Source organism: Pangasianodon hypophthalmus, chromosome 14 (assembly GCF_027358585.1).
Source record: "Pangasianodon hypophthalmus isolate fPanHyp1 chromosome 14, fPanHyp1.pri, whole genome shotgun sequence".
Taxonomy (NCBI): Eukaryota; Metazoa; Chordata; class Actinopteri; order Siluriformes; family Pangasiidae; genus Pangasianodon; species Pangasianodon hypophthalmus.
The window spans coordinates 11,059,074-11,160,516 of NC_069723.1; the positions used below are offsets into that span (position 1 = coordinate 11,059,074).

Here is a 101,443-nt window from a genome sequence, read left to right on the forward strand (position 1 = left end):
TCAGTAGAGTGAAATGCATGCAGTGTAGTGGTAATGAGTATGAATCTGTGCAAAGACATCGGATTTGCACTGTGTAGATGAGAAACAGATGCAGTGGATGAGCTTGTTTGCCGCAGTTGCACTGTCTGACCCAATGCAAATCGTTACCTAGATATGAAATACATGTTTTGTGTTTATTTCAATAGCTTACTATAGGCTATAAGTAGCAGCCTTTAATGCAGCCAGGTCACATCATTCCAGCCTGCATCCGCCTGATATACCGGGTCAATTAGGTAAGCAGGCACTCTCTGTAAAGCACTCAGGTTTAAAATTTCGGGCAGTATTATGACTGAGTTCAGTGTCTGGCGAGTTGCTGGAGGATGATGTGCACACTGCCCGACCCCTCCCAGATGGAGGGGGGGAATGGGGTGGGAGGCTCTCTGCACCATGATCCACTGGTACAGCCTGCATTAGTCTCAGAGAAAGACACAAACCCAATCACTGAAGCATCGGACAGGACCCACCTTATAGAAAAGATACAAACATAACCAGAGATTAAGAAGGAAAAAAAAAAAGAAAAGAAAGAAACGTCCTGGAAATATAGGCTAAGTGCACGTGATGGAAAGAGCTGGGATGACTTTGGCGAGGAGGAAAACGGACACCACCGACGCGAGCACTTCTCTTGCATTCTGACCTCGCTTCACTTTGCTCTGGGGTGTAGGCGGACCTGAAGGAACACATACACAGATCTGTGTTCAGCACATGGGATTGCTGTGCAGGGATAACTGCAGAATGCGAGTTTGAGCATTACTGGACTGTTATTTTCCTCTCCCTGTCTGCGGCCATGCTCCAGGCATCCTCATGCGATCTCTTCCCTACCTGAGGGACACGAAAGGAAATAGCTAGTCCTCTAGCCTATATTTAGCGGATATGTCGTGTTTGTCGCAATGACCTTAATTGGATGATGGGTTTATTCATTCAAGGTAGTTCTTAAGGTATACTGGAGCTAAGGGAGGTTTTGGAGGACCTTGCTGCACCTGGATATAACATTGCAGCCCTGCTGTTTTGTTTATTTGTTCAGGCGAATGAACGAGGGAATGAATTGCTGAAGTTTGTGATGCACGCGGATGATGGATGATGAAAAGCGTTGCTCAGAGCTCGCGCGTCTTGTCCGTCTTTGAACTCAGAAGATGCATGCAGGATCTCGTGCACAGCTTTAGTTCTCTTTGTTTTGTGCGCATAACCGTCAGCACTCTCTCCGGGACAGGTGTGATGTAAACAAACCAGTGACGCGGCTGTAAACTTGTGTTATTCGACCAACTCGCGTACACGTTCATTTCTCAAATGCTGGGCGAACTTGTGGCTAGTGCGGGACGCGCGTGAGTCAGTCTGAGTGTCAGTGTGCGTGTCCTGGTTCGGTCATGGGAGCGAAGCAGGCGAAGAGCCCGGATGAGGCGGGCGCCAGCCCTCAAAGCGCGCGCTGCAGGAGGACACCGACGCGCGAGCGAGGTAATGACGTGCGCGCCTCGCTCGTGCTGCGCGCTGGGGAGAGACTCTCGCGCGCCGGACCTCCGCCTCCATACCAGCGCCGAGTGGGCATGATCCAGGACATGATGCTCATGGCCAAGCAGGGCAAACACGACGAGGCCACAGAGATGCTCAAAACCCTGCGACAGGTACGGGAGTCGAGAAGCAGTGGCCTTAACAGCACAATTAACTCTTATCACATTCCATAATCAGAATGGTGCTTTAAATACACTAGAGTACACAAGGTTCTTAGACATTACACATTACAGAAACATAACAAATACAAGAGGCAGCACAGGTAGACAACACATTTGCTATGAAAAGAAGTGGATAGGCTATTAAACTATATACTATATTACTATTGCCCTGTAATTTAAATAATAAGAATTTTGCACAGATAAATATTGCACACAAGACTTATTGCATCTAGAGCACTAAACGCAATGCTGTCAGTGACTCAGTCATCATGTGTGTGAGGCAGTTAAGTGTTCATAAGGCTGACTGCATGTGGAATTAGAGCAAAATCAGCAGAGGTGAACACTACAGCTGACAGAATTTCAGATGCTGTTCTGAGACCGGATCCAGTTACAGGCCAAAGTTGGAGATTTTTATATATATATATATATATATATATATATATATATATATATATATATATACAGTACTGTGCAAAAGTCTTAGGCACATGTAAAGAAATGCTGTAGAGCAAAGATGCCTTCAAAAATAGTGAAATTAAATGTTTCTACATTAAAAAAATACTATAAAGAGCAGTAATAAATGAAACAAAGTCAGTATTTGATGTGACGATCCTTCGCTTTAAAAAAAAATAGTAGTCTCAGGTAGAATTAGTGCAGTTTTATAAGGAAATGAGCTGTAAGTTTTACTGAGCATCTTGCAGAAGCAGCCACAGCTCTTGTGGAGACTTTGACTATCGCACTTGCTTCTTATTTTTGCAGCAAAACCCAGCAGCCTTCATTATGTTTTTTTATCTGAAAAGTGTCTCTTATGTAATATTCTGCTTTCTTTACTGACATACAAACATTTTTCTGTAATATTAAATTTTGTGCTGGAAAACCAATGTTTGAAATTCTAAAATGTTTTTGTACTGAATCAATAATGTAGAAGTCATAAAATAAAAATCTATTACAAAGTTTGTACTAAAAAAAATAGGGTGCCTAAGACTTTTGCACAGTACTATATATATGTATATATATATATATATATATATATATATATATATATATATATATATATATATATATATTAGTAATATATATATATATATATATATATATATATATATATATATATATATATTAGTAGAGAATAATTATTTCGCATGGGTTTCCTCTGGGTCTTCAGTTTTCCTCGCACTGACCAAAACATGCAGTTAGGCAGTTTGGCTATACCAAATCATCCCTAGGTGTGAATGTGTGTTTGCTTGGTGTCCTGTAATGTACTGGCAGGGTTTCTCCTGCTTTCACCCAGTGTTCCTGGGATAGGCTGAGGATCCACCACAACCCTGACCAGCATAAAGCAGCTACTGAAGATGAATGAATGATGAACGAATAATAAGCGCACATCTATAAAAACTGTAGCAATAAATCCTTTGTCTCTTTAAATTATTCGTCTTCTTCTTTTTTGTCCTAAAAGTATGAAAATGTTTGCACTCAGCTGTAGTTCATCTATACTGAGTGCTTTATCATTATGCAAAAAAGATGAAGGAGATATTTTGAAGACATTTTCAGAAGGTACCTAGCACAATTATCCACAAGGTCTCAATATTCGAAGGGCATTTTCACGTATGCAATATAGCCTGTAGACCATTTCAGTCAATCAGTGCTGTGTTTAGACCTTTAGTTCGGCTGAGACCAGTTACAAATGAAAACTAGTGCAGTTCGATTACAGTGAGAACCTGATTTCATCCTGATTCCACCCAGTTGCAGAAATTGACAGAATAAAATACATTTGCAAGTATAACTTAACCCTCTTCACAACAAACAAGGACAGCACTAAATTAATAGCAGTTAAGCGATTCCTTCTACTGTGTAACTAACGTGCAAAGATTATGTTTTAGCATGTATTACACAGGTGTTGCTCAGTCTATATACTGTATATAGGAACAGTAATTGTTTTCAAACCCAAGCAGAGAGCATACAACCAAGGCAGGCATCTGCGACATCACTGCGACACAGTACCATATATTTGCTATTTATTTATATTTGAATTGATCATGTTTCACATTACCATTAACCAACAAGCATTCTGCAGAGGGAAGTGGTATAATACACTGAAATTTGAGCCATAGCTTTTCCTTAGCATGTCTTTAATACGGAAAGTCAGAATAAGTAGATATCCGTATAAGACAATGTGGGAGTAGAGAGCATAGCAAGCCCAAGCCCTCTATCATAGACAGGTCAATTACAGTGGTGGTAAGCATTAAGACTCCTCTGTAGAAGTCCCAAAGGCTCCATGGGGCTTCTGCTACAAATCCACCTACATACCAGATGTGTAGTTTCTCCGTCCCTTCACTATGCACTAGTGGACGCATACTTCACCCCCCTCACAGCTGCTGAGGCAGATGCCCAGCGGCTGGACTGTCCTGGACTGCTGATGCAATTAGAATGGCTGTGCGATTTATTACTGTGCTGTGTAGACAGTTTTACTCTCTAGATCTTGCTGTCTATGATGGAGGGATCATGAAGAGAGTGTAGGAGTAACAGGATTTCCTGTATGGAGATCAAGGATGGAAAGAAGACCCTACTGTGGCTCATACCCATCAGTGAGAGCGTAGACGATGAAATGAGCTCAGCAGAAGTGGAATTCTGAGAGAAACATTTAACATTTTGCTGCTGCTGATCTTCACTATGTCTATGCTTTCTGTCTACCACTGAACGAATACTCCAGAGTTTTTCAACTTCTCCCTTAGCCCCTTTTTTTATAACGTATACATATACAGACAATATTTGTGAAACATTTCAAACACGTTTACTTGAAGTCTAAGAGCAGTTGCTGTCAATAAATGATAAGCAAAAACACATTTTTAAAAAATGCTTTCATGCATTCTTTAGTGGAAGGTTTTTGTAAATCTGTATCTTGCAATTTCAGAAATGGGAGTATTTTTTTTTCAGAGGGAACACTTTGTGGTTATAGTTAAAGTAGCTCTAAAGGAGCAGGTAGCACCGCTGCGTCACAGCTCCAAGGTCTCTCGGGTTACTGTCTGTGTACAGTTTTGCATGTTCTCCCCATGTTCGTGTGGGTTTCTTCATGGTTCTCAGGTTTCCTCCCACCAAACAAAAGCATGCTAGTAGGTGCAATGGCTACACTAAATGGCCCCAAGGTGCAAAGAAGTGTATGAGTTTGTGTGCATGGATCCCTGCAATGGACTGGAGTCGCATTCGAGGTGTATTCCAGCCTCATACCGAGTGTACTTAGGATAGGCTTTGGATCTATCCCTGAGACAGACACCACTGACCATGATGAAGTGGTTACTGACGATGAACGATAGGGTGAATGAATGTATTGCTCAAATGTTAGAAAGGACAAAACTATCAGCTATGACAAGACGCTCATGGCTGTCTCATCCTAAAACCTTTATTGTCAGATTTTAATGAATTAATGATGTTGAATTTGTGTTATATATTTTATATATTGTGTTATACTGTACAGTATATGTTGTAAATATTTGCATATTTTAAACATTTATTGACAAAAGTCAACAACTGCCCATGGACTTCCATTGATCACAGCTCACCCTTCATTGTGGTAATCTCACATGTGTTACGCATATGACGGAGTGGGCATAGATAAAACTGAAAATGCTGGAGTGTTCCTTTAAGCATGATGGATGATAAAGGATCCTAACAATCCTATAGAAAAGGGTGAGCTGTGATCATTGTGCCTTCTGTGAAGAACAGGGATCAAGGCCAGGGGCCAGATGCTTTCTGAATCCTCCAACAGCATGAACTCATGATTCTCAGTGGGGGATTTCAGTCTATGTGTCACTTCAGTTGCGCAGTTCAGATAATGGAATTAAACAGAATGGTATTTCAGTCTATTAGTCCATGTAAATTGAAAGAGCAGTTAATGAGAAAGAGAAAGATGGTGAGATGCCTTTGGTTGCTAGGTTCACCCTTTTCCTTTACATCTGTGATAATGGATGGACTTTTGTTTGAAAGGAAGATGATTAATAATGTAGCTCCATTGAGGAGTATTATGCATTGCTGGTTTGTATTGCTGAGCGAGGAAGATTATAGGGGACAAAATCATTAATGAGGAGAAAACCCTTACTGTTTTCTTGTCTGGTTCTTTTAGAATACATCTTCTGTGTCCTTGTGTGTGTTTTGTGAATATATAATTCATGTCACTTGATTTTTAAAAAATGCATGTTTTCCATTTTCCTTTTCATTCTCATGCCCTTGTCTTTCATGTTCTTGATATAGTAAATCTGCTTTGCATGAACACCAGCCCAAGATACTGAGTGATGTGTTGAGCTGGTTCTACTACCTGTGTTGTTGCTGTGTAGATAACAAGGCTCTGGGGTAATATAGATTAAATTCACATTTAGGGTTGTTTGTTATGAATTTGTTTGAGTTTTTTCACATAGTAACAGGGAGCTGTCGTGCTGTAATATCCATGAAATATATCACGATTATCCAGTGAGAGAGAAATACTTATAATCTTTCGCAGAGTGATTCAGACATGGTCAGTGTTTGAGGCACACAACAAAACCGTTGGCTGTATTTAACAAAAACATTAGCTGGTGTCAATTAGACTTTCAGTTTCCAGCAGCTAGTGCAGCAGTGTCTCATTTTCACATTCAAATGGACTTTTACACTGCATAATTCACTATTCATCTTCTCAAGCGATGGGTTTGAACAGTCACTTTCTTTTTTACAGCAAAAGACAGATCAAGTAAAAATATATTGTTCATGGTCTAATTTATTGAATAATTCTCATTATGGGATTATGATGAATATAATTAAACCTATTCCTTTTTATAAATAGATGCTTGAAATAAGAAAAAGTATCTATCAGAAGAACAAGACCATTTCAAGCATCAAATTAGTTAAATATCCAGACATAGGCTAGATATATTCATAGATATAATCTTATACACCAGCTTTCTGTAAATCAAAATGTACATTGCAATAAAACTAAAATGTAAAATATATCATACTGTGAAAGGTTTATATAAAGTAAAAGGTTGCTGTTAATCTTGGCTTTGTCCTCTGCTGCGGAAGTCATTAAAAGCTCAATTTTCTCTCTTTTTTGCTGTAGGATCTGGGAATGGAGTCAACCTCCCTGGATGACGTCCTTTATCGCTACGCCAGTTTTCGGAACCTGGTGGATCCCATTACACACGACCTCATTATCAGTTTGGCCAGATACGTTCATTGCCCGAAGACGGTAGAGTGATTAGTTCCTTTAGTGATGCACTGAAATGAAAATTCTTGGCTGAAAAAGTACATTCAGCACACAATGGGCTAAAACCAGATACCAAAAACCAAAAGAAAAAAAAATAATGCTGAATTGTTTTTACGATTATTTTCCTTTTTGGAGGACTGCATAAATTATGTTCATTTATTTTAATATTTATGCTTTTAAATGAAACAGTAATTATAGAAAGATCACTGATAAACATTTATTTTAATAGATTTTTAATAGCATGAAGTCCTCATCCAGCACTGCAAAAAAAAAAAAAAAAAAAAAAAAAACAATTGGAGGTTTGGTTATCAACCCGTGGTGTCCAGTGTTTAGACTACGCATGCATTAAGTAGTGCCTGAAAACGTGGTGGATTGTATGCATGAATATTGTGCAAATAAGGAGGAGAATAACACAGACATGGGGAATGTTTTAACATTAGCTTCATATTCATTTTAGAAAGATTTGCTCTGTGGTGCAAGTATTTCCAGAAGCATGAGTGCCGCCATATATGCTTCATGAGGACACAGTTTCGAATCCCAACAGTGTCGCAAGCATTCATGGCTCTAGGTGGGAGGGATAGCATTTATTCTCCTTCCCCCATCAGTCATAGCAACATTAGCCAGTCGTGGGTGTCTGTGAGCTTGTGTATGTGCAAGACGGCAGACAGTGCTTTCCTCTGAGTGTGTTACGCTGCACTCTGACACAGCATGAGCAGCAATTCAAAAAGATGCAGTTGGCTGGCTTCACAAAGCATGTTAGCCTTTATCCTCCCAGGAGGGGACCTGTCATATGATAGGGAAGACCTGGCTACAGCAATTGGCAAGTGACCAAATGAGGGAGAAAATGGGGGAAAATAAAAAAGAAAGAAATTCTATGGAGAAACATGCTTTTTAATGGATCTATATCATTTACAGTAATGAGCTTCCTAGTAAGTTTAGGGTTGCCAGATTGGGTGCACTGTTTCTACTATTTGTTTCTAGTATTGACAAATGATTGACAAATGCAGTATTGATAACTACTAGCCATTATCTTCAGCTCAAGACATGTACAACTAGATCACGAATGAGGGATCTGGCTGCATTTGTTAACACTGAACAGGTTGCTGGCTCTGCTTGAACACCACAGTAATGAACAATGCCGGAGACGTAAAGCATACACGAGTGCATCTTTTTAAATCCATCTCTAATTCTCATTATAAAATGATTTGTAAAATGTTGTTAATTATTACTTTTAAAAATGGAAACAAAGATATTTAACAGCATCTTTACTCTTTCTTCTTAGCTGAAATGTAATCATATCTAGGGACATCTACACAATCAGTTTATCCTTTTCTTGTCCTGTCTGTATTCTGAAGGATGAAGATGTTTGTTTTTAGTGTTTGTGCGTGCGTGTGTGTGTGTGTGTGTGTGTGTGTGTGATTTTTAGCCGGGGAGAAACAGGAAATGAATGGTACTTATGACAAAGAGCCTTGATATTGATATATTCAGGGTAATAGAAGGCATGCTGTGTTTCCTATCAAACCACAAATACAGTATGATCTTATCTATGTGCATGAACACACACACACAAGAAATATCCCTTTTTGTCTGTAGGGTGTAGGTTTTAATGGCATGTCTTTCACAGCAAGCTACATGAGATAAAGGAAATGACATTTAGGTGAAGTATATATTGACTATTTTCCAATCGGCCCAGACTTCAGAAGCATTAGTGAATGTTGCTAACAGCAGTAAAGAGGAAAGCAATTTCAGTCACAAACATATTGACAGATAGAGGGGGGATTATGAGCCGGGCAGCGTGATTGACAGCGCTAGTGTTCTGCTCATGGATAAGTCATATTGTGAAGATGAGTGAGTTTATACTAGGAGACTTTCGCTAATGCTGCTGCACTTAATGGAGCAAATTAAACCCAACAGCATGGAAAAAACAACCAGCTAGCTCTGGGGCAAAGCCTCGCTAACAACTGATTTCTAATAAAACAGCAGTTCTCAGCTCAAACAGGAACAAGAACAATATTATTGCAATAGGACTGCTAAAGAATAAGACTGCTGAAGATCCAGTGAAAGAAGACGGAAAATTTATTGTACAGTATGGAAGCACATAGGCATTGAGCCAAATGTAGTTTCTGTATTATAAAAAGGATAGTTTCTGAAAGAATAGTTTAAAATCTGATTGGCGTTCAAAGCTGTTGTAAAATCCTCAATATGTACACGCCTGTGACTGAAACACAATAATTGAATTCTGTATTAATGCACCAGCATTTAAAGCAATAAAACCATTACACCTAAGCCATTGTTCTATCCATAGCATAATCTTTGCCCATTTTGTTGCTTAGCAACCAAAGCTTACTGATAACAGACTACCTTGTGTGGAATGAGGATTGTCTATTGCAAATATTATAAATAAATTTAATTATTTATTTAGCACTGGATTTCATCATATTGTTTTTGTCACTGTTTTCTAAAATAAATAAATAAATAAATAAGTGTATGTTACAATGACTACAGAGTCATGCATAAGAACACCCTTACCCATGATAAAATCACTGTAACACATACCCTGAAGTGGATTATTGCTTCATTCTAACACATTAGCTTACTCTGAGGTTAAAGTGCATAATGTCAGGTTTAAATTGATGCATATGCATGTACAACTGATCATGTTGTACACTTACTGTTATATTAATTGTAAAGGATATGACAATTTCATTTAAGATTGTTAATTCAGTCAACTACTTTTTCTCCTCAAAATGTTTCTGAGCTGGCATTTTATGTGTGTGTTTAGCATTTCCCACCAGTTTCAACCCAGTGTCACCCCAAGCACAATGCTGACCCTAAGTACTATTACAGGAAAAAAATCATACACACTAATAAACATTTAATATTGAAAAAACGGACAAAAAAATAAGTTTCATATAGCACCTTATAGGGTTTTTGGTTTCCCTTCTAGGGCAACTCTTAAAGTTTATTTAATTGAAATGTGGTGTTGCTTTCAGATGACAGAACCCTCTACCATTCAAATATCCCTTACGGAAGCTTTTCTCTAGAGTCTATTCTGTACTGGTGAAAAAGAAATATAGACAACTGCAAAGAAACTCATAAAACACCTCATCATGCAGCACCACTGTCTGAAAATACTCATGAATCTTAACATCTAAACAATTAGAAATTAGATTTTCCCTCACTATAGTTCACATGAAGCTATTCTGTCTATTACATGACTGACGCCTCTTCCTCTTTCTCTGCTCCCCAGGAGGGCGATTCTCTGGGAGCGATGGAGAAGGTGTGCCGGCAGCTGACCTACCACCTGAGCCCACACTCACAGTGGAGACGCCAGGGCCTGCTGAAGAGGAAACCTCAGGCGTGGTAAGTATACAGAGCACATGGGTTGAGGAACCAGGAGGTATGGGGTTGACCTGTGGACATGGGAAGAGTATCTGATACATCATTTAGCTTAACAGGCTTTTCTGTTTCTACTCTGCTCCTGTGCCATCTCTCTCTCTCTCTCTCTCTCTCTCTCTGTCTCTTTGTATGATTTATTCTGTTTCTCTCCATTAGGTTACCAGTCAACATAACCTCCTCTAACATAGGCATTTGTTGATGGTCAAGGCCTGCTGCTCTGTTTTTATTGAATTTCCATTTTAATTCAAGTGCAGATGATTGAAAGGACTGGCTTATCTCCAAATCCACTCCTAAGAGCCAAATGCAGTCCTTATTTATTAGATAAATTATGAAAATAAAGCACTCTCTGCTTCCGTGTAACAGGCAGCTGAAGTCATCACTGTGCCAGCTGTTTCTTTAAGCATGGATTTGTCAGCACTGTGAGAGTAAACAAATTAAAAACCACAGCAGTAAATGAAATCTCAAACTGGCCTTCAGGCCTTGAACCACACTGAGATCCCCAGTGGAGCTTAGGAGACAGTATGTGATATTCTGTTACCAGAGCTGCCATGCACGTGAGCCACGGCGCTGAATTATCACATTTACAATATACAAGTTTACTACAAGCAGATATAGCCAAGATACAGATATTCCTTACTCAAGTAATAGTGCAAAAATATTTTGTAGAAAAGTAGAAAGTACAGCTTTAAATTCTTCACCTAAGTACAAAGCTACAAACTTTTACACGTTACAAGTGAATTATATACCTCAAATCCCTCACTAATATTGGCTATTGACAGTAATTAGTGTGCCTTTAACTGAGAAACCAATGAGCATGAGCAAACATTAACTAATGACAACTAATAACTCTGACAATAGAATCTAGCTTGCATATTAATAGCTAGCTTTACACAGAAATATAAATATATATAAATTGGCTTTATACAGAAATACTAAATGCGGCTAATAATTGATAAACAATTATAGCCATAGATATTAGGTTGCATGTGGTATTTTAGATTTAAGGGAGAATAATTTAATGGCACAAGGTTTTTGTTTTGATTTTTGTTTGTTTTTTTCCCCATCATTTTTTGATGTAAGATACTGCTTGCATATCTGCATAAAAACAGACCAGGAACTTTACAAAATAAAAAAGAAAAACAGCTTATGTTTTTTTTTTATTATTATTATAGAGTACCTAAATGTGTTTTTACAACAGAAAGAGATCCTAGAGTCAAAAATTTAAATGTGTGTGTGTGTGTGTGTGTGTGTGTATATATATATATACATATATATATATAAAAGAAAATACTCATGTCTACTTATATTAAGTCCACATTAAATTTTTTTCAATTCAATATTTATTATGTACCAGATTAAGTGAGCGAGTTTTAAGTGAGTATATAATATGCTCAGAATATGTGTTTAAACTGTATTTAGAGCAGAAATATCAAACACACCTTTATTCAACTTATTCAAGCACTTTGGCCAGCACTTGTTTAAATGCTGAGGATAGCTATCCTCTCTCCTTCATCTATCAAAGCCTTTAGGTCCTGATAAGTTTCATGAGCATCACTAGATCGAATGAATGTAGTAATCCACCGCATCTCTCACGGGAACCCTCTCAGATGGGTAGTTATTATGTAATATGTGAAGAACAAGGTACACTAGTACAACTGATTTGCTAATCACACAGAATGTACTTTGAATGTACTTTGCATTATGCACTTTACATTTAAGTAGAATAATAAGTTGCTAGTGTAGTAGTAGTAGCTTCAAAGTATTCTTTATATTAAACTAAAAAAAACAAGTTGGAAATATACTTTTTATTCCTGTTTAAATTCAAATTCATTGAATTTAAATTTTGTCACATGCATAACCATACACAGTATGACTTGCAGTGAAATGTTTTTAAAACTGTTCCAACATAGAAAAGAAAATATATACATAAAAAGAATATATATATATATATATGTGTGTAAGAAAAACATACACATAAAAAATATATATGAAGGGATTTTTTAAAAAAGTGTATAAGAATAGGTATGTAGATATATGGATGGTGGCAGCAGCAGTCCAGCAGTACCGATGTAAAGTGCAGTTATTTGCAGTTTTGTGCAATATGTGCCGTTAGTGCAATGTAATATACATAATGTGCAATGTGTTTAGTCCAAAGCAAGGTTAGAAGTAGTACATGGATAGTATATAAAATGGTAAAAGTTTGTTTCAGTATAAGATGCTACTTAATGCACTTATAGTACACTTTAAATATGTCCTAAAGTGTACTATATTTTTTGTAAGGGTCCTGAAAAAACATCAGGAGTATTTACTCACTTTTTGTGGGGTTGAAAAGACACAAGTGTCAGGTTGATGGTTAAAGATATAAAAAAGGATGAATGCAGGTGTGCAGCATTCTTCATGCTACGTACCTTGAACGTTCACTCAGGTCTGCACTGCTCTCAGGCTCCTGCTTTTCCCCAGCTGCTCACGTGGGAAATTCTGCTTGCTGTTTATAGCCTGTGTTTGTTGGAGACTCTGGGGAGTCACTGGAGCTCTGACTTCTGTGCCGATTTCATTTGAGCACTGACCTGCTGCTCCGTCTCTCTGGACTGAGGAATGAAGAGATAAAAGGCTTAAAGTGTTCCAGCTACCTGGCCCTCTTAGGCTCATTAATGTCTGCTGTCATTAGCATTCTGCTGGAATCCCAGAGCATGTGTTCATGCTGAAACTATTAGGAACATGCTACTTTCTTCCTTTGTCAAATGAGTTTATGTTTAATCTTTGTTATGTGGGTTGATGTTTGCACACTGGTTGAGATTTCTCTCATTTCTGGTCATCAGCTATCTCTTTCTTTGCTTACAGTCACAGGAGTGACTGTGTGATGAGGTCTTAGACCTAGACAGATACCCTGGAACATACGATTTAAGGCGGAGAATGTTAGATTGGGATGAGGATTGGGGACTGGTGTAAGCTTTTCTCAGGATTTCTAACCTTGCCCCGTGCAGCAGTATTGGTCATTGTTATAGATAAAGCCGAATTATCACACAGAAACGTCTTCTAAGTTGTACTTGTTTTCTACAGGATTGTGCCTTTTACACCAGTGAAAAGAATAACAAACATCATATCAGTGACGTAAAACTGATTGTAGTGTAAATTGCAACAAGGTCAGGGTCTTAAAATACCATTATGCAAAAACCCTGCTAGAGAGTAGTTACAGGAGTACAATGAGTTAGTGCAGCAGTTCGTACACCAGGCATTCAGCTGTAGCTTGGGAAGTTCATTCCACCACCTGGGTGCCTGTACAGAGAAGAATCTTTTTGTATGTCTTCTTCATATCTTGAGGGATGGTGGGTTAAGTAGAGTCAAGCTATATCCTCAAAATGAATGTGGTACAAAGTGTGGTTTGAGAGGCGTCTTTGGGTTGATGCATCTAGTCAAATTTTATGCTTCTGCCACTAGGTGATGGATTTATATGGAATTATCATTGCAACCGGCAGATAAAATGATTAGATTTTGGAATCAATCCAAGATTTCAACAAGGTCAGATGCCAAAGACTGGGCTTATTGTTATTGGTGGCAGAGACAACCTCTGTCAATGCCATTGGCATCGAGTTGTACTTGTGGTGTGGGCAGCTACAGGAAGCCAATGGAGGGAATGCAGCAATGGGTTGATGTGGGAGAACTTGGGAAGATTAGAAACATGTATGTAGCTCCATTCATTCCAGTCATGTAGCTACATTCTGGATCAGTTGCAAGAGTCTTTTGGCATTCAGGGGAAGATCCATTACTTTAAGTCCAATCTCAACATGACAAGGGCCTGAATAAGAACCTATGTGGTTCTTGTGGAGAAAATGGCCAGAAAATTGAAAGAAAATTGGCCATTTGCCAATTCCCATCCACTGTCAGCTGTCTGTCACCTATCACATAATAGCTTCTATCCAAGGAGGATGAAGACTATCATGTACTTCCTCTGAGACACGTGAAGCCAGCCACCACATCTTTTCAAACTGCTGCTAACCTCCTCGGAGGAAAGCGCTAACTGCCCTCTTCTGCATACATGAGCTCACAGATGTCAACAATTGGCTAGTGTCACTCTGACTGACCAGAGAAAGTAAAACACCATCCCCCCTCCCCAGAGAGCACCTCCAGTTTTGCTTTCTTGGACTGGCAGTGGTAGGATTCAAACTCACGATCAAAGTGTAATCACCAACAAAAAAATAAGAGTCTTCGAGGGCTGAGTAAAGTTAGTAGTATTAGAAGAGAAAGAGAGTTGTCCAGAACTACAGCAAGGTTGCATGTGTTGTTAGATGGCGTGATTTGAGAGATCTCCAGGGATGTCAGTAACCTTGGTGAGTCTTTGTCGAGATCAGTTTGGGTTTCTGACGAATAAATAAATGAGGTTAGTGTTATCAATGCATTTGGCAGGATATCTTACATATCTGGCAAAACTTCTTTCACTCTTACAAACTCCTGATCCTTGATTATATTAAAAGTTCTGATTAGCTACTAAACTTGCTCCAACAGTTATGACTCACTCACTCTCTGTCCCTTCTGCCAATGTTTTTATTAGAAGGCGACATTAGCATGAGCTAATGATCCACTCCAAGGCAGGGTTTCTCTCGACTACCTCATGGAAACATGACTCTTGCCTCCTACCAGGGTTAAGGACATGATGCAGAGATAAACCCCATTTTCACTTCCGAATGGCTCATGAGGGATAATGAGAGACATTAAGCCTTATTATGAGAGCTGTGAAGGCTACACTGCACATGAGTAATGATTCATAAGATCTGTGTACTGATCCTTTGCTTGATTTTATCTGTTAGCACTAGTAGAAGAATAAATAATGATCATTCATCATAGTTATTGTCCATGTCCACTTATTTCTGTAATTATATATGCAGTTACTGTATATTGAGTGAACTGAAATAGTTTTCAGGGCAGAAGAAAACTAATAAAATGAATGTGAAATGTATATTTTGCAGTTCAGACGTGATTTATCCATTGTATTGTAACAGAGTAAGGACTGGCACAATCGAAGGAAAATTGCAGCAGCTGATGTGTGCAGGCGGTGCAGAGTGTTTTGGATGGACTGAATTGTGTGAGACATGGCAGCTGTCTGGTCTGTCTGCACTGCTGTCTGTAGTTCATAATAACTCCTGATAACCAGCATTTTGCTGTCAACAGATGATGAGGAATTATTTAGTGTCTGCACACTAAACTTACACACATTTGCACACATTTGGTTAATTCTGGGTGAAATTTTTCAGTTTACTCCTGCTTGAGGATAGTCATTTTTCATGAACTACATCTCATTTGTCATAACCTGCTCCTGTGTATACGTCATGTACACCTATGTGTGTGTGCTACTGCTTTAATCTAGGTCTATAGAGGTCCAAGGAGGTGCATCTGGCTCTTTTCCGTTGAGAAATGATCACGTCATTTCTCAGGCACGTCTTTTTTCTTCTCCTCTCATCCAACATTCCCTCATTCTCCCCACCTCCATACATATCTTCTTTTTTCCTTCTTTCGTCAAACCCGATGCTCCTTCTTCTAATATTATGTTCCTATCCACACCCATCTTTCCCATACACTTGGCTCCATACATTTTTAAATGCCATGATATACCTGGATCTAATTGCTTTTTGTCATAATATCTGTATCTGTCTTCTACTTCTCCTCCTCTGCTCCTCATTTTAGTCATTGTGCTCTATGTAGGAGCAGCACTGGGGTCAGAGTATGATATGCAAATGAACTTGCTGCATTAGTATTCATTCCTGGCCTCCTGTGTGTTGCTTTCATGCTCTTTTCTCTCCCACGCTGATTCTGGCAGCACTGTCCATCCATTTCAAACCAAAACATAATCAGACATTCTGTTTGACGTTTATGCCCTTTTGCTGCTAGTGTATTTAGCATAATCATTGCTTCAGTGCATTAGCAGACCAATCTACATATTACAGTCAGAAATGCCTCAACACACACACACACACACACACACACACACAATAGAGGAGCAACAGACTTTTTTTGTCAATATTTCATAATTAATGTAGGTGCTAAACAGGATTTAAAAAACTATTTTGCATTGCAATTGTTCTTATACCGCAGTGGTATTAAATTCTTGAATCCGATTGGTCAGAAGATGTTGATTAATTTTCTATAACAGTAGCCCTGACAATAGTGGTGCCATTAAGGCAAATGAAAGGTTTATATTATTCTAATTCCTTATTGTTTCTATAGTAACAGCTCATTCACAGGAATTTGTATGGTGAACAATTTATAATCCAAGGCTTGGTGCATTTTTTTTTTGTCTTATCAACTACAAGAGAGAGAAAAAAGGTGCTGGTGAGGAAACGATTGTTTATAGCTGCTATGACGTAAGTGATAATGGGAACAAACCTGTTTCACTGATGTTCCACAACTAACATATAATAGGATACTATGACGAAGTAGGGTGTGGCATTTTTTAATTAAAAAAATTTAATCGCTGGCAAATTGCTGTGATATAAGAGGAATAGAACACTTCAGGATGTGCTGTTTAAGTAAAATAATCAATGTTATGGTAGTAAAAGTAACTCTGCTTTGACCCGGGCCATCTCACACCACTGCTTATTTTGTTTTGTTTCTTACATAAGCTACCATTTTTTTCTAAAGATGTGTACACGATCCTGTAATTAAGATTATTATAGTACTAATTACAATCCTGTAATTAAGCTTATTACAGAGTGAGGCTAGCATGGTGGGAGGCCTTGTGAGGCATAGTGAGGGCACCAGGTATTATTGGTGTCCAGGGTCCGGTGCTTGATCCTGACCTCAGTTTACTGTACTTCATATGTTGTTCTCATGTCTGTGTGGGCATCCTCCAGGTGCTCTAGTATGTTCCCATCTCCCACACACATGCCGATGTGAATGTATGTGTGATACCCAGTGATGGAGTGGCATCTAGGGTGTATTCCTCCCTTGCACATAGTGTTCCCAGGATAGGCCCTGTATTAGCAGTGATCCTGACCAGAATAAAGGATTTGTAGTCTATTAAGAGTCACTAAATTGTTCTGCCAGCTAGATCTATAAAATACAATCTCAGTGTGTCTCCTGCACCCACCTACCTACCTGCTGCCACTACCAATATCTCTTTTTTCATTGGCACACAGATAATCAGGGCTGTTTACTCAAGACCCATCCTCACACCGTTATTGTTTAGCAGATTGTGGAAGACGAGTGTTGTCTCGACCTGGGCTTTCATGCTGTGCACGTAATGGGAAACACTGCTATCACCACCTGTGCATTTTCCTCACACAGGAAAGAGGAAGCATTCACTGTGTAGACCTCTAGGCCTGCTGTCTCAGGGATAATCACACTTAAGAGAAATAAAATACACTGCAAGTGAAGTCCAGTGCTGGATAGATAATAGCAGAATAAGCGGCTGATTAAGCGAGTCCTCTTTGTCTTTCTGTGTGGTGCGGATGTTCTTACAGACCTTGAGTATCAGGTCGCTGACACGCACACACCAGGTATTGTCTTGCATTTTGTTCTAAGAATTGTTTAGTCATACCTGATTTTGTGGTTTACTAAGCCTACAGTAAAACCCTGGTTTTATGCCACTGGCCTTTCTTTATATGTTTTCATATAAATTATAAAGTAAATATATGAGAATATATTAATTCAATTCAATTCAATTTTATTTGTATAGCGCTTTTAACAATGGACGTTGTCACAAAGCAGCTTTACAGAAATAAGTGGATTCAAAAAATACATTGTAAATATGTGAATTTATCCCTAATGAGCAAGCCAAAGAAAAACTCCCTGAAACAATATAAGGAAGAAACCTTGAGAGGAACCAGACTCAAAAGGGAACCCATCCTCATCTGGGTGGAACAGATAGTGCAACAGATAGAAGAAATCCCTTCTATTATCGTGTACTATATGGACAAATAGTGCAAATGTGCAACCAGTAAATTCATCACAGTTTTCGCAAGAAGTTCGGTTGGTTAAAATCTATCCACTGAGTCCTGAGTACGAAGCTGGTCATGGCAACTGACCCCCAGAACCAAAATTTGTTATACAAATTATAATTTACATATATATAATTTACATACGTGTAATAATTTACAATATATAGATTATTACTGCTTTTCATATTGAGAAGGATGTATGTATTATAGTGTCATTTCACATATGTCACATATATTGTTTTTATATGGATAAATATTCTGAGTGTATATTATAAAGTATAAAACATGTATTATAGGCTATATTTTTATTTTATATCTACATTTGAAGACAGTTGATGAGATGCACATGGCACAGTATCAGTTTGAGTGTAGCATTGCTGGTACTGAAATCCACTTTAGCTCTTAATACTAGTATGTAATAAGTGCTATACCTCACTGCACATACAATATTTTAAAAAAGCATTAAAGAGTTGACATTTTTTTGGGGTTAGCCTTTGGTCTGTTTAAGCTAACAATAGTAAGCTATGTGGATGCATGCAGTATATAAAGTTCTGTAGTCTTTAACTTCTTGTGCTTCTGTAGTCTTTAAAACTTTTTGAAATGCAAAGTACCGCTACATAGAATTGGCTGTCAGTAGAAAAAAATTATTTGCTTAGTTATGAAGAAACTTAGGGTTGTAGGCCAACTAATTTTCTTCCATCATCTATACCAATTATCCTACACAGGGTTGTGGGGGAGCCTGGAGCCTATCCCAGGAGACTTGGGGCACACCCACGATGGGGTGCCAACCCAGTGCAGGGCACAATCCCACACACATTACAGACAATTTGGAAATGCCAGTCAGCCTACAATGCATGTCTTTGGACTGGGGGAGGAAACCACTGTACTCAGAGAAAATCCCTGAAGTAGGGGGAGAACATGCAAACTCTGTATGCACAGAGCAGACATGGGATTCAAACCCCCAACCTTGGAGGTGCGAGGCAAACATGCTGACCACTAAGCCACCATATTCCCCTCTACCATCATTACTACAGTGATAATTTTCTAAACTAATGCATTTCTAACTAAAGGTGTACAGCATATAGAGAAGTATGAGTTTGATATATTCTGTATCAGGTAGCACAAATGTAGATATATTACAATGTATTTAACAATACATTTAAATTATATTAGGCAAAGTGTACATACTGCAAATAGATTATTTGTCAACATGTTGCACAGTATTTTCAAAGTACATCACAATCTATTTCTGTTCTCTAAGGGTGATGTGATGAGATAAAGACTACACTAGCAGGGTTCATGATTGACATTTAGTGATATAAAAGTACTTGTCAGTACTTGTCAGTACTTTTATATGCCTCTGCTGTAGAGACAGAGGAAAATGGGGTGGTTTTTTAGAGGGGTTTATAGACAAGAAACAAAGGTCAGCTTGACGTCAGCGAGACAAATTCGCTTCCAGTTTTGGATGTTTTGCTGGTTCAGTGACAGAGCTAGAGGATTTGTAGAGATGAATTTTCAGAGGGATGGAAAACTTTTATTACATCAACCTTGTTGAGCAATGAGACTAATTATGGCTCTTCTCCAGCCTCTAATGTTGAGCAGTATACTGTATATGTGAAGTACTCCTTCACTGTAGAGTTTTCTTTGCTGAAAATTAACTAATGAGCTGGTCGTGATTAATCCAGGCTAAACAGTGGCAGTTTTCACTGTACATCTTTGACAAATTTCAAATTACACTGTGAAAATAGGGTCTTTAAACTACTAACATATCGAGTCCCTGATAGTGGTTACAATATATTTGTAGTTCTTTAGAGATAAAGTGTAAGCATTTATTAAGGCACATTAACTTGACAAATCCATTCAACATTTTAGTTCACTCAAAAGCCTAAACGTCTTTTCTACAACAGCGTAGATTCTGAATCCAGCAGCATATTTTAGAGTTTGGGTCATAATTGAAATCAGCTCTTCTCCGCCCTGCATGACTACGCCGTCTGTTTATTGTGTTCACTGGTGCCAAAAGGATTATTAAATCTAATTCTGGTTTTCCTTTTTATGGCAATTATTGGTGCAAGTGTTTTCTCTCCTCTTTCTCTCTTACTATGTCTGAGCTTGTTTACTGGAATGTCAGTGCTCTCAGTTTTGCTTATTTTTAGCTCTCAACGTGTGCAGTGAGTGTCGTGCTTCATTTGCTGGCTCCGTTTTAACACTTTGTCTGCAGATAAACATCTGCACCACTTGCTGTTGGTACCCAGAGGCTTAATAGAGCTCTTTAGTGATACAGACATTAAAATTGCATAATACACTCAAACCATGTATCCACACAGCTCTGTTGTTTTATTAGAAGAAAGACAAAGCAGACATTAATATAGTTACATTTTGGTCTAATTTGGTTACATTTATCTTCTTTATCCACTTTAATTTGAACAATGCATTTTTATAACTGCTTTATCCTGGTCAGGGTCATATTTCTGGATCTTATCCCTGAAACAATAGGCACAAAGCAGATGGACTAGCATCTCCCTGGACAAGATCCCAGTTCATCTCGGGATAACACTTTCTATCCACAGTCAAGTAGTAATCTTCTGACAGAGGCAACCAAAATATCTTAGTAGATTCCATGATGCCATCAATTCTTCACAATATCCCCTGCACCATACTCACATAAGTGTTTATGATTCCTTATATTCAGTCCCCTTTTTCATGCTGATGGTGTTCAAGGCCATCAAACTGAAATGATTCCAATTATAGTTCCAATGATGCTTGGTGAGGAAGGACTTCTTTCATACAACCTTTCCAAACAGCTTATTATTATGGAGGTGGCATCTTATTAGATGATTTTAAAACCTGACAACCTCAAGAAAAAGCTAAATCTGAGAAATTTTCTTTGCCTTTGATTTTCATTTTAAACTTTTTATTATGGTCTTGTTTGCATTTAAATGTATTTTAACTGCCTATGTATTGTATATTAATAAGCAGGCTTGTGCAGGGTAACAACCTTGAAAAGGCAATACAATCATTTCTGGTCATTCTCTGGAAGAGTGCCAATAATTCTGGAGTCTGGCCTTATTTTTCCAGGTAGAAAGTGTTCAAATCTAAAGTCAGCACAGCACTGTTGTCCTTGTCCTTGAAATCAGCTAGTGGAAGGTTTGGTACTTAGCTGACAGGATGATTCAGGTATGCCAAAAAAAAGAGCTCCAAGTCTGGACATGACTACATAACATCAGTGCCTTATAGTAATATTATATTTACTATATCTGCTTCATGAAGGTTAAAATGACATCCAGGTCTCTCCTTTCTTTAAATTTATATCTCTAGTGTTTGACTCTTTCTCTTTCCTCTTCTCAGCCTGAAAGCCATTCTTTCTAATCCACCGGCCAGTGGAACGTTAGACCTCTCCGGCATTCCTCTGGGGGTAAAGGATATGGAGCGACTTTGCTCGCACCTGCAGCGGCATGCATCTCGTGTTTCCAGCCTTGAGCTGGGATTCACAGAGCTCACAGATGAAGCCTTTCTTCTGCTCCTGCCCACGCTGGCCTCACTGCCTCGGCTTGAGACACTGGCACTCAACGGCAACAGGCTGACACGAGCTGTGCTCAAGGAGCTGACGGACACGCTGAAGGAACCCGATCGCTTCCCTAGCATCACATGGATAGACCTTGGAAACAACGTGGACATCTTCTCGCTGCCACAGTCGTTCCTCGTGAGCCTGCGTAAGCGCTGCCCCAAGCAGGGCAACCTGCCTACCATCCTGGAGTTCGGAGAGAGCCAGGCGAGTGAGCCAGACACCCGGCCAGACGAAGATGACACGGATAACACCGACGATACAAACAAGACGCTGAGCCTGGGTGAGCTCAGGTCTGAGGTGGACTGTGAGATGGACGGGGAGATGGAGATTGAAGAGATGATGGAGGAGCTGCTCGACTTCGATAGGGAGGTCAGAGGTCTGGATGATGAGGAGAGTGTGTGGACCATGGAGGAGCAGAGGGCTGGAAAAAGGCCATATGAAAGACAAAGCAGTGTGAGAAAAGCAACTAAGGCTGAAGGTGAGGAGGACACACACAGCCGGAGCTCACAGCTGTCGTGTTCTAGTCAGTCACAGGACTCTTCAGCAGCCTTCGGGGATGTGAGAAAGGACAATGGTGTGGATCAGGTCCCTTGTTCTTCAGGCAACCTGACCTGAGCAGACTTCCTCAGTTTAGAAATTGTAGCCTTTAAACCTGTCTTGTCCAAAGAGTCAGGAGAGACCCTGCATTAGACTGTTTACAGGTCAGAGTGACGAGTCTCAAGGTAGTAAAAGATTGGAGGGGATGACTCACATAAAAGTAAGGGACTATGTGATAAATAAATGATATTTTGTGTATATCATGCATAAAATTACAACCTATACCACTTATGAGGTATAACAATCATATTATATAGAGTAAGGTAAGATACCCTTTGCAGTTTATATGCTTCTCTTTCAGGTAATACCCCTTGGTTATATGGTCCTAACAACAGACTTTTACCTATGTGCCTGTCTGACCCTGTTAAAGAAGCGTGATGGTCTGACTGAGACTGGGCGCGCATGCTTATCCAGTGCACACGGCGACTGAGATCTGGAGACAAACTCACCAGCCTGACATTATTAGTCTAGCTTGGACATTTCCTTCTCCGTCTATGCATCTGTTTCTACATCCCAAGCAAGAAAACCTGCTCATCAGCCTTTGAAATGCATGTCCCCAGTGTCAGAACAGCCTGTGCTCCAGAAGAAAAGCAAGAGGAAACCAAATATGTTCAAGGATGCCCTGAGTTCAGCTTTAGAAAATTGTTGCGCTTTATGATGGACTGGCACCAAAGACCGAAGGACAGAATAACATTAAAATAAACATAAATTTCCCGATTATTACAATATATTGAAAGGTATCAAAGCTTCGCTCTTCCTTTTATACAGACATTCTAACCTGCTATATAATTGCAATTTATTTGGTATATTTTTAATATAATCACCCAGACATTGTATTATGCTGTAGAGTATTTGTTTGAAATATCAATTTACCAGTTATGACACATTTATAGCCTCCATTTATTCACCAAGTATTTCTTCACCAGCGCATACTCATGCACCAGTAGGTCCAATCTTCAATATATTCAGTATCTCGAATACAGTTTATGACATGGATCATATTATCCCTCACCATAATACTTACAAAATCTGTGAATGAGCCATTTTCAGGTCTGTTATTCTGTTCTTTTACAGAGTTTCTGTAATAAATATCTTATTTTGTAAGGACCATATTCATGTTATAGACTGGTTGATGTAACCTATTCTGTTTATCATAGCGAGGCAGATAGAAATTCATCAAGATACCCACATAACACCTCTTCAGAATTTAATTCTTCAGAAGCCTCAAGCCAGGAGAAATATTAGAAATATGATCTTAATATTCAGACCTATCACAGTGACCTAAGGGCCTGTTGTCTAACAGGCTTATTAACATATTAAAGAATTAAAAGAAAAAAATCACCCTGAACAATTTGCATATTAATCTCTCTTTAACTTGTTTTCTTCAGTAGTGTTCAAGATTTATTTTGTAATGAAATTCTGAATTGACGTTTTTTTTTTAGTTTAAACTTTGTCAATTTCCACTTAGTTAACAGTTTCCTAAATTACTCACAATGCCATTTGACTGCTTGCTGAATAATGGTGACAGATCAAGTAAGTTCTTGCTTCATTTCTACCTTAAAAGACTGATGCAGCAGTGCTTTAGCCCTTTAGTCTGTCCAGCTCTCTCTCTCTCTCTATCTATCTATCTATATATATATGTAATTGGCAAGTGAGAAAAGAAGGTCTTGCTCTTTTGTTTTTAGGAGCTAACAGCAAAATCTGATCAATATCCCTTATGTTTGAGATTGTTGAAAAAAAAAATTTCCTATTAAACATCATTGTAACCATTTCATTGTCCCCATGTGACTTCAGCACGGTAAACAACTTCTAACTTCTCAGAAGAATAACAAAAATAACAAATTAGCACTAGAATCACTAAGCGTATCACAAATATTTCAGTATAAACATATGCAGAGTGCGTTTAGGGGCATGGTGGCTTAGTGGTTAGTACATTTGCCTCATATCTCCGGGGTTGGGGGCTTAATTCTCACCTCCTCACCACCTGTGTGCAGAGCTTGCATGTCCTCCGTGGGCCTCAGGGGTTTCCTCCGAGTGCCCTGGTTTCCTCCCCAAGTCCAAAGACATGTGTTCAAGGCTGATTGGCATTTACAAATTGTCAGCTGTGTGTGCAGTTGTGCCCTGAGATGGGAGATAGGATGTGTAGGATAAGCAGTATGGAAAAATGGAGGGTGGACTTCTCCTTTAACACTAAATACACAAATAGTGTCTACAGTTCCACAGTATCAAACACCACTGCAACTTTAACACTAATGGTGAAAAGATATTAGACTAGTATCTGATCTTTTTAAACACACCCAGTTAAACAGCCTATTGAATTATTAGCCTCAAATCAAAGTAGGCAAATCTCATCTACAAAGAGAAAACTCTCTCCTCATGGTGTTAATTATCTGATGAGCAGCAGGATGTGCAAAAATAAGAATAAAAGAATTGTCTCAAACATTTAATGACGTCTAAATCTTGAATGTGAGGCTTGTAATTGATACTTATCCCTCAGTTCTTTTTTAGGAAATTTACTCTGATGAGGCTGTGATGATTTTTAAATCAATCAATTATACTATTATCAATCATATTATTTCATGGAAAATTTAAATGTACATCTCACTATAGGCGATGGCGACATTCAGTGGTCATTCAAGCCACTGCAAATATTACAATGCTATTTTTAAGAGTGTGTGTGTGTGTATATATAGTATATATAGTCCACAATTTCTTATATATATATATATATATATAATTTGATTCATATAGACAGGCTGACAGAAGATCACTAATCTTTTCCACAGTGTACAGCGGATGTAAAAAATAAAAACCTCATCGTTACTCACACTTTTCAAATAAACTACACCCAAGTAAATGATAAACATTGAGTACTGAACCGGAAGTGTGGACTTTGGTTTGCGTTTTAGCGCAAGACTTTTCCGTGTCTGTTACATGACGTAACCTTATTGTAATTGTCTCAAAATTTCTCCTTATCAAAATGGTTATTTCTGGAAGGTGGTGGTTTTTTGTTTGGTTTTTTTTTTTTCCTTCTGGAAGGTGTCGAGAGTGATATGGAGGGGCCGTGACGTCACATCCGGGAAATAAGGGCAAAGATTGTTTCACCAGTCCGCCATTTCAAATATTTGAACTTCCCCAGTGACAACTTCTAGTGCAAGTCGGGGTGCCATAATTTATCCGCTGATCTGGGGGAAGCAGCCGCGGGTTGGTTGTGCACATGTGCGCTGGAGCTGTGGCCCTTTTTTCCCACTGGTTGTGAGTGAAGGTGGATGCTGTGGCTGCTCGGGGCGAGTTGAACGGCGGAAAGGCGCTGAAGTTTTTGTATGAGCTGAGCTGAGCGCGGCTGGCGGATCCGGACACACAGCAGGCCCGGGTGAAGCCTCGGCTTTTGGGTGGCAGCCATGGCCGGACACTTCGACGCGGAGGACCGGGGAAGCTGGTACTGGGGCAGACTTAGCCGACAAGAGGCCGTGTCCCTGCTGCAGGGACAGAGACATGGCGTCTTTTTAGTGCGGGACTCTATCACCAGCCCCGGAGACTATGTGCTATCCGTGTCAGAAAACTCTAAAGTCTCTCATTATATCATCAACAGCATCAGCAACAGCCGGCAGTCCGCTCCGGGTAAGACTGCGCTAATGCTAACTAGCCTGCCCACTGACTAGCACTAACGTATTCTTTAAAAACAACGCACTTACTCCTTTAAGTGTGTCATTTTTTATCCACAGCAGTTTTATCTCCCCGAAATAGCTTCTAAACTCCAGAAAACGACAATCTTCTATAGATACCTGACGTTAATAGTTTAATTTTGTCCATTAGCTAGCTAGCCAACGTTAGTTAGCCGCATGCTAACGTTCTCTGCAGCTAGCGACTAACGTTACTTGATAACGTAATGCACATCTTTTAGGCACATGTAGCCGTGCATCTGAGTCGAAAGACTCATGAAAGACTGTTTCCCTTCCTCTGGAATAATACGGACAAATCAAATTGAACTGCATTTGTTAGAAACCATAAAGCCACAAGGAGTTGCCGTTAGCTTTGCTAGTTAGCTTGCAAAATAGCTAAGCAGTCAAATTCCATGACCATATAATGCAGTAGATTAGAAAGTCACAAATATAGACGTGAGTGAGAATTGAAGTGTAATTTTCGTGTTTTGTACACCACAGTGCATATTATTCAGCATTGCATTATTCTAAACGTATACATTTGTGTTGCAAATAAATATTGAAGCCTTTGACATTGACAGGTTAGAACAAAATCCCTGATCATTTTCACTTCTTATCATAAATATGTTAAAGGATTTATTAAAGATCCTTCTTAAGTCCCAGTGAAGATTCAGATATGATCAGAATGGTTACAAAATGGAAACACAGGCTGTAGGTCCACAATTTCTTACGTAATTTAAATACAAATACTACACACAGTTGCTTTGGACCAGAAAATTCTGGCAGTCAAAGCTGGCTTTGACTCAAGACAATGTAGGCATTTATATAAACTTGCTGTTTATTCACCAGGCATTGTATAATCTCTTGTCTCCCCCCTCAGGCCTGGCTACTTCTCGCTTTCGTATTGGAGACCAGGAATTTGATGCACTACCTGCCCTGCTGGAGTTTTATAAGATACACTACCTGGACACCACCACTCTGATCGAGCCCATCAACAAAGCCAAGTACTCGGGGATTGGTATCGCCAGCACGGGGCCAGGAGGAGTTCCCCAGAGGCTTGAGGAGGAATATGTCCGTGCTCTGTTCGACTTCCCTGGCAATGACGACGAGGACCTGCCCTTTCGAAAAGGTGATATCCTGCGGGTTTTGGAGAAGCCTGAAGAGCAGTGGTGGAACGCACGGAATTCAGAAGGCCGTGTGGGTATGATTCCTGTGCCGTATGTGGAGAAATTCCGGCCAGCTTCTCCCACGTCAGGGACCCTGTGCGGTGGAGGAACAGGCAATGTGGGGAATTCAGATGGCCACAATTCCCAATCCCCTCCTCTGCTCGGTGAGCCAGGCCCGTACGCCCAGCCCACGTCTTTACCCAACCTGCAAAATGGGCCCGTGTTGGCCAGAGCGGTTCAGAAAAGAGTTCCCAATGCCTATGATAAGACAGCTCTTGCTTTAGAGGTAAGTTATCATTGAGAAGATCTAACTTTGCTTTTTGTTCTTATCATATTCTTACGTTAACGTTTTGTCCCCTGCTTCAGGTTGGCGACTTGGTAATGGTGACAAAGATCAACGTGAACGGGCAATGGGAGGGCGAGTGCAAGGGAAAGAGAGGCCATTTTCCCTTCACGCACGTGCGCTTACTGGATCAGCACAACCCCGATGACGACCCGAGCTGAGAATGGAGACTGGTTTTCCTATACAGCCCTTAAATGCACACACCCTCTCCTCTCACACCTCATAACTGATGTGCCCAGCAGTAGCCTCTTCTACTAGATCCTTTTCCTGTATGTCCGTTCGTTCTGTGCCATCATGTCATTCATGCCAATATATACAGCCATTTCCTGATTAGATCTTATGCAACGATTGAAGTTAATCGTTCAGTAGACACTAAACACCATGGACATTTCTATAGTTTACCATAGATCGAATGTTGGTGTGATTATTGCGCATTTAAAAAAAAGAAGGGGGGGGGGACAAGTCTGCTTGGACTCGAAATTTAAGCAGTGCGGTGTTGCTTATAAGGGACTGTTCCTCTGCATTTGAGTAGCATACACTACTCGTACTGATTTGCTAAAATCCGGCTGCATTGAAGGGGATTCGTTTGGAGCCTTCCATCACACTACAAATAATCTACCATGTGATTATGTACAAGATGTCTGAGAGAAAATGCTGATCATACACGTATTGTTTACTATTACATGCTTAATTTGTATTCCTTTAAGCATTTTTGTGCACACAGAAGTATTTTTGTGTTGAGTCTTGTTAGTTAAACCATCCCTTTCCTTTGTTAACACTACAGGAGATCACTACAGGAGAGGGTTTCTGGACCGTGGACACTTTATTTAGCAGTTACAAATCAGTTTTGGTTGGGGAAAAACGAGCACAAGGTCACTTGATTGAACTTGTGTATCTGTTTTTAAAAAAAAAAAAAAAAAAAAAGTAGTACTTTTTTTTTTTTTTTTTTTTTTTTTTTTTTGCGCTACCCCACTAAATTATCACATGAAGATGCCACCAGTTTTACCACTTTGATATACACAGCGAGATTGTATGTGTCACTGTGTGTAAAATGTAAATGCCTAAAACATGTCTCTAGAAGTGTATAGGACACTACAGTAGTCTTCATCTATGATTGTTTTATGTATCTGTAAGCCAGCTGAGTATCAGTTTAACCGTACAGCAATATTTGCAATCACACATCACTGCTTCATAGTGGCAATGTTATCACTCATTATATATAACAATAATAGTTCCTTTAACCAGCTGTTTGCCTTTATTGCAAAAGCACCGAATAACTGAAGCAAATCGTCTTTAATATAGCCTGATAAACAATGGATAAAATAGGGTACAAGGATCGTAACAAGCCCTCTTGTATTTAAACAATGTATTCCACTTACTGTCACTGCTTACCACTTTTTGAAAGAAAAAAAATGGAACTAATGAAATTCACTTAATGAACAAATGTATAGCACTGATTGAAAGACCATCAGAAAACACCAGGGGCATGATTATTGTTAGCAGTCCTTTGAATGATCAGAATTAACATCATGTTTAATCATCTGAATAGGGACAATCACCTGAGAAATTTCTCCCTCCATTATATCTGAAATGTAAAGGTTGGGTATGAAGAAATAATAAACAAGTCAAATTTATATGTCACATTAATGAAGGATTTTTTTTTTTCTTGCTTTAGTGCTAAATGCAATTAAGACAAGTATTCAACTATGGAGCATCAACTCATTTGAAGTAGGGCCCTATTTGTACAGGTCTAAGCCAAAATTAAATTCCAAACATTTAATAAGCCATAAAACATCAGGTGTTAGTATCCAACAGAAATTTAAACTGAGCCCAATATTCCAGGCTGTTTGGTATTTTTCTAGTACACATTATAAGAGATGACCTTCCTTCCTTCTTTCTGTCAGTTTATTTCTGTCATAAACTGTATAAAATGAAGATCAGTAGAGGCTTATGATGAGTCTCATGTCTGAGATCGTTTAATCATTGTTTGTTTCATTCCTAGTAATTATGACTAATGCACCTAAAGAAAGAACCACCATGTGCTATGTCCAAGTCGGCTGAGAAGTGACAGTGCCCCATACGTTTTTGTACTTAAAGTATTATTTTTATTGTCTTTAGTAAAATTTACATATTTACGTGTGACATTAATCTATGTTCATTTAAGTCCTTCATAAAACATCTAAATGTGTTTTTTTTTCTTGGATCAGCCTGTTCCTGTACATGAAATGAAGATAACCCCCAATAGTAAACTATTTAAACCCCGTTCTTTTGACTGTGTCAGTAATTTTGAGCAGCGTACATGATTAATATACATGCATTCATTTCTGTCACATACATATTTGCTTAAAGATATTACATATTCATTCATTAATCTTTAGTAACCACTTGATCCTTGTAAGGGTAGTGGTGAATCCAAAGCTTATCCTGGGAAGGAGGGAATACACACTGGATAGGATGCCAATCCAACGCAGGGCACTGTGCACACAAAATCACATGCTCATTCATGCCTGGGGTAATTTAGTGTAGTCAGTCCACCTTCCGGCAGGTTTTGGGGCATTAGGAGGAAACCGACAGGGAGAACATGCACAGACGGTCCACAGAGACAGTAACCCCAGCTCAAGATTGAATCAGGGACCCTGGAGCCGTGAAGCGGCACTGCGCCGCACCACCATGCCAGCCATATCACGTATAGTCCTGTCAGATCAGTGGCTATTCAAAAAAATCTTCATAATGGATTCCCACTTAGAGCAAGTCTATCCTCTCAGCTTTCGAGAAGCAAGACAACACTAAAAATACGCTATATGGCCAAAAGTTTGTGGACACCTGATCATCGCACCCATGTGTGGATCTTCCTCAAGCTGTTATCACAAAGCTGGAAGCACACAATTGTATTTAGTGCCTTTGTATGCTGTAACATTATAATTTCCCTTGACAGGAACCAAACCTGTTCCAGCATGACAATGTTCCTAGGCAAATTGTGGCCATGAAGGGATGCGCATGGTCAGCAGTAATACTCAAATAGGCTGTGGCATTCAAGCGATGATTGGTATTAACAGGCCCAAAGTGTGCCAAGAAAACATTCCCCACACCATTACACCACCTTCACCAGCCTGGACTGTTGACAAAAGGCATGTGTCAACATGGATTCATGCTGTTGGTGCCAAATTCTGACCCCACCATCTGCAATCATAGAAATATTCAAGATCAGATCAGCAGTTATAGAAATACTCAAACCAGCCTGTCTGGCACCAACAATCATGCCACAGTCAAAATCATTGAGATCACTCTTTCCCCCATTCTGATGGTTGATGTGAACATTACTCGGAGCTGCAGGCCTGTATCTACATGATTTTATGCACTGCACTGCTGTCACGCGATCAGCTGATTAGATAACATCATGAATAAGTAGGTGTACAGGTGTTCCTAATAAAGTGGTTCATGTGTGTATATTCATAGTCTTTACAAAGTACATATTGCATAGTCAAAATCTTTTATTTGCCATTTGCACAGTTGATACATAGAAAACTGCACACTGAAACTGTTGAATGAGTAGGTGTACAGGTGTTCCTAATAAAGTGCTCAGTGAGTGTACTTGGAACTTAAGGACTACTCTGGGACCTTTGAGGGTACATTTGCTTCATTTTATCTTGGAGAACAACACCTGTTCTGAGTGCACTGACCTGGCTTTGTAACATGTTTAGAAATGAGAAGATTCTCCACAAGGAGGCACAGTTAATCAGGCTTTGTATGGATTGTTGTGGAGACAGGTCTTTGTGTTGATGATTTCCTGTGTCTACACACCAGCTGAAGGAAATATAGGTCCCAAATTGCATCTTTTCAAACCAGGGATTCTCACAGATCATAATTAAGTGATATAACAATACTGAATTCATTACAAAGAGCTAAAAGGTACTGATTAATATAGCCAGAATCATTTAGTTCAACTTATTCATTTTTATTGGCAAGTACCAATTTTTCCTGGGTAAAAACAGCAGTTTTTTTTATATATATACAAATCAAATAACTAGAGATGTAATACAAAAGCTTAGACAATGCAACCACACAGACTCCAATGCAGTGCCATCAATTTTTCTCATTATCTTAAAGAAGTAACACTGTTTTTTAAAAAAAAATGTATATATCAAAACTAAAGAGAATTATATTGTGATGTGGAGTAAATTATTAATATAGTAAAATACCAATATTAATTATTAATAACACTGCAGGTGTCAATTTAAATCATTAATGTTGGAAAGAAGTTGGAGTATACTTAAAGCCCCAGAAATGACTAGAAATGGCCTAGGAGCATCTCTACACCTTCATCCTTATAAAGAATGCAGGATCTATGAACATGTGTTATATGAATAATTCTGAAAAATATCTGAGAAAGTCACCTTCCTTAAAGAAAGATTTGGACAGATTTAGAACTTTCATTCACTCACTCACTCACTTTCAGTAAATTTACTACTTTACTACTTTCAGTAGCTTTATCCTGTCAGTGTCTCGATATATCCGGAGCCTATCCTGGGAGCACTGGGAGTGAGATGGGACTACACCCTGGATCGCACTCCAGTCCAGAGCAGGGCACCATGCACATACACAGCCACACACTCGTTCACACCTAGGGGCAAATAATCCTAGCCAATCCAACTACCAGCATGTTTATGTAAACAATTTTTTCATCTCTTCTCTGCGGAAAGAAGTGTGTCTTTGTTCTTGTCCACAAACCTTGCAGTGGTTCTCAAAGTGGACCCCCAGGGTCCATGAAGCAGGTTTTTTTTTTTTTTTTCATTTTCCATCCCCTGTGGTCGCAGAGAGCCTGGAGCCTCTCCCAGGGGACTCAGGGCACAAGGTGGGGGACATCCTGGACAGGTTGCCAACCCATCACAGGGCACAAGCGAACACACACTCACACACCATGGACAATTTGGAAGAGCCAATCAGCCTACAACACATGTCTTTGGACTGGGGGAGGAGACCGGAGTACCCAGAGGAAACCCCCGAAACACAGGCGGAGGCAGGATTCGAACCCTCAACCCCGGAGGTACGACGCAGCAGCACTAACATTATGCACCTACCCCATTATATAAGTTAACATATTTATTATTGAGTTCTTGTACTTATTAGGCTGTTTATCTGGTTAATCAGATGGGATTAATCCAGTGCTCATTGCCTCAAAAACATGCAGTCCTATAAATAATTAGTTCAATTTTGTATTCTGTCAGTGAAAAGTTCAGGAATAAAAAGCTCTACAACTCCAATAAATAGATAAAATATTATTGTACACATTTAAATAATGTATATGAAATAAATGGGTACTGAGGGAGTCTAATTTATTGTCCAGTGAAGGATCCCTGCAGTGCAGATCAGGGGAAAAGTATTCCTGGAGTATGTCTTTAAGTCTCAAGATCACCAGAATAGCTTTGATGATAACTCTAATATGTATATGTTTTGGGGGGGAAAAAAGTATTGAAATTTCAGTCCACAATGTGTTAGTAAACAAGAGAATTTCACAACAATAATTACAAAATGTATTTTTTTTTTAAACAAATCAATAAATATTTATTTTTAATGATAAACACAAATACATAAACACGCTTACCATTAATAATAATAATAATAATAATAATAATAATTATTATTATTATTATTATTATTATTATTATTATTATTATTATATCATGGATTCTTTTTAAAAATAAAACCTTTCCAGAAAGCTTGAAGGATAAAGTAAGGACTATGGTTGGTCCCTGCTGTTGTCCAAAGTTCCCGGATGAAAGCCTCCGCCATTTTTCCTCCAGTTTGACCGGCGGACGCGCTTCAGCACCATTCAGGCTGCAGCTGCTGGCTTGTGCAAGGGCCTGCCGCTTTAACACGCTCCTCTTCTCCAAATCCGTCGCTGAAGTACACTCGCTGCACATTATTCACTATGGCTAACCGGGAGGATTTAGTATATCAAGCTAAGCTTGCTGAACAAGCAGAGAGATATGACGGTAAGCTGAATTTTAAAGAAGCGGTGTTCTCTGAACGCTAGCCCGTTACCTTACCCTAACGCTAGCTGTCGGGCGTAGTGTTTCCTATAGCTAGCTCGAGTTAGCCTGGCTGCTAATTTTAGCGACCTAGCTTATGCAGCATTTGTAAGCAACTAGTTAAACTAGTTGATGGGTGGGTATAAAGATGTGTAGTTAACCCGCTTTCTGGGTCGTTTAACGAGAATTCATTTCGCGGGAGCAAACTACTTGGCTCATCAGAATTCGATGAGGGATGGAATGAAGATGGAGACGTTAGTGGAACAGACAAAATGGCGGATAGTTATTGGGCGAGGCGAGCTGTTGCTAGCCAAGGCAGGGGGGAGTTACAGACCTCTACACCCCACCTGACACCGACAGATTTAATTATAGGTTGCAGGAATCGTGATTAGACAAATCCGCCGGTTTACTCTCTGAACAAATCTCGGTTGTCAACACAGCAAAGGCGTTAGGAACGTTATTTCCAACTTGCTAAGTGACGTTAGAGCCTGAAGTAGCCACAACAGCAGGCTGAGCTCATGTAGTGAGTGTGTGTGTGTGTGTGTGTGTGTGTGTGTGTGTGTTATATAGAGCAACACTGCTGCATGGCGACCAGGCTTTCTCCTCAGGTTAGTGCAAAAACATGGCAATAAGCAGGTGAATTCGGCGAACTCGTCCAAGTAATATGAAACATAGTTGCCTGCCATTTTATTCTTATCAGCTATTAGTAATGAACATTTTTTGAAAAAAAAAAAAAACTCAGTCTCGTTTAATTGGGTATCTGAAGCAGTGGATCCAGACTACTGTAGTGGTCAGTGTATTCACAGGCACAAAATGCCCATTTAACTTAAGTTTAAAGTGCCCCTGAAATCAAAACTGGTCTTTAAGAGCTATTTGGTACCTGGACACCAATAGGACGGTATATCTGCCAAAAAATAGTATTGGATATATTCACATTTTACTTTTATAGATTGTGACTTACAGGAGAATGATTGCAATTTTTTGATGACTCATCCTGCACTAGTCTTGTGTTCATCCAATGAAACGCTCTCTAGAATGTACATGTCCCTCCGCCTGGGTGGGTCTTGTGTTACAGTAGCAGCTTTACAGTTAGCAGCAAGAACGGTGTGTGTTCCTGCACCTTATTCCTTTTTTCTATCTCTTGGTTGAGGAAAAAATGATTGGAGTGCAAGAGGGTGTAATCTGCAAATTCAGTTACATGAGAGGAACATTCTGGAGGCATGTTTTATCAACTTGGGCAGTTTATTGCCAGAATGTCTTCTACCTCAGACGGATCGACAACACAGTTCTGTCTTGATACACAGTCAGTGCGTCTCCATCAGTAAAAATAAGTAATATGTTATCTACCATTCGGACATGTCAGACAGCTCCTGTTGTTGACTCTCTGGCTCCATCACCATCAGCGCTGCTGACAGTCAAATTTGGCACGGCGTCTAGTTGTCCTTGTTAAAGTGTATTGGTGGAGAAATGCTCCACAGTTTAAAAAATATATATTAAACTCTTCACTGTTTTCAACATTTGGCTAGGTCGCTAAAGTATCGTCATGTTATGTTTAAATTCGGTGTGGGTGTGACATGTCGAACGCTGTTGTGTAAATCAATCAATCAGCTCCATAAATCATCACTCTTGACTGACTATCACTCAGTTTAATACAAGTTTAAGCATACCATCTATCCATTTTATTTATTTATTTGTTTGTTACAGAGTGTGATTTAAATAAACCCTGTTTTGTTACACAGTCTTAATGTGTATCTATCTCTCAGTAGGTACTCCATGTATTGGAAATATAAAATCCTCTAATCATGACATGACAAGTGTGTTTCAGTAATGAATGAATGGATAAGAGAGATTTATTGTTGCAGTGAAATAAACACCATTATGGTTTAATTTTATAGAAATGGTTGAGTCCATGAAGAAGGTGGCTGGGATGGATGTCGAGCTCACAGTCGAAGAGAGAAACCTGCTGTCGGTGGCCTACAAGAATGTCATTGGAGCCAGAAGAGCATCCTGGAGGATAATTAGCAGCATTGAGCAGAAAGAAGAAAACAAGGGTGGAGAGGACAAATTGAAGATGATCCGGGAGTACAGGCAAACAGTAAGGAGTTACGATCCAGTTAATCCAATCGCAGAGCAATTGTCAGTTTTGTTCTGTGTCTCAGTCACTATGTTTTTCATATTCAGGTTGAGACAGAGCTGAAATCAATTTGCAATGACATCCTCGATGTGCTGGACAAGCACCTAATTCCAGCTGCTAATTCAGGAGAGTCCAAGGTGTTCTACTACAAAATGTATGTAATTTATTTATTTATTTATTTTTTTTAAAGGTGCAAGTGAAAAAAATTGTTGATGTTATTTGGCTATATGGAAAAGGATATGAAAATAAAAAATTGGATTTCTTAAATAGTGATTACCTCATGGATGGATTAATAAGGTGGGGTTAATGATATGTATAGGTTGATATATTGGGTGTAATCATGGTAACCAGAAACAAAACTGAAATCCTACTTCATTTTGGTAAACAAATGTCGTCTCTTTGGACTCTGAGTCTCAAACTGTTCATCTAAAGTTTTGCTACTTGCCGTTTTTTAAATATTCATTATTTTCCTAGGCATAAGATGTATTAAGCATTCAACGTATATTGTTTTTAAACAATTTGCAAAAGTACCTCAGCTGAAAGTGGTGAATGGCTGTGCGTATGAATGACATAACCACTCATTTTGTTTGTGTCTCTGATTTCACAGGAAGGGGGACTACCACAGGTATCTCGCTGAGTTTGCCACAGGAAACGACAGGAAGGAGGCTGCAGAAAACAGTTTGGTTGCTTACAAAGCTGCTAGTGATATTGCAATGACAGACCTTCAGCCTACACACCCCATTCGTTTGGGTCTCGCTTTGAACTTCTCCGTATTCTACTATGAAATCCTTAATTCTCCTGACCGTGCGTGCAGGTTTGTGTTCATTTTGGGATGTCTTACTGCTCTGATATATAACTGCAGAAACAGCCTACAGTTTGCCCAGCTCTCACTATATATGTGTATTTTTGAGCTTTTAATATGGCTTGTCAAACGGTCAGACAAATGAACCGTGAGCATGCTCCTTAAAGGCTAATTAAAGAGGAAGCCCATTTTGGCTCCTGCTATCTTAAGTTCACATGTTGGAATTTGAGGAATTGGCATTGACTCTGGCGCTCGGGCTGAAATGTCAACTCTATGTCTAATGTCTTGCTTTCTTGTTTAATTGGGAATGCACTACACCAGAGTAATGTGATTTATTACTGGTTTCAGGTTGGCGAAGGCAGCATTTGATGATGCTATCGCTGAGCTTGACACATTGAGTGAAGAAAGCTACAAGGACTCCACACTCATCATGCAGTTGTTACGTGATAATCTGACACTATGGACTTCAGATATGCAGGGTGATGGTAAGGCACTCAGCATGCATCACACATCTGATTTCCAAATGGGGGATAGCCATAAGAAATTAGTGAAGATTAGTGGACCAGGAGTCTAATATAATATACACTGTATGGCCAAAAGTGTGTGGACACCTGACCATCACGCCTGTGTGTGCTTGCTGAACAAAACACAAAAGTATTAGTGAGGTTGGGTACTGATGTCAGGCAAAAAGTGGTGGTGCACAGTTGCTGTTCCAGTTCATCCCAAAGGTGTTCAGTGGGGTTGAGGTCAGGGCTCTGTGCAGGAAACTCAAGTTCTACCACTCCAACCTCGGCAAACCACGTGTTCATGAAGCTCGCTTTGTGCACAGCAGCACTGTCATGCTGGAACATGTCATGCTTCCAACTTTGTGGCAAATGTTTGGGGAAGAACCACATATGGGTGTGATTGTCAGGTGTCCACAAACATTTGGCTATATAGTGTAACGTAAGTGCCAATGAAATAAAAATTTGAAAGATTTTCATGCATATCTGCTGGCATTATGGGGACCTCTTTTTCTCCATATATAGCTACAACGTTACTGTTACATACTGTCTTGTTTGTTAGAGCATTCTCTCACTTGCCACTTGGAAATTAACATTAAAAATGTTTAAAAGTTTCTTTAGAATGCTTACACTTTGCCCCCATGAGCATCAATTTGGCCAGTTATAACTGCATTAGCTACTAGCTAGCCACAAACACATAATGTAGATACAAAATCATATCATTTTAACTGACTAACACGAGAGTCTAATTAGGTATGTTTGTTCTGTTTCCATTGATAAATTATTTTATTCAAATTTGCTTGGATACCAGGAGTATGTACAGCTCTTGAATTCTGAATGCGTGCTGCATTTCTCTTTGCGAACAGTGAGTAAAGTAATACTGATGACTCACTGTACATTATGTTCAGAGATGGTGCACTGCATGGTACTTGGGTAAATAACTATAGGAAGCCATTGTGCTTGTTAATTAAGGCTTTGTAACTAGTTATACATTAACTAGTTCCCACTGTGCTTCCAGCAGAAAATCTCTACAATCTAAACAATATTTTTCGCTTCCTTTTCAATAAATCAGTAACTTGGAAGAATGAAAAGCATTTGTAATGCATTTCTGCTATGAATAGAAGAAATTAGGATCAATATCAAAGACAAAAACTTTGCAGCCTATATTACATTTCCATATCATCTTACTGTCCAAAATGTTTTTTGTCATCCATTTAACCATTTGCTTTCCCCCCCATTCTTACTGTTTAGATTCCTAAAGGGTATTAAGTTAATTGTCCACAAACTGTATTTGTAAGTGAGCTCATTTCTTGCTCTACTATGTTGCTAACCATATTGACACTCACTCACCTTAACCTTTGTGCTAAGGTTTGCTAAGTCCAGAAAACTACTCGTGTGTTTCAAGCATGTCTTGATATTAACAGTTTTATGGAGATTAAAATATGAGAAAAGTCTGCAGATGTGGACACTTCATTGTGGAAGTAGAAAACAGGACTTGTGGATATAAATTACTGTTAGTATAATTGTAAATGCTCACCTGAGGGTATCTGGTAATGTGACTGTTGGCAGCGATGGTTCATATTCTCTAACTCGGGCGTTCTCAAAGTTTTTTTAGCCAGGGACCTTTTAACTGTTTGATGAACCCCACATTGAGAACCGTGGCTCTATCCATATAAAATTAATCTCATAAAATTAAAATTATTAATGGATTGTATAAGCTCCGAGATGCAATCTAACAAGCATAATGGTTTAAGTTTGTGCAAATTCAAAAAATAAAAAAGTATTATTACTAACTTTTTGTAGTCCAGGACCCCTTTAACTGTATTTAAAAATCCACAGAATCCGTCAGCACAAATTATTTTATAAATATAATCCTATAATTGAGATATTAGGCTCATTATTTAAATTTGTACAAAGATATTTTCCACTTTGCCCTGACAGAGCACATTTACGTTATTTGCAGGTCTACTTGTTTGGAGTTATTGTGGTTTGGATTTAACTTATTCAGCTCAAGGGACCAGTCAGTCTGATAATAAAGACAATCATTTTGTTAACTAACTGTAACCCCATGCCTACGTTTCATGAACAACTCCACTGAGAACTATATAAAATTAATCCCATAAAATGAAAATTATTAATGGATTGTGTGAGCTCCAAGATGTAATGTAACAAGCATGCTGGTTTGTGCAAATACACAAAATTTGAGTTATTTAAAAAAAAAAAAAAAAAAAAAAGCCACACATTCTGAAAGATCTTCAAATAGCAGCATTCATATACAAACAGTTTTGGTTAGATTAACCAGAAGATTTACACGAATACAATAAATGGTTTTCTAAACTGCTTTTTTCCAAAGAACATGTAATAATATTTATATGAAAAAATATAATTTTTCAAAGGGGCTGTGTAGCTTAAATTTTCAAATCTAATGAGTAATGGTTTAAAAATATTCAGTCTGGGCATATGGTTGTGAAATTTTCCCAAAAGAATTGTTAGGGTAATGAAGTAATAGTCATAATGAAATGTTATTGCTGTTACAGTTAAAGTTAAAAGTATCTTCTCAGTTGAGGACTCTCAGCACACTTGTAGCAGTTTTGTGATTCTTCCTGCTTACAGAACGAACCATGTTGGATTAAATAGCTGGATCACCCTCATTCACAAGTACACTTCAACAAATTTATTTATCTTAGCATGTAAAAATATCCTGAATATCAGTAAAATCAGCTAACATTTCTCTATCAGATTCTAAACAAATATAAAATTATTAAGCCTATTTCTTGATATTTTTGCTCATTTCAAGCTTGAAATGATCTTATTCTATTGGCACATAATTTTGCTTTTCTGGAAAGTTTTATTTCTAGAAAGGAGCAAATTTATCTGCCAGTAGAATAAGATGACTAGTAATAGGCTTAACTGATCTTAGTTTTGTTATAATCGCATAATGCGAAATATTAGATAATCGCCCCTTTATTCAAGGTATCTTCTCTTGCTAAGATTTTTTGCAGTATATGAGTTTACAGTACTTAAATTTACAGTATGTTTCCTAAAAAATCAAGAATGTGGAAAATTCACATGACCAGATGTCCTCTTCTGAGTACCTTGCAAGTATCCTTGCATACCTGATGAACGTCAGTGCATAGAAACAGTATTAGTAGTATTAAGAAGTACAAGCAAGTGTTTGTGCAATGAGCCCATATGAGAGGGATAAAGTGTCTGACTTGTGCAAATTGTCACAGATAGCCCAGATATACATGTCAACATCAGTATTATTACTATCACACATGGCTTTGTGTGTTATCAGGTTTGGGTATTACACTGATTAGCACCAGACTGTTATCACTGAATGCATGTTGCTGTGACTCACATGACACAGATCTTGCATGTGAACTCCTAAAGCACACTGCCATTGTGCCTCTGATGTTTCACATACCTTGGCAGCCGAAGATTGCAGGAAGTTGATTAGGCGAATAAGAGGATGTCTGTGTCGCGTATTAGATCAAATTCAGAAAAAGTAAGATAAGGGCGTCTTGTACTTTCCAGACTTGTGTAAACTAAGGTCATTCCTAGTTTTTACTGGGATAAAATTAAGGATTTTATTAGTAATCATTGGCATTATAATACCTCCCTTGGTAAAACCGATACAGCTCAAATAGGGTTCTGCATTTAAGAGCTGAAATTTACAGCAGTGTTTTTATCATCAGTGTATCTCCGTACATGATGTGCCTCCATGTCCACTTGGGTGTCAGTGTCCCACAAATGTGGCGTAATGTGATATTTAGTTCAGGAATTATGCCCACAGCTGCCATGCTGTGTTTCCTCTGGAGTGTGCAGTGAGAGTACCGTTAACGAACCGTAAAAGAAAATGTGTTCACAACCAACCTTTGATTTGAGAGAGAGAATTTAACATTCAGCTTCATGCAATTGAATCTAAATATAATTATCATTAATTGTGCACCTCTGGTTATGGTTCTCAGTGAGAAAATGGATATTGAGGACATTTTTGGCACTTGGTTACACAAGTCCACGGGAATGTGTGAGAATCGATCACTTCAGTACTGTTTTTTCCCCTTAACCACACTCTGCTTTGTTAATGATTTATTTCACCTCGTTGCATGCGTTCTCCACTGGAAGTGCTTTGGTCTTGGTTGAACACGCTCTGATTATTGGTGCATAGTGTGCTTTTGGTGCTATCAGGACATAATCTTAAAATACACAATTCAAAAAGTTGCATGACGAATTCTGATATGTTGATGTATTGTTTCAATGTGCAGGTGAGGAACAGAATAAAGAGGCGCTGCAAGATGTGGAGGATGAGAACCAGTGAAACATCACAGCCAATATGAGACTCCAGCCCACTCGCCCCCTTCCCAAAGCCCACTCATAAAGGTGGCCACCAAGCCCAACCTCAAGAATGACACGCAACAGCTTGATGCCTCCGTTTTCTGTTGTTGTTTTTTTTTGTTTTGTTTTTTGGGTCCTCAATTTGTTTTATTTTTAATATTCATTTTTTTATTATCCCTTTAATTGAAACAAGAAACCACTTCTGAAACAGACATCAACTGTAATTTCTGATGGGCAGAGCTTAGAGATTTTTGGATTTTTTTTTTGTTGTTGTTGTTTTTTGTTTTTTTGTGTGTGTCCTGGTACAATGTTCTTTTTTTTTTTTTTTTTTTTTTTTTTAAGTTTATTTGCTTTGTTCCTCAACATTTTATCAGTTGCTGGATATATTTGAGTTTTTCTTAATGTAATTGCAAAATTAACTTTTATTACTATTACTGATATGTCTACTATTAGGCAATTAGTTGTTGGAGCTGTAATATTTGTGTTAGTGCAATTATCAAATGCAGTTAAAATAATTAAACCTTGGAAAGGGCAAGTCAAAAATAAAGTGCTCTTTTTGTCAATTTAGATTTTCAGAGCAAGTTTGCAAGTTTCTTTATCCATGTGGAGCAAAATGCTTAACATCACAAAGTAGGATTACGTAGTGATATTTAGCAGTGGTGCGGACTGTAATTTGTGCTAAAATACTGTATTATGCACATAGGCTGATGACGGATGGATAGTTGCAGCTCTAAAAATTGAAGGAGCCTTGTTGCTTTTAGAACTTAAAATGCAGGTCTCCATTGGCTGTTTGAAAATATTAAAAAGCACTAATAAAGTTGATTTTAAGCTCTCATAAGTATATGAAATAGTCTATGTCCCTTCTTCCCCTAAATTTATATATTGCCTCCAATTTCTTCTGTACTTTTTGTTCATATTTAATTTGATGCTAATTTGTACTACTACTGGAAATTTGACTGGAGCCACAGACAAAGAATCTGTATTATTGTTCTTATATAGAAACAGCATGGAATTAACATTGGAGTTAAAATAAAACTGCCTCAAATAAAACCTTTTGTGATTTAATTTTGCATGTTTTATAATAATATGCATTTTCCATGCTGATTAAATGAGAAAGTCTTCATTAAAACGTAAAATTAACACACACAACTGCTTCTACGTTTTGTCTAGAATGGGGCACAGTCATAAAAAGACAGGCAGGCCGATAACTGCAACTTTCAGAGTTTAGTGGGTTTCTGGTGGAACCTTTTGAATTAAAAATATTTAATATTTAACTATTAACCATTTCATGGAGCTATAAAAGCTTCTTGGCAGGATGGTGATCGAATTTATGCAACTTAGTTAATTATACTCAAATGGTAATCAGTTTCCCAGTTCCAGTGTTCTTTGTTTTGCATTTTGCCATGTAAAATTTTAAATCCAGTGCATGAAAATAAAAATAATTATAAAAGAACTGAGAATTAAGCTTTGATATCTCGGTGCGGAAGAAGAATCAAAATCAACTCCTACACCTGACAAGCAACTTCTTGTCACGTTCACAAGCCCTTAGGTCCAAAACATTACCATCAATTTTCACTTGTCAGTGCCAGTACTGTAAAGGGATTCTGATATTGTTATTGGTGTGAATTAGCTGGCATTACTATATCATTTCTCTTTCAAGAGATTTTTCAAGTTTCATACAAGTATTGCATAAGTAATGCATATTTATAGTTTACATTTGATAGACTTGCATGTTTAAACATAATTATAGACATACACTAGCTGCCAAGTAGATTAATTTACTTTTAAATGTACTAGTTAAAGTACATCACAATTATGAAACCTGAGTTTACTCAAACTTATATTAGTTACATTAGCTCTAATTCACTGGAGTCACTTACAACCAAAAATAATAGACATTCCACCATGTTAAATATTACTTAAGAAGTAAATACTGACTTGTAAGTGTATTATTGTGAGAATAATACAATTAGATTATGTGTTAGCAAAAGGATTGTCTTTAACAGTGAAAGACACTGTTGCATGAGTTATAGACACTGTTGCATGAGTTAGTGGGGCCATGAACACCAGATAAGCATCTTTTATGCGCGCGCACACCAACGTTCAGTCCATCAACAAACCCACAAAATGAGGTGTGTTTCTAAATATAATTACACTGTAGGCTGTGGAAGAATCTAGAAACCTGCAGTTGTACATTTCCTAACATTTCTTAGGAAATGCATAGAGCTCATAGTAGTGGAAAATCTTTTGATTTTTATTTTAATAAACAATTTTAGAAGCTTTTTCTGAGTAAGTTCGTTAGTTCTCCTAACGGCACTCCAGATGTGTGTGTGTGTGTGAGAGAGAGAGTAAATATCTAGAAATCACATACAGTATAAAATCACATACAGTATAAAGTATTAAAAAAAAAAGTATAATATAAAATGTACTAAAATATAATAATATAATACAAAACTATGCTAAAATATAATAATATAATATAAAACTATAAAAATATATATAATCTAAAACTATACTAAAATATAATAATATAATATAAAAGTATAAAGTACAGTATAAAAGGTACATTTTACATCAAAATTTGAAAGCATAAAATCAAATTATCAATAACAATTACATTTATAATTAACACTTTAATCATTACACTGTTCTCCAGTATTTGTTTGTTTGTTTATTTGTTTTTTAAATGATTGTACTAAATGAATTTCTTGTCAATGAAATACCTAGTGTGGAAAGCAGACTTTTATTATTTAAATCTTTCATGCTTGGCAGGCGAAAAAAAAAACCCGGAAGTAGCCGTTGCTTCCTGCACACCCGAGTAAGCCCCGCCCCTTTTGAGGTTAACAGGAAGCTAGCAACATTAATCGTCAACTCCGGAGCTAGGTGTAGGTCTCCCGTCCTGGTATGGGACAGATGTTATTTTAAGGGTTAAGCGAAATTACAGCGACATGTTGAACCCGAAAGGACAAAAAGTGTGTTCAGCAGTGAGGAAAGCTGGCTGTTTTCTCGCTGTCTTGCTTGTCATTGTTTTCGTTTTCTCTGTCAGCTCGGTTGCTCTTCCTGTCAGCGAGGCTCCTCAGAGCAGCAGCACAACAGAGGAACCGGAGACCTACAACACTTACTATAATTATGTGGAGCTCACGCGCCGTCTGCAGTCTCTGGCCCGGAGATATCCACACATCGCGCGTTTAAGCAGCATCGGACGCTCGCTTGAGGGCAGGGAGTTATGGGTGATGAGGATCACCAAGGAGCCTTTAACCGACATGCCGGGCAAACCCAAATTCAAATACGTGGGCAACATGCACGGGGACGAGACGATCTCACGCCAGGTGTTGGTTTATCTGATCGAGTATCTGCTGAGGAGCTACGGAGACAATCAGCGGGTCACGGAGCTCATCAACAGCACGGATATTTTTATCATGCCGAGCTTGAACCCAGACGGCTTTGAGAAGTCGGTGGAGGGAGACTGTGGTGGCCAAGCAGGCGGCAGAAACAACGCCAAAGACCTCGACCTTAACAGGAACTTTCCCGACCAGTTCACTCAGATACACGTGGATGAAGCTGATATCCCTGAAAACACAGCCATGATGAAGTGGATCGTTGACAACAAGTAAGCAGCCTCACCCAGCTGTTGTCTTCAGCATGCCTCCTGAGCAAATAAAGTGTTTATGGGTTTCTGTTTTTATATGTATAGGGTGTAGGAAAATCACAAAACTAACATGTTTTACAGAAACTGTTTGTCTGTTTAACTAATTTTATATAGCAGTTTTTGCACATTTGACAAGAATTCAGTTCCTAATGTTCCTACCACTTATCTGAAGTAAGCACAGCATAAATTACCAATCATTACTGTTCACTTGCAAATGTTTTCCAACTTCCTGTATAGGTGTACTACACAGGGTATAAAATGATGACATGTACACTGCACAGTGTCCGCAGTGAGCCATACTACATTTAGCCAATGTGTGTACTGAATATACCAAACTTGTTTGAGTTTTCCAAAGTCTGAGTCTAGTGCACTTTGTTTGAGTAAAACCCAGATTCTCAAACAGGTTCCCAAACTGTAAAGTCTGAGACAAGTCCAGATTCCCAAACTGTAAAGTCTGAGACAAGTCCGGATTCCCAAACTGTAAAGTCTGAGACAAGTCCAGATTCTCAGACTGTAAAGTCTGAGACAAGTCCAGATTCTCAGACTGTAAAGTCTGAGACAAGTCCAGATTCTCAGACTGTAAAGTCTGAGACAAGTCCAGATTCCCAAATTGCAGAGTCTGAGTCAAGTCCAGATTCCCAGACCAAAGCTCCATATTATCCCATCTTGCAACATTAACTAACCTATGTCAGTGACCTAACTTGTGTTAGGGTGTAAAACCAGATTTCTATTTTTTTTTATAGAAAACATTTTAATAATTTTATACATTAACTGACATTTTAGTTACTTAAGTCAATTTTAGTTACTTAAGTCTGGGTCTAAGTGTGAGTCATTGGCTTTGTAGTCTGTGTCAAGTTGCAAGTCAGACGTCCCCGTCAAGTTGTCAAAACCTCAAGGTGCAAGTCAGATGTTTCTTGGGTATACTGACCCCCCACTGACAGGCCGTTTTAAAAGTCTGTTACCTTTGTTTCAGGTTTGTCTTGTCTGGAAATTTGCACGGTGGTACCGTAGTGGCCAGTTACCCGTTTGATGACTCAGCCGGGCACGCCCCCACTGGCATCTACAGCAGCTCACCCGACGACGCTCTCTTCCGCTACCTAGCACTAGTTTATGCCAAAAATCACCCGATCATGAAGACAGGGAAGCCCAACTGTGATGGAGAACTTGACGAGACATTCAAGGATGGCATCACTAATGGTGCCCTTTGGTACGATGTTCCAGGTAACTGCTGTCATTTACCTCACCAGTCAGCTTGTTTAAAATAATCTAATTGGGTCTAACAACATATCTTGAAGTTTTTATTTTTCCTCAAAAGTAAAGCCCTCAGGTATGGTCAGCCCATCTCCTTACTCTCACTCCCAAACGAGTGATTTTTATGTGTGATGGGAAACAGCAGAAAATAACAAAAACTCTGGTTTTGACCAAAATTGATTTCTGCCAGTAATGTCATCTGTGTTTTAAGAAAACCTAAATACATTTTACCAAAACAACATGTAAATATTTTATTTAGGCTTCTCTCTAACCTTGCCTTGGTGTTTATTATGTAGTGTAAGGAGCCAGTTGAACAAATGCAGCAGAAATGCAGTCAGTCTCACTAAAGATGTCTAAAACCTTGCTAGTTAAAATTGTTTTTCTCACAATTTGATCAAATCTTTTGCATAGTTACATTCCACAAAGAAACAGACATAAATGTAATCAGTAGAGTTTGTAATCAGCTACCTGTATGACACTCCTGCGCCATTACATCATCAAAACAGAGAAGAGCACTTACACGTTCTGTAAAGACGACAGCAGGTTTAAAATGTTTAAATGACCTGATAAAAATGTATCATCTACAAGCATAAGAAGAAAATAACAAGAAAATATTAGATTACAAATGTAGAGGTAGGTGTGGCAGTTTTCACTGGAACCGAAATGAAATCTTTTAATGCGATTTTCTTCATTTTGACTTTTGGAGGTGACCACATTTTTAAAAAAAAAACTTTATTTCTGAGTGAGATACATGCAAAACTACATAAATGCCCAACATTCACCATATGAAAGGTTTTTCAGAAGCACTAAACTTAAGCTAATTGATAGTCTGGTTTTAATTTTTGTGATGAATTTCTGGTGAATTGTTCTGTTAATCCTGCTACATTCCTTTCTTTTGATTGTAAAATGTTTTCTTTGTCTTCTTCTTGTAAATGTTTGGCACAATCTTTTCCACATTCTTCTTCCGTACTTCCTTCCAAGGCTAGCAGAATAACTTTGAAAGAACTAGGGCAGATAAAGACATTGCCAAGAGCTACTGTATATGGCACAGCAGGCAAATCTGTTCATTATAGAAGCATTGAGCAGTCTGGCCCTTAAGTCCTTTAAATTAGCAGCTCTACCATAAAATAATGCACTGTATATCTGTTTAGGAGAAATAATTCCAGTCCTTTCTTCTCAGTCATAGGCAAAAGCACACTATTGACCATGCTTTTTTTTTTGTTTTTTTTTAAAAACCATCTTTGCTCTTAGCACTTCATAAGACAATGTCTGTTTATGCATAATGTATTATTAGCTGTACCAGGAACCAGAACCTGTGAGAGGACCTAACGTGTAGCTGGTAATCCAAAACCCAGTATTTCTGGCATAGTTGTAGCATCCTGCTGTGCTCTGATACCTTTCTTTATAAGCCATTGTAACATCAGTGTAAAACCAGCATACTCAAGCCATCATATCACTCTCAGCACAGCAACCTGAGCTGCATTGTGTCCTGAAATCTGAGCCAATGGCCACCTTTTGCACCTGAATAGAGATTTCTTTGAATACAAAATTTCTTTGGCACCAGGATGTTGTTCGTTTGGAGCTGATGGGGCGTAGAAATGATTCCAGGTGTGCAGTCTAAAACCTGGAACAACATGTACAGATCTGTTTGGCATGGCACTTGGTCAAACTAAGATGCAGACCACTTACTGAACTTCACGTGACACAGCACGGTTATGATGCTGTATGCTATGAGGCATATTAATAGCCAGATTTTCAATAAAGGAAGGAATTTCAATAAAGGAAGCTCATAAGACTGCGCCATGTTAACAATACATCAGCTTTATGGCTTAGTCAAAATCATTTGTGCATATTGTGCATGCAGACCAGGCTATGTTTTTCCAGTCTTCAGCTGTCCAGTTTTGGTGAGCCTGTGTCCGCTGCAGCCTCAGCTTTCTGTTCTTGGCTGACAGAAGTGGAACCCAATGTGGTTTTCTGCTGTTGTAGTGCATCCACCTCAAGGTTTGACATGTCGTGCATTCTGAGATGCTTTTCTGCTCACCACAACTGTACAGAGTGGTTATCTGAGTTAATGTAGCCTTTCTGTCAGCGCAAACCAGTCTGGCCATTCACTGTTGAAATCTCTCATCAACAAGGCGTTTCCATTCGCATTAATGCCGCTCACTGGATGTTTTTCCTTTGTGTAAATTCTACAGACTGTTGTGCGTGAAAATTCCAGGAGATCAGCAGTTATAGAAATACTCAAACCAGCTCGTCTGGTACCAACAATCATGCCACACTCAGAATCACTGAGATCACACTTTTTCCCCATTCTGATGGTTGGTGTGATCATTACTAAGAGCTGCAGGCCTGTATCTACATGATTTTATGCGTTGCACTGCTGCAACACAATAGGCTGATTCGATAATTGCATGAATGAGTAGGTGTACAGGTGTTCCTAATAAAGTGATTTGTGTGTATATATTCATAGTCTTTTCAAAGTACATATTGAATAGTCAGAGTCTTTTATTTGCCCTTTGCACAGTTGATACATAGAAAACTGCACATTGAAGTTCTTGTGGTAGCTCCACTAACAAATACTGGACATATATTAACGTATCTACTAAACAAAATAAACATGTGCTTTAATAGACAGATCATTGTTATCATTTGCAATTCTGTACTTGTTGATATTCAGATTGTTTTTTCTGCTGTTCAGTCCTTACTTTCACATTTGCTGGCTGAACAGGCTTATTTGGGAGGCATCCACTTCAAGAACTGGTTGTAAAGAATGTTGTATGCAAAGACCATATAGCACATATAGTACAATGACCTGGGAGTAGAGAATCAGCCTCAGTTCCTTAGTGGTGAGAATGACTTTAATTACACTGCTAAGTGTTCCGCACACATTTCCTGTGAGTCTTCACAAGCCATAGACATACCAAACATGGAAATGACATAATGTGCTCCTGCAGTCTAAGCTGAACTTAGACTGATTTGATTGCACGAGTGTAAGACGTTGTTCATGAAATCCACATTTTCAAGCTGTAACACAAAGCATTATTTGCATCCTTGTCAACAAGGATCCTATGTGATGATGTAAAGCAAACATCAGGTGACTTGAGATGTGTGTTCTGAGCTTTGCATATTGACATATAAATGTTTGATCTGCTTGAGAGAACATTGAGAAACAGAGCTGTGTATAACACACCAATTAAACTCATTCACATTTTATTTTCATGTGTGCAAGCCCATCCAGCTGACACTGACCTTTCTTAGCATTGTGCATTGTTCTAAAAACTGTGACTATTAAAGCATGAGTTTTCCATCTGGAAAATGTAATGTCATTTTAGCTTATAATTAACTGGTTTAAGCTCTAAGACTACCGAAAGGAGTTAATAATAGTCAGGTCAGTTAATGTTGCTGCTTGTATCACTGACCTTAAACTGAATGTGCAGGAGATCATAAAGCAGAACTATCCCTAACCCTTTGTGGCTTATTCACAACAACGTTAACACATTAACACTGTGCCTTTATATCATATACTATCAAACTCTCTCAAAAAATGTCTAAAACAGGATAGTTAAAGTAGCAGACAAGGGTGTGGTCTAGACCTCGGTTTTTATGTCCCTTTGTGACTGATTAATCCAGAGATATTGCTGGGTGTGTGTTTTATTAGGTAATAGAAGAACAGTGCGTTCAACCGTCTTATCCCATGTTCTAAACGTCCGCTTGAGATATGCAAAGTAGGTCTGAGAGCGGATTCAGTTTACAGGGTCAGCTGAGAGGAACGTGGAAAGACCAGGAAGTGGTAGAGTCATATGTGTAAGCGTGTTTTTTATGGGCTCATTGTTTGCTTGCAGGGTTGATATAATCCACTGGTCAAGTGCACTGGACTGAAACACTGATTTCGAGTGTAGAAGACACTGAATATAATATATCAGTGTACTGTATTGAGGACATTCAATTCATCCACACGTCTATAAATTTGTAGCTCTTGTACATATAACCTTAGGTACATTATGCTTACTTCGCTCCATCCGTCCCTCCATTTTTCCATACCGCTTATCCTACACAGGGTCACGGGTGAGCCTGGAGCCTATCCCAGGGTACTCGGGGCATCCTATTCTAGGGAACTCCATCCAATCGCACACACACTCACACATTACAGACAAGTTGGGAATGCCAGTCAGCCTACAGTGCATGTCTTTGGACTGGGGGAGCACTGGGAGAACATGCAAACTCCGCGCACACCGGGCAGAGGCGGGATTCAAACGCCTAACCCCATAGGCATGAGGCAAACATGCTAACCACTAAGTATATAGTACCTTTTGTATATCAGTTTGTATATCGAACCCACTGTGAAAGCTCAGAGTTTACCACATTGTTATTTGGCATGTGATGACTTGTAAACCCACGTGTCAGATGGATTAAAGCTGCATAACGGACATCACCTTTTGTTCTGTACCAGTTCTACATTATTTTTTTTAGCTCATGAGCTTTTTGTTCGTCTTTCTCAGCTCCCGGTGTCCTTGCACATTTTTAGGCCAGGATGAGTGATGTTTAATTTGTGGTCAGTTATTCTGTTAGGCATCACTTTTTCAACCAAAATAAAGGCAGAGACTATTTTTTTCTGCATGTTTTCTGTTCTTGTAGGCCATCTTTAAGTAACACTTTACATTAAGGTTTCTTTAACTGACATCAGTTAACATGTTGATTGACATGAACCAACCATGAACTTCAGCATTAATAAACAACAAGTTAACAAGTATTAACGAAGTAACTAACACTTTTGTTCATTGATTTTTTTTTTTTTTAAATAATAAACAAAATATGTGAAGTAAGCAGTGTCCATACCATTAAGGAATTTACATAAAGGCCACAATGGTCAATGTTGGTTAACTGACAGTTTTTCCGGTTGTTAAAAAAATCAGAACTGAGGCTGAAAAGCAAGTTGCATTATTTACATCTGAAGACCAGTCAGTGCATGTGTATTTCATTAACATTTAGTCAGAATTCAATGAAAGCTTGCTTGCTTCATAACTGTAACATTAAGGAATAATGTTGCTCAACTGCTCAGTTGTATAAAAATGACATGAAAAAATGTAAGTCACTCTGGATAAGGGTGTCTGCCAAATGCAGTAAAATGTAATGATGCGGGCTGACATGAACAGGCCTGAAGTTGATTATCTACCGATAAGTGTTTTATTCCTCTTATACCACGGCATTTTGTTAGTGCTAACCATTTTATTTATTTAAAATGGTTATTATTTATTTAAAACAGTCTCTCTGTTTTAAAAATCAGAAAACTGCAGCTTTATCTGAAAAATCTGAAATCTTGCAACTTTTTTACTCTGAGTGTTACAAAGCACTGACGCTGGAAACTCCTTCCAAAAACTTTAAATAAACATCTCCTTACAGAAAGCTTCACCATATCGACTATTAGACAGGGTTTTAAATCTCTTTGGAGTGTCTGTCATACAAGTCCCTGTGAAAGTTGTTACTACAGAAATGCTAACGTATCAGAGCAAGCATGTCAATGTATATATATATATATATATATATATATATATATATATATATATATATATATATATATATATATATATATATATATATATATATATACACACACATGATTTGTTTTTCAGCCAGCACGACTGTCAGAGCTGCTGTAACAGAAAATAAATCAACACCTTCCGACCAATCAGAATAAAGAATCCAACCGTGGTTAAGAGTTTATTAATGCTGAAGTTCATGGTTTGTTAATGAAAACTAATTCAGTAAATAATGTTAGTTAAGGGAACCTTTTCTAATAAACATCACAACCACAAATATGCTTTAGAGATTTCTGAGACAATGGCTGTTATTGTGATAATGTCAAACCTATTCTGCACATTCTGGAGTCTAGACATAGATCTGCATCTTTGGTTGTCTTATATATTTCAGTTGTCGGACTGAAACTGTAGATTCTTGTAACTTATACTTGCAGGGCTAGTGAGAGGGAAGAGTGAAGAATTTCCCAACTCTTTGTTTGTAAGGAGTTGGGTTTCTTGTGTGTGTTTAACGAGGTTTCAACTCCCATTGCCAAGGTAGCTCCTCACCCGAGGCATCTCATTTGAGAGAGGATTACTCACTGAACACTTGGTGGCTGAGTGCCATTGCATAATCTCACTGTTTACTGAATGTGAGACGTGATCAATGCCTGCTCTTGTAGTACTTTGTGCCATGACGTCAGTCTTGAAATCATTTGAAAGTGGGTTAGGTGGGCATGCATTTGAGCATCTTTTTTTCCACAGACAACTCTCATTACTGCGTGTGGTGACATCAGTCTTATACATTTATCTATTGTATTTCTTCACAGGAGGAATGCAGGACTACAATTATTTAAAAGGGAACTGCTTGGAAATCACCATGGAGCTGAGTTGCTGCAAGTATCCTCTCGCTTCAGTGTTAGCAACAGAGTGGGAGAACAACCGAGAGTCTCTGCTGGCTTACATGGAGCAGGTGCAGTCATTCAAGCGTTGAGTTATAGCCTGCATTTCAGTAACAAGCATGCATCTGCATACGTGTGTAATATTGACTTATCTTGATCTTATTTCAGGTTCACATTGGTGTGCGAGGTTTTGTCCGAGAAGCCAGAACTGGCGCTCCTCTTTCTGATGCAGTTATCTTGGTGGCAGGCATTAACCACAACATAACCACTGGTCACTTTGGTGACTATTACAGACTGCTGCTGCCGGGAACCTACAATATCACAGCTGTAGCCTCTGGGTAAGCCTCTGACCAATCATGATGAAGCATAAGACTGTCACAAGACTAGATATGCTTTCATTCACGTTCCATTTTTGCTGTTCACTGATCATGGTGTGTAGTATTTACTCAATAAAGCAGCAATGTTGGGGGATTTAAATGCAGTCTTTCAAAAGTTATTTCATGATTTCTTCAAGGTTAACTTGTTTATTCTGCTTAATGTTCATGGGCGATTATGGCTTTATGTATTAAGGCTGGCAAAGTTGTACTCAAATATTTAAAACTCTAACATTCTACAAGTCAAACTACTTTGATAAGTCAAAAAGTAAAAAAGTTAGAAATTTGCATCTTGTTTAAGATCACAGGTTCTGCTTCTACCCAAATGGTTCTTACTAGGAAAATGGCTTTATTTTAACATATTTGTTTTAATTCTATATCTATTTTCAAAGTAAATACAAAAGTGTATTGAGTATAGAATAAATGCCATGATGGTATGTTACCATACAGAATGAATATAGGACAGTGAAAAGAAAGATATTTAAGATTTGCCCTTATTGTGTTTTTCATGAGCTTGAGTATATTAAAAACTTGATCATGAAGGCAGATGTTCAATATATTTAGCTAGATTTCTTAAGATCCATGCCAAATACATTAATTTGGGTAAATACATAAAACCAGATCATATGAAAAGTTTCTTATGAATTATGGAATGCAAATGCATAGTGTAGATCTAGTGCTAATGTTTATTCTGTCTGTGTCAATATAAGTAATTCAAATATGAATGCAATTTTTAAAGGAATATGACAGCCCTAACACGTATCTGTGTAAATACTTCCCTTAAAATGTATGTGTTTCCATATTTGTCATACACTGTATACACACTGTTTGGAAAAATGTTTCAGTGTTTGCTTTCCTTGTGTGATTTAGGTATGTGCCAATGACTGTGACTGGTGTGCAAGTACCTGAAGGCAAAGCTAGAGAACTCAACTTCACACTAGCACCCCCAAGTAATGAGAGTGTGAGCCACACAACCACTTTGTCTACTACACCTTCTACCCCCCCTATAACCAATAGCAGCAACAGTCATACCAGCTCCAGCATGCCTAGTGACAATACAGTGGTTACAGATGTGTCTTCAACCAGCTCTGCGCCAGCGCCACAGCCGCAGCAACCTCAGGAGTTCCGCCATCACCACAACAGCGACATGGAGCTCTTCCTGCAGAGATTCAGCACTAAGTATCCCTCAATCACACGTCTCTACTCCATCGGCAAGTCCGTTCAGGGCCGTTTGCTTTGGGTCATGGAGATCTCTGATAACCCGGGCAACCACGAGCAAGGTGCTGTTTCTTTACTTCTCACTAAATAATGTTAAATATGAATGCTTTCTCATAACCTGTGTGTCAGCCAAGTGTAAGGTCTACATTGTATACTGAAATGATTCAATGCTTCCTTTAGGTGAACCAGAGTTTAAATATATTGCTAACATGCACGGCAATGAGGTGGTGGGACGCGAGCTGCTTCTAAACCTGATCGAGTACCTGTGCCGTAACTATGGCAGCGACCCTGAGGTCACGCAGCTTGTCAACAACACCCGCATCCACATCATGCCCTCCATGAACCCAGATGGCTATGAAATTGCACAAGAGGGTAAGTTTAAAACTCACCTTTTAACCTGAAAAAAAAAGGTAACCTTATATGATTTTAATGGGACTGTAATCTGATGCTTAGCATTCTCTGTTTTCTTCTTATGCATTACAAAACCTTACTTATATGACTTGCTCCCTACATAAATTTGAGCATAATTCAATATAATAAAAAATGTGTGATCTTTCACAGGAGATGTCATTGGCTACCAGGGGCGTAATAACAGCAACAACTACGACCTAAACCGCAATTTTCCTGACCAGTTCCAAACCATTACTGATCCCAGACAGCCAGAGACCATAGCAGTGATGAACTGGGCTAAAAGCTACCCATTTGTGCTGTCGGCTAACCTGCACGGAGGTAGATATCAATTTATCAAGTTCCCGGATAGGTGAACTACGATATGGCAATAAGTACACATGTACATTCCTGTGTTTGTTTCTTTTTAGGCTCTCTGGTGGTAAATTACCCTTATGACGATAATCCAGAGGGCTTCAGCAGATATAGCGGGTCTCCAGACGATGCCACTTTTAAAATGGTCGCCCTTGCTTACTCACGGGTGAGTGGGATCTATTCTTGTAGATCTTGTTCCCCATTTCCAAGTAGACTCATTAATCTATTAACTCATTATCTGGATGAACTTGGCACAAAAGTCTTTTCTTGTGTTTTAGGAAAATCCACTCATGTATAAAGGGCACCCTTGTAAAGATGTGAAAGAATACCCAGACGAATACTTTAAGGATGGTATTACTAATGGAGCTGCTTGGTACAATGTGCCTGGTAAGTGGCAGAATACAGAGACGTAATAAAGAAAGGTTTAAGGAAGTAAGTAGCTTCAGAACTATCCTGAACCAGAACCACACAGTTCCTGAACGAGTTTCAAGTTAAGGGATTGTATACATTATAATCCATTATATACATTCATGGGCTATTTTTAATAGGAACACTTGTACCTGTTTGGAAAATGACTTCACTGTAGTTTTATAAGTGCATTTTCATTGCAGGAGTCTTTTCAGGAATCTGGGAATTTTTTTCAGGATTTTTTTTTTTTCCCCCACCAGGATTTCAGATTTCCACCTAAGGCACCAGGGCTGATTTTAAGGTTTTCAAAGTTTTGACATGTTATTAGTACTGAGATGCTTTTCTTCTCACCACGGTTGTAAAGAGTTACTGTAGCCTTCCTGTCAGCTTTAACCAGTCTGGTCATTCTCCTCTGTCCTCTCTCCTTTCTGCTCGTAGAACCACCTCTTGCTTTTGTTTTTCACACCATTCTATTTAAACTCTAGAAACCATTGTGTGTGAAAATCCCAGAAGATCAGCAGTTTCTGAAATGCTCAAACCAGCCTGTCTGGCACCAACAGCCATGCCACAGCCAAAGTCACTGAAATCACATTTTTTCCTCATTCTGATGTATGGAACATTAACTGAAGCTCTTGACCTGTATCTGCATGATTTTATGCAGATACAGGTCAAGCACATATATGTGCACTGTTGCCACACGATTGGCTGATTGGCTAATTACATGAATGAGCAGGGGTACATGTGTTCCTATTAAAGTGGCCAGTGGATGTACAATAACAAGTGATAAAAATGTCACCATCCTGCAAATTTACAGCAGGGTGAAACTGAAGTTTTATTCTTTATTGCCTTTGTTTTGTTGCACAGAAGCACTTTGCTGAAAGCACCATGTCTCTAGGAGCCTCTATAAATAAGACTCCTGTATAAATAAGTTTGTTTTACCACTTGTGAAAAAAAGTGTTACAGAAAGTTTTGTGTTGTTGAAATAAAATGAACTTTAGTAATTGCATTTTAGCTAAACACACCTTTTAGTTGTTAATTACTCTTACTGTACAGTATGTATTTGAATGAACAGCAATGCTCATTACGGAAATAATTTCAGGTGTGCAGGAAAGTACCTACTGTACTAAAATGATTTCTCAAATGACTGCCCAGGAGCTAAAAATAGCCTTGATTCCTTCCATGAAATTCTGGAAAGTTCCTAGAATTGTGAAAAAGTTTTCTGGATTCGTGAAAAAACTCTTGCAGTGAAAATGCACCAATGCATTTTTTCTTCCAAAGAAAATTGCTAAAACAATAAACTTTAATTATTTTATTAAAGTGCAGCCTGTTTTCCATCATCAGAATATTGTCATGGACATCATGGACAAATTTCATCAATGTAAACATACAAGGCACATATTTAGAATGAAACACATGCGTAGATGCATGTAGCCTAAAATGGAAGCCAGGTTTCTTCAGCGGTAATAATGAGTTAATGCTTCCTTTGGATGTACTTAGCCTGTGTGAGTGAAGTTGTGTTTTGTGTGTCTCTGGTAGGTGGTATGCAGGACTGGAACTATCTTAACACTAACTGCTTTGAGGTGACTATAGAGCTGGGCTGTGTGAAGTATCCTCCAGCGCAGGAGCTGCCACAGTATTGGGAGCACAACCGGAGATCTCTGCTGCAGTTTATTCACCAGGTTCATCCCTCTTTATCTGTCTGTTTCTCTCATTGTTTCCACACCTCTGTCATTCTTTCTCTCTCGTACTCTTTTCTACTTGTATTCAGCACACATACATCGTCTTTCTTGTATTTATATTCGTGATCTGTAGGTCCACAGAGGAGTGAAGGGGATGGTGACTGACAGTAAGGATGGGACTGGTATCCCCAATGCCACCATCACTGTAGGAGGCATTGACCACCCCATCACCACCAACAGAGCTGGAGATTACTGGCGTCTGCTTGTACCTGGAACATACCACCTAACTGCCTCTGCTCAAGGGTAAGCTGCCTGACTGCACTTGGTAGATTTTTTTAAATAGATTTATACCGCAGTGCATTTGAATCTGATTGGTCAGAAGGTGTTGATTAATTTTCTATAACAGCAGCTCTGGCAATAGTGCCAACTGTAAGGCAAATCAAAGGTATACGTTAATGCACTCACTCTAATAGGACTTGTATAGCGGATGCTCCATAATAATCTCAACCTCATAGTAAAGAGGCTTTTTTAATTTATTTTTTATTTAGCAAAGAAAAATGTTGATATGCTGAGGTGTAAGAAGGTTATTTATCATTTATGGAAGGAGGCTCGAGTGTCAGTGCTTAGTAACAGTCAGTGTGTAGTCAGTAAGGACTTTGTGCTGCTTTCCAGGTTTTTCTGGAACATGACAAGCTGCATTTTTTTTTTTTTTAAATCTTAATAAATTAATGAGGAAGGAAAAAGAGAGACTGTTTGTAGCTGTTATACTATAACTAATAACAGGAACTAACTTCTCTCGTGGATGTTACACTACATAAAATGTAACTATAAATGGTTAAAAGTATGATGTGCAATTAATTATCATTAATAAAATAAAAATTGTTGGCAAATTGCTGTGGTATAAGAGGAATAAAACACATTGGGAAATGCTGTTATTGGAAAATAATCAACTTCAGGGTTGTAACAGTGACTCCGCTCTGCATCGTGCCACGTGATGACACCTTTCGTTGATTATTTTCCTATAACAGCATACTCCGCTGTGTTTTATTATTTATATGTGATATGTTAGCCTTCCTTATCTTTTAAATTGAGAATAAACATTTTATAGAAACATTTCAACATATAAACATAACGGATACAGCTGTTTTTCTGTTGTCCTGTATAAAAACTGCTCAGGCACTCTTTCTCTTTGGTCATGAGTATGGAGATATTATTTCCTGCTTCCTCTGTACTTAAAACTCCTGTTGTATTTATTATTCAGCTCTCATGTTTAGACCTGGTGATAAATACTCTGCCAATCATATTGTACATAGAAAAGTAGACTTTTGTGTGTACGAAGATTACTCAGATGGTACCTTTAAGTTTATTTGTAAATGCTTTCTTGTTACATTGTACTGCCTATTAATTTGTGTTCAGTGTACCTCCACAATGCTTCTCACTTCTTGAATAAACTTAAATGGACCATAATATTTCCCCTTTTCAATCCATTTTCCTGCGATGAAAATGGATAACATGAAATAATTTGATTGTGAATTTAAACCTCTCTTATTCTATTCACAATCTGTCCAGCTACAAGTCTGTTGTCACGTACGCCACTGTGCCTGATGGTGATGCAGAGATTGTGGATTTTAAGCTAACTCGCATACGGAGTGACACGAGCAGCCCTGCTGTCCACCCGGACTCCAGTGAGGAGGAGTTCCAGAGCTTCATCAAGCAGCTCTCAGTGGGACCTGGACTGGACCAGCTCATCCAGAACACGGCCACCACCAGCAGCTTCCGCTATCGTGGCTACAAGGAGATGTCCGAGTTCCTGCGAAGCCTCAACCTCAACTTCCCTAAGATCACTTCTCTACGCAGGTACTTGTCTCTTACATTGAATCATAACAGCTGACTATCAAAAAACTATAAAAAGTATCAAAACACTATAGCCTCTAGCTTTTAACTATATACTCAATAATCATAAGGGACATCCTTTTTCCGGCCAGTCTTAGTTTACAAAAGTCAGAGGATCCAACTTGTGGAGACAAGCCAGTACTGAAGTCTATCCTGTTTGTCAAAAAAAAAAAAAAAAAAACACATCCTCTGCCAACTCACTCCTTTAGGAGGATGAATATTATGTCTGTAATGCAGCTGGTGAATAATATTTGAGCTTCTCTGTCTCAGCTAAGATCACAGTGTACTTAAAAATAAGAACACATGACCTGAGGGAAGATTCTGAATATGTAGAAAGAAATGCAAACAGCATATTTACAGCTGTTGCAAATTATGCTAAGATGACATATTTTGCAAGTCAGTTGCAAAATTGCTTGCTGTTAAAGACGTGATTGAGCAATTGGAGCAGCTGTTGCCAGTGGTGAGTGTGTGTTCCTGTTTATATGCTCAGATTTGACGGGTTTGTAATCTCTGGAACATGTCAATGTGTGCCAAGTGTAGAAGGAGGCCAAATGACTCCGCAGTCTGGTTTCATGCTGCAACCAAAATGATCTGCCATGATTAGACAAAAGCATTCAGGGAGATATTGGACTAAAGGAGACAATAGTGGAACCTAAAACTAAATAAGACTGCAAGGCTAAGGCATAATTGCACATCCCTGTAATCTTCCAGTCTGATTACAGGCCACGCTTTCCAACAGTGTTTTAGTTTCTTTTTTACAAGCGCAGATTCAGAGCAGTGACCTTGTTTTATTCTGTCTAGCCTTGGTCAGAGTGTGGAGTTCAGAACCATCTGGGCCCTGGAGATCTCCAACACCCCTGAGGTGCCAGAGCCATCCAAGCCCAAGATCCGATTTGTGGCTGGCATCCATGGCAATGCTCCAGTGGGCACGGAGCTGCTGCTGGAGTTTGCTGCTTATCTGTGTATCAACTATGGCAAGAATGCCGCTATTACCAGGGTGAGACTGTCTCATCTGGGCTTTTCAGTGCTTAAAAAGTATAACTTGTTTGTCTCAATCCTTTTGGTCAACATTAGTAGAGAAACTCCACTAAGGCAGTTGACTTCACACAATACAATTATACAATTCTTTTCTCCTACATTTATAACATTTTTATTGTACAGTATAACATTGTGGTCTAATCACATTGACCACTTTTTAAATATGTAACTTTTTCTTTCTTGCCCCTTAGTTAATCAACGAGACAAGAATCGTTATCCTTCCTTCCATTAACCCAGATGGTCGTGAGCTCGCTAAAGAAAGAGAGTGCGCCTCCACTGTGGGTATGAACAATGCAAATGGCAAAGACCTCGACACTGATTTCTTTGGTAAGCGTTTGTGAAAATTTCACACATTTTTATTTCAAGCAAACAACCAGCAAGACCAGCCTTTACAGCTAACACACCAAAACCTACTCCTATCTGGGTGGCACTGTGGCGCAAGCCTAAGTTCTTTTTACTGTCTGTGTGGACATGCATGTGGGTTTCCTCTGGGTTCTCCAGTTTCCTCCCACCTCCCAAATACGTGTCGGTTGGATTGGCTATGCTAAATTGCCCCTAGGTGTGAATAAGTATGTGAATGTGTTTGTGTATGGTACCCTGTGATGGACTGGTGTCTTATCTAGCCTGTATTCTTGCTGCATGGCCAGTGTTCCTGGGATAGACTCAGGATCCATTGTGGCCCAAACCAGGATGCAGCAGTGTGAAGACTTCTAGCTGGCTGCACACTGCAGAGTTCACAATTCTCAGCTATGGTTCTTTAAAGAACATCTGTGTTTACATTTTAGAATTTATTAAGATCCCTAGATTAAGCACATGTCGTGAATAGTATGCAGATTGTAATGTGGATTTGGTGTTTTATAGGTAATGCATCCCAGCGCTCCACAGAAGCACAGCCTGAGACTCGTGCTGTGATGGAGCTGATACAGGAGAAGGGCTTCACTCTGTCAGTGGCTCTGGACGGAGGCTCTGTACTGGTGACCTACCCCTATGACAAACCAGTTCAACCAGGTCTCCTTTCTCTTTTCTAGGATCTGGGAATACAGTTGCTTTCAGTGGTGGCAGCTGATGGACAATTTTGGCAAGGTTTTAATTTTTGCTGTTTATTTCCAGTTGAAAATGAGAGTACCCTGAGGTATTTGGCTACTGCGTATGCCAACAACCATCCCACAATGCATTTAGGAGACGCTGGATGCCCAAGCAATGGCCAGGGTATGTGAACTGCTTTATACTGCTTCTTATACTGTAAATAAATGTAGATTAAATTGGTATTGTGTTTATAATACTTTTCACAGTCATGAAATCTCTTTTTGTAGTATCAAGTTCATTTTAATTATGGAACACAAAGTGATGAGCAGCTTTCATATAGTTGAGAACTTACTCTAAAAATGTTCTGTATTTAAATATATAAGCAAACTCTCTTTCAATGACTCATTTTATTTCAGTGGGAAACATCCCTGATGGAGTGTTGCGGGCAGCGGAGAAACACAGTCACATGGGCAGCATGAAGGTAAATTATACTGCAGCCATTTCAGAAATTATAGACCTTCTGTAATTTACTTCCAGAATTAATACACTTAATCAGTCCTATTTAAATTGGTAAACAGGGTACAAGATAACAATATATAATACAGTGGATGTCATAAGAGGATTAAAACCCATATATAAATAAAACAGAAAATTCCCCACTGCCATAGAATAAGGTATTGACACAGAATAATGTTAAAAACAAATGCCAGTTTTGGGCTCCTCTTCTTCTCTAGTTCTGTGGTTGTCAAAGTGTGGTCTGCAGACCTCTAGGTGGGTGTGATGAATAGCCAGGAGGTCTGCAATTTCATTTTAATTTAACATCATCATCAACAGAGCAACATTTTTTTAACAATGTAAGGAGGTTGGCTGCTAAAATCTTGAGACTTCATGCAAGTCAGACTGGGAGGGTGGGACACGGTCTATGATACATTTCCTGCTACAGCCAGGAAACCACTTATCAGTGTTTCCTGATTGGATGTGATGTTCCTGAATGTTGTAACCACAACCAAAACAAGCTCAGTGTGATACACACCACACCTCTGACTCATGCAACTTTGCCCAGTCACTCAGTTTGTTGATAGTCAACACCGAGGCAAGGCTGAAGGTAATGTTCATGGGTCAGTCATATCCAAGAAGAGTTGCAAAAAACGTGTCCTTACTGAAAAAGTCCTTGCTCATAAAGAATTTGTAAAATGTCACTTGGCAGACTCCCCAGTGAAGTGGTGGAAATTCATCTGACCATTCCTGAAATATAGAGTGTATTTCTGTTCAGCTTGTTTCCTTTTAACTTCCTTGTGATGCCTAACTGTTAACTGATTGCGTTACAGGACTTCAGTGTGGAATTTGGTCATTGTCCTGAGATTACAGTATACACCAGCTGTTGCCTGTTCCCCCCAGCTGATCAGCTGCCCACCCTTTGGGCTGAGAACAGGAAGTCGTTGCTCAGCATGCTGGTAGAGGTCAGTTAGTTTTTTCCTTCTGTCCATAATCCACTGCTGTCTCTAAATATCATACATGGCTCCTACTTACATTCTTACATACTGCCTGCCCTCTATATGAAGAAATGGCCGGATTGTAAAATATGTCGTTCTTTGTTAAGACTGTAAGCCTTTTTGGCTTAAACTGTCTCTTCAATTTCATTCTTTTCTTGTAGGTGCACAAAGGAGTTCGCGGAATCGCAAAGGACAAGAGTGGCAAGCCCGTCGTGGGAGCGATGATCGTGCTGAACGGTGGTGTGCGAGTATTCACCAGTGAGGGAGGATACTTCCACGCCTTGCTGGCTCCAGGATCACACAGCATTGAAGCAGTAGCAGAGGGATATCAACAGCAGCGGCAGAAGGTTTGAGAATTCTCATGAATACTAGGAATGCACTGATCCAAATATAGAGTATCAGTATCACTCTGATATTCGCCTGAAACTCTGAATGAGGATTAGGATAGACCTAGTTTCTTTTCCTTTCCACTGAGAATGTATGGGATGTTGATTGACAAAACACAGACCTTGCATGTGAAACGGAACATGTGATTCATCATGACTGTTCTGCGTCAACTCAGCAAAGATGTTGTTGTGTTGTAATGTCAGTGTCAGATTAGTATTGAGCAAGGATGAGCAAAATGCCTGTCTGTTTTCACATTAAAACAAATGCCTTTGTTGTGTGTGTGTGTGTGTGTGTGTGTGTGTGTGTGTGTGTGTGTGTGTGTGTGTGTGTGTTTAGCAGTAGGTCTAGCTTAGCAGTAGGTCTACAGGCTGAAATGTAGCTCATGTGCTGTTTAGATTATGGGCATACACTGCAAAACAAAGCATGGATATTGTTTTTGTCGTGTTTATGGACATGTGCGGCACACAGCAGAAGTAGAAATAGAAAAATGCGTCCCGTATGTGTGTCAGATGCTCATGCTGCATTTTGTGTATCATGTTGGATACCTGGGCATAAATTATGCTTCCACTTCTAATGGAGATAGTGAATTACTGCGCGATTACATCTGGACCTGCAGCTTGTGGGCTGTAGTTTATCCATGCATCGTACACACAAAATTCTGAGCACACACAAAAAATTTTGTATCTAAATGTATATGATTTTTATAATTAGTCAATCACTGTTATCCTTTTGCCTCCTCCAGGTGATTGTCTCATCATATGAGGCAGCAAGTTCCATCGTTATTGAGTTTGATATGGACAACCGCATCTTCGGTTTACCGCGAGAGTTAGTGGTGGCATCTGCAGGTAAGAAGCAATCTGGATAGCAGGGAACGCTAAGTTGAATGGCTCTAAATGATGAGGGAAAATTGATAAGGGCATATTAAAACATACTGGAAGACAGGAAGACATTTGTTCGTGGGGTTTAACATTCAAACAGGTCTTTCGCTGTTTGAATGTTGCATCAAGCTGCATCTGGAACTGCAGCTGTCATCTCATATGCTGGAATGATGTGTGTTTTCTTCTTCAGCTGCAGCTATGACGGCTCTGGCCATCACCGCCTGCATCATCTGGTGCGTGTGCTCAGCCAAGTCCAACAGACAGAAGGACGGCTTTCACCGTCTGCGCCAGCACCGGGACGACTATGAAGACGAGATCCGGCTCACGTCCATGGGCTCCAAGAAGTCCCTGCTGAGCCACGAGTTCCAGGACGAGAGTGAAAGCGATGAAGATACTCTGTACGCCAACAAACTCTGATATTTAACTCTCCTACAATGTTCACATCCTACTTTGCCACCCTACTGGAGTGTCTGAGAGAGACAGAAGACCAAAGTTTAACTGGTCTCTGTCCAAACCTGCAGGGGGTGCTCAACTCACAGGCCCGTCTGCACAGACTGCCATGAAATCCATCCCAGGATGCACTTTACTGGCCTAGTGAGATGGTTGACTGTTTCACATGTTAATGTATGCAACCTTACAATCCGCTCTCAACCAATATGCTATTTATTTGAGGCTAAATTATGCTTGTTTATAGTGTGGAAATATTCTGCACAACTCTTACATTCAGTACATCACTAACTCAGTTGCCCACATGAACAAAAACTCAGCAGGATTACTAAACACAGTGCCTTGTTTGATTAGCCTGAGCCATTGCTGCCTGTTGGCTATCGCTGGGGTGTGAAGATCAGTGTAATGTGTGTAAGATAAGTTCTCTTCTTGGAAGCACTCAGTATGTGGGCTGTAATCAGGAGTCTAATTATTATTACTTTTTTGATTCACATTGTCCCACACAGTATGTGACAAAGTATGTACATGAATCATCTTAGAGTAGAAGTGCTGCTTATGATTTCTAATACTGAGATCAATTATGGGTGAATGTGAGCCTCAATCAAAACCCCAGTGCTGAGATTCTTTAGAAAAAAATACTTTTTTTTTTTTTTTTTAAACATTTCATTGGCTATACTTTTATAGTGCTTTTCTACTGGACAGTGCAGTATTCTGTATGATGCTACATTTTGTCATGGTTTTCATTTCAAAGTTAGCTGTACTGTAACTGCATACTTACCCTTCTTTTCAGAGAAGTAAGTGAATCCAGCAGACATGTGGGTGAAGTTTAAAGTCATCCAGACCAGTGTTTGGTCAAACAAAATTGTCACTCGAGTCAGAAAACCTGCTAAGATTCAGGTGGCAGTAATAGTTTACTGTTGTTTATTTTATTCATACACCCGTGGTAACGATGTCTTGTAGCATGGTATTTAGTGCACTATTTGTACGGAATAAAATATGACAGGGCTCACTTCCTGAAGTATTTATTCCTCTTATACCAGCCACCAGTTTGCCAAAAATTTCTTACTTTATTAGTGAATGACGTGTTGTGCATTTTAACTGTTTATTGTTCCATTTAATATTGTGGAACATCCACTACACAAGTTATAAAAACTGTTCCTGTTATCATTTCTTTATAGCAGCTATAAACAGTTGTTCTTTCACCAGCCTCTCTTTTTTCCTCTCTCTTGAAGTTAGGACAAAACAAAACACAGCTTGTTGTGTTACAGCAAAACTGGAAAGTGCAAACTTCTTTATCCTGAAGATTTTCCTGTGGTGGAGTCTCCTTCCATAAATGTTAAATCTTTCAGAAAGCTTCACTACATTTTTATCCATATTTACATATTTTTATCAGTGGCTTAATGGTTAGCACAGTTGCCTCAGACCTCTGGAGTTGGTGGTTCGAATCTCGCCTCCGTCCTGTGTGTATGGAGTTTGCATGCTCTCCCTGTACTTTGGGGGGTTTCCTCCGGTTTCCTCCCCTAATCCAAAGACGTGTGTTGTAGGCTGATTGGCATTTCCAGATTGTCCGTAGTGTGTGAATGGTTGTGTGCAGGGTGTCCTCCACTTTGTGACCCGAGTCTACTGGGATAGGCTCCAGGTTACCTGCAACCCTCTGTAGGATAAGCGGTACAGAGATGGATGGATTATGTAGATTGTCTGCCATACAAGTCTTTCTGTTTCCGCTAAGATTAAAGTATTGTGTCCGTTGGCTCCCTTAATTCACGCAGTCTAACAAATTGCTGTCTTCTGCCCAATACGAGCCCAATGAGGTAACCAAATCCACTTTTTTCTCATGACAAAGAGAATCAGTTTGTAAATTCTGAAGAGTGTAACACTCTAAGCCCGATCCCACAACCTCCAGAGAAGTTCTCCTACTTTACCGTGTACTGTTATGTGAATTACTAACCACACTGTCCAGTGGAAAAACACTATTAAATAGCCAAGTTTCCTGAGTCCCTTGTCAGTTTGTTGAATGTAGTTTCATGCTGTAGTGTAATATTCAATCACAGTGGTGTGAATATTTGGCTTGCCGAGTAATTTTTTTCCCCAAGTAGAATGTAGAATGTGTTGGATATGTGTACAGAGATACACTCATTAATAAACGAAACGTCATCTGAAGGGTTTATCAAGCCACAGCCAAGTAGTGTGTTGATAACCTTTTAGTTCTCAGATAATCCAGATGTTTTGAGAATAAACGAGGATATAAACATTTTCACATTTCCAACAGTGACTTAAATTAGCTTGCTCTCAAAAGCTGTTTGTTCTGATTTGTCCTAATTTCAGATATTTTTCACAGTAAATCACTTGTTCAGTCTGCGTTTTTACCGGTGCTTGTGTGTAAATTGAATATTTGAAATCACTCAGATTACACATTGTTTAAATTTACACCATGACTGAGTAACATGGTTTTCATCAAACCAAATGGTCACTTAGAAGTTTTTATCCACCTGAAAGTGGCTTTGCACTGTCACTTACTGCCAGTTAACATTCAGTGATTATAAAATGCCATTACAATTCCATGTTTCTACTGACTGCAGATCTGAATAAATACAAAGCACATGCAAAACAATGGATATTAGCCATGTATCTCAGTGTTCAAGTGTTTAAGTAATCAGGGTAACCTTCTTCCTTGAACTGCCTCCATTCTTGTAATTTATATAGTATAGTGATTATTAGGAAATATCAAAGGGTGAACCTAAGAAAGATGTAGATTGCTTTTAGTTAAAATTGACAAAAAAATTTATTTTGTCATTTGGTGTTTCCACTGCTTTTGTCAATCTTCTGCACTGTTCATGAATTATTGAATTGAATGTGTATTGAACATATCAAACCAGCTGAGCTGATTGTGTGCTGATGAATACAGACACATGCTTCATCATGCATATTTTCTCATCAAACTCATTTGAGGCTCATTTCCTGTTGCTTTAGCACACTAAACTTTAAAAACATCCTGTGTGTCACATTTTTATTTGCTATTCATTAACAATAAAGTCTAAATTGATGGCTTGATTCTGATGCTTGAGTGTAAATGACTTGGTGTATTTGAACAAACATGTATAGCTTTTGGATGTATTGGTCGTTCAGTTGTATATTTTTTCCTTTTGATACAAAAGTGATTGTAGATAATTGATGTCACTTGTGTGTAAATGATGTGCGATTTAAATGAGCAATGACACATGATGGTGCAGAGTTAAACCTGTCTTTATATCTGGTGTTTGAATGACAGGCAGATTAAACAAAATGGACTAAGCCTGGAATAAATGTGTGGCTGAAAATACATTATATATGTATATATGTGTGTGTGTTTGTATATACATAAATGTGGACTAGCTTTGAACTATGGAGGATGGAGCTTGCCTAATTAAATAATATTTAAATTATTAAGTACAATAAGTTCAGTATACCCTTCAATAAAGGCATCAATAAATAAGTACATAAATGCTGGCAGCATGGTTGTCAGTAGGTGGATTGGCTATGCTAAATTTCCTGTAGGTGTGAATGAGTGTGAATGTGTGTGTGCTTGTTGCCCTCTCATAGACAGGCATCAAATCCAGGGTGTGTTCCCGCCTCGCACCCAGTGTTCCTGGGAAAGGCTCCGGATAGACTGATCCGGAGTAAATCAGGATAAATGATTACTGAAGATAAAAGAATAAATGCTCTAATTAATTCATTTAAGAATTAATTTAATCATGGATTTATTGATAGATGGATTTATTTCTATGGATAATTATATATTAATATATATATATGATACGTATATTTTTTAAATTTTGCACTCTCCATCCTCCATTCCAGAGAGTCCTAAATGTAGAATAAAAGCTAAAACGTGTTTAATTAAAAAATATCTGACAAATAACAGTTTTAAAATCAGAGCTAAAAACGATGAGTGTAGTGTGTATTGTCTGTAGCAGGGAGGGGCGCTGTGACGGTTTTATAGCCTGAATTAACACTGAAGATATCCATACTACCGCACTTACTAGTATGCCAAAATAGACCGTATATATCAGTGAGAACTATTCTGCCACACTGTGTAGTATGGTAGTGTAGTGTGGTCTGGGACCCAGCGTCAGGCTTTTCCACGCCTCTGCCAGCGCGACGCGGATGACGTTGGATAACAAAGATGGCGACGGCAAACAGCAACTACTGGGAAGGTGAGGTGGCAAAGTGGCGTAATTAAAGACTCGGTAGTAATATTTATAAATACATTTAGGAGACTTCGTAGTCTTTGAATTGTTGCTTATGGAGGCTTAGGAAAAAATTGTTTGGCTAACGGGTACCAAGACCTCCATCCAATTCATAGCGTTAGCATTAGCTGGCTCACTAGCTCTAGCTTTTAAGCTAGTTTAGCAAGATGAGTGACGTCAGCCGTATAGATGAGATTTTCTGTTTAGCACCTCTAGTGTGATTAACTAGTGTACTTCACTGAGATGTCATATTATTTGGTCTTTTTTTTTGTGCCTCAGGTCTTGACTCAGTCTCTTGAAAGTAGCTAGGTAGCTAATGAGTTGACTAGCAAGCTAGTTCGTTAGCAAAGTGACCGTAATATATATTTGTCAACAAGTCAATAAAAAGCTGTTTGAGTTTACAGTAGGAATGCTGCTTACATTAGCTGCCATAAAAAATAAAAATAAAAAAATCTCAAATGGTTTTTGGTGATGTGATGCTAAACGAGCACATGACCACAGCTGACAGTAGCTAGTGAAAGTAAATGACTAATAAAAGGATATTTCATGAACTGTCATTGAATATCACTGAACACTGGCCAGCAGCACTGTTTTTGAAAAGGAGATTCAGTGTAATGCTACCTGGTCCTGGTTTCTGCTTAAGGTTGGCTACAACAAACACACACACACGTACAGTAAACCATTTGATATACATGAGCCCTTTTCACACTTCCGGGTTTTTTTTCCCTGCCGGAAGTAGCCTTAGCAGGGGAACTTTACTTCCACAACAACAACAACAACAATGGCCAAGTCTAAGAGTAAGAGCTTTTACAGCATCCCTTTGGGTTACAGTCTAAACACACAGCCTTACCTCAGCTTTTATAGCTTTCCTGTGAGTGAAGAGCAGAGGAGACAATGAGGTAGAGCAGGGATCAGCAGGAATGAAGGGATTATTATTATTATTATTATTATTATTATTATTTTTGTAAAACACAGAGGAAGTATATTTATGTGCAGTCCACATTTGATATAATGCTGCTGATTATATCAAAGCTAGCTCACAGTTAAAGACTGGTGCCATTTCCACCTGCTTTCAGTGGAATCAAAGAAACAGCTTGGGATATTTGCAAAAGTAGAGTTTAGAGTCAAATAAACTGCAGCCGCAGTGAACTTTACCACAGTGCGGTTGAATGCTCGAAGCTGATTGGTCAGGAGGTGTGCATTGTATTTGTATGACAGCACGGCCCGGACAGTAGTTCCAGCTGAAACATGAATGATAGGTTTATATTAATGCTCTCGTTATAATACATTATTGTTTACATTATAATACGTTATTGTTATTACCTCGTACACAGCCACTTGCATGGCAGATGCTCCACATAATCTAAGACTCATAATAAATGAATTAAAAATAAGGAGTTGTGTAACAAAGTAAAACGTGTAATCGTTGATGTAGTGACTTTTTAAGAGGCATTTATTTAACATTTATGGAAGGTGCCTCAGGTGACAGCACAGGAAACGCCGCAGGACAGAGGAGTTTACGCTTTCTGGTTTCTCTGTAGAATGACAGGTTGCATTCTGAGAGAGAGAGAGAGAGAGAGAGAGAGAGAGAGACTGATGAAGGAATGACTGTTCATTGCAGCTATAACATAAGAGAGAACAGGAACTAATTTGCCTCGTGAATATTTCACAACATTAAATCTAACTATAAACTGTTAAAAAGCACGGCGTGTCATTGATTAATAAATTACAGTTTAATTCTGCTTTCGACTAAAGCTCATTACTTGGAATTTCCAGCCTCTGACTGGGGAAAACCAAAGAAAACCTTAACCCCCTCAACTTTCTCAGAAAGTCGAGAAGGTCTCCTCAGCCTCGAGATCAGCAAGTACCATCAAATCAACATGGCTGCTCACAGCATGAACAGTAAACAAACTAACACTTTTTTATTTGTAGTGAGTTATACTGTATATACTAGCGTTTGCTTTAGATAAATCAACATGCAGACATATTAGCTTGTTAAATCTATAACACTGCGGCTATACAGTTACTTAAAGAGTCTTTCCATCATGAGTGGAGGTAGTAATAATGCCGGTGTTTCTGTGGTAAACAATCAGCTGTAAGGCTTACCGGAAAACGTTTTATTCTGCTTGGTGTGAAAAGGGCCCATTAAAATTTTGTATATATTTTGTTTACACAGATTTTCTCCCTTTTAGTGTTACATATTTGTATTTATTTGTTATAAATAAATAGAAATGTATATTTTTAAAATACAAAATTATAAATAATAAATAATAATGTACACATAAATAAATAAAGTATCATCATATTGTTTTTTAATTCAACATTACTGTTGAATCGAACAACAATCAGACAGTTACATGCAGGCCCACAGACCTCTTCAGAAGGAAATTAAAAATAAAACAATAGGCTAGAAAACTCAGCTTCAGCAGGTTTGTGGACTTTTTAAAATCCCGCCATGTGGTGACAGTGACTTATGTCAGAAATTGCCACTGTTTTGGCACTTTGTCATTAATTATGACTTGGGTAAAACCCATATTAACCAGTTAGCTATGAACTAATTTGCCTATAATCAGCATGGTGTAGTTAAATATTAAATTTCCTCTAGTCTTTCACTCTTTCACTGCATTGCACTGGTTTTCATACCTTATTTTATTCTTTTTACAGAAAGTACTCTTGTTGTAGCTACATTTGTTTACTTTAGTTTTGAAGATTGACGCAGTTGCGTTGCACCGTTTAAGTCTGCGTTACCGATGGGTGTTTCTGTCAGGGTTGCCTGATCTTGTCTCTCGAGTTCAGATAGTCTAGTCTTAATGCAGTAAATCTGGGAACAGAAAACATTGTGGTGGTATATTATTTAGTTTAAATTTGGCAACAGTTGAGGACACTTGTAATCATTTGGCATGTTTTCATTTAAACAGCCGTCAGATTAATCGGTTGATTACATCTGGTAGCTCTGATGTCTGCATGACATGAACAGCAAGTGTGTACGTGCTTTAAACCAGTCCTATTTGGTTTGACATATGGATGTCCTGATATGTCCACAGCAATATGGTGTGTAAATCATAAATTCAGATTGAATTAGAAAAGATTAAAGTGTCATTTTTACCAGAGACATGGTGTCACCTCACTTCTCTCCTGCCTTCCCACCCCAAACTACAGCTTTCTTTAGACTTAAAGTTAACCTGCTGCAGTTTAAGCTGATCCTACCATACTGTTTCCTTTTCACTATGAGCATATGAAAGGACAGGCACTTTTATGAAGTCGCCAGGAACCATATGATCAATGAAAATTGGCTCATGAGTGAATAACGCTTGTTCTTAAAGTCGAAATTGAACAATCTCTCAGTTCCAGGGTGCCACAATACATCCCTTCCTAGCTTTAGGTACTGCTTTAAAATCATCATATCTATCCTTATATCACAGTATTTAAAAGTAACGTCATACAATACGACTGTAGTATTCTACACTCACTGAGCACTTTATTATACAAATACTGGGTAGGGCCTCCCTTTGCTCTCAAAACAGTTTCAATTCTTCATGGCATGGATTCCACAAGATGTTGGAAACATTCCTTTGAGATTCTGGTCAATGTTGACATGATTGCATCACGCAATTCCTGCAGATTTTTCAGGTGCACTTTCATGCTGTGAATCTCCCGTTCTATCACATCCCAGCTGGGTTCAGATTGGATTCAGATCTGGTGAATGGGAAGGCAACTGAAGAACAGTGAACTCATTCTCATGTTCATGAAACCAGTTTGAGGCAACTTTTGCTTTGTGACATGGTGCATTATAATGCTGGAAGTAGCCAATAGACAATGGGTAAATTGTGGCCATGAAAGGATGCACGTGGTCAGCAACAATACTCAAATAGGTTGTGGCATTCAAGTGATGATTGGTATTAACAGGCCCAAGCTGTGCCAAGAAAACATTCCTCACACCATTAAACCACCTCCACCAGCCTGGACTGTTGACAAAAGGCAGGCTGGGTCCATGGATTCATGCTGTTGGTGCCAGATTCTGACCCCACCATCTGTGTGCCTCAGCAGAAATCAAGATTCATCAGACCAGGCTACGTTTTCCCAGTCTTCAGCTGTCCAGTTTTGGTGAGCCTGTGCCCACTGTAGGCTCAGCTTTCTGTTCTCGGCTGACAGAAGTAGAACCCGATGTGGTCTGCTGCTGTTGTAGCCCGTCCGCCTCAAGGTTCGAAGTGTTGTGCATTCTGAGATGCTTTTCTGCTCACCACAACTGTACAGAGTGGTTATCTGAGTTACTGTAGCCTTTCTGTCAGCACAAACCAGTCTGGCCATTCACTGTTGAAATCTCTCGTCAACAAGGCATTTCTGTCCTCAGAACTGCTGCTCACTGGATGTTTTTTCTTTATTGCACCTTTCTGAGTAAACTCTATCGACTGTTGTGTGTGAAAATCCCAGGAGATCAGCAGTTATAGAAATACTCAAACCAACCCGTCTGATACCAACAGTCATGCCACGGTCAAAATCACTGAGATCACTTTTTTTCCCCATTCTGATGGTTGGTGTGAACATTACTCGAAGCTGCTGGCCTGTATCTACATGATTTTATGCGTTGCACTGCTGCAACACGATTGGCTGATTAAATAAGTTCATGAATGAGTAGGTGTACAGGTGTTCCTAATAAAGTGCTTTGTGTGTTTATATTCATAGTCTTTTCAAAGTACATATTGAATAGTCAGGTGTACAGGTGGTCCTAATAAAGTGCTCAGTGAGTGTAGCTATTGCCATGAATGCAAAAAAATAGCTGTGAGAGTTTTAGACCAGTTGACCGTTGCACAACATAATATATTCATACAGTGTCATGCAGAGCTAGTTGGGAATGGAAACTTATATGTGAGGAGACTTTGTGTTATAATTAATGTATGCAAAATAAAATCAACCTGTGGCAGTTGTTCAAAAATAGCCTGTGAAAAGCAGAGACGTGGCAGCACTGATGTATTGTTTTGTGTTTGTTTTGATTGTTATATGCGCAGATTTGCGGAAACAAGCCAGGCAGTTGGAGAATGAGCTCGACCTGAAGCTGGTGTCCTTCAGTAAACTGTGCACCAGCTACAGCAGCTCTCGCGATGGCCGGAGAGGAGACAGGTAACGTTACGCAAGGATGTGAAACATATTACGTTCATACAAAGCATCTCGTATTATACATTATTACCACCTGTACATATTTCTGCCTTGTCTTTGTTTTTGCAGTTCAGACACAACACCGCTTCTTAACAACTCCACCCAAGACAGAATGTTTGAGACCATGTCAGTCGAGATTGAGCAGCTTCTTGCAAAGGTTAGTGAGTTAAGTTGTTAATCTGGTAGACAAGTAGGTTTTGTTTGGCCAAAAATAAACTTAGATTAATTGTAAAAAAAAAATTTAATTGTGAGGAACAGTTTTTCCACTTACTCCAAATGTAGTCGATCAGCCAACATTTTTGTTTCTGAAGTTGTTTCTTTATGGCCTTTACACACCAAAGGTTTTATTCATTATCCCCCACATCCATAAAAACACCTTTGTTAAAGTAAGTGTATAATAGTTTTATGCCAGAGATTACTGAAAAGTCCTGAAAACAGGTTTGCAGTTGTTTTGAAGTTGGAAAATCAAACAAAGAGAGTACACTGCTACTGACCCACCTGTTTTTGGAGTGATGAAATCCATCGGCTTGTTCAAGTGCACAAACTCTATAACGACTGGTTGACATTTCTGTTTGTCTACGCCAAATTGCTCTAGCACCACACATTAGAAAATAATGTACAAGGAAACTTTAGAACCCATCTATAAGTGAAGATTGTGTGTTTATAGCCTGTTTTTGTAATTGATCAGTCAGATTTTAAGTGCAAAAAATCCCCACAGAACTGACTTGACTCACTTAAATTATACTGTGTTTTAGTATAACTTTTCTGGACTTCTTGTGCAAGCTGTCATAGAGTAGCACAATTTTGTTTTGAATTTATCTTTGAAACCACAAAATGTTCTCTTAATTACACAGTATGTGTGTCTGTGTACAATGCTAAAATGGTATCTAGAAGTTTCCCTTCCAGCAAAGTTTGAATAGCAAACATGCCTTGGCTAATTGGCCATGCTGTCACTGTAACTACAAACATCCGGAGTAACTGCAGTGTGCCATCATTAACACATGGAGAAGTTGTAAAGACTTTCATGTCCTACAGCTTCACAAGCACTTTTTTTTTTGCACAGCTGATAATGGACTTCAGTACAGAATGTCTTGTTTCTCAAGAAACTTTCTGTACTGTTCTGCAGTTTTATAGCTTCTCCAGGAGTGTTGGTGTTAGGCATGTAGTATAAAAATTTATGTAAATTATAAATAAAGCTCGGTTTTTCCAGTTTAAGCAATATAAGCAACTGCAGATCATGTGATTTTGAGGGGTCAGTCAGTTCTTAATGCTTCAACAAGGCATTAAGTTCAAGTGTTAGTTGATTGTCCTGTTGTTCCTTCTAGCTTACAGGAATAAACGATAAGATGGCAGAGTACACTAGCACACCGGGTGTGACCTCTCTTAATGCTGCACTAATGCACACACTGCAGAGGCACAGAGACATCCTGCAGGTGAGACACGTCCCACACCTATTCCTTACTCATCTTACCCACTCACTGTGATCGCTTCTGAAATTTTCTGCCTGAAGCAGGAAATTTTTCACTGTTCAAACTTTCAGATTTTCATAATATTTACCCATGTTTGAAGGTTTTAGAGTCTCCATTTATTTAAGCGTTTCCTGAACTTAAGAAAATGGGTCTGAATAAATAAATTCAGTTGTGGCATATTTTGCAGGGTTCAAAATTAACTATCAATTTTCTAATTAATTATTTAGAAAGAAAAGAAAGCAAGTATGCTGAAAAGTAGTTAAGTTTCCGTCAGACATCTGACTCAAACAGCATTCTTTTGGGCATATAGTGTACTACCCTGTATAGAGTGAATAAAACCTAGTTGGGATTTTGGCCTGCTGTAGGGTCGGAGGCTTAAAACAAAAAACTAAACCTAATCAGTGTGTAGAAAAACAGGACAGATTTTAACTTGGGAAATGGGGCACATAGAATTAGACTCAGCCCCAAGACAATCTTACTGCGGGACAAATACAATCTGACACATCATAATTTTATTATAAACTTTAAATGCAGCATTACTGTAATTTTCTTCTTTTTTTTTTTTTTTTTGCTTGAGACAGTGATACAATTTTCATTCTCCATGGATGCATATTTTAGCACTTTTACTAATATTCATTCTGTCTGTGGCAATATAAAACTATAGGCTTATTTATATTCATTCAGATACTAAATAAATAAAGTAAATAAGTAATAATAATAATAAATAGTGATAATAAATAAGTAATTCTGATAATAAGTCATTAAATTTTAAAGGAATTCCACTGCTCAAGTATATGTACAATTAGGTTCCTGCTTGTAGTTCCTTAAATTCAAACAGGTTATACCTCTCGCTGTGTTGTATCTCTATAATGTTTCCCTCTGTCTGTTCGCAGGACTACACACACGAGTTTCACAAAACCAAATCCAATTTCTTAGCTGTCAGAGAACGAGAGGATCTTCTTGGATCTGTCAGGAAAGACATTGAGTGAGTGGTCTTGCTTTTTTCATGCCCTCAGATGTGGTTGGAATGTGACTGTATGCATCCACAGTTGAAGTGTCACATCAACATCAGAACAGTCTCAGTGCTTCATGGTATTGATTCCACGAGGTTTTGATGAGGTTTTGAGATTCTTTTTAGATTTGGGATTGAGATTTGAGAGTCTGGTCCATGTTGTCAAGATTACATCACATAATTGCTGCAGATTTGTCAGCTGCACATTCATGCTGTGAATATCACGTCCCAAATGAGCTCTGTTGGGTTCAGATCTGGTGACTGGGGAGGCCATGGAAACATACTGAACTCAGTGTCATGTTCTTGGAACCAGTTCGAGATGACTTGTGCTTTGTCACATAGTGCACAAAACACATGCTGGAATTAGCCATTATAAAATCAGTAAATTGTGGCCATTAAGGATGCACTTGGTCAGCAACAATATTCAAATCATCTGTGACATTCAGACAATGCTTGATTGGTATAAAGAGGCACAATGTGCGCTAAGAAAACATTCCTCACACCATTACACCCCCACCACCAGCGTGAGCTGTCGACACAAGGCAGATTGCATCCATGGATTTGTGCTATTGATGCAAAATTCTGACTCTACCATCTGGACATCGCAGCACAAATCGAGATTCATCAGATCAGGCGGCATTTTTCCAATCTTTAACTGTCCAGTTTTGGTCAACCTCTGCCCCGTGTAGTCTCATTCCTGTTCTTGGCTGACACAGGTGGAACCAGATGTGCTCTTCTGCTGTACATATCTTCATATATAATCCTGATAATCTAAACAGGGTCAGATATTACAGATTTTTTTGCTAAACACTGTAAAAGGTGAGCATGTTTTTTTTTCAAAGTCTTTCTCTGGATTCTTGGGCCCCTCAGCTATGTAAACCATGCGTGGAGTTTAGTTTCGAGGCTATCCATGACAGTGCGACAAACTGTGTGCATTATCTTAATTGACCACTAGGTGTCAGCACGTTCTTTTCAGGAAAACACATGGTCATAACTTCCAGTCTCCAGTCATTTTCCCTGTGTGGGTGACTGCAGAATCCCTCTTTCAGCATGAGGGCACCAGTGATTACTGTGGTTTTGCCTGTCGCTGTGTTCATTGTGTTGCCCCCACCCCACCCCCATCTTTCCTGATCTGCATTGCACCACAGAGTACAGTGGAAATGCCAGTATGCAGAAATGATAGTCGCTCTGTGTGTGTGTGTGTGTGTGTGTGTGTGTGTGTGTGTGTGTTATACAGCCCAGGCTTTTTTCTAGCATTGTTGGAATGATTAAATCAACTGTCAGTGCTGTGTGTTGATCGGGTAGGTATGTGAATGCATTTTCCCACTGACTTGAGGGATATCCACTCTTCCACATCTGTGTAGCTACAGCAAACTCATCTTAATGCGTACCGATGGGCGAAGGATGCTTTATGTTTGTTGGTTTTGTCATTCAGTTAGCTTTACCTCCCACATCTTGTCCATTACCTGCCTCTTACTTAACCTACTGAAATGTAGGTTGATTTTAATTTATGTAGGCAGTAATGCAAGGATTGTAGCCTCCGGGTTTGCAGACCATGGGAAGATGTATCTTTGCTTGCCACTGCCCTGATTAACTCCTTGGAAAGGGTTGGTCTTCCCAGCACTGCACTCATTCATTATTCACACTAAATGCTTTCTGTGGCAGCACTGGCTAGATTCTCCATGTAGACAGCAGGAAGAAGAAAGCCTCAGTGTTAAATTAGCTTGGATTCGCTAGCCCAAGCTCGAGGGGGCATCTCTGATTAATAGGCTTGAAATGCAGTGCCCTCTGTAAGTTAAATTTTTTATTTGAAGCAGGTCTACCATTTTTATATTAATGATGGAAGTCATCTGTATACCATCCAAAACATTTCAGAATTATACTTGTAGGCCATCGAAACCTGGAGGTAATTTCTTGTGGTTTATATTTTGTACAGTGCAGAATCTGATTGATCAGAAGGTGTTGATTAATTGTCTATAACAGCAGCTCTTACAATAGTTCTGGCTGTATTTCAAATTAAAAGTTTATATTAAAATGCTGCTTCTAAAACATTATTATTTCTGTAGTAACAGTTCATTCCCAAGGATTTGTATTGCAGACACTCCACATAATCTAAGCCTAATAATAATCAGATTAAAACATGTTACTTAATAAAGAAAAACATATATACATTGATATGTTGAAGTTTTCTGTTGGGAGATGTTTATTTAACAGTTATGGAAAGAGTCTTGGGTTTCAGCACTTTGTAACAGTCAGTAAGTTTTAGTGGTTTTAGTGTTTGTATTATTAAGTTCAAGAGAGTGTGGTGAGATAATGACCTATAGGTATAGACATATCATAAGAGATAACAGAAAATCTAACTTGTCTCATGGACACTCCAGAACATTAATTGTAACTGTAAATTAGAGCACAGTGTGTTGTTCATTGAGGAATGTAATAGGAATAAACACTTCAGGGCACAGTTGCTATAATCCACTTTGTGGTGGGAACAGCAGCACAGGCATCACACCCCCACGTTGTGGATTATTTTCCTATAACAGCATACCTCGTGGTGTTTATTCCATACTTATTTTGTTAACAGAGATCACCATCAAGCATATATCGAGTATTAATAAAACTGTTCCTCTTGCATGATTAATGCAAAGCAGGCATTTGATTTAATGCACTGATTCAGTGGATGGATGATTTTCCTTAAACCTTGAAGAAAAAGGGAGTGAATGTATAATACAAGGCATTTTCATGTATAATGGATTTGTGAGCATTTGTAGGATTTCCAATGGCTTGTTTGAATAATGGACTCATTTCATATATATATATAAAAAATGAATAATGTGCTAATGTGTTTCTTTCTTTACCAGGACGTACAAGAGTGGCTCAGGGGGTGAACAACAGACGGACAGAACTTTTCCTTAAGGAGCATGAGCACCTTAGAAAGTAAGTTCTTATTCTTATTCCTAACCTTTTATAGCTTTACCATAATGCATTGAAAGGTTTCACAGGCTGTCATATATCAGACTTTTGTGGTTATAGCTGGCTGTATAAACACACTGAATTATCTTTCTGAATTATCTATTACTTAATCAAGCTAATTTCAAAGTGAGTCTACCAAGAATGGTGCAAAGCTTTAATGATGTACATAAGATCAAGTATTCGCTCTTGTAGGTGAAAGGACTTAGGAAGTAGTATATTGGGAAACTGGATTCAGGTCCCTAACAGGATTTTCATATAAAATCCATCAATATGTGACATAATAAAGTTTGGGGAAATGTAGCAGCATTCCCAGCACCCTGTAAATGGATTAAATGTAGTGAACTTAAATGAAAGACTATTCTAATGTTCTTGGTCAAGGTGGGACTTTACATCTCCCTCTGTAATTATCTGTAATCTGATTCGCTGGCCTTGACTCATAAGGCATTAGTCATTTGCCCTTTACAGCAATTTGTGGTGGAATGTACAACCTTTATAGCACTGCACTGTGCTACCACTTTTTCTCCATTCACCTGATTTATCGGGCTGACCAATAAGACGATGTAATCTGATATCATCGTTGCCAATATCAGATTATTATTATAGTTCCAATATGTAATTGGTGCTGATCCTTGACAGACACTATCTGCTCTCTTTGGCCGAAGAAAAAAAAAAAAGAAAAACAGAAACCTACACAGGCATAATTATTTAAATAACTTGTGGCTGACAATAAGCTGTCATTACCCAAAATAATAACATGAGAAAAATAAAAGCAGAATATAAAAAAAATAAATAAATGCGCTGAATTATTAATTGAGTGATTGGCATAGGACACAAATAAATTAGCAGGCACTAGGCGAGATGTAGGCTGTATTACGAAAGCATTTAGCAAATGTAAAACTAAATTGTTATAAACTCGAGTTAAAATGGTTTTAATGTCAACTTATTGATGACAAAAAATATGATGAAGTGAAAATTCTTTAGCCATGTACTTTTTCCCCTAACAAAAGCTTATTATATAATTATTTTAGACATATATAGCCCAGCCCTACTGACTTTTACTTTCTTTATTTTTTTTTTTAATTTTAGCATTTAGACTTTTTTCAGTGACTCAGCTTGGGTGTGCTTGAGCTATTATCTAAGCTGTAGATATATGGCTATAGTTTACTGAGATTATTTTATTATAAACAGCTATTAAAAGAACAGTGTGTGTGTGGGTGCACTTTGAATATTTCCAGCCCAGAGTCAGCATATTGCTGCACTATTTTAAACAGTGATGTACGTTTCATTTAAACACTGGGGGGCACACGCTGCTTATTACACCTGAACTATTGGATGATTCAGATTTTAAACTGCATTCCATCTAGGGTGTATTCTTTCCTTCCCCTCTGGACCCACAGCAGTAATGGTTAAAGTGGAGATGAACTGAAGATGAATTAATTAACATATAGTGTAAAACGTTAAATAACTAGTGACATATTTTATGGCGTGAATGCATGTGATTTTACAACCAGTGACTTTATAGAATGTTTTTATGTACGTTGCCTTCATGCCTGTGACGTTTATCATTAATGGGTTTCGGCTGACTCTTATGGTTCTGTTACAAATGTTGTCAAGGATATCAAGGATTGGGCCATCCCTACTTCAAATGTATAAGTCAAGCTTGTTTCAACATTATACATTGTGTGATGATGAAGTCAGTTGCTAATGTTTTCGCCACTTCCTGATCCCACTCTGTCTGTTGGAAAGGAAATCAGTCATTAGTAACAGAGCTTATAATTGTATTTGAACATGATGTCATCAGTAACACCTTTTAGACTTAACTGCTAAGATCTATCCACTCACTGACAGCTTTGGCCACTTTGAGAGAGGACAGAAAGAAAGATGATGTGAGCAGGGCTGTTGAAGAACACATTACTGACGATTACTCAGTTAAATAGGGGAAGACTCCAAGGGAGGGGGAGAAACTGATAAACTCATTAGAGGAGCTTAGACTGTCTGAAAGTGCTTTGCCACCTTGTTCAAGGCCTTCAGATTCATCTATAGGGAATGTGTAATTCCCATCTTCCTCCTGTCCTCAAATGACTCCCTCATCATCTCTGGTGGAACACCCGGAAATAATCGCTCTCTGAATCAGTTGTTGGAAACAGATGCATGGTAAAAGTTTGGGGATGCCTTAGAGTAATACTACATCTATTTCCAGCAGATCTAATGCTCCTGGTCTTTTGCTGACTTGTGGTTTTGAGCAGCAATGTACAGAATACTGTAAAACCATTACAGTAATCACTTGACTGTACTGTCTTCCTTTGGAGCTGAGTCTACACCATATTTCCCTCTTATGTGTTTAAATGTTTAGATCTTTTCACATGTCCAGTATTGGGCTTTGTAGCAGTTTGTAAACCATTTTGTTTACACTGCTGCTAGTCATATATATTATTCATCTATTTAAAGAAGAATATATCAGTCAACTTTGCATTACACAGGCCTATGGATTCAACATTTGCTTTGTCAAGGACTTTGATCAGACTTGGCCGCCAAAAGAGGATGAGGCTAGTATAGTCAAGAGGTAGGAGCCAAGAGTACTCCTTACAAATAAATGGAAAAACTTTAGCTATCTGGTGAAACAATTTGTTTTATAGATCTACAACTTCTGTTCTCTTTAGTCATGCATTATTACTGGAGAGGTGTGCCCAACTCCTGTCATGGAGGGCTGGAGTTTTACACAATTTGGCAACTTCCCCACATTGTGCACAGAACAGTGTGGCTTGTACACACTTTGGCATACGAGCTCTCCATACCCAGAGCTAGTTTTATCCTTTCTGAGTAGGGCTGTAAATCCCCAGCTTCCACATAAGATTGCGATTCTTAAGGCAATGATTGGATATTTGATGATACCACTGAACCTGGTATGACATGATGTGATACGATTCAGTTTAGTAGCTTCTGATCAGAATGTGACAGTGTTGTTCAGAATCTGGGGTAGGCCTAACATTAATTCACAAATGATGATGTAGAATAGGGCAAATCACCTTGCTAGCCTATCTACACATCAGTTTAAAAATATGAATTATTTTATATAATAGATAATAATTGATTTATGATTTCTGCCTTGATTCATTTTAGCCATTTCTTTTGAATTTGATACAAACCCTGTGAATGTTATAACCCTTGTTTTTGTGTATATCTATCTCAGAAACTAGGTGACTTAGTAGGCACAGGTGGTAAAATACTACTTAAAATAATGCTAACATTTGTACTTTGATAGATGATCTTTGATAGAACTTTGATAGACGATCACTATTAACCTTCCACTGAAGGTTTTTTTGTAGGTAATGATGAGAGTTCAGCTAGAAACAGGATGTATATTTGACTGTGTTTGACCAATCTTTGACCATCTACGCTATATGAGCTCCACTCATATGTTGCAGCTCAGCTTGCATGGTATCTGGGCAAGATGGGTAACAAAATTCAGCACAGGCACTTGCAGAAAATAGTGACAACCTGGAGGATTATGGGTAATTCTGTCTGATGGAAAAGCCATACGCAGTTATACAAATCACAATGCTGTACTGGACTCAGGCCCTCCAGGTCTGGAGTTCTATATTTCTGTTCTACAGTGTGTCCACTGCAGACGAACATAAGTGTGTTCTCGTGCGGGATCTTAATATATAACAGCCACAGAGTCCATTAGACATTTTCTCAGGCTGCATTAATGGCTTGCTGTACTTGCTGCAAAATGGAAACGAGCTCAGTGCTCTGCTGAGACAGATTATTTTGTGGCAAATACATCATAATGCTTTCCTTATAATAAATACATTATACTAAAATACAAAAGTTGAACATACCACAGACTTCCTCTTGATTCTTCCAGTAAAGGTTCTGATAAATAACGGTGAAAGTGTGTGAGCACCACATGCATGTTTGCAGGAGCTGGCTGCTTACTGCACACTTGTATGTGTTGATAGATAATCACTATGATTGCGCTTCCTAATCCACCACTGCCAGAACACAAATTCGCTCTCACTGAAATATCAGCATGGTACTATTATTTACAAGTTATCTTTAGACCGCTTGAACATAGACTGATGTGCTGTTTTGCCATTGTAAGTATTCTGTGATTTTTATGAATATATTTTTGTTTAGCATTTGAATATTTGCTGACAGGCACCTCCCCAAGGGTTCAGTTTCTCTTTGCTTAGCACTAATTCCAGAGTGCTGACTGCATTTCTTTGGCTCACGTTCATGGCTCAGACCTCAGACAGAAAGGAAACAGTAAGGGTCGGTTTTTATTCACCACTAAAGACCTGCAGAGAGTCCAGTTTGTGCTCGTCCATGTGTTGGCCCATCTCTGGTCCTCTCTGAGTTAAGGAGGAGTTTTTAAAGGTCATGTTCAGAATTGGAGAAATTGATAGCAATCGGTAGCAATACAGAGGTAAAAATTGAAGAGTGTTGTATGGTAGCTTACTTTTTTTTGTATGGATATGCTCGTATTTCCTTTAAGGATCATTTAAAGAATATTTTTCTCCTCCTAGGACTGGATGATATGAAAATATAATATCGATATCATAATACAATAATTCTTTCATAATATTGTCCAACCTCATTGTTATTCACAGTAGCTGATTAGACTTTTGCACAGTATGTGTTATTTCCCTTTCTATTCTTTGTTATAATGTTTACCATGTATCATGACCATATCTTTCATAGTTAACAGCCTACCACTATTTGTCCAAGTTATCTAAATTTTAACCAATTCCTGGTTCTGTTTTTATTCTATCATGTGCTATGGTCCAATCTGAGAGAATGAAGGAATGTTTCCTCCATATCAAGCCCCAAACTTTTTTCCCCAGTAATGGCAGGCATCACTGCAGATTCTAGAGGGCATGATGATGTTTTTCCTACCGGGTGTGCAGGTCCATTTATGCTCTTTTTCACAACTGGCAGTGGAATGTTATAACATCAGAACTTCACTGTGGTTTTCCGACAGTTCTGGAATCTCGAATCTTTCGTCTTATATTAATATATGTGTGGCGTGATGAGAAAACCCTTCATGTGGTGAAGTTTTCATATTCTCATACAGACTTTGCTGAGCTGGTATATGTTTCTGTTTTGCATGTATCTCAACCTCAAGTAAAGTTCTAGCATTTTAAAATCTGGTCACCTCCAGAAGTGAAAACAAAGTTTCCACTCTGACTGTGACACAGGACATTGCCAGTGTTTTGACAGCAGGGATCTGATTACAAATGGAATTGATTAGGCTTATATTAGTTTTGCTGTGGCACATAACTGACATTCAGTGTGTAAGGAAATCACACCTTGCAAGGCTTTAGACATCTTTAGGCACAATTTTTATTTATTTATTTTTTTTTTTCTAACCACTGTGTTTATTAATCTGGCTTCTTAACCCACATGATCATTGCATGAAGATAGCTGAGGCAAAGTTTAAAAAAAAAAAAAAAAACATTCTCATGTTATTTGGTGAACTATATTTATGGGATCTTAAAACTGAGGTGTCAGAGTATGTTATAGGCAGAAAAACCTAATCTTTGCCAGAGTTCTATCACTGCAACAACCAAAGTGTTTTCCCAGACCACTACACATATACTAATGAGCTCATTCTTACATGTCAGAGAACCTGATATTCTCACTAACTGGCATGACGTTAAAGCCTTTCGTTATTGTCTGTGTTCAGAACCAGTGTAGGCCTGTGACCTCTGAGCTCAAGAGGAAAAGATTTGTTTTCTTATCTTTGTGCATAGAGATGCATGCCATTTAAAAAAAAAAACAATTTATTTGTTATTTCCTACTCAGATCAGAGTGATTGTAATGCCTCATGTGTGCGGAAAAGACATCATTGAGCCAGTGTTGGCGATCTCTGCCAAGCATGCCTATTATTCCATTATCTAGCTCAGTTTCCTTTCACCAACTCCCTGTGGTGGTGTAAAACCGCAGTGACCAGCAGAGGAAATGGTAGAATGTCCTGCTAGCAACATGTACAGGAAACCTTTCCAGTTCAGTGGTACAACACTAAATTAATTTTAGGAGTAGTTACTTTAATATTTCACAGATGTGTCACACTAAGTCATATTATATCTGAGCATATGAGTGACAGATTAGAATACACAGAGAGACACTTGGTGAGGACTTACAGTGGAGTCATGCTGTAATAAAGCAGCAGATGGAGCTCAGCAGCCTGGATCCACATGCACTCTCCCATTTTTTCTGTCAACTCCTGTTGAACTGTGATATAAATCTCTCCCTGCCTGTCACAGACAGTGGCTTTTCTGATTAGCTGCCAAGATTCTTCTTTCTGCCAAGCTCAAGGATGGATGCTCAAATACAGAGTGATCAAGAAGTTAGCAAAGACATGATAAAGTCTTTGTGATTGTTAAAGTTACCTAATTTGTCTCAGTTGGTTTGATATTGATATTTGGTTTATGAGCTGATGGTATAGACCACTGACCCTTATAATATTTGCCTCAGGTTAGAGACTACTTGTCTAATGGAGCACATCACAGTTTGTTAGTGGTTTCTATCATTCTGCTGTTCCTGTAATGTGTATGTCTGGCTGAGTGGGTGTAATAAGACAGATGGGCTATGCTTAGGTCACATTAGCTGTAGCTCCTTTTTTATTACTAGCTGCTGTAGATCCTTACAATGTGTGAGCACAGCAGCTGTGGGGCTTCACAAGATGAAGGGGTAGTTCTGTGTCCCTGCCAGACCTGTGGTGCCTTCATGTAAGTTTTTTATGGAAAAAAAGAATCTGGAGACTGGACTTGAGTTTTCAGGCATTAATTTATTAGGCGTATAGTCAGATCGATAGTCCAGTTGAGTCGTCCAAGCCTGTCTGTTAGTACAGCTGGATAGGGTTTTGAAAATATGGAAGAGAAAATTGAAAGAAGAAAGCATGATATGAGAGCTGCTGAAACCAGGGCGTTCTTGATTATAAACAGACTATGCAGAAGTTCTTCTGTACCTCTCTATACAGTGAGAAACAGATAGAGTAAATAATCTTTCAAGACAGAATTCTGCTTCATAATGATGAAGCTTGGTGAAAGACAGTATTCAATTTGAGGAAGGGAATGATGAGCTCTCTTCATGCATCATTGAAGTAAGCACTGTATAAATGTGTTAAGTACACTTCTTGGATGGTGTTATGGGATTTATAAGACAAACTGAATCGTCCTGCTTGAATGGCTAAAGCTGAGACAGGAGGAAAGCAGAAGGATGAGTGGCTCTGAGAGTTGAATTTGTGCTTTGTGATAATGACTGACTTAATGACTGTGGCAGCTCAGACTGGCAGTTTGAGGGCTGCTTTTTACTGCCTGAGAAAATCTTTGCACACGCACACATCCACTCATGTAGCACCAGTTTATGACATTCTGTCTGTTCTGCACTGATAGAAGAGGCCAGTAAATCTTTCAGCCTGGTCTCATCTCTGCCTGTAAAAAAAAAAAAAAAAAAAAAATGAATCAGAGTGAAGCATTCTCCCTGCTTTAACAGCTGTGCATTGGTCTGTACAGCTGTGAGGAGGCAGTATGGACTGGGACAGCCTCTTATTTACTGGAAACTATTAATCTTCTCAATCCAAAGTGATATCAGTAGTGCTTTAATTATATATATATATTAGTTAGATATTCCTGTGGTTTTCATAAAATTGTAAGCAAATATGTTTTTCACTGTTCTATTAAAAAGATACTGGACTGACAATTATCAATTCTAAATGGGTAGTAAAATGCTGAGTGCATTGTTTGTGCAGAACCCAAACCTCAGGAGGATGATGTCATGTCCCATGGACCATGGGTGTTTTGAGAGGGTGTGGTTTAGTTACTGGGTTCTGTGGGGAAGCATAGAAAGCACACATGTATACCTTCGTATGCACTTCATATACCCTTCATATGCTGCTGATTTTGTAAATCTCATCTCTATATATTTCGCAGCAGCAGTGGGAAAGATCTGAACAGGGGTTAGCCTGGGTTATGTAGTGGCTCAGTCATTTATTTCCACAGTTCAAGTTATTAACAACACATTGCTGCAGGAAGGCAGCTTATTACCAGTGTAATTAGCAGCACAACATTACATGCCTCTGCACCCTATCATCATGTCACTATCTGACAGAAGTGTAATTTTGTGGTTATAAACAGGAAACTCCAGTTGTTGAATTAATACTTAAAGTTATTCGTTTAAGTGCTGCTAGACACAAATGAATACTAGAGCTAATTGATTCAACCAGTGGCTTCCACAACTATGCACTCCTGAACTAGACTCCTAAATAGGATGATCTCCTCAATGGGCATTTATATCACTGACTTGGTGACCATGTTTCAGACCTGACAGCCTCACATACCCTCTATCTCCTGTCAATCACAGCGAAACTAACCAAACATGGTCACCTGTGAGCTGATGTATGCAGAAGAGGGTAGATATCACTTTTGTCCAAGTGTGTTATGCTGCTCTGTAATGCAGCAGTTTGAAAAAATGTAGTTGGCTGGGTTCATGTGTCTTAGGGGGAAGCATGTGTTAGCCTTCACCCTCCTTTAATGGTAGATGTGATGGGAAGAGCTGGCTGGTGGGTGGGAATTGGCACATGACCAAATTGGGGAACAAATAGGGGGGAAAAAATTACTCCAACATGCTCTTTCTGCTTTTCCGAAGTGCATTAGCTAAATGAAAGTTCTGAAGTAGCTGAAAATATCATATAGCTATGAGTGTGTGTCTAACACACAGCAACTCTTTCAGAGGGAAAGTGCATTTAATAACGTCACTCAAGCGAGCACATTTATTACGCTATACAGGCCCCTCCAAAAGTATTGGAGCGGCAAGGCCAATTCTTTTGTTTTTGCTATACATGGTAGACATTTGGAATTCAGAGCATTTGGAAATAGTCGATAGATCAGAATGTCTACTTTCATTTCCTGATGTTTACATCTAGATGTTTTAAACAACTAAAGATCATGGCACCTTTGGCACCTACAAAATGTTTCTGTAGACTTCTGAATTCATTCTGCTGCTAACATTGTGAGTTAAATCATCAATAAAGTTTAGTGAGCCCATTTCAGAAGCAGCCATGCAAGCCCAAGCCATGAGACTACCTCCACTGTGCTTGACTGATGAGCTTGTATGTTTTGGATGTTTTGGATGAACAGATCCTTCCTTTCTTCCTTTGTCTTCTGATTCTTAATGGTGATGAGTGGTTTGCATCTTGTGGTTTGGTCTTTATGTTGCTGCTCTCTAAGTCTTCAAATGGTAGATTGTGATACCTTCATCTCTACCCTGTGGAGGTCACTGACTTGTTTTTTTTGTTTTTTCTTCACAGTTTTCGCAATGTTTCTGTCATTAACTGCTGTCATTTTCTTTGGCCGACCTGTTTGCTGTCTGGTTTTTAGTACACCAGTGGTTTCTTTCTTTTTCCGGACATTCAAGTTGTTGTATTGGCTGTGTCCAATGCTTGTACACTATCTCTGATAAATGCTTATTTTCAGAGTGGTTTGCTTTTATCCTATAGACAGCTCTCTAGTTTTCATGTTGGTTTATCCTTTTTAACAACAAATGCGGTCTTCAATGCCCAGGGCTCAAACCAAACCCAGGCTCAAACCAAGAACAGACATTCAGAGCTGTTGATTCTAACAGCGCACACCTGGGCAATAAGAAACACCTGTCAGTCACATGTTTAAATATTATTAATCACTTGAACAAATGGGTGGGTTCAAACAAAAGGAGCCATGTTCTGAGTTGTTTAACACATCTAGTTGAAAATATGAGGAAATGAAAGCTAGACTCTCATCTATTAACTCATATTCATCTTTTGATCTCAAACTCAAATGGCTTCAGTGTATAGCAAAAACAGTGTATAGGGTTGTCATCAGGTATGCTAGATCTAGCTAGTGTTATATTAGTCTAACAAGACAGACAATTGAAAATTATTTTCCTAGGTGTTGTTATTTTGTTTAAAAAAAAAAAAATCATTGTATTTGATAGTTTTGGTAATGTTGGTAATATGACAAACAGTGTGCACAATCAGAACATTGCCCTCTTATCTCTCACCTGTATAATCGTTTTTGCAATGTAAGTGCGCTACAAAAGGGCAAAGAGTTTTGCCAAAAGAGGGAAACTAAACATGCTTGGAGGAGACCACTAATCAACAGAGGAGAAAGAAATGCCATCCTTCAGAGAGCAGGGCATATAATGCTTTCTTGGGCCATTGTGGGGATTTGAACCTGAGAGCTCCTTTTGACAGGGTGAAGGATTTTGTTGTGGTGCCACTTGGGAGCCCAGGTTGCAAAACCCTAAGAAATAGGCTGCATCAGCACAACCGTAAGAGGCAATTTATAACAGTTAGTCTAGTTGCAAAGGCATGCTTGATATGCTTTTGCCTTTAGGATTAATCATGCCTTATAGGCACTTTGATGACAACCTTTTAACTGATTGACAGAATCACACTACACCTTTACTCCCACAAAGTCCTATGTCATGTTTATGTATGTGAATTTGTGTCCTCACTGTAGCGTTACAGTTGCTGGAATGAGTAATACGGACCATTAACCTGTTAAACCCACTGCAGCCCTTTTCACTGCCAACATTCTGCAGCACCTCTGTACTCTGGGAGATACAGTATGGAGCAGGGGTAGAATTTGTAATCTTGTTTTAGTGTACATCAGAATTGGAGCTGTCTGGCAAAGCAGAGTCCCATTTGTCTCAGAAAAGTGGATGATTTTTCTGTGCCCTTACTTTTCTCAGCTCTTTCTTTTCCTGGTTATTGTCATTTATAAAAGACATGATCTTGAGATTGCAGCTGTCAGCACATGTTACTTTATTAGGAGTGATGTGAATTATCATTTAGGTAAATGTGTTAAAGGTCTAGAAAATAATTTGCATTTTCATTATAAGGAGTCAACACTGAGCCTCAAAAACAGGTCCAAAGATACATTTCTTTATGCTGTGCTATAACTGTAACCTGACATTTGGGTGCATTTTTAATTGTCTTTCTACTTATAATTAATAAGTAGTGTTTGTGTATCTGTAATAAGTGTTTTCTTTCCAAAAGAGGAAGAGCATCTTGTCAATGTCTTTGCACCTCACTTACTGTAAAAATAGTAGTAGACTGATCTCACTTCTCAAAAGGGGAAGATTACCTTTAGTCACTCATTCATCCTGATTTCAAATTAAGCCTCTTACAGATCTTCTTTTTTCCTTACAGCTCGGATCGACTTATTGAAGACACAATAAGGTAAGCCTGATCCTACAGAAATTGCTCAGTACTTAAAGACACTTCTTTGCAGACTACTATTGTTATTGTAATAACTGTTAATGCTATACACATTGTAACTGCCTTTAAGTGTGTATGTTTCTTAACTGGAGTGTGACGTGTCTTCTCAAATCTCTAATACTCAAATCTCTGCTAAACCAGTAGTGAATTTTGCACCCATTTCCATTAGGAGAGACCTCAATCAATGATAAACATCAAGCCACTAACCCATTACTTGTCCATTCTCTGATACCATTAGATTATTGCTTGAGATTAGGCTGAAAGCAGATCCTGTCTCTTAAGTGAAGCTGTCAGAAAAGCTTTCTTGGCAAACATTTAATGGCTGCTTTGTTTGAAACCGCATATTCCACTTTGTTCAAGCGCACATCCCGTGTCCACGATGGCAGGCACAAATAATGGATGCAAATCTTAACATATCACAAAGGAACATTGCTGTGTGGTTTATTTAGTTTTTATTTTTTAATTTATTTTTTATTTTTTTTAATCAAATGCCACCTCCTGCGAGTTGAGTCCTGGCTCAGTAAATAACAATTAACACATCTGAATGTGCAACTGAAGCCCTGCGTACAGGTCCTGCCCTTGAACTGAGCTCATACTTACACCTGGTAGGTGATGTGCAGGCTGAGTGAGAGTGGGTCATGTGCTCACCCATGGCGTGACTGGACGCATGTGTGAGCACATTCTCTTCTTCCCAGTCCCAGCGTAGCAGCTAACCTCATCTGGGGGAAGCCCACAGGAGCCAGGTGGCCCAGGTGCTTAATTAAGATGGTTCCTGGTCCATGCAGCTCCTCTTCTAATCTCCCTCAGCGTTAGTCATGCAGAAAATTGCTCAATATCTACTGCTTGTGATCGTTATGCTTTCTGCACAGGGCTCACAACAATACACTAAAATGAGTTTGGGACTCATCATTGCTGTGGTCTCTGGGGTGCGTGGGTGCTTCAGATTTTCTTTTAATGATTCTCAAGAAGGTCTCCTAAACAGGATTCCAGTTCATATAATGTCCCTGGACAACATTTTATAATTAACAATTAACATTATATATAATTAACAGTTAATTGTCCTTACCACCATAGATTATTTGGAATTGATGACTCAAACTGAACATTTATCTTTAGTGATAATTAAGAAAATTTTGAGGCCATGGTTTGATTTCATTAATGTGAAATTAAATCTATCAGCATATGTTCAACTTAGGAACATAAGACAAATAGATAGTTAACCAAAAAATATATGTAAAAAAAATATATATATATATATATATATATATATATATATATATATATATATATATATATATATGTATATATATATATATGTATATATATATATATATATATATGTATATGTATATATATATATATGTATATATATATATGACCAAAAAAAGAATAAATATGCAAACAATGAATTTTCAAATCTAACACTATAGACATATTTGTTCCCTTGATATTTCCAACCCACGAGCCAGCTCTCCACTATCATACAACAGCTACCAACTGTGGAGCATAAATGCTAAGAAGTGATTCCTCAGAAACATGTGTAGCCAGCCAACGACATCTTATCAAACTGCTGCTCATGCAGCATCACAGGGCAGCATGACACACTTGGACAAAAGCACTATCTGCCCTCTTCCCCATACACAGGGGAGAAAGAGCATGTCATCAGGATTTGGCTTCGCAATCTCCTGACCTTAGCCCAGTACTTTACACATAATTTTAAATGTAATGGTAATTAGACTCTGATTGACAACTCTGTTTTCTTTCCTTTACTCTCCTGCATCATTAAGAGCAGATGCACTGATCAACCATAACATTAAAACCACTGACAGGTGAAGTGAATAACACCAAAAGTCCAAGGAAGGACAACTGGTGAACCGGCGACAGGGTCATGGGCTCCCAAGGCTCATTGATGCGTGTGGGGAGCAAAGGCTAACTCATCTGGTCCCATCCCACAGAAGAACTACTGTAGCAGAAATCGCTGAAAAAGTTAATGCTGGCTATGATAGAAAGGTGTCAGAACACACTGCGCATCACAGCTTGCTGTGTATGGGGCTGCATAGCTGCAGACCGGACAGAGTGTCCATGCTGACCCCTGTCCACTGCCAAAAGTGCCGACAATGGGTCCAAAGGCATCAGAACCGGACCATGGAGCAATGGAAGAAAGAGGCTGATGAATCACCCAAGTACACCCCTTCATGGCAACAGTATTTCCTAATGGGAGGCCTTTTCCAGCAGGGTAATGCGTCCTGCCACAAAATTTTTCAGAAATGGTTTGAGGAACATGACAAAGAGTTCAAGATATTTACTTGGTCTTCAGATTCCCCAGATCTCAATCCAATCGAGCATCTGTGGGATGTGCCAGACAAATAAGTCTTGTGGAGTCCATGACTCAATGGGTCAGAGCTGTTTTGGCGGCGCAAGGGGGTCCTACACAATGTTAGGGAGGTGGTTTTAATGTTATGGCTGATCGGTGTATGTGTGTGTGTGTTTATTTGAAAACATTTCACAGTTTCCATGAGGATCATTAGACATGTAAAAGGACTATATCAAAAATGTACTTTATGCTTTTACTGTTTACTGCGTTTTTACTACCCTGCCCCTTTGGCAGGACCACACATTTTTTCCTTTTTCCTGTTGGCAGGTCTGCTCATGGTATTTTAGTCTGTAAAGGCAGTTTGTGCCCTTTTTACACCAGAGCTGTGGAGCTACTGTATAAATCACATGTCGTAATAGTGAGATAGTGAGTTTAACTTTGGACACAAATATGTGAAATGAAGTACTCCCTGTGTAGTTCCACTCTCCCAGTCCTCGGGTAGGGGTCCATCAGCAGACCTCTCAGAGGTGATAAATGTCTCTGGAGTCCGGAGAAACTAAACCATACTGAAAAGAAAGCACAGGTTGTTTATGACTAAAGGCACCAGGGGAGAAAGCACCAAGAGAGAGTTGTCTTATTTGTTATACAATTTGTTTATATCTGTAGATTGCTTTATATTTTGCCTCATTTCACTCCTGTTTGTGATTTAATACCATGTTTAAATGTACTTTTTAATGATACTGTTAGCTCTAAATCAAGGATGTCAACAGATAAATTACTGGAGGATCATAGCACCTTAGTTTGCATCATTTAACACATCTAATGCATCTCATCAATGCAACTAATTCCCAAGACCCTCATTGGTGTGTTTGAAGAGGGAAAGTCTCTGTGGGGTTGTGATCCTCTAGGACAGGAGTATGACACCCTGTTGTGCACAGGATATTTTAATGTACTTACATATACATATATCCAGATGATGTAGACATGTACTCTGACACTGTTTATTAGAAGCATGTGAAAGTGAGTCTGCATGTGTGTTGTTTTAAGCTGTGAACATTATGAATTTTCATTATGCACAACAGTGGTATTACTTCTGAACCATGGCATATAGAGTGAAAGTATTACCCGGTATTTAGTCTGCTTTGTTAATTTGTTTTGTCCGTAAAGTGCACTTGGCCTGGGATGACTTTTGTATAACATCTTTTTGTCCTGCTCCCCCAGTGAATAGCTGAAGCCTGCAGCATGCGCTTAAGGTGCCAGGCTATCATTTACACCCCGAAAAGCTGCTGAGCCCAATCCTGAGTGAGCTATAGTGTCACACTGCAATTTAATCCTCTCTACCAGTTACAGGAAAGCAAGACTCAGCTGAAGAAGACAAATAAGTGCTGGCTCTGGATTTGCCTGACAGTTTTAGAAAAGTCTAAACGCGCATAACCGGGTCATGCATTTAAAGAGCGACAGCAAAGTCATTCAAGTTTTCAATTGTATTAGAAATTACATCAGAGTAAGTGAAGGCTGCTGTCTGTATTCTAATGTTTAACTCATATGAACCCATTCTCTTGTTCTTTTCCAGTATTGCCATGGCAACCAAGGAAAACATGACCTCCCAGCGAGGCATGTTAAAATCTATACAGAGCAGGGTCAACACTCTGGCCAGTATCCTTTTACTTCTGTGGCAGAGATTGAGTTGGAAGCATCAAGCAATGGCTTCTATAGAAATGGATTGTAAGATCTTGTTTAGAGAGTTGTCCTTGAAGCTGTTAGTGCAGAGCACACTGAAATGCGAAAGTAATCATTTTTTTTGGTGGTGATTTATTTATTTATTTTTATTTTTATTTTTTTTTTATAAAAACACTGTCACATTATGTATTACAGTTTCTCTGTTCCCTGAAACCAAATAGACATTCATGAACATTTAGTAAGGTAGTGTAGGGCACCCAAAGGTCGTCCACTCCTACAGACAACAGGTGAATGGTGTTTCCTTGCGACTATCATTTGTTTTTTGGTACTACATTTATCTACAGTGATAAACATCATAACAGAAGCTTTTTTTTGTTATTCATACATTTTGCTAGGGTGGTATATTTTGATGACCAGCATTTTATAGGGTGGCCAACTTTAAGTTACACTACACCAGCTAGTTTCTGAAAATGCAGTAGGTTTTTACTTGCCTTACTGTGGAAGCAGCAATGACAAGTCTGTGGTGAGAGAGTTGGACAAAGTCAACATTCAAAATGGAGGGAATGGGATTGGTGGTAAGATAAATGCATGACTGCCACAAGACAGATACAGCACTCGATCAGAGGCTATTGGTATTCAACAACCTATTAGCACAAGTAATTAATGCTGGGTGCTATAGACACTGAGAGAAAAAGCTGAACCAGTGAAAATAATTAAAAAAAAAAAAAAAAAAAAATTCTGCTGCAGTTGAGCAAAACAGCACAGGCAGCTTTTTTCCCTAAAATGTTCCTTGTAGCAGAACTTCTAGCAGACATCTGAGTCATGATGATGTGGAAAGTTGTGACCACCTAAAGCCTGATTTATGTTTACTGCATTTCTCAAACATTGATGCAAAGGGCATACAGTCTCAAAAAAGTATTACATCATTTTGACTGCACATTAACTATGGTAGAGTGGATCCTTCAAACAGAAATGAGGCTTCATGTTCAGCCACAACACAGTAAAGCAGAGTGGCGGTGGGTGACTTGATTCCATGCAACAAAGAGAAAAGAGACAGAAAGCTAGTTAGAAAGAACCTCAGAGTCCTTGATTGTAGTTGTTTTTAATCATCCCAACAGTTAGAACCGTATCACCTTTAAATGGATGTTAATGATAGCAAGACTACCATGCATTCTTAAAAGAAATACTGATTAACTACATGCTTCAAAGGTATATTGTGTCTCCTTAGGATGAGACATTTCTTTAAGAGAATTATTTCATTCTAATAATGTTTAGAAATTCTTGGCACTTTCTTTGGGTCCTTAACTTTCCCTGCCAGATCGATTTCCTGCCATCAATAGCCTCATCCAGCGAATCAACTTAAGGAAGAGACGGGACTCGTTAATTCTGGGTGGAGTTATTGGCGTCTGCACCATCCTTCTGTTGCTTTATGCATTTCACTGATTGACAGAGGATCTGATGGCATTTTGGGCTATTCTGCGAGCAGTGGCAGGGCTTGGAGAAGAAGCTCAGTAAATGGGACCCTGGAGGCTGCTCAGCAGACTCCCACTTGGCCTAATCAAATAACAGGATTGATTGTGGCCAGCATGGACTACCTTACTTGTATCTAGCACTGGGTTGGATGTGGCTCTTACAGCATTTTTGTTTTCTTTAATACAAACATGCTCTTCTGATGGCAATGAAATGGAGACCAAATAATAAATGAGACCAGAACATTTTTGGTTTTAAAGAGCAGCCTGTAATACTAATACTGGCTTAAAAAAAGTCTCTCTGTGACACAGCATCATGAAATTGTGTTGTCACTGTTGATTACTGGGGTAAAGAGGATTTTAATGTGGTGATCCTTTTAGTGAAGGGGATGTTCATCATGTTATGTACCATGTGATTTAATAAATTATTCATATACATGATATTAAAAAGTGAAACAGTGGGTACTTGTAAAGTTTTTATTCTGCAGACAGTTACAGTGATTGCTTGGGCTTATGGCCAGTTTGCTGACAAAGAAAATTGCATCGTAGTGCACAGAGATGTGATTAACCTAAACCTCTTCATGTTTTTGCTGCCATGGAGAAATGTTAGAAAGATAAAGAGATGCAGCATCATCTGTTCCATCCTGTGAGCCTGCAGTTCATGTAGCTGAACGTGGTCTGAGCCAGAAGAAGACTGAGATGCAATTAATCCTGTGTTTGATGTGCTGAAAAGAAAAGCTCCAGAAGAAAGGCGCAGGAAATCAAGAAAAGCTTTAATACTCATAACCAGGATTCCCAGGCAGACAGAGCATTCTTTGGGTAAAACATCTAGCATTAGCTATAATTTGTTTAAGGCCGTTTTCCACTGCACAATTTACTAGAACTTTTGGCACCAGAAAACCACCAGACTGTTATCAGTGGCTCATGTTTGTTTTTTGTGATTTTGGTTCCATAAAAAAAATCAGCGCTAGTAGGATATTTTTATCAGAAATTTTGCTAAAGCCAGTAAAAGCTGGTTAATAGCCTATCAGACAAGGGAGCAATGCATTTAATGAGGGTAGAGGCGTGCACTGGCACTGTTGCAGGAGCAGGAAATTTTTATTTTGCTGCAGCCGGGAGCGGCTGCTCAGGTGTGAAGTTTGCAGGATAAAGAAAAGTCACATTTATTAACACAAGATCATATAAGGTGGTTGCACAGAGCTGCATGACACATTCATTCATTCATCAGTAACTACTTTATCCTAGTCAGGGTCACTGGTTTAAATGACTAATTTTGTCAGATTTGTCAGAATTCCTTCAGGAATGGGCAGGAATGGGATTTAAAAACTGTCCCATGCACATCTCTAGTTGTTATTTATGACACAGTTGCCTTTAGGGTTGCTACAATCATTTCAGTTTCCAAGTTGGTGTGATGAGAAGTTGTATCGCTTCCTGTCTGGACCTGTTTTTGTTAGAGTGTGCAGTGGGAAAATGCCATCAAAGTTCAGTTTTGTACCTCAGATGACTTTTCTGTCATAACTGCTTTTGCCATTTCTCCAAACCCTGTAGGCCTGTAATTTCTCAGTGTCTTGAGTTATAGCTTCCCTTTTGCTTTTACAGAATTAGCTAAAATTGACGATTGAACATGTCTTTATAGGCCTATATTCAGCACTGCATCTGATAAAAATCATATTGTTTGTTTCTACATAGAGAAAAACCCTAGGAATGCACATTGTCTATGATGACCTGGGTTGGCTGTATGCATTTTCATTATCTATACTGATGGAATAAATGTTTAAAAAAAAAAAACTTGTTACATTAAAATGCCAACCTTTGTTCCATACATAACAATTGACTGACATAGGGGGTAAAAACAGTAACAACTGAATATTGAGTATGTGTTTCTGTTAGACCACTGTGTTTCAGAGAGCCAGTGAGTGAATGAATGAATGTGCAGTTTTCTGATGTTCACCTATTCCTGCAGAAGAGCCTGATGATGCTACACATCCTCGGTGGGTCACACTGTTTTATAGAATGTCTTTGTATGCTGTACCATTACAATTTCCCTTCACTGTTCCAGCATGACAGTGCCCCTGGAGTAGCCTGCACAGAGCCATAACCTCACTGAACACCTTTGTGATGAACTGGAATGGCAACTGCATCCCGGCCTTCTCACCCGAAATCAGTGCCTGACCTCACTAATGCTCTTGTGGCTGAATGGACAAATCCCCACAGCCACACTCCAAAATCTAGTTGAAAGCTTTCTCCGAAGAGTGTGGAAGTTTTTATAACAGCAAAGGGGACTAAACCTGGAATGGGATGTTCAAAAAAGCACATATGGGTGTAATGTTGAGGTATTCACAAACTTTTGGCCCTATAGTTTTTTTTTTCTTTCTTTTTATTTTTCTTTTTTTTTTTCTTTTCCACTCACAACATTGCCTCCCCCCCTCCTCCCAACACACACACACACACACACACACACACACACACACACACACACACACACCATTACCAAAGTTATTATTTTTATTATTGAAAAGCAAAAAGCCTGTAAATAACTTGGACCTAATGTGTTATGTCAGTGAAATGTTCCAGAGTAAAAATCTCCAGTAAATAGAATATTAATGAATATTTTGAATAATGAGTATTATTTGAAGAGTTTATTAAATATCTGTACTAAGGGGCTGCCAGACTATAAAAAGTTTGAGAACTGTTGGTCTAGAGTGTGTGCTAGCTCTGGCACACACTGTACATGTCTGCCTGCAGTGTGACAAATCATCATTTTCCTTGCTTCTAGTGCTTTGTTTGGCATTATGATAATAAATTATGCTCCTTCTTTGCATTAGCATTTATCTGTAAAAGTGGCCTGATTAGTGGAAATGAAATCATCTTTCATATACACGTTTCCATACTGACAGCTACTATACAAGGTAGTAGTAGGAATACTCAGGAAATAATTCTTTTTTTTTTTTCCATCAGCATGTTTTGATGTCGATCTCCCTGTGCAGACTGGTTTGTACTGAGTCAGTGCTATGCTCTAAATGTTTAACACAGTCAGAGTCATCAGTCCTGCAACAATGCTCTTTCCATTTGGGGCTTTATCTAAAGGTCACAGCAGCATCACACTGTTTCAGTTTTTGCTCGATACACTTTTCTGAAATAAAAAGCTAAAATAAATAAAAATATTTGGTGCCATGTGTTTCACTGCAGTAGGGGAGCACTAAAAGGACATCATATTACAGTGATTGGTTTGTTCTCTCTCATAATTCTCACATGGAAGAGGAAACATGGACGTATATATCGGCTGCTGGGAAATCCTCTTCATTCTTACATTATGATGTATAGTGTAAACACTGCTGGAGTTGTACTTCATGTGTCACGCCTGTGTAGGGCTATCCAGTTTCACAGAGTGAAGAGATGAGTAGATTAGGAGCAGGTGGATTTAACCAGATTATCAATCCTCTTACACACTGTACTGTTCTTAAAGCTTTCTCAGCACTGAGATGTTGCTGGAAGATTCCTCAGTTCAACTTGTTATTGGCATTAAATTAAAAATCACCAAACACTGTTAATCTTATTCACTTAGAACCTCACAGAGGAGTTTGTAGTTTTAGGTATTAGGTTTAAAGGTGCAGTGAGTGATTTTTAAGTCAGAATATGTTTTATAATACTATGCAAAGCTCTTCACACATTCCAGTAGCCTGCACAGTGGGGAAACTCCAGTCTCTGAGGCATCCCAGGCTCTGTAAATGGTAGAAAAACCAATGACCACCATGCAACCAATCAGATCAATGAGAAGTGTCATATTTCCTATCAATCATGTTGCCTGTCCTCCTCTTGTATGTTTACACGTGTGAAAGATGGCCGCCGCATTTATCCTGCAGTCGTTTGGAGCATTGCTTGTGCATGTCCTCAGAATTTAAGGCGATGCTTCCGCATGGTGCAATACCTATGTAAATAGTGGGGGCAGCATAGCATCATGTGACACTGTGTCCACAACCGAATAAACAAGTTATGTTGTGTCTCAAATCACAAACTTACACTCACTGTCTACTTTATTAGGAACAACTGTACACCTGCACATTCATGCAGTTATCTAATCAGCCGATCATGTGGCAGCAGTGCAACCTGTGAGCGGAGGGTCTGCAGGCTGAAACAGCTTGTTGAGGAGAGAGATCAGAGGAGCCACAACAGAAGACCACGCTGATCTGACCTGACAGAAAGTCTTTACAACCATGGTGAGCAGAAAAGCATCTTAGAATGCATAACACGTCAAACCATTAGGTGGATGAGCCACAACAATCAGGTTCCACTCCTGTCAGCCAAGAACAAGAATCTGAGGCTTTCATGAGCACAGACTCACCCAAACTGTCATGCCTCATGTATAATTCTTATGGGGAGGAGCTGTATTTGATTAGATTTCAAGTAACAACTGCTAGGTTTAGCTAACTTTTGCAGAAATGACAAGAATGGCATTTGTGGGAGGAGTCGACATACTGCAGAGGAGATATTTCTGCAAGTCATTATGTGTTCAGGCTTACAAAACCCATCCCTCTACCCTAATCCTAACAGTGATCTTACATCTACCTGCTTAAAATCCTGTGAACACTAGTGAGTTACAACAACTCATAAATACATCAGAGCCATTTGGGTGTTTACTGGAGCAAGAGAATTCTTGTCACTGTAGTCCTCTGATTGATGTGAGGCTATGAGAGTCTATTAGTAGCACATAACTACATTTTAAACAGGGCTAACTACACAACTGCACAGCACATCTGGACCGAAGAAGTATTAACAAGAACTTGATCATTCTGGTTTAATATTGACCTACAATAAATGTTGTTACTCTGTCAGTTATGTGCAGCTGTTTTCATCTTTCATAAAGGGTAAGTCCATCAGTCCATCTCAAGTGGTCCAATAATTGTAAAGCTGGTTGCTTGACTGTGTTTAATTTTTCAGTGTTTTTTATTTTATTTTATTTTATTTTTTAAATTTTATTTATTTATTTTTGAGTGAATCCCTCTATATATTGGCATTGCAAAACCAGATTTTTTAATTATTATTATTATTATTTTAATTTCTCTTAGTTTAACCACGACAACCATCTTTGTGTCATGGCAAACAACAAATTTTGGTTATACAGTTGTTTATGGACACCTCAATATCTCAGCTCAGGATGGTCTTAGCTCCTTGGAACAAAAACTGATCTCTAGAACACATTACAAGGTACATGAACATAAACATTTTGCACATTCTTGTTCCTCTGACTTAGAACTTAAGTCCTAATGTAATGCTCAAAATTGCTCACAGTTGCACTATTAGGATCAATTTATAATGGGAAGGGTTTGAGTTTCAGCCTTAATGTTTTTTAGGGTGTACCTAAGTAAGTATAGTGTGCATGCAGAACATTTCAGGTTTGAGACTTCTCTTATTTTTTAAATATTTATTTATTTATTTTTATTCACTTGAACAAGAAGGAATGAATGTTCATGAGCTTTGTAACTTTTTATATGAATTGAATTGATTCATGCCAGTGGTTTAGTTAAGTTTAGTTAAAATAATTTGATTTTTCTTTTAAATACTTGAT

The 101,443-nt window shown here is 38.7% G+C and overlaps 5 protein-coding genes across 7 annotated transcripts; all 5 read left to right on the forward strand.

The window, feature by feature from the left end:
* The first annotated feature begins 407 nt into the window (after positions 1-407).
* On the forward strand, positions 408-23,537 carry lrrc75a (leucine rich repeat containing 75A). 2 transcript variants are annotated; one of them, XR_003403388.3, is made up of 5 exons: positions 408-1,655; positions 6,787-6,915; positions 10,184-10,296; positions 21,609-22,585; positions 22,727-23,537. XR_003403388.3 is itself a non-coding variant. In XM_026924900.3 (4 exons), exons 1-4 carry the CDS (start codon positions 1,401-1,403, stop codon positions 22,441-22,443), a joined length of 1,332 nt encoding a protein of 443 aa, XP_026780701.1. In that variant the 5' UTR covers positions 408-1,400; the 3' UTR covers positions 22,444-23,537. The 2 variants fall into 2 exon arrangements, 1 of the variants encoding a protein (XP_026780701.1); XM_026924900.3 differs by having other exon boundaries at positions 21,609-23,537.
* A 1,971-nt stretch (positions 23,538-25,508) lies between these two features.
* On the forward strand, positions 25,509-29,858 carry crk (v-crk avian sarcoma virus CT10 oncogene homolog). Its single transcript, XM_026923873.3, has 3 exons — positions 25,509-26,046; positions 26,968-27,539; positions 27,620-29,858. The coding sequence occupies exons 1-3, from the start codon at positions 25,827-25,829 to the stop codon at positions 27,755-27,757; spliced, it is 930 nt and encodes a 309-aa protein (XP_026779674.3). The 5' UTR covers positions 25,509-25,826; the 3' UTR covers positions 27,758-29,858.
* A 3,500-nt stretch (positions 29,859-33,358) lies between these two features.
* Positions 33,359-42,542, forward strand: ywhae1 (tyrosine 3-monooxygenase/tryptophan 5-monooxygenase activation protein, epsilon polypeptide 1). 2 transcript variants are annotated; one of them, XM_026924485.3, is made up of 7 exons: positions 33,359-33,589; positions 35,521-35,720; positions 35,807-35,913; positions 36,367-36,573; positions 36,910-37,046; positions 38,316-38,357; positions 41,333-42,542. In XM_026924485.3, exons 1-6 carry the CDS (start codon positions 33,526-33,528, stop codon positions 38,321-38,323), a joined length of 723 nt encoding a protein of 240 aa, XP_026780286.1. In that variant the 5' UTR covers positions 33,359-33,525; the 3' UTR covers positions 38,324-38,357; positions 41,333-42,542. The 2 variants fall into 2 exon arrangements, with proteins under 2 accessions (XP_026780286.1, XP_026780285.1); XM_026924484.3 differs by lacking the exon at positions 38,316-38,357 and having other exon boundaries at positions 33,360-33,589.
* A 1,699-nt stretch (positions 42,543-44,241) lies between these two features.
* cpda (carboxypeptidase D, a) lies at positions 44,242-67,371 on the forward strand. Its single transcript, XM_026924222.3, has 21 exons — positions 44,242-45,012; positions 46,025-46,272; positions 52,646-52,788; positions 52,886-53,055; positions 53,962-54,371; positions 54,490-54,681; positions 54,871-55,038; positions 55,128-55,237; positions 55,350-55,458; positions 57,016-57,158; positions 57,292-57,461; positions 58,728-59,015; positions 59,853-60,048; positions 60,281-60,416; positions 60,951-61,097; positions 61,200-61,298; positions 61,532-61,596; positions 62,444-62,575; positions 62,770-62,955; positions 63,738-63,840; positions 64,064-67,371. The coding sequence occupies exons 1-21, from the start codon at positions 44,351-44,353 to the stop codon at positions 64,288-64,290; spliced, it is 4,104 nt and encodes a 1,367-aa protein (XP_026780023.3). The 5' UTR covers positions 44,242-44,350; the 3' UTR covers positions 64,291-67,371.
* A 1,010-nt stretch (positions 67,372-68,381) lies between these two features.
* gosr1 (golgi SNAP receptor complex member 1) lies at positions 68,382-96,338 on the forward strand. The gene is given in 10 exon segments (XM_026924255.3): positions 68,382-68,513; positions 73,553-73,664; positions 73,770-73,857; positions 75,026-75,133; positions 76,063-76,154; positions 79,040-79,058; positions 79,060-79,115; positions 90,346-90,375; positions 94,302-94,384; positions 95,727-96,338. Coding segments are annotated over 10 exon segments (744 nt in total). The 5' UTR covers positions 68,382-68,482; the 3' UTR covers positions 95,852-96,338.
* Positions 96,339-101,443: the final 5,105 nt, after the last annotated feature.

Coding starts and splice junctions, on each gene's coding strand:
- ywhae1 (XM_026924484.3), top strand. CDS start 33,526: ATGGCTAACCGGGAGGATTTAGTATATCAAGCTAAGCTTGCTGAACAA. Junction 33,590..35,520: donor ACAAGCAGAGAGATATGACG/GTAAGCTGAATT, acceptor TTAATTTTATAG/AAATGGTTGAGTCCATGAAG. Junction 36,574..36,909: donor TCTCCTGACCGTGCGTGCAG/GTTTGTGTTCAT, acceptor TACTGGTTTCAG/GTTGGCGAAGGCAGCATTTG.
- crk (XM_026923873.3), top strand. CDS start 25,827: ATGGCCGGACACTTCGACGCGGAGGACCGGGGAAGCTGGTACTGGGGC. Junction 26,047..26,967: donor CAGCCGGCAGTCCGCTCCGG/GTAAGACTGCGC, acceptor CTCCCCCCTCAG/GCCTGGCTACTTCTCGCTTT. Junction 27,540..27,619: donor AGACAGCTCTTGCTTTAGAG/GTAAGTTATCAT, acceptor CCCCTGCTTCAG/GTTGGCGACTTGGTAATGGT.
- cpda (XM_026924222.3), top strand. CDS start 44,351: ATGTTGAACCCGAAAGGACAAAAAGTGTGTTCAGCAGTGAGGAAAGCT. Junction 57,462..58,727: donor CTAACTGCCTCTGCTCAAGG/GTAAGCTGCCTG, acceptor CAATCTGTCCAG/CTACAAGTCTGTTGTCACGT. Junction 62,956..63,737: donor ATCAACAGCAGCGGCAGAAG/GTTTGAGAATTC, acceptor TGCCTCCTCCAG/GTGATTGTCTCATCATATGA.
- lrrc75a (XM_026924900.3), top strand. CDS start 1,401: ATGGGAGCGAAGCAGGCGAAGAGCCCGGATGAGGCGGGCGCCAGCCCT. Junction 1,656..6,786: donor TGCTCAAAACCCTGCGACAG/GTACGGGAGTCG, acceptor TTTTTGCTGTAG/GATCTGGGAATGGAGTCAAC. Junction 6,916..10,183: donor ACGTTCATTGCCCGAAGACG/GTAGAGTGATTA, acceptor TCTGCTCCCCAG/GAGGGCGATTCTCTGGGAGC.